Below are 116,572 nucleotides of genomic sequence, written 5' to 3'. Positions count from 1 at the left end.
CGAGAGGTAGCAGGCTAGAGCGCAACGCTAGCATGCCACCTACTTAGTAAGGTTAGCCCATGCCATGTCTTGGCATAGCCATGGTCAGATGGACTGTATGCACTCGACTCACGCGTGTCTGCTATCAACGTCCAGGGTCCACGCACGACAGCTTGGCAAAAGGTAGCTCTCACAATTATCATCATATCACATGTTCAGAGTTTGAATGTATCTATCTATCGATATTGGCCAAAGGGCAAGAGGGGTATTGGGTCAATTCTATGTACACCGAGAAAGCGGGCAAGATTACTTCATCATGGCCTATCCTAAACACCTGCAAACGCCTCCATGCTGATCCTTTTCTTCGTACGCGTAAGCCGTGACTCTTTCAAATAGCATAAGGGCATAACAACATCTACTGCATCGGGCTGCTAATCGCTGGTGGCGCGGCCTCCAGGTCAACACGCTGGACCGTCTGGCGCAGGTCGTTGCTGCTGCGGACGAGGTTGCCGAAGTACTTGCGAGCGATTTCGGTTTCCGCCTTGAGCTTCGTTGTCTCCTCCTTCTGCAACTGGAGCTTCTCGACGTTCCTCTGCAGACCGATGCGGACATCGTTAGCAGGGCCCTTGAGTGCGCGGCGAACCTCGGAGCTGATGCGAAGGGCATTAGAGTGTGTGTAGTCGATCGCTGAGAGCTGCTGAGATAGCTTTGCGCTGAGGCGGTGAGGTAGCGACTTGGGCACGGAAGCCAGGACGTATGATACTCCGAGAGCAACTAGAGACGTTAGTACAGATCAAATGACAGCGAGAGGATGTGCTTACCACCAGCGATGAGACCGGGAATGATCAGTCTCCTCATGTTGCTCGTACCCATGACCTTTGCAGCACCAAGGGCACCGTCTAGCCAGCCGACGCCGCCGACTAACCTGCCACCTACTACACCGGCAACAGTCATGGCCATACCGGCACCGGCGGCCTTTTCTTGTCGTTCCCATAGACTGGCAACGTCGAAGAAGTCCCATAAGTCAATGTCTATGTCCACTTGGCGCGCGAGAGCGTGCACTGACTTCCTAAACATCCTCTCTGGGCGGAACATGACATCGGCATACAGGTTGTTACCCAGATGTAAAACACCCAAGTTCTTAATGCCATTGTAGCCTTGTACCGCTTGGGTTCGTGCATGTTCTTCGCACAAACGAACCGCTTCGGTGATCTCGTGGAGCATGGAGTCCCTGATATCCTCGGCGTACTGGTAGGCTGAGAAGAGGCCTGGGTATTCGATGCCAAGATCCTGCTCTGCCACCCTAGCGATAGAGTTGTTGAGCGTGTCTCGGGTGTGACCATAGACGTCTGATGTTGTGTCTTCGACCATACGATCAACTGCCTCTCCGGCTTCTGTCCGTGACTTCTTTGACTCTTCGAACTCGGGCTCGAGCGCCTGGATCTCCTTAGTGACACGGTCCAGTTCGCTCTGGGAGACATCTCGGTTGACAGTGGCAAGGTTGTTCATGTCTCCTAGCACGTTGAGGAGATAGGTCTTGGCGGGTGCCAGCTTGGATCGCGCCCTCTTCTCCAAGACGAAACGTCGCAACGAGGCCTCGAGATCGGCAAAGTCGCGCTGCTTCTCTGCTTCCTTGCCCTTTCCTTTGTCAGAGGGGTCATCGTCGCCGTCGTCATCGGGAGGGCTCCCTCCTCCGCCCATTGGAATGGCGTTACTGGAGACGAAATGCACCAGTTCGCTGGACTCCTTGAATGTGGCGGGACTGAGATTGGCGACTTGCTTCAGGATCATTTCCTGGCAACGGTTCTGATCGCGGATAGTGTCGAAGCCGTTGACCACCATAAACATGTATGCCTTCTCTCGCGCAGCGGTGAAGATGAAGTTCTTGGCGGACTCGGTGAAGTGGTTGGCGGCAGAAACGACGAAGACGACAACGTCAATCTCTTCTTGGCGAGCGAAAACGGCGGTTGTCTTCAAAGAGTCGGCGTTCAGACCCGGGGCGTCAATGAGAGCGATGTCGACGACTCCGTTGTTGAGGAGAGATTCATCCACGTCCCGGATGTCCTTGACGTAAATCTTGCATTGTGAGAAGTGGTCGTTGTCGATGACGATCTTCTCAAGGTCCTTCAAGTCGAATACAACATAGGTGCTCTCGTCGTTGCGGTTGTATGTCGAGCCGATGGGAATCGCATGGACCTCTTCGACTCCGCCGTTCTCTCTGAAGTCAAGCACCTCGCAGAATATGCTTGTGCAGGGCTGCTGGTCTTCGGGGAGGACCTTGCGTCGGAGGAGGGCGTTGCAGAAGGTTGACTTTCCGGCGTTGAGATCTCCGGTGACCAGGACCTTGCTCGATGTGTCCTCGATACGCTCTTTGAGAGAGAACAGATGGCGTATGCTCTGCTGGATCTGTCCGTCGAGGAGAGAGGCAACCGAGTTCTTCTCGAGCGAGTGTACCAGGTCTGTCTGGTTCCGGCCTCCCATGCGCAGTTCCAACTTCAGGACGGAGAAGTCGTGGGCCAGCTGTGGCGTGACCAGTCTGGGCTCCTCCTTGCGTTTCTGCTCGGCGGCTGAGCTCGATTCGCCGAAGTCGTCTCCAATCGTCGTGCCCGCTCGGCGGGGTCCTCGCGGTCGTTCGGGGGAGCGCATGTCGGGGTCGAAGTTGCCCATGGCCGACTGTGTGTGCTGCAGGCCAGGCCGTGATTCGTTGCGGAGATGTGCTTTTTGCTTTTCTGCCACCTGGACCGAGGGGTAGTGGGCCGGCCATTTCAGGTTCATCTCTTGGAAACTCTTCAGCGTCTCGATGGTGCCAGCAATTGCGCGGCCGAGGGCGTTCTTGTTCTGGTTGTAGCGCAGTTGCAGGACATGGCTGCGCTGGCGTTCGTGTTCGGCGTTCCCTGAGCCGGCAGACAGCATCGGTGATGGCCTGTCTTCGCCAATGTTAGACCGCCAATTCATGCCGCTGCCTTCGCCGTCTTGCATACTTCCGCCGTAGCCAGAGTCCTCGTCGAGCATAGAGACGAGGCGGGCGGCGGCGTCGCTCGTGGTGCTGCCGCCGCCGACCGTCATGTATCCGGGTCCAGCATTCCGGCGCGGGACGAAGTCGTCGGATTGGCCACGGCGGCCGCTGCTGGAGGACTCGCCGGGCGAGGAGGGGCGGCCGTTGCGTCGATCGGGATTCATCGAGGTGGTTCGGGTGGTTGCGCTATGCGGAGGGGCGCATGTCGTGATAGATGCGGAGGGGCGGGTGTGAAGTTGTGGAGAGAAGCGGTGTCGAGAAAGAATATGCTGAGACAACGTCAGAGTTGGTGTGCACACGCCACCTCGCACCCAAGCAGGGATTGGCTGTCGTGACAGCTACACGCCCACCAGGGCACTACCGCGGCATACACGTGTGCAGCTATTTCACGTCCACCTTTGCACGTCTGGTTGGGCGCTGTTTAATGCGTGAATTGTTTGGGTGAATTGGTGTATTAGAATTGCGCTTGCTTAAAGGTGGGCAAGTGGCAGATAATTCCCTCGAGGCTCGGCATCGCCATACCTGCGTCTGCGTATCTTGCCCTCCGCGCCTCAACCCGGCCGAACACCAAATGACATAATCGGGCAAGGCAGCCACTTTTGCAACTTGACGTCTCTGACCTCCTCCCATACAAACACTCGCCTGTCCAGAGCTGGTCTCTTCCTCTAGGCTTGTAATCTGAACGAAGTGGTCGGTCGTATCGCGCTGCCCGCCGCACCCACATCTCCAAGTCTACCCCAGGATCCTCCACAAACCTCGCCCAATCTAGTCGCAACCATGAACGTATGTATACCTGCTCGTATACATAGCCCATGCTGACAAACCTGGAAGATCGTAGAATGGGCCTTCGGAAAGCGCATGACGCCGGCGGAACGGTTGCGGAAACACCAGCGCGCACTCGAGAAGACGCAGCGAGAGCTGGACCGCGAGCGCGTGAAGCTTGAGAACCAGGAGAAGAAGCTAGTCGCAGACATCAAGAAGAGCGCAAAGAATGGGCAGATGGGGCCTCTGCGCATCCAGGCAAAGGACCTGGTGCGCACACGGCGGTATGCTGAGCCGCTGTCGCATCGCTGATAGGACATGGCTAACGTACGCAAGATACATCCAGAAGTTCTACCAGATGCGCACACAACTGCAGGCGATTTCGCTGAGGATACAGGTATGGTGGAGCTTAACTGGGTTCAGGATATGGCTAATGCTAGGCAGACTGTACGCAGTAACGAGCAGATGATGCAGTCCATGAAGGGCGCGACAAGTAAGTCTCTATCCACAACCCTTCCCTAAACTACTCTAACCTGTGCAGCACTACTCGGAAGCATGAACAGGCAGATGAACCTCCCCGCGCTCCAACGCATTGCCATGGAGTTTGAGAAGGAGAACGACATCATGGACCAGCGGCAGGAGATGATGGACGACGCTATCGATGATGCCACTGGCATGGAAGACGAAGAGGAGAGCGAAGACGTCGTCAACCAGGTCTTGGATGAGATAGGCATCGATCTTGGTCAGGCTGTAAGTACTCTATCACTACCAAGACCGCAATCGCTAACGTCGTATAGCTTGGCGAGACGCCCAGCGGACTGCAGAAGAACGCAGTACCTGAAGCTAGGGTGGCGCAGGCTGTTGGCGGCGGCGGAGCTGACCCTGATGACGACGACCTCCAGGCACGCTTGGACAGCCTGAGAAGGTGAGGTGAAGGGCTAGTACCAGAAGCAACTTCGCCATGCCCGCGCAGCATTCTTGGCTCGGTGTCAGCATGCATGATATCAGGCCGACGGCTTGAATAGAGGTTCTTTCTTGATCACGTCAAGAGACAGTGCAATATGCGTATGAAGATCTGAAGATCTCAAATTTCCGCTGTTCATGTTGCGGGATAGTCATGGCCGGCGGTTGTACATAGACATGTTAGTCAATTCAAGCCGGCTCCACAGTACGCGCCGGTCTGCATGCGCGCGAGCCTAGATCGTGCTGATCCGCAGCCCAAAACCCTGGATTTGCTTTGGGTATGCTAGCCTTGGTGATAGCAGAGTCACAGGACCGTGTATTTGGCCTGCGCCGTCGCCTCCATTCACACCCGCGCAGTACCTAGCGGGGTCGCTTTGGTGAGTCGAGTACCTGCGCAATTGATCCCCGCACTTCCACAACAAGCAGTCGGGTTCCCATTGCGCACGCTGCCTGCAACTCACTACCTATCCGCCCACGCTATCTCGACGATCGTCCAATCTCAACCCTGGAACGTGCCCGCGCCTTGTCATCTTTTCGCAGTGTCAAGCCTCCTCTTGCGCCAATTGATATTTCCGGCTGCTCGCCCCGCCATACACCCTCGACGTCATTACACCTAGCACCGACAACTCCCACGACTCCTCCCCTTGCATCCGTCTACATCTTTCCTACATTCTTGTCCCTCGAGCCCCGCTTATCTCATCCGCGAATCCGCCGCCGCCTCGGCCGCCCCATCTACATCGCCGCCACTACCCAGTCACCAAACGCCAGCGCCATCCTCCAAGCTGGCAGGTAACAGGCGCCGGAGCGCCCAGGGAGGCTTGCTCTCGAAAATGTTTGGGAATGCAAAGGACGACGAGAGTCCCGCCGTCGACACCCCTGCCAACCATGACGCGCCCAAACCCGCAGCCCCAGCGGCGGACAACGCAGCTGCTGCACCGACAAACACAACCAGCAACGGCTCCGCTTCCATAGATCGCAAGCCCAGTGACGCTTCCGCCCCCACCGAGAGAAAACGACGGAGTAGTGGCGTATCGCGTGCCCGCGACATGTTCTCGAGCGCGAAACAGTCGCTGCACCTAGGCGGCTCTTCTCCCACCAACACGACCAACAACACCATGACCGAAAAGGCCGCCCCTCAGACGCCCATGCAGAAGCTGGGCAAGTCGGATGCTGCCCTCAGTGTTCCCCAGGGCTCCCTCAACAACTCGGCTGGCGAGTCGGCGCCCGGCCCACGATCTACCTTCCGCGTCGGTGTCACAGAGGATAAGAACAAGAAGTGCAGACGAACGATGGAGGATACCCACGCATACCTGTACAACTTCCTGAGCACCCCAGCGCCCTCGTATGCCGCCGACAAGGCCCGCGCCATCTCCGACGCCAGCTCCACTCAGTCTGACCCTCTGTCGCAAGCCGTAGTTGAGACGGACAACGGATACTTCGCCATCTTCGACGGACACGCCGGAACCTTCGCTGCCGACTGGTGTGGAAAGAAGCTTCACCTGATCCTGGAAGAGACAATCCGGAAGAACCCCAACACCCCGATACCCGAGCTGCTCGATCAGACCTTCACCGTCGTCGACCAGCAGTTGGAGAAGCTTCCCTTGAAGAACAGTGGTTGTACCGCCGTCATTGCAGTTCTGAGGTGGGAGGACCGAGTACCTAACGCGCAATCGTCCACCGGCTCAGTGCTCTTCGCACCCGCGGCTGTATCGGCTATCAAGCATGCAGGCGAAGGCGGCGATGCTACTGATTCCGCTGTGGAGCCCGCAGCTGAACAGCAAGTCGAGGCGAGATTACGCAACGAGGCCAGCCGACAGCGCGTGCTGTACACCGCCAACGTAGGTGATGCGCGTATTGTCCTCTGCCGCAATGGCCGAGCGCTGCGCCTCTCCTACGACCACAAGGGCAGCGACGAGAACGAGGGACGCCGTGTTGCTAGTGCCGGCGGCTTGATCCTCAACAACCGCGTTAACGGCGTCCTTGCTGTCACACGAGCACTGGGCGATGCCTATATGAAGGACTTGGTCACCGGACACCCGTACACCACCGAGACTGTGATCCAGGCCGAGCAGGACGAGTTTCTCATTCTCGCTTGCGATGGTGTAAGTAATGCAGTCGCAAATTCATGACATTTGCTAACAGCTATAGCTCTGGGATGTCTGTTCCGACCAGGAAGCCGTCGACCTAGTCCGCCAAGTTCACGATCCGCAAGAAGCATCCAAGAAGCTCGTCGACTACGCCCTCGCACGCTTTTCGACCGACAACCTCTCCTGTATGGTCGTTCGCTTCGACAACAAGGCTCTTCGGCAGCGCAAGAACGACGCCGCGATGGGTGTGGACGGTGACCAGTCGACCATGAAGGGCGGAATCACCGAGGCAGACGCCATCGTAGCACAAGCGAAGAAGTCAATCGGCGAGCCTGAGATACCGGTCGAAGCAGCGGCGCAGGAGATTATCATGGAGGAGGCCGAGGCTGAGCCTGGTCCTGAGCTCAACTTGGACGCCGCAAAGGCAGCCAGGAAACACGACGCATAGTGTGGATGGGTTACGACTTGGCATATGGATACTGTGAATGGGGGAATATCTTGGAAGGGCAGGCGGCGTGCAATGTTCATGGGCAGATGGCGGCAGTGTATGATTTCTAGCGTACCTGAGGATCCTTTGGGACCAGGTTTCTTTCGGGTGCATTCCCTAAGGTTAGCCGTATCTCAGAACTGAGCGCTTCAATGTAATCAAAGCAAAGCAAGTAAAGATGAGCTTGTCACACATATATGTTTGCTGTCTGTTGTATGCTACATCTGTTTGCCCCGCGTGTTTGCGCATTGACATTCCAGGTCCACGATGCGCTAATGACGATCGTGGGGCCTCTACCTGCACCGACTTTCACCGCATTCAAGAAATCCTGCGTCAACTAGCCCCCATTCCCGCTGCATCTACCCCCGAAGCTGGGATCACTGGAGTCACGCTCATGCGGCTCCGAGGAGCAACGCGATAATCATGTCGGGCGTCGACACGGCAGACTCTACGACCAACGCCCTCCCGAGCGATGCGCGACCCGCCTTTGTGACGCCGCGGGACCTGCTCCAACAGTCCCGAGCGCCTCTACCCCCGAAAGAGCAGCCGCGCCAACTTTCAGCTGTTGACCGCGAGCAACTGGACGGCCTGGTATGAAGTCTGGATCGCGGACAGTCGCTGCGGTAGCTGACAAGAGCTAGAGAACCATCAGAGCTTTCCTCAAGGCCAGAACGAGCTACGATGTTCTTCCTATAAGCTATCGCCTGATCGTCTTCGACACGGCGCTGCTCGTTAAGAAGAGTCTGAACATACTGAACCAGAATGGTGAGCTTGGACATGGTGTATGGAAGCACGAGCTGACGCTGTATGTAGGAATCGTCTCAGCGCCGCTATGGGATTCCAAGTCATCTACCTTTGCCGGACTCCTCACGACATCGGACTATATAAACGTCATCCAGTACTACTGGCAGAACCCAGACGCTTTGGCGCGGGTCGACCAGTTCCGCCTGAACAGTCTGCGAGGTAAGCGCTCGGCTTCGCATACCGGACACAAGCTCACACAGACAGACATCGAGAGATCTTTGGGCGTCAAACCCATAGAGACCATATCCATCCACCCCGACCGACCCGTATACGAAGCATGCCGCAAGATGCTCGAGTCGCGCGCCCGGCGTATACCCATTGTCGACAGCGATGACGAGACACGTAGAACCATGGTCGTTAGCGTCATCACCCAATACCGCATATTGAAGTTCATCGCCGTGAACGTCAAGGAGACACAGAAGCTGCGGAAGCCGCTGAAGGAGCTCAATGTCGGTACATACGAGGATCTCGCGACTGCATCGATGGATACACCGGTCATGGACGTGATCCACATGCTTGTTAAGAAGAGCATATCAAGTGTGCCCATCTTGGACCGAGCCGGTAGGTGGTAGTGTTGGATTATGATGCACTTGGCTAATATCCACAGGTACCGTGCTGAACGTCTTCGAAGCCGTCGACGTCATTGCACTTATCAAGGGCGGTGTATACGACGACCTGAACCTTACAGTCGGCGACGCGCTACTAAAGCGCTCAGACGTACGTCTGCACATCCTCATTATTTACACTCTTCTAACAACGTCCAGGACTTCCCCGGCATCTTCACCTGTTCGCTCAACGACAACATGTCAACCCTATACGACACGATCCGCAGATCGCGCGTCCACCGCTTCGTCGTCATCGACGAAAACAGCAAGCTCAAGGGCATGGTGACGCTAAGCGACGTTCTCGAGCACACGCTACTGGAAGGCATGGAGGACGAGTAGAACGACGCTATCCTAGACCACTTGTCAGCGAGCCACGTTAAGAGTCTTAGACTGCATGAGCAGAGAATGAGGAGGTGCGATGATTGAGACGACTGAATGTCTTGGTGGGAGGACTGAGAGCATGTTTTGGGAATAAATCAAGATATCATATAAGGCGTCTTGGGTGGAATCAGTGCGCGACTATGGATCGTGAAGGAGGTCTAGCGAGTCAATATTAACATGATTATAAATTCTTGCTAAATGTCTAAAGTGTTATTGCGTCCTGCGCCCACTTTCTAATGGTATCTCGAATAGCACAACGCCGGGTATACCCATAACAACAAAGACTAATTCTCCCTAGCCAGACGCCTCGAATCACTCACAACACCTCGAATCTACACCTACTCTTCCCCATCCTCTTCCCCATCCTCATCCCCATCCCCCACCCAGCTAGTACTCGCCCCAACCAACTCCAAAATCTGCGCTCCCCTCACCGTACTAACCTCTCCCCTCTCCACACTTCCCTTTACAAACGCCTCGAACTCCCCCTTCCCCATGACTTCCTGCCCCTCCTCCGGAAACAGCTGCGCAGACACCTTTTCCGCAATGTCGGCTGGGATGCGCCCAGCGGCGCTTTGCACCGCGAGGCCGAGGACGAGGCGCGCGGTCCGGATTAGGTGCGTGTCTGTTTGGCTGGTGGTGGTTGAGGTGGAGAGGGCGCGGTGGAGGAGCAGGATTGTTGTGCGGGAGTCGGGGGAGGAGGGTGGACTAGTGGTGGTGCTGGGGAGGGAGGAGTGGGTGGACAGGGGGAAGTCGTCGATACATGAAAGGGGGTTCTCGATTTCGGTTGTTGGTGTTGGTGTGGGTGTGGATAAGGGTGAAGGTGAATGACGGATAACAGTCGTCGTAGGCGACGGTTGGGGTGTGATATCTGAAAGCGGGTTTTCGATCTCAGTCACCGGTGTGGATAGAGGCGATGGTGATGGGGAAGGCCGTGAGTGCGAACTTCGGATGAAGAGAGTGGGCGTCGGTGTATCCGCGAGCGGGTCTCCAATCTCAGTCACTGGCGTGGATAAGGGTGATGGTGATGGAGTAGTCTGAATAGCGGTGCCAGGCCTTGAAAGAGGTTGCCGGATGTGGATGGTAGTCGGCGAGGCTTGCAGCATTGCTACGGCGGTCGCGGGGATGTTTTCGCCTATGACGGAGGTACTGGGTTTGATTTCAGAGCTTCTTGGAGATATGTATCTGGTGAAGCCCGTGAAGCCGGATGGGACGCGGGCACGGGATGGTGTTGCTGGGCTAGTTGGGCGGGACGATCGGTAGTAGGGGATGGGGAGGGAGTAGTTTATTGGACTTGTTGATGGTGAGGGGCTCGTTGGGGTGTCTTGGGGGAGTGGCGTGGATTCGAAGAGGGATGGGGAGAAGGAGAAGCTGGAATGAGAGCTCGGTGTCGATGTAGATGCGGAGTCGCTGCCGGTGTCAAGAGGATGGGGTCGGGTGGTGGAGATGGGGATGAAAGCGATTGGCTATAGGAGAGTCATGTTAGTGATACGCCGGGGAAAAGAGAGGAGGGTATAGTGAGACTTACATCAATCTGCGGTGCTTCATCCGAGATATCCAACGGTGAGGGTGTTCGCTCAGTCCAGTCTTCTTCCTGAAATGACACATGCTTATCACTACATTCTTCACATCCAAAATCCCTGCAATGAAACCCCGATGTTAGCAATCCGCCATCAATGTACGGGAGTATAGCTTCGGGTAAATCGCACCTCTTGCACCGTCCATGGTGGAACTTGTGACTGCAGCTCGTCCTCATCGAGGTCCTCGGGGTAGAGGCGGAAGACGAGGACTTGAGATCTAGGTGGAGAAGGTCGAGCAGGAATGTCTTGATGCGGCAATAACGACCGTGTGCTATGCAGTCTTGTAGTTCCAGGGGGGTTAGGGTGCAGTGTGATGCTGTCGCGTATGCCGGATTTGAAGTCTTGATTGGTGAAGGAGGGAGAGACGGTGAGTAAAGGTCCAAGAAAGATTGCGAAGGCGATGTAGGGGTTGGCGGCTCCGAAGGTATCGAGCATAGTGTGTGTGCGCTTGCGACTGTGAAGACGCTGCTTCGATCCCGTCTATGTCGAGCATGTTTGCGGCGTGCGTCTTCTTTTGGCTCGAAGCCGTTGCCGAATCTGAAGTCGTATCGTAACTCGCCCTTCCTATGGTGTGGCCGGTATTTGGATTCTGGTGTAGTTGAACCAGAGATTGTGCGACGAGGCCTCGTGGGTGTTGTGTTGATATGGTAGTTGTGATTCATAAAACTGTCTGAGCGTCGGAGTCGTTGTATGTCAACGTCAGACATACTCCGGATCTTAGGCTGCCGGCGATGGTAGTTAGTCTCTGAGGTAGTCAGGGGAATGAGGTGAGGATATATTGACAGCTGGTGGGTTGTGGCCTCCATGACTGCGGGGATAGAGGGTTCTGAGGTGGAAAGTAGCGTTGAGCTAGGAGTGTAGAGCAGAGTGTAAGTACCTTTGTTCGCCCGAGGTCGCAATGCTGGACTGAACTGATGGATGAATGAAGGCTCAGATGCCTTGTTTTGGTCCGATTGCACATCTGCTGACCCAAAACCACGGTAGAAAGGGCCCGAAAAAGGTCGAGACATTCACTGCCTTCATCCTGCTCCAAAGAGCACGCATTGTTACCCTCACTAGCGTGTGAAGAATGTCCGCGTCCTAAGAAAATCATCTCAAAGTCGCTACCGTCGATTGTCGTTGTGAGCATGATGTCAAAGCAATAGCGTCTTTGTTGAGATATGTCGCCTAGCCCATGGCGGCGGGACAATGACTTTATGAAGCGTACGTCGTCATTAAATTTGGCTCTGTCTTACTACGAGAATGGAATGTAAGGTTCGCGTCATTTTGCTGAAACCTGTCATCCTGATATGATTGATTGCAATCGTAACTTAGTTTGGGAGTAAGCTGAAGAGGCCGTGTTACAACACATTGCGCAGAGCCCTGAGTAAAGTTTACCGTTTGTTTCACCTCGTTCTGGAAGGCGGATGGAATCGGCAGGAAAGTTTCAACGCCGTCGAAGCGATCGATTGCACCATTATGTGACGATAACCGTTGCTGTCAGTGTCAAAATCGAGCGCTCGCCATTTCCTCGTTGGATGGTTGGGTGGTTGGGTAGTTGAAACCCGACTGCCGCCTGCCGCCGGCAAACTGCCCGCCTCACTTCCCGAACACCCAACCACCGCTCCTCGAACTTTACACGCTCAACCATCATGTATATCTTCTATGCGCGTACAGTTTCCGTCTCCTGCCATGGGCGAGATGACAATGGAGATGAAAAACGCGTTCTTTGGTAATGCCGCCCTTCGATGTGCGCGCGCCTTTCGCCTACCATACTAATTTCAACTCTTCGCAGCCAACATCACCGACGGTGAATTTGCGCGAGCGGGATTGCTACGGTTAGTATCTAAAGTTTTCGGGAAATTCTTGCTACGAAACACATCACAATTCGTCCGCTTGTACTGCTCATCGATTAAACTTTACCGGTCGACACTTCGACAGCGCACGACAGCCACTAGACGTACGCTTGGACGTCTTTTCACCACCTGTCCGCCCTCATCATCGCGACGCTTCGAAACACCAACACCGCCTCATCAAAATGAACGAACAAAACGAATCCCTTCTCTTCCGTCTCCCGCGGGAGTTGCGCGATGAGATCTACCACTACTATGTCTTTGAGGAAGGCGGCTACCACCACGATGCCACGTCCGACAAGCTTCGACAGGCTAGCGGACGTCCGATCAATTTAAGTTTGCAGTACACTTGCAAGAAGGCTGCGACCGAGATGAAGGGTCTAGCTCTACAGGTGAACAGGGTTACATTCCGTACGAAACTCGATGTACCCGAACCTGGTAGCGAATTATCGAACGCGCTCTTATGGAATCATCTTCTCCGCAAACGAGAACGACCTCTCCGACGTATGTTTGAACGGTCTTATACTCTGGTCACGCTCGAAGCTATACAACGCCTACGAGAGCTGCATCCGGATAGTACCGCGGCGGAGCAGATCGAGAAAGCGTTCATCAGGATGGGCGACAGGAGTCACTGGCTCAGCTCCGGGACACTGTTTAATGAAGGCGTGGTTTGGAGTATAGACTATTCAGCGCACACAACTCTACTACAAGACTTGTTGCAAATCCTATCCACCCACCCAGAGTTCTGGCGACTGACTTCCAAAGAGTATACCAGAGAGTCTGAAGAAAATGACAGTAGGCATGTTTCGGCTAGTCAAATTGAGCTGTTCTCTGACTTTGCACAGACGGTAGGATTGTACACGAAGATCTGGAGTACCCAAATCAGGCGATTCAGGCGTTGATGCTTGGATGGTGCCCGGACCCATGGCGAATGCCGGATCGCGCTGAACTTGACACGATCTTCGAATTTCTTCCACGGCCGCGTGCAATAGGAAAGGAGTCTGACCGAGGGTGGCGTTTGGACGACACGTACTATTCGGCTACCGCGGTGACTATTGGATTTTTAGAGCGCTTGCCATCAGCCACACGAGCGCATCTACGCAGTATCATTATCCAGGAAGATAGAATAAGCCTGGCACACAGGCAAACTCACGCTAGAGGCCTTATCCCTTTCTGCTGCGAGAACCTCAAGCTTCGAATCGAGAGGAGAGTAGACGTATTTCACCAGCACTACTTGTCCGAGCGCATGGGTTTAGAAGACGGAATCGAGGAAATTGCGCCCTGGTTCGTTGAAACCAAGTTCCTCAAGAGGCTTGGGATGCCACCCGAGTCCTTTTGCTTGGTTCTTCACGGGCCCACACCTCGAGCGAGCCAACGGCTGAGCGACCTTCTCATCAAGCTTGCCATTTGGGACGAGGGCTGCACTATACTCGAGCATAGATTAGGTCCCAGCTCCGATTATGTCGGTTACCCAATGCGTAGAGGATTTGCGGATGGTGTTAAAAAGATGGTTACAGGCGAGCTTCCTGCAAGAGTTGAAGCCGATATGGGACATGTGTGGGATATCAACCAGCTCCTGGACGACCATGTTGGCGAATGGCCTGCACTCAGCGAAGACGTATATGTGAAGACTGCCACTAGGCATGCTGGGCACGAATTGTCACTTCAAGAGGAGGACTAGACAGAACGAATGAAAGGCTGTAGTCTTTTCATCACAAATACCTCTACGACTCAAAGAACTCGGCTTTCGTCATACCGCTTCTGGGGTTCGTGGTACCACGGTACACCTCCGCCGTTGCGCCCTCGGCTGCGCCCTTGACAGCGCCCTTGACGAGTCTGACTAGTGCCGAATTTTGTGTTTCCCATATAAAAGGTCTTGGTTTCCCGGACCATCGCATTCTAACACCCATCCAAAGCCTTTGCGACGCCGCTTCTGTGTCTTGTCTTTAAAGTCTCATCACAAGCACTTAATCCAGAGAAAACCCTCTCAACCATGGCAAAGGACCCGACACTACAGAACGCGTTGGATCAGCACCAGTCTCTCCTCTTCCGCCTTCCACGAGAGCTGCGAGATGAGATCTACCACTACTATTCCCAAGCAAACGGTTACTACTACGACTCCACCTCTGGGACACTTCGAATGGACGGCGGCGAGTCCATTGATCTCAGCCTTCAATATACCTGCAAAAGAACAGCGGCGGAGATGCAGGGTATTGCCTTGGGAATCAACAAAATAACCTTCCGCACGATGGTCGATCTCCCCAGGCCTTCCGACCAACTCATGAAATCTCAAGTCTTCGATCATTACATCCGTAAAAGAAGGCGTACCATACTTAGTCGTATGGTCGAATGGACATATCCTCTAGTTACAGACGAGACCATGCGCCAGTTGTGCGAACGCCATCCAGCGAACCTGGCAGTCAAGAAGATGAGGGAATTGCATCGAGAGGGAGACAGTGATGGACCCCTAGCGGGCGGACACCTATGGGGTGACAATGGAGGTTTCGATACAGTCGATTATGACGAGTACTCAGCGGAAGCCATCGTAATTCTCCGAGATTTACTAGACATCATATCCACCGATCCTGGATTCTGGCACATGACTGCGAGCGACTTCGATGTCAACGCGAGGAGGGCCTTCTTCGTGGCAACTGAGCATTGGGCCACGCGTTGGGACAAATTCGAGGATTATCTCACGGAGCATATTCCCGTATACACTTCCAAGGCAGAACAGCAGCAAGTGCTACAGTGGCAACCTGACAGCTGGTTCATCCCAACAGATGACGATCTTGAGGCACTGGAAGAGTTTCTGCCTCACGACGAGAATTCTTATCCTTTCCATGCAGTACATATACGGGGAGGAAGGCGATCCTACTTCTCTGCAGCCGCCGTCGCGATTCGGTTCCTTTCACGCCTCAGCGAGTCTACACGTAGCCACCTCCGCTGGGTCACTATACTAGAAGATGAGTGCAGCGACCCTGAATCCTTCAGTCACGCAAGAGGCCTAGTTCCCTTTTGTATCTTCAACACTCAGTTGGAAATTGAGAGAAGAGTAGACATATGGCGTACCTCACTCATCGGTATTACGAGAGCAAACCATTGGTATACTGAAGGGAGGGGACGTGTGATGAGAGAGATTGGAATGTGGATTAGTGAGGCAAAGGCACTGACTGTCTTGGGGATGCCTCCTGGCTCTTACAATCTGGTCTTGCACGGCCCATCACCTCTTGCAAGCCAACAAATCTGCGATGCCACTGCCAGGGTAGCAATCTGGGACGAAGGCTGTAGGTTGATCACAAAAGCCGACCCTATCCATGGGCCCTACTTTGACCACATGCTTGGTGAAGGCTTCGCGGATGCCATCAAGGGGGTAATTGAAGGGAACATTCCAGCTCGGTTCGACGCAGACATGGGGAAGATTTGGGATATCGATCAGCTGTTGAGAGATCAGGATGGCGATTGGCCTGAAGACTTGGATGATGTTTTCGAACTTCGCAACCTGGAAGAGCCACCGGAAGGCTGGTGCGCTGCACATGAGGAGCGGTTTGGGGTGTGGAAACACAGAGACTCTGTTCGACTGGACTGGACAGAATACATGGAGGGGGTTGAGATGCTTTTTGAAGCAGAATGAGGTCAATGAATCCGACTAGATAGAGACGACGAATAGGTGGAATATACCAACATTGTCGGCGATGGCTTAACAACCTCATGGAAGGGGAAGTTGAGTGATCAGGAAGCTGTTTGGGCTGATGAATTCAAGACATCTCATCTTCGTTGTCCAGTCATCACACTCTATAATACCGTGTATCATCCATCTGAACTATATTATCTTCTTCTTTCAGATCTTCCTTGTGCAATTTATTTGGTCACCGAGGTACTGTTGAGTCTTAGACTTACATGCATTGATATTCGCTGCACCGCTTCTGTGTTCCAGATAATTCTGGTACGCCATCGCCCTTGCGCCCTTGGCAGCGCCCTTTCGCTACCATGGGAGACACACTCTCAGCTTAACGTCAAAAGCTTCGCGCGACACATTTCTCCAACACACACAAACTTTCTTGCGCCAAGATGCAGTCGAAAAAGCCCACGATCATGGACCAGCATCAGTCGGTATTCTTTCGTCTTCCTCGAGAACTACGCGACGAGGTGTATTACTACGACGTCTGGGAAGATCAGGGATACAGCCATCGCACGACTTCGGAGACTCTTCGGGCGACAAACGGGGACGCGGTTAGGATCAGTCTGCGATACACTTGTAAGAGGATCGCGAAAGAGATGGATGGAGTGGCATTCAAAACGAACGACATCACTTTCCGCACTATGCTCAGTCCGCCAGATATTACTGGCCATCCCACGAACGCATTCATGTACGAGCTTCTTCTCGGCGACCGTGGGTGTCGATTGAGATACATGGTACACTGGGCTCACAGCCTCATCTCGGTGGAGGTCATGCAAGAGCTGAGGAAACGATATCCATGGAGTCTTGCAGTACAAAGGATAACGGAAGAGGTTTCAAGAACCAAGAGGACCAATTTGCGATATGGATTCCTACCCACGGTGGAGACCCTAGACTTCTACAATGATGAATCTGTGCTGCAAGACTTGGTAGAGATCTTGGCGACATATCCGGAGTTTTCCTATTTGACTTCGAGAGAGTACGATATAGATTTACGAAAGGCGACGGGTCCCCAGGAAGATGACGAGGACTTGCCTTCTGAGGATGAGGATTACTTTTCTGACTCCTCCGACGAATCCGACAATGAGGATACGCCCTGCTACTCAAAGGAAACTCAGATGACTGTCTTGCAGTGGAAACCAAAAGCGTGGTGGATTCCAGACCGCACTGAGCTCAAAAGAGTATTGCAGTTCCTGCCTCCGTGGCCCAAAGTGCCTCCAGAGCCGCCTTTTCACGACTGTTGGGTACCATTCATGTACTTCTCAGCAGCTGCAGTAGCTACTCGCTTTATCGAGAGGCTTTCCCCGAACATATGCAGGCAATTGCGCAAGATCATTATCCAGGAGGACCGACTGAGCGTGTCTCGTTCAAAAACCCACGCACAGGCTTTCATACCGTTGTGCGTTGCGAATCCTGATCTCCGTATAGAACGCAGGGTCAATGTCTGGTATACCGAGTTCGTGCATGAGAGCGAATATTTCAACGAGTTCGCAACCAGAATAATAGAGGCAATTGCTGTATGGATCAACGAGGTCAAGACAGTGTACCAATTAGGTATGCCCGTCGGGTGCTTCAATCTAGTCCTACACGGACCTTCCAAAGGAGCAAGCCAGCAGCTTTGCGACGCCGTTGTAAGAGCAGCGATATGGCAAGACGGCGGTGTCGAGTTAGCTCGGCGGGAGCAGCGAGTGTTTGATTATGATTCAGACGGCGCTATAGCCGAAGACTTTGTCGACGTTATCAAAGAGATGCTGCGAGGGGAAATACCGGCGAGGTTCGACGATGCGGAAACGGGCGAGATATGGGATATTGAGAAGATCCTACGCGAACACGATGGTGACTGGCCTCGTCACGTCGGGTGTGTGGTTCGTCTCCAGGATTTCGACGAGCCGGATGGTGGTTGGGAAGCGGCGCGCGAGGTGTATGAAGAGAACGTCGAATGGATGGATAGAATAAACGGATGGAGACGATTGGCCGAAGAGGAGTAGTAGTTGCGAGGGAATTATTTCGGCACGCAGACCATGCCGTCGTAACTGCTACATGTCATTATGTAGAGTGAGTAATGCAGTAATGTTGTAACTTTTGCTACGCCTTTTACTGATAACCTGGCAATAACCCGCCGGTTACAAGTTCGGCTATTAGATCGAACGAGCCAATGACCTGTTACATGAGTCGTACCGTGCATGCTCAACGGAATCATGCTACGCCGCCACCCTTACATCCTCCGCGGCGCCCTTGATCAGTCTGACACGTACCAACTTGCGAGTTTCCTCACACAAAAACCCCCATCCTGCCCGAATGATAGCGCTTTAACATGATTCGGAGGCCTTTGCGATACCAGTCGCTTGCCTTTATGCTCTCAATGCAGATTTCCAACATCGCAGACCCTCTTCGTCATGGTGACGGACCCAGCATGGACAATCAACATCAGTCTCTTCTCTTCCGGCTGCCACGAGAGCTGCGGGATAAAATCTATGAGTACTACACGCATCAAGAGGAAGGTTATATCTACGATCCATCGGCCCAGAAGTTTCGGCTCGCCAACGGAGAAAAGATCGATGTCGCGTTGGTCTACACCTGCAAAAGAGCGGCACAAGAGATAGACGGTTTGGCATTTGAATCGAACACGCTCCGATTCAGCGTCCTTCCAAAGATTCCTGGCACTGAGACTTCAAGCTCTGTAGCCTTTTTCTACCGCAGTCTCCTGGAAGGGCGCAACATGTGTCTCCGGATTATGTTGTCATATGCATATCCCCTTGTCACACGAGAAGCCTTGAAAGAGCTGCGATCGAGATATCCAGGTAACACGGCAGTGGAAGAGCTAGAGAAAACGATTACCAGGGAGGGTAGAGCGGCCTTGAAGGAAGGCCGCCTTTACCCTGTGTCTAGATTGGATTATCTCATCAAAGACGCTATACTTCAGGATCTCATGCAGATTATTGCGAGGCATCCAGCGTTCGAGCGCCTCGTTTTGGGAGAGTACGATCCATCCGCCAAGACGAGTGCTCCATTGGATTATGACCCGGTTACGGATGACGAGGACGAATCCGAGGACGAGGATAATGACAACAGCCAGAGCAGAAGTCGCTCTCGGCCATCGGTATACACGAGAGACACCCTATACCAGATTATCGAGTGGAGGCCCACGTATTGGTGGATTCCGGAGAAAAAGGACCTTGATAAGGTCGCGAAATATGTTCCACAAGCACCAGAACTCGGGACTCGCCATAATGGTCGCGTCAAGAGATTCAAAAGATACTTCTCGGCAGCGGCAGCTGCCATTCAATTCCTTGAGCGCCTTACGCCCAAAAAGCGCGCCCAAGTGCACAAAATTGTTATCCAGGAAGATTACGCGAGCTTAGGAATCTCCCAGAACCACAAGAACCACACGAGCTTAGGACTCTCCCAGACCCACGCACGCGGGCTTGTTCCATATTTGCTCGAGAATCCTAGACTTCGAATAGAGCGACGCGTCGACATCTGGGGAACTGTGCTTAGCGAACGTTCCTACAGTGTCGAGCGCTGTCTCTGGGATGTTGCAACGTGGATACACGAAGCGAGTATGCCATGGATTATGGACCTGCCAACGGGTTCTTTCTCCTTGGTCTTACATGGCCCTGACGAGAGAGCCAGTGAGCTTCTCTGCAATGCCATGCGACAGGCTGCAATGTGGCAGGACGGCGCTGAAGAACTGACACGCCGGGGGACCATGCAGAGGATGACTCCTATAGCCGATGACTTCGTCGACGTTATAAAGGCGGTGGTGCGCGGCGATGTTCCGGTGCGTTTCGAGGCAGGCGTGCCCGAGCTATGGGATACAGACAAGATCTTGCGCGAGCAGTCCGACCAGTGGCCATACGCAGTTGATAGATTGAGATGCGTTACTGTTTTTCATTTCGGTATGCATGATGGAGGCTGGGACTCGGTTCGCTCAGAGCAGATGGAGGAGATTGAGTGGACGGATGGAATGGTCGTTCGGGGTCTATTTGAAACGGAAGATTAGCAGGACAGAACTACAATGGGGGCAAGATTGCGATGTGGGCTGGCAGTTCGTCTATTCGTGCTGAAATGTGTGGGCCTCAATGTGAAAACGTCGAAACTCTTGCGTAGAGAGTTGCATGCGAAGGGCGCCGGCCATGGTCGCGGCACACACGAAAACGCGCCAAGACCTACGTTTGACATGTTTGCAGTCAGCTATGACGTCAACCCAGCCGCGTCGCTTTCAACCAGCGCGGCCGAGACTCGAGCTTCCAGCATGGGCAGCAAGCTGATCACAATTACGAAGCCCAAGATCTAGGGTGGTACGCCTTGATCTAAATCCAGATACCCGCACATGCCAGCCATTGAAAGCGCCTGGACGCTGCCCCGGGCCGCTGCGGTGCATGAGATTGATTGGTATGCTGGCGGCATTGTCGAGCTTAATTGAGGTTAAATCAAGGTATACGCTTGAAATGAGCCCCACATCGTCACTCGTTGTAGATTATCCCGTTGGTGTTGATGTTGGCTGTGGCTTAATCCTGGGTAGAACAGGGACAAACGCAGGCACGGCAGGAACCTACGTCACTGCCCGCGTGCCTGCCTTCATAACGCGCCAACACGGACTCTTTGACTCCGCGCATACTCACGATACCCAGTTTCCCCCACTTCACCCCCCTACTCTTACAATTGACCTTTGTAAAACACAGTCAGAATGGAGACCATCACCAACCTCGCAAGCAATGCTGCCGGTGCAGCCTCCAAGCTCATCTACGGCGACCAGACCAAGGCGGACGAGGCAGTCGAGCAGACCAAGAACAACGAAACTGCCGGCAAGGAGCCTATCTCCGGTGAGCAGGGTCAGGGCACCGTCACTCAGCCTTACGACCAGGGCAATCTTGGTGAGTCCCCTCCAACGCGCGCATTGGACGACATATGCTGACCCCGCTTCACAGCGACCCCTCTAGCGACGGCTGATAAGGGAACTTTCCTCGACTACTCGAATAACGAGACTGCGGGCAAAGAGCCAGTTTCCGGAGAGCTCGGTAAGGGGACTGTAACAGAGCCCTTTGACCAGGGCAACGATGGTAAGTATACGACAATGACGGCTAGTAGAACAGAATACTGATGTATCGCACAGCCAAGGCGACCGAGAAGGCAGCCGAGAAGACCTCTGGCACAGATGAGTTCTTGAAGCTCGACCCTACCACCAAGGGACCGACCGAGACCATGACCGAAACATCGACCGACCCCAAGATCTACTCGGATAGCAAGGACCCGTCCTACGTTGGCATGCCCATCGTCCCCCTCAACCCCGACGCTGCTACGTCAAACACTGGCGCTACCTCCTCTACAACACAGGCCACTGGCATCACGGACAAAGCTGGAGTAACGGATAAGCTTTGGAAGGACACCCCACTTGACGACATCAGCCGTTCAGGTGCGCCAGGTGCTGGTCCTACTGGTCCCAGCGATGTCACTCCTGCGGCTCCTGGTTCCACGGCAACCACAACTACCAGCCCTGATCCCGCGATCAAGACCACTGCTCCCGACTCTGTAACCGGTGCTTCAAGCACATACGCGGGTGGCGCTGGTACCGACACTAAGACTGATGCCGAGAAGGCCTCTGCGAACCGCGACACTCCAGAGTGGACATCAACAGGCGTTCCTTCTGACAGCAGCAACTTCGAAGCGGCTGCTGCCAAACAGAACGCTGCCTCTGGTTTGTGGACACGGGAACCCGGACAAAGTCGGGGTAGTACTGACGGTGCCGCAGGTATGACTGGAGAGCACTCAGGTCGCAAGTCCGAGTCTGCCGATTTGACTACATCCCCAAGCGGCGAGGAGAAGGGTGGAAAGATGTCGCACTTGAAGGAGAAGATGAAGAACAAGCTTCACATCGGCTCCAAGGACAAATAGGTGCGACGCAGAGGAATGGACGACCTTAATGGATGATGGATGGGATATGATACCACGGCAATAATATGCCACCACGGACGAGGACAAAACTCGTTGTGTACTCTTCAGATAGAAATCTACAGCGTTGAGCTCAAGTTTATCTTCCATTTCGTCCAATCATGTGCCTGGTTCAGCCTCGTGGCACTAACTAAAGTTAGCGTCGCGCCTGCCGTTCGCGATCTGACGTGCATACGCCTGACAGCGTACAACATCCATCTTATCACGCCTCACTTCCAACATAATAGCATCACGTTGGCAGCACTAAGACAATATATTGGTTCGCACTTGTCACAAGACCAAAACTTGACGAGCCGCTTCCTCTTCCAGGCTAGACAAATTCCAAGGTACGTGAACGGCTGTATGCGTTTGAGGTACCGTGCCACCTAGACCACCGCTTGGATAGCAGCCTTCTCGCCAACTAAGATCGCCCTTCCAACATTAGTTCCTGTCGTCTCCTCGATCCCCTCCGTTTGCAGCCAAGATGATGCACTCTACAGCACGGTCTACGCATCGCCACTAGTAACCGCGGTGTACCTACACTCTCGGAACCACGTTTCGCGACGACTGATCTGGCAGCCTTACTTGTCAACATAATCTTGGTTACTTCGAATCGCGTCATTTTGGCCCATTTTATCCTTCCTCAATACAGTCGTCTTATCATTTTTTATCGCACACCATCAACATGGGAAACATTGGCAACGAGAATGCAGTTCGTAGGGCTGACATCGCGATTGATAGAACAACGCCTGAGAGGCAGACTCGAATTTCGAAAGACTTGTCTACTTCGCCACACAATCACGGCTACATGGATGAGGCGAACATGATACGGAGGGTGGCGGGCAAGATACCGCATGTGTGCGTTGTGGGCGCTGGTGTCGCTGGACTAAGATGTGCGGATTTGTTGCTGAAGCAGGGCGTTAAGGTAACAATACTGGAAGGGAGGAACAGGGTTGGCGGAAGAGTATGCCCGATCAGCTGTGTAAGTTTTGACGCACACTAACTAGCTGTCAGCTATGCCAAAGCGATGGGCTCGGCCACAGGGTTGACCTGTAAGTTCGCAATTCTCGATGTAGCTTGTATGAACTGACCGTGCTGGCAGTGGGCCAAACTGGATACACGGGACTGACGACAACCCTATCCTGGACTTGGCCAAAGAAACCAAGACTACTACCATGAACTGGGATGGTCGTCAATCTGTCTTCGACAGCCAGGGAAACCACATGTCGGATAAAGACGCGGCAAAGAACACCGAGCGTGTGTGGGCCATCGTCGAGCAAGCCATGAAGCTGTCGAACGAGACTTCAACGACGATACCAGCGGAGAAAAGTCTGTATGACTACTTCCAAGAACAGGTCTTAGAAATGTTTCCCAACAAGAATGATGAAGCAAAAAAGCAGCAGCAAACCATACTCCAAATGGCAGAGATGTGGGGCGCTTTCGTCGGCTCGCCCGTTCAGAGACAAAGCCTGAAGTTCTTCTGGCTTGAGGAGTGCATCGACGGCGAGAATCTCTTCGTCGCATCTACGTACGACAAGGTACTGAAAAAGATCGCTGAGCCGGCACTGAAAGACGCGACGATGCTGTTTGAGCATAAAGTGCGGCGGATCATATCAGGAGAGAAGACCGAAGATACACGCGTCACCGTCGAAGTTGAAGGTCGGCAAAGCATGACCTTTGACGAGGTCATCATGACAGCTCCACTGGGCTGGTTAAAGCGTAATCTCGGAGCTTTCGTCCCAGAATTACCGAAACGACTGACGGACGCTGTGGGAAGTCTAGGGTATGGTCATCTAGACAAGGTCTACATCAGCTTCCCAAAAGCCTTCTGGAATGAGCCTATCACCAATGACTCAACCTCGCCATCCGCGTCCCGCGATCTCAGCAAACCAAACGTAACAGCAACGACGGCGCCCATCCACCAAGCGACAGACTCACCAGTCAACCCAGCTCACTACCCAGGCTTCACACACTGGACACATCCAACCTACGCATCTGAAACAAACCCCGAATCCTGGGACCAAGAAGCCGTCAACCTGGCCGCCTTACCAGAAGGCTCAGCACACCCAACCCTCCTCTTCTACACCTTTGGCCCAACCAGCCTGCACATCGCGCAACTCCTCGCCTCTAATCCCCAAACAAAGCATAACACCCTCCTAGACTCCTTCTTTGCACCCTACTACACCAAACTGCCCAACTACAACCCCAAAGACCCCTCCTGCACCCCTACAGCCATCCTAGCAACAGCCTGGGCAAATGACGAACTCGCCGGGTACGGCTCCTACTGCAATTTCCAGGTAGGGCTTGAGAAGGGTGACGAAGATGTGGAGACGTTACGAAGAGGCGTGCCTGAACGCGGTGTTTGGTTGGCGGGAGAACATTGCGCACCGTTTGTTGCATTGGGGACGGTGACGGGGGCGTATTGGAGTGGGGAGGGCGTCGCGAAACGCGTATTGCAAGCTTATGGGCTTGATGGGAATTGAGATGGCATTCGATGGGGTTGCGTCAGGGCACCGTAGCCTCATTTTCTTGACCTGCCTGCGATGGACGTGATGGACCGTTTTTGTCTTTACTCAAGGCTATCACAACTTTCGTGCATACCACATCTCAGTATATCTTTAACGACCAGCGCACAACAAGATCAGACCCAAGTCTGAGTTCAAGGCGCGCTCTTTTCTTCAATAATACGACATGCTCACTCAAACTGCGAAGTTTTCCCCGACCAAGAATTATGCCGGTGGGTCATCTGCACGAGTCGTCGCAACCCAACGCATCACCAAAGATCCTGATGATTAACTTCCGCCCTCCGCGGACATTTTCATCCCCACTATTCCTCACCAGCTATTTCTCCATCCAGACATACCTGCATATCCCCACTCTCGCATGCTACAAATGTACGCAAGCTAAACCGCGTTGTGGTCCTCGCACCGAATCCGAACTACAGACGGGGTAGGCCGTTGGCGCGCATGCCTCCGCGTTTCAGACTTCAGCTGCCCTGGCCCCATCTGCATGTCCCTCTTTGCTTTTTCGTTCGCGTGGAGGCGGAAAGGAGCGAAATACGGTTTCTAGCGGGTGATGCCGTTGGCGCGTTGGATGGGTGTCGCGGTCGCTATTGGGTGGGTTATTGATCCGGGTGTTGGAATAGAGTTTAAGGTTTGGAGAAATTTTGGTGCTGGTGGGTTGTAGATTGGTATCGCGACACGATAGGTGAGGATCGGCGTGGTCTGGGAGAGGCGATCAACCAAACTTGATGGCGAGTTGGGCTGAAGGTTTGGGTAGGTACTTGAGTATATATTCTGGGTTTGCGCTGTCAAGTTGAGCGAGTATCATCAAGTCATTCCTTCTTGTACCACTTTCCTTACTGCTGGACATACAGAGTCGTCTTTCCTTTTTTTTTGACCGTTTCAAACACATACGAACGCATACACACGCGCACATACTTAGTCGCCACACAAGATGGAACGCACATCATCTCACGGTTCATCAACCTTCGGCTCATCGGCCTTCTCATCAACATCGTCAAACAAGTCACGAATCTCGATAAGAGAACGCATGGGCAAGCCAAGCAAGGTATGTGAACTCGAAAATACGATGGTGATAGGGTACTGACATTGAGCAGTATCTGTGGCAGACATTGCTGCAGTGCAAGATCCTATGATGGTTTGGCTGGGCTGACCTGTGGGAATATTGCACGTATAAAGCTGAAGTGCGAGAGGAATGCAATGGAGGAGAAAGAATGTACATAACAGCTGCTGGGCGGTCGGGCTATCAGCAGGCTGCTAGCCAAAACAGAACAAGTTCTGTCGTTACAGGAAGAATCAAATACTGTAAAATCCTTTGCCACTCTACCCACGTTATCGTCTTGATCTCTTCACTCTACTTCCATGACTACCTCACCCGTCGCAAACCTCCATCCACTGAACGGGCTACCGGCATAAGCATACAACTCTTCCTTCGTGACTTCATCCCCATACTTCCCCCAAACGCCCTTCCATATCCCCTTTGCTTGGACGCTGTACTTCGCCGGCTTACGCTCAGGCATCCACGGCTTGTCAAATACAACCTCGACCTCTTCCTGAGTTCCAGGCGTAATCGTGACAAGTGAACTCTGCGGCGGCGGCATCTTGCGATTGACCTGTAAAACAGTCTGCTCCACATCCTCCCCACTCCTCGCATCGGTCACAGTGAAAACGCCAGTGTTGAGTGCGGAGGTGTCAAGCGGTGTATTCCATTTTAAGATCGTATAAGGAGTATCTGGGCTTGTGTTTTTGAGCGTAACGAGCAGGGTAGGCGGAGACCGAGATATTTGGCTTAGTGTAAACTCCAACCCGGGTATGCTGTTCGCACTTGAACTTTGATGCGGCATGCTGAAGTTGAGTGGGGTGGGAGACTGGTAGATGTAGAAGGCACCGAGGAGGGAGATGACGAGGCCTGTCAGGAGCGCTGTACGGGTTGTCCAGATGTTTGCCATGTTAGCTTCTCATGTGGCTGGTTTGAGCAACGCGACAATAGTAGGGGGGTTGGATGTATAAGGTTGCTGCCGAAGTGACAGATAACCGCAAGTCTGCATCCGCGACATCGCATTATGTTTACAGGCTGTCGCGTGACGAATGTGTTACGAGCGAATCATCTTGCCAGAGACAATATAAAGTGCTATCAGCCTTTGTACCTCCTTGCTCGGTACCTGCCCTGCTGGGGAGCGGGGTGCGCGGCGCTATACCGAACTTAGCTATGTGCCGGCGAGAACTCAATATATACTTCATTGCGCATCCGGGGTGAGACCGCCTATCGCTCAGAGGGATATATTCTCATGTTATATCGTAGAACGATGGAGGTTACTTGCAGCTTGATGACTTTCACGTCTCTCTGGTGGGTACTGTGCTGTTAGTGCCTTGGCGTGAGGGTCTGCCTTCCCTGGGCCAGGTTGGCGGGCGTGCCGGGAGGCTTGACAAGTACTCTACCACGGCACTCGCATATGAGCCCACATGCCTATGCTCAACTTTTGAGACAGAAACGACAGGAAACGGTCTCCGTACATGCATGGGAACCCATTTGGACCATCCAGCCGCCCAGCATGCTCGCTCTCCAAGGTGATCGCATCGTTGCAGCTGCCTTTGTCGCCGGCGCTGCGATTTCATCAACAAGCTCTATGACGCACCCATCGCACACACTTACTGCAACTAATTGAGACATGCCGCCAGTTACTCAGCCCTTGCTGAGAAAGAAGTTAATTTTGTTGGTAGCTATTTGGCCCCCAATTGCGGGCGCTGCGCCTTGCGCAAATCCCCAAACTGGCAGGGCGCCTGAAACTACGCCCGATCTACAAGTCGTCTCAGATAAGGCTGACCTCGCCACGTCTGCTCGTGATTTATTTCCTTGGTATGCATCGCGTACTGCTTCGCTTCAGAAATGAGATCTACGACGCAATTTTCCGCCGTTCGCCAGGACGTTGTTGATGACGATGCGCGAAGGAGCGCCGAATTGCTTCCCATGGCCGATAACCACAGCGACGCCAAGTCCGATTCGCCTCACCAATGGCCTGAAAAAGATCGCAGAACGACATTCTGGGAGAAGTGGTCACCCTTCCCTTGGCGAGTAACCGTTATCTTGTTGGCGCTCCCTCTTGCGCTCGCCTGCATTGTCGGCCTCGCTGCGGCGGCAGAAACGGTATCGCAGGGCTACATCATGGGACGAGACTGTTACCCAAACGGCCTTTGGAAAGAAGCCACCGGAGCAACATGGCGCATCATGGATTCCTCCTACTTCTTTACACCGAACTTGAGCTTCGGTGCTCTCACCTTTACGCAGGTGAAAGTCATAGATGTCGCATGGGACCTGATTATTGGAAGAGGCGGACAGCTCTTGTTGGCATGGGTAAATTACCGCGTCTTCAACGAGTGGTTGGTATATCACATGGAGATGCATCACACGTCCTACAAACTTTACGCCGCTGTAGCCTTCGAGACAACAACAATGGCCACGCTTGGTGTTCTAGGGAAGGAGTTCCTGGCTTATGGAGCGTGCACATGGAAGCGCTTATTCCGTTGGCTCGCACTTTTTTCGATGCTGCTTTCAACCCTCTATGTAATCGCATTCCCAACGCTGATGGCAGCCATGACTGGTTATATCACGACCTACCAGCCCTATATCGAGGACTTCGATGGTAATCTAATGGAATGGAGCAAAGCTAAGGACGTGGCTTACATCATCGAAGACGCAGATAGGGTGGGTATGGAAGCACCTCTCATCATCACAGCGGATGATCAGCCGCTTATTGATGCCGTTCACCATCGTAAGTATGCTAGGAGTATTTCTAGATCTCAACTGACGCGTCCTAGACATGAGTCAGTTCAGCAATTGGACCTACACATTCTTCACAGTAGGAGATTTAGACACTAAAGTACCATCTGTTGAAATTGTCTTCGCCGCCGGTTTCAATATGACCAATGGAATTCGGAACCCCAATATCACGGCTGACTGGGTGTTCGACGGCAACACGACATCGACGTTTCGCAGCCTCCGCATCGCAAGCTTCCCCACTGATGATTATGGATTAGACACCAGCAAAAGTCTCAACAAAGATCCCAGACTTCAATACGCTTTTGAGACACGGCCAGATGCGAACCACTCCTACACCGGGTATTACCTGCTGGACCACGGATCTTGCAAGCCTAGCGAAACGTACCAATGGGGCTTCTCCTACATCTTCCTCTTCATGGTATCGATATTCAACTTCGTCTGGGTCTGCATCATGGTCGGTATGTGGCTCGATACACGACGCGGATCTATGATGTATAGGAGTGGAAGGAGGCCGGGGCTTTTGCGCAGCATCATGGATTACTCGGCTGCGATACGGGAGGAGTTGGGTGCGGAGGCGAATTACCTAGAGGAGGATGAGCTGAGGAAACGATTGACGCAGAGTAGAGGGGCGCTGGTCGTGGAGAAGAGGGAGCTTAGGGTGACGAGGACGAGTACGGGGGAGATGGCAAAGAGCAGTTGGAAGCGGGGTCTTACGAGTGGCAGCACCTTTTGAAAAGCGATTAAGATAAGATTGCTGCAAAGTCGTTCGTGGTATCATCAGAAACGTAACTAAGCCATTCTCCGCGCGGGTGTACGCGTGCGGCTCAACCCCACTGGTATCTCTCCTCGTCAACCATGGTGCTTTCTGCCCAGCACTTTTCAACCCAGGCGACGCCAACGATTCTGGCAAGTCCAGTGATCTTATTCCTTGCACCTGTCGTCGAAGATTGATTGTTCAGCACAACAAGATGCGTGACGCCTTCCGCATTTATGTCGTCAGTCACGACGCCACCGCCGAACTCAATGTAGTTCCTCGCCAGCCGTACTCTCAGCATACCATCTGGTCGTTCCTGATCGTTTCGGACGGCCGCTTTCACCGTACCAAACATATGTGTCTTAAGATGCGCAAACGACTCCCCATGATCTTCCAGTTGATCTAGAAACCCCTCTCGTTCGAACGCCTCATTATCCTCTGGCACCGACACACCCTGCAATAACTTCTTCATCTCATCCACATCCGCTACATCGCGCGCATACGAATCTCCATGCTCATCAACATTATTCTCATAATCCAGTTGATCGTCGTCATGAAGATAAAACATGTGCCTGTTCGGTTCAAACGGAAGCAGGTATGGCATGGGAGTAGCGTCTAACTCGTTCTGCCTGATGCAATCCTGGATCCAGACGGGCTTGACGATGTTGTTTGTTGCGCGTTTCTCCAGCGAGGCCACTTTGATTAGTCGCTTGTCTGCGACGATGATGAGGTTTTTGTCCATGGAGTCGCGTTGGACGATTTTGCCGCCGTTGGCTTTCACTAGGGCTTCGAGATCTGCTTTTGACTTTTTTGTTGGGGAGATTTGCTCTGTCATTATGAAGAAGGTTAGGCCTTCGAAGACCTTGGATGCTGGGCCTGCGTATGGTGTTGTGACGGTGTCGTTGCCGACGACTGTCAGTGGCTTCTTCGTTGTCCTGACCTTTTTCCTTCGGGATTGTTCAATCTTGAACTCTGTTTCTTTTTCAGTCTTTTCCGTTTCCGCTCTGTTCTGTACTTCCAGCCACTCCGATACTGAGAGCGCCTGGTCCCATCGCTTGTCTTTCTTAAGTTTTTGGAAGCGGGGAAAGCGAAGCGTGTATCCCATACGGAATTTGTCACTATTTTCCACACTTGTTGCTTTGCACTCCAGTACAACGGAATCGCAAGGTGCAATCCATTGGTCTGGCTTCTCGTATTGCCGGTTCTCCTTATGGCCGCCCAGCTGGATGAATGGAGGCCGATATTTGACATTCCAATCAGTCCACTTACCTTCCGTTCGACTCCTTATACTAGCGTACTCTTCGGAGGTGAATCCACCACCGACCTTGAAAAAGGAATAACACATTGGGTTGTCGGCCACTATCTTTTTCTTGTCCATCAAAGCCATGAGAAAGGATGAGTGGGCGCCACCGCGATGCCCAGTGCCAAAGTATCCGCCGATAACGATGCAGTCGAGCGACTCGCCGTACTCTGACATGTATTCTGGCTTCACCTTCATCCAGTCGTTATTCCGTTGATTGAGACAGTACATGGAGCGCGGATTCTTTAGCACCAGGCCCTCGGATGACTCTGCAACGACCTTCCGTAACTCCGGTTCAATCTCGGTATGCGAGCGCGCCTCGATGTAAGGATGAATCTCCAGGCGACGTTCTATGCCCCTGACGGCACTCTCGAGGGCGCGACGTCGATCGCGTAGCGTGTACCGCGTGAGTGATTTGTCGTTCAGATAGACGCAATCAAACACTCTGAACAGTGGCCGCTGACCAGTTTTCTTGTCGGTTTTGTTCTCTTTCTCAGATATAGCTGCCGTCTTGAGTGTACCGAAGCCCACGATGTGGTCCCTCTCCATATCCCAGGTAATCATCTCCCCATCAAGGATAATGTTCCGTACGTTCTTTCCGAAGGCGTCTTCGATGAAACGTGTAAGTGCACCGGCCTCGTCGCCTTCGAAATGTCTGCCGTAGAGGTATGCGTAGTCTTTGGCTTTACGTGACCAGAATCCAAAGGTCCTTCCGCCGGGTGCGTCGGGATCTTCAATCATATGGAGCTGCATGCGCTCCCCGTCGAGCTTCTCTTCAATCCAAAACGTATCATCGTCCGCATTTGCTTGGAAACGGTTCACCAGTTTCTCAAAGTTGCCTACTTTGTCCTGAAACTGAGCTAGCTGTGGCTGGAAGCATTGCATCAAGCTCAGCTCAGCGCTCTCGCCCGCCAAACGGATCTCCGGGTCGAAGAGCTCCCAGCACACTCGCCGTAGATTTGACGAGATATTAAACAGTGTCTCCGCGTCCGGATGCCAGATGTCGAGGAGCGTCTTCTCAGTAGCGCCGATCTTCATCTGACGGAGGATCATACGGATGAGCCAGGTCATCTCCTCCGCATTCATCCTTCGGTAAAATCGCTTGAATATCTTGACTTGCTCCTCTTCTGCACCAACCTGCGACAGCCTATCCAGAGCATTGTTGACTTCGGCGATGCTCATGTCGCTGTATTCGGTCTTCATCTGCCGCATTGACAAGACATCGTAACATCGCCCAGGAAAGTCGCCCGCAGATGCATTCGAAGCTGAGCTGAGCTGACTGGGTAGCTTCCATTGCGTCATGTGTAGGGCATCAATAGATTTGGGTTCCATGCTGATGCACTTGATCAAGATCTTGGCAATTGCCGTCTCTTTCAGACCGTACATGGCCCGATCTCTGTCCTTTTCGGGGATCATGAGACGCATTGCGGGGTAGAAGTCGTTACCAACTTCCTTTCGCCAATTTGCAATCTATCTTTCGATGATGTTGCGTTTCGCTTCGTGGGGTGACAGGTTGGAGTGTCCGTGAGGCCCGACTCTTCGACGAGCTCCCACAGGCTGCTTCCTCTTCTGTGTTTCCATGAGTGGGTTGAAAAGGTCCGTGAACAGGGTATGGAAGCGGGGCGTCTTGTGGAGGTTCAGCGGCCGGGTAGGGTACTTGTCGTCGAGCTCATCGTCATGACCATACATGAGCGTGTTCTCCCTAACCGCCTCCTCATCCGGCATTGGTATATCTTCGGCCATTTTGGGTGCATTGGAGGAGTGAGTCGACGGGTGTAAGGTTTGTTTGTATATGAAGGCAGGGTCGTGGTTGCCTGGAACCCACATTACGCGTGATCACGTGGCTGTCAGGCTGCAACGAGCTAGCGCATCTCCCAAGGCGTCACCCATGCCGGTGGGTACCTACGCCGTGATTCACAAGGCTGACGATACTAATCTTGGAAACTGGGGGAATTGCGACTCCACAACACTCGTTTTCCCTTTAGTCCTTCGTTTCTTTGCTTTCATGTCGCGCCAAAACACCTTTTCAAACCGCACTACTGTCCCCTAATAGTCCGTATACGTCATTATTACTCACCATCCAATGGACCGTAAATGAGCGCTGCACGTAAGCAGGGCTGGGTCCCGCAGTCGACCGGCGACACCCAACACAATGTACGGGATGCTGCGCTACGAGGTGCTGCTCGAGCCTTCTCCAAACCTCCCGCGAAACCGAAGCCCTTGGTGAACACGTATACTGGGGGAGACAATGGGGCTTTGCTCGCTGCAACCAAAGTCGGCACAGGCAATCCGGCATCCTTGCGGAGGGACCATACCGGTGGTTCCGTAGGCGTCAGTAAGCCGAACCTATCCCATTCGAACAGCACGACGTCGCTGAGCGTGCCTGACGATCACCCCGACCGCGTCTCGTCGCCTTCGAATATCGCGGCACGGCTTGCGGCGGCTCGACACAGCCCTCTGAGGCCTATACCCCAGACCAAGGCCGTTGTTCCGCCCGCCATGAGCGAACAGCAGCCAAACGAGCGGGATGCACTGCCTCCCTCGGGCAGCGTAGGGAATGTGCTTGCGAGACTGGAGTCTCAGAAGCCCACACAGCAGTCGCGGAAGAGGAGAGACAGCCTAGAGTCACCTGCAGCGGCGCGCAATGCCCGACGACCAGAGCCACAACACAAGGCTACGGACGAGACACCCATACCGCCAACGAATTCGCTGGTGAAGATGTTTGAGCAGGCGCGACCCAGCACACCCACGAAGCAGCCTTCCGCACCGATACGCGTTGCGCAGAATTCACCACCCCCTGTGAAATCGCCCAAGCCACAACGTGCGTTCAAACTGCCTCCCGAGCCGAAAGATGATGCACCGCTGCAGAGAGTCAGAACGCAGACACCGCCGCCCGTCAAGCCGAAACCGAAGCACAAGATCCAGCTGCCCCCACAATATGCTGATGGCAGTAGCGATCAGGCATACTTCAATACACCCAAGAAAGACCCTCTCAAGTCTCCCCCAATCAGACAGAAGCCGGTGCAGTTGGCAGCAATCAACACATCCACGTCTCCGCCCTCGAAGCCGCCTCAGAGGGGTTCGCGGCAAACACGGCCAAAGTCTGAGGACACTACGCAGTCATCGTCCAAACAGCGCCGCAGAGTGTCTGCGTCTGTAGAAAGCTATCAGTCACCGTCGACACCCACATCTTTCAAATCAGCAAAAGAAGACCAGGAGGAGGAAGAGAAGCCTCGACCTGCTTTACCTCCGCCGCGACGATCGACCGCACGGAAAACCGACCCTGCGCCGGCTGCGAACAAACTCCAACCTTCAGCCCCGATACAGATCAAGCCTCGCACCCAGAGCCAGAACCCAGCCTCGATGGCTCCATTACAGAAGCTTTCGCCTCCGCGTCGACCAATGTCAGCCAACAGAACAGGGTCGCCTTCAGTGTACCATAACAACTACCAGCGAGAATCTGTCAAGCAGATCACGCAGCACATGACTGGCGAGTCTCTGTCGAGCGCCATAATGGGCGCCGCCCTAGCCTCCCATTCTCGCAACGTCTCGCCGGCACCTCGGCCGATGTCAGTCGAGCCTCTTTTCCCGCCGCGCAAACAGCATCATCACCACTCGCCCTTCCACCGATCGCCCTCGCCGCCCAAACAATCCCCACCGAAAAGCGCCGGCAAGCTGCGAACTACAATGCGCAAAGAACCGTCATCCTCCGATGAGGAAGACAACAAGGTCGACAAATACAAGAAGAAGGGCACACGCATTATGGGCATCAAGGGGCGGAAACACCCGAATAAGCACCATGAGGGGACACGAAAGCGATGGCGCGACCAGATAACCGAACGGGAGCGGAAACGTTATGAAGGTGTATGGGCTGCCAACAAGGGTCGTCACATACCCTCCCCGGATAACGCACCACCTGACGACGACCCATCAGCCGATGTGCTGAATCTTCTTGTCAAAGAGATCTGGACGAGAAGTCGACTACCCACACACGTGTTAGAAGAAGTCTGGGACCTAGTAGACAGTAGAGGTGTCGGAAGGCTGAGCAGATACGAGTTCGTCGTGGGCCTATGGTTGATAGACCAGAGACTCAAAGGACGGAAGTTGCCCGTCAAAGTTAGCGACAGTGTATGGCAGAGCGCCAGGGGCGTAGGGATTAAAGTCAAGATCAAGCATTGACAATAGAGTAAACGGAGACGAGATTTAGAGAAGCATTGGCATGGCGTTGGACTTGATTGTCACTGTAGATCCTAGAGATACCCCTAATCGTAGTACAGTTTGTTTCCTTTGTTGATATGCACACTATAATCATCTCTCTTCTTGTGTCTGTACTGCAGTCTTTTCTGCCATGCTCAGCAAGCCAGCGCTTCGTACGAAATTCGCGGTACTCCAAAACCCGCCGCTGAAGTCGAGATCGTACCAGTAGTTTACTGCGCAACAGATCCCTTCTTCGTTGCAGCTCTGGCTCACTTTGTGGTACCATAGTGCGGGTAGGTACAGCATGTCGCCTTCTTCCAGCGTGACTCGGAGTGGTTGCGAGTATTGCGAGTAAGGCGTAGTGTTCGTAGCAGGCTGATCAGGATCCCATGTCGCGAAGGGTACATATTCTTCCGGCTCATCGACCTTGATAACCAGATCATCTTGCTCAAGCGCACTGTGAGCTGAACCATCCTCCCGTTTCGGAGTGTAAGTCGCAGCTAACACGCTCTTCTCATTAACACAACCCGCTTCTACAGGCGGCAAAAGAACGAAATGCTTCTGCCCCAGTATCTGCACGTAGATGTTCTCGTAGTTGTCCTTGTGCAGAGCAGTCGTGGAATACGAGTTTCCAAGCCAGAAATTGATGGCGTCGGGTTCTTGCTCAAGGGCTATACGCGCAAAGGGTATGCTCTTGGGTACGTCTGCGAAGAGCGTGGAGTATTCGTTACGTAGATTGTCGTTTTGAGTTTGCGCGTAGCGTGTTGGACCGCTGTAGTCGGCTTCTTGCTCTTGGCGTTGGATCTTGTTGAGGACGTCTTCAAAGGGCTCTTCGGTCTCATACGGTTTGACGAATATCGCGCCATCTGACGGGAGGGAGACGACTGAGTCGGCGTTCCCGTGTGGGGTGATTGCTACGTTGACGTTTTGGCCTTGCATCGCGGTTTTTAGGTACGAGGCATTCCATGCTTTTCTGGCTTTGAAGTCTTTGGCTCCGTTTCGTATTACGAAGGGTCGGTTGCGGGCGACGTGGCGCATGAATTGTAGGGGTGAGGGTTCAGTGGTGAGGATGTCGATTGTTGAGGGGTTGAGATCGTGGTAGGATGTTATTAGGTCTGATTGAGATTAGTATTAGTGGCGATGCAAGATCGTAAGATACATCGAAATGCTCCATGTTCAGTACGACGTCTGGGGCATATGATGTGAGAATGAGAAATCGCCAGAGGAACTAGCCGCACGATTTGCATCGTGCTATTAAGCACTCAGACAATAGAATGATATGGGGTTGATAGTATGAAGAGGAAAAGGAAGCACCTCTTACAGCATCTTGCAACGTCCCTTCCGCATCGAGACCAGTTGGTGCAGGCCTTCACACACAATCAGTAAGAGAGAGCACAATGATCTCATCCATGACACGCTCACCGCAAAGCAGCCTGCTCTGGACTTTTCAGTCCCATCACTTCATCTCCAGTCTGACCCATGTTTGCGCGTTCACATGAGGTAGCGCAAAGTTCGTGAAGTGGGATGCGTTATCGGGGTTAAGGTCTTCCTAGCAACGGGCCTTGCTCTTTTGGGACTAGCTTTTGTGTTGTACTCAGCCCTGGAGATTTTGGTGTTTTGCACAAAGTGCGCGCTTTTAGAGTATAATCTACGTACTGTAAAACAATAAAGAAAATGATAATATGTTCGGACTATGGTTGACATTGTGGCCGAGTTGAGGCATTCAAAAACTTAGAGAAGAAGTACTTAGTTCCCAATCGCCTGTGGATTCCAAAATACCTTGTTTGGATCTACCACTTTCTTAATCGCACTTAGCTTTCCATAAGTCGCATCACCATAGTACAATCGATGCGCCTCCGCTGGTGTCAGCTCTGGATCCAGATAATTCGGGTATGCCAAAAAGTCGCCATCGGGCTGTGCGTCTGTCAAAGCGGTATTGAGTCCTTGCACGAACGCTTTGATACCAGACTCAAAAGGCGGAAGCATATTGGCCGAGGAACCAATATTCTATCAACAACGAGGTTAGCCAGCTGTTTAGAGAATACTGCCCGATAAGTGTTGTCTGGAGGGGAGAGGAGAGGAGTTTACCTGAAAAACCCAAAGCGAATCCCGATGCGAGTACGCCGCACTATCAGGCGATGGAACATTGATCTGGCTATCCCTCCCGCCATACAGCGAGATATACGTCTCCCATGGGGACTCCGCGCTCAAACCCTTACTAATGACATACCCAGCAAAGCTTTCCAGTGCGCGACGTGTAAGTGGCTTTGCCTCTCTCGTAACAATAGACTTGGTGTAGAAGGTCTGGTGATTGTTGTAGCCAGTCAAAGGCTCAACAAGAGGTTCGCCTTCTGCGATATCCTGCAGCGCATCGAGCCAGCTTCTGGTCGCGATCGTTGTGTTGTCGGCCTTGGGCAAACCCTCAAGCATGGCGGGAAGTACGGCGCTGGAGAAGTGTGTGCGGTCGCCAAAGTACCAGCCTCGGACTTCGAAGGCGCCGAATATGTTCATGTAGATCTCAAGTGTGATGTTACGGTCCATGAGGGGAGAAGATTGGGCAAACTTCTGCAACTGGAGAAGGACGTCGGCAACGGAAGTTGAAGACTTCAGCGCGGAAGTGAAGTTCATGGAGTAGCTGACGATCTGTGCCGGAGCGGGCTGGGTCTGCAGGTAGAAGGTAGTCACAATACCGATGCTGTCTGCAGCTCCACGCAGCGCGTAGTAGAGTTCGGGATGGGTAGTGCGTGTGACGTGAAGTTGAGTTCCATCGGCCAGTACGACATCCATTGCCACGATCGTGTCGAGTGCAAGCCCTGAACAGCATTACGATTAGTTAGGGTCGTCACATATATTTGCAAGATAGCGGTTCTTACCCCAGCGACGAGAAGAGTATCCGAAGCCTCCATGCGTATAGTGCCCTCCGATGCCAACGCCCGGGTATGTACCGTGAGGCAATGCGGCCTGACCTTGCTTGTATACACCTAACCCGAGGTTTCCGAGACGCACGCCGCCTCCTGCTCGAACGATACCAGTACCTTGTGACCTGTTAGCAAAGATCATGAAGGAATGAGTAAGCTGCCTGCCTTTATCTAGAGATACCTCGTTAAACTTCTGTAAATCGATCGTCAAGCTACCATTCTTGCCGCCGAGAGAGTAGCTCCCGTACGAATGTCCTCCAGACCGGGGCTGAACTTTGATGCCAGCTGCAGCTGCGCATGTTATTGAATCGGAAACTTGCTGCGGAGTTTCTGGTATTGTCACGGCCACTGGGGTGTACTGGAGACGGAGGTTGAATGCGGTGGTGAGAGAAGTCCAATCTGAGGAGGAATTGAGAGTAGTAGGGACGGCTTTTGCGTGAAGGCAGTCCTGTAAGGCTTGATGTTGTCGATTGACCAGATGGTCTCGCGGATCAACGAAATCAGCGATGGCGTTCGATACGAACAGAAATAGTAGAGATGTTGAAAGCATGTTTTCAGTCAGTTGCTCTTTTGCGACTATACCTCCGGGTTCCTGGTACTACATCTTATACAAGCACTCCACCAGCACTACATGCCAAGTCCACCGAGCTCCGGAAACATAAGGTCATACCAATACTATCTGGTCCTCGCACTTGCGAAGCAACCGAGCAAGCAATTGCCCGTTCCAATCTCGTAACAATTTCCGGATGAAGCTGTTTGCTAGGTTTGGCCAAGTGTCGAACTTCTAACGAGAGTTAGCTAGAGCAACACGTAAGACGATTGGTGAAATGCAGTGGCTTTGCCTGGGGCATTGCGACGCAAAATCCCTGTTATGACGCGGAATCGGTACTGACGATGAAGGCATGTCGGCTAACACGATGCCAAGTCCTCCGACGGTAACTTCCGAAAACCTGATAGCGCTTTCCCATGCAAGAAGTCCACCACAAGTCAGCATCTTTGACCTCGATGATGGTCTAACAACAACACCGCGCCAGCATTGTGGACCGCCGCGGGCACGCCATCACAGACAAAAAATGCTAGAGCGATAGTAAAGCTCAGGATCCGATTGTAATGCCGCCACCATGGAGCACCCTCAACCGCTCCGGCTTTGTCCAAACCCTAGGCCGCAAGTACTTGCAACGCTATGCTCCGAATCGATTTGCTGATACACCAATAGGTAGCGCGCTCACCGTCGCAAAAGGCTTTGTCTTCCTCCACGTATGCTCGTCCTACATTGGCGGCATATCCTCCACCAGCGGGATCTCCATGGTGCCTACGATCCCCCACCATTATAAGGGCCACCCATGGATACTATACTCGTCGCTTCATCGTCGCGGTCGCAACCTCCGCGTTGGTGACATCATAACCTATAATCATCCCATATTCCCCAAGCAAAGTGGGTGCAAGCGCATCATTGGGATGCCGGGCGACTTTGTCAGTATTGTCACGCCTGGGCGCGGGGAAGATGATGTACACGCGGTGGACCATGAGGGGAAATGGGCGAGCGTAAGGGAGGAGGTCATAAGAGTTCCAGAAGGACATTGTTGGGTACAAGGCGATAATCTGGAATGGAGTAGGGATAGTAGACTGTTTGGACCGCTGCCGTTAGCGTTGGTCAAGGCGAAGGTCTTGGCTGTTGTGCGGCCGTACGGGGAGGCAAAGTGGATTAAAAACGAACGTGATGTTGTGGATGTGAGGGAGGGGGAAAGAGAGTGGGTGTTGAAGTAGAAAGGAGTATCACGGGAGGAACAAAACAATACTGGGGGGTAGTATACTAGGGAAAGAGTTGTTCAGTCGAGGCAAGCTATATACCCAAGGATCCATCTGAAGAGCAAAAGAAAACCGACAACGCATCAATACGTCGAACAAGCCACATTATCAATTATTGTCATTGGCTTGCCTTCCAGGCCAAAACAAGTTTCGAATCTCATCATCCTGTTCATTCATCATTTCCACAGTGGCCAGCTCAGCAGCAGCTTGAGCGCGAACGCGCATGCGCGCCAAGTTCGACATGCGTGCAAAAGCGGCTTCATCGTGCAGCTGAGTCAGACCAGGAAAGCCATAATACTCGGTGATCTCTTCTTCTGGGACATCGTCGCCACGACCGGCCAGCAATGCGACACGACGGGCTCGTGCTAATCTACTCGGCGCGATATCGCGTGCTGGGGCGATAGGTTCGGTAGTATGTTGTGGTGGAGCCGGGTATGTGGTTCTCCCAATGATAGGGCCTCGAGCCGCAGACTGCGTAGGTCGTGGGGAAATGTTGTTGTTCGCTGAGGATTCTGGCGTCTGGCTGGTCTGCCCCCTTGAGACTGCCTCCATCAACGCCCTGTTTTCTTCCTCCAGTCGCGCTGCCCTCACTCTGGCTAAATACAACCTCGCATCGACACCAACAACTCGGCTGCTGGGGTTCGAATTATGTGAGGATCTGGCTTCTTCAGCGGCTTCTTCAGTGGCTCGTAAGCTCGCCATAGCTTCAATGCGTGTCATCCTGATGCTGGGGACATCTGACGAGGCATCCGACGAGCTGTCTTCTCTAGCAGCCTGTCTAGCTAACATGCGTTGGCGTATGCGTGTCCTGATATTGGGATTCGATTCATCTGACGAGCTGTCTTCTCCAGCAGCCCGTCTAGCTGCCATGCGTTGGCGCCTGCGTGTCCTGATACTGGGAATCGAATAATCTGACGAACGGTCTTCCTCTGCGGCTCGTCTATCCAACTGTTGAAGCTCCTGTCTGCTGTCGCGCCTGATTCTGTTCAACTCTGCCAAGTTTCGCTCGAGGTGTACTGCTTCGGCACTGTCGTGTAGAAGCCCATCTTGAAGACGCGCCGCTTCCAGTTGTCTCATTTCTGCCACCGCTAAGTCATGCCTAGATTGCAGTCTAGCCCGTTCTTCTGCTCTTCCCGATGCCGTTGTCTGGTCGGCGGAGCTGGCTGCTGCTTCCAATTGTCTCATTTGAGCCACCGCTAAGTCTTGCCTAGATTGCAGACTAGCCCTTTCTTCTGCTCGTCCCGATGCTGACATCTGATCGGCGGAGCTGGCTGTTGGCCTACCACCTAAGGCGTGGTAAGCCGGTTGCCTACGAATTAGCTCTTCGATTTCTGGGGCTTCTCCATCCGCAACCATCTGTGACATTCTTTGCATAGTGTTCCTCCTATTTTCTGTGGAACGCACAAGGGCACCATCTTCAAGAGCCTCCTCCATACTACTTCTCCAGGGAGCATTTGGTGTGCTCACAGACTGGAATAAGACACGTTCTGAACCGGGCGGTAGCCTATCAAGCGCTGTGCGGGCCTCTTCATCCTCTCGTTCCTGCTCTCGTTCCTGAGCAGTCTGTCTCAGCCTTCGCATGAGTTCCCTACTTTCCGGAGTCATCTGTCTAGACATCTCAGCTTGGGTTCGCCTTGCCCATCCCCTGATGGACTCTGGTGTATTTGCAGAACGGATGTTGCGACGATCAAAGTTCACCGGTTCCGCATGAACCGATGTGCGGGTCGCTGCAGTCTGTCGTCCCAAAGCGGGCTGAGTCCGTCTAAGGTCGTTTTCCTCAACTCTTTCCGCACGCCTGAAGGCCTGGCGTTCTGCCTGCATTCTCCGCTCCATGATACCCTCTCGGGTGCGAGCATAGCTCGTTGATGGTGCTGGAGGCGCCGCTGCATACAGTTCACAGCGGCAGTTGGGACAAGTGCGGTTTCGTCGTCCATCGCCTTGGAGCCAGGTGAGCAGGCAGACAGCGTGGAACATGTGGCCGCATGGGCGAGCTATCTGTACCACATCTTCGGCCAGATGTTCGGCACAAATTGAGCAGTCTGATTCTTCGGGCTGGGGCCCTGCTGGTACGATGCCAGTCATGAAGAACTCTCCCTGGCTGCGGAGAGCGGGCATGTTGGACGGCGGTGTGGTGTTGGTCTGTGGGACAGCACGCTCGTTAGAAGACGATGATGTATCACTAGGCTCCGGAATTTCACGTCCGACGTAGGAGTCCATGTTCACGGCTGGGCTAGTTGAAACTATGAGTAGAGCTGGAGAGTCCAGTGTGGGTTGAGGAGATTATCTGTTGAAACCTGGCGGGCATCACACAATATAGGCTCCTCTTTATTAGACTGTGAACAGCATTGGACTGTGGCTGTACAGCACTGTGGCGAGATGGACATTCACAATGTAGGATCCTATGGGCAAGATCTATGACCTACCTCTTTCACTGCTTCTTCTGCGGTCTTGGGTGAAAGACCTGTCACAATGATCTGGGCTTTCGCGTCCTCAGGCCTTCACTCGCAAGTCTAATCAGGAACTGGGGCTGACAAACTAGACATTTGATCAATGATTTCTATTGTATTCGTTCGATGTCTACATCAAACCGTTGATGGCCCCGTTGAGGTAAGCCCAACATTGATAGCCAACGACTGATCACTGACACTAGCTGCACCATGAACATACCTTTTTCACCCCACTTCAAAGCTCAAGGGATCTTATGCATTGTCTCTTCGAACGCGCTCAAGCTTCAATCGTACCCAAATCGCCAAACCGCGCTCATCATTCTCCTCTTTCTACCATGCCTGATATCTCAACGTAACAAGTCTAGCTTGATGCCTCAGGGACATCGGCGCTATTTTCATCTTCTTGGGGCGATTCAGACCGTGCTTCACGAGAACGAAAGCGCTGTGTATCTGATGCAGCGGCCTCTTGTTCTCGCTGAAGAATAGAAGATGGCCTAGGACGCCCCGGGGGATGTTGCCTGAACGCAGTAGGATCTGTTGATGTGTTCCTGAGGGGTAGTGAGTCATCATGCATATGCCTTACGACAGTGCTAGATGCACGTCCAGCAAATGGTACTGACTGTGTATCTTCCGCGGCTGCATTCTGGTTGCCTTCAGAAGCAGACTGAGCAGCGGCTACGGTCTCAGAGCGCGCTCTCAAACGGGGCAACCCAGGCATCGACATGAATCGGCCATCGTCGAAGGTTCGTCTGTACAGCATGTTGCTGTCCGTGGCAGTGCGGGGGCCATCTGGGGAGAAAGGAAAGAGTGGGCTGTTCATTCTTGAGACGTCGGGGTGGAAACCTGGAGGGAAAGGATATACATAATGTGGTGACTCTAACGATCCATTCGAAGCCGCAGACAGGGGGGGTACACCCCAAGTATCGCGCGATGGCGCAACATGATCGGTCGCCCATATAGTATTTCCTGTGCCCATGGTTCTTGGATCAGGAGGCTCGCGAGATGATCGTAGGTCAGTGACCGATGGGTCGGCAAGTCGAGGAATCGCGATTGGCGGAGGCCGATGCGTTGACGTGCTAGCTTGTGCTGCAGGCGCCGGTCCACTATATAGATGTGAAGTGCGTGGGTAATTCCGCTCCCTCTCCCGTATCTGTTCCCTTCGCTCGATAACGTTCATTGGAAGCTCTCCAGATGCTTCGAGATTTCGGCCTATCTGTGTTTGTACCGCGCGGAGGCGTTCCAACAACATGACCTGCTCGTCTCGGAGTGAATCAGTAGTGCGGGTAGCTAGGTCAAGCCCTGACCCTGGTAACTCGCGGATTCTGACAAGTCGTGCAGCCTCTTGTGGCGAAAGAGGTGGAATAGGTGCAAATCCGGTGTTGAGGCCTGGTACTTCTGACAGGGGGCGACGCTCCGCGATAGCACGTGCTGCTAAATCGGCTCGAGACTCGCGTGGTTGATTCGAGAGTCCGTTAGATTGAAATGTTGATGTTGGAGGTCGTTCCGGGATGAATGTTGGAAAGGAAATATCATCGGCATCAGAATGTTCGTCCGGCTCCGCTACATCTGACGGACCATGTCCAGTTTCTGGTTCTCTAGCGGATGTAGTAGGCCGGCGCAATGCATCAGTCATTGCTATACTGGCCGCTGAACGACCAAGTGTTTGGAATCGCGAGTTGTTGGATGCATTCTGTCGCTGTTGATTTAACATCTGCTGATATTCAAGCATTCGGTTCTGACTAGTTGGCTGCTGACGACCATCTGCCGCGCTAGGAAAGCCTAGTTGAAACGGAGGAAGCCGGGCAGTAGGCAAATCTCGTTCCATTGCACCACCTCGTGGGCTCTCCGATGACTCAATGCGATGAGGCGCGTAACCAGGTAGGTGAGATCCGGGAGCGACATAAGGTACACGAGTCAAGCTTACAACCTCTGGATCTAGAGCTGGGGCTGGAGCATTGCCAGTCTGCTGCTCTTGCTGGTCATGCGCCCTGACAAATTCTCGGAAATCAGCCATAGACTGCGCGAGACGGGATTCACGGTTGGAACTACCAGTGACTCCGGGAGCATCCGTCGGTGGAGTCTCTAGGGTACGAGGTCGTTCCGGAGGCACCTCTGAAGCACGTAGCAACGCATTCAACTGTTGAGGCGTCCGCTCTACAGCAACAGGTTGCCGCGCACGTCCAAATCGCGGATCTGGCTCGTACAGCTCATGTCGACAGTTTGGGCAAGTACCTCGCTTCACACCCGTACGCGGTGCGCTCTGATCGAACCAGCTCTGTACACAGACAGTATGGAACATGTGGCCGCAAGCGTGGAACTTGACCACGTCGTCTGAGAGAGGTTCAAGGCAAATCGTACATTCCGCGTTCTCGGGAAGAGGCTCTGCGGTAGTGTCGACGGCTATGACTCCGGTCATGTAGAACTCTGGTTGAGACCGCAGAGTGGGCATATGGCTTTTAGGCCGGGGAGTCTCAGCTGGCTCAGGGTTCAATATGTTCTGAATACGACCGACTGACGCTAGACGCGACTCCAAGGTTGGGTCTGACCATCTAGTTCGCTCTGTGACAGGTCGAATCTGAGGAACGTGTAGCTCATTGGCGTTCTCTGTTGGACCTATCCGCCTGTACCGTGGCGCAGGTAGAGGTGAATCTGGGCGCGGTGTAGTGGCGGCTCCTTGACCCTCTGCTTCAGTGACGGTCGGATTACTGGGAGCGACGCGCGCAGTCTGACTGCCGAGAGCGCGGCGAGCCTCGTAAGCGTCCCTTGCACGAATCAGGCGCGAGCTGTTCCGAAGCCTGGTATCTTGTTGTGAACGTTGCTGTATTTCGCGGGCATCTTCTTGCGAGACCGACAATTCCCCACGACGGTCAAGACCAGCCATAGCAGGCCTGCAGAGGTAGAGGTACGAAGTCAGTATATGTCTCACGTGCACTTCGTACAGTCAGAACTTACATTCTAGCCCGAAGGTCCTCCCTTATCCGATCATTTCGCTCCTCCTCGGTTTCATCTCGCGAATCGCTGTGATCTTGCGGTGGAGTTGGCGACGCCATAGTTGCAGTGTAGCCAAGTCGAGTTGAACTGCGATAAAGATAGTTTTTTGGTGCGTTCGTTCGCTCGTCAGTATTTTGTGGTGGAACACTCTGCCAACGAGGGTAGAGATTAGATAGTGATGTGGTCGTTTGTCAATATTTTGTGGGGAGGTAAACAATCAAAGACCGACGAAGGTGGTGCAAGAGCAAGTGAGATACAGCCTAGCGCCTTGTAGCACAAACCGCCAAGCAACGAATGAAAGAGGGAGAAGGTGGGAGAGACGTCGGCTGGAGCGTTTGTCGCAGTGCGCGCGACTTCCTGAACTAGCGATACTGCTCATTTGATGGAGCTGATCGTACGGGTTGGAGTACGCGCTGCTTCCAGGGTTCTATGCAGAACTGTCAGCTACGCAAGGGGGGGCGGATTGTAAGGCACGAAAAGCAACACATACCATAGCGCAATCGCGCAGTCCCGCAATCTCAAGATCCAATATTCGCCACGAGCCATTCTGCCAATACAGATACTCCACGGTATGCAGCACTTATAAATTCGTAGAAAGGAGGTTACTTTACTCACAAAATTCCCAAGATGAAACCCATTCCCCATAACCTAAACGCCATTGGATGCATCCTCCCCTCTATCAACCCCCCAAAACATCATCTAATCCCAACTCTTCTTCTCCACAGACGGCGTCCCCAACACACCCACACCATCACCCCTCCTCCTCCTCTTCCCCATGACCTCACTCGCCCAGTCAAACATCTGCCACGCCCAACTCCCCGCAACCATAACACCACTCACAACATTCACCAGCCTAACAATCAGTCTCCAGAAGCCACCCCACTCCTCCACCACCGCCAGCAGAATAGGCTCGATATCGAACTTGACGAAGATACCCGGTACGTAGGTTTCAGCGACCTTGTGGGACTGCGATGTGACGGCGTATTGGTTGGTCTTGATGGCGTGGGTGGTGTGGAACATGTTTGAGAAGGGCGTGTCTTCTTCGGATGTGCTGGATGTGAGGTAGGGGATCATGGATGCGTCGTCGGTGTAGATGGTGGGGACGATGGAGACGTAGTATTGGAATTTGTAGAATTTGTCTTGGGGTGTGGGTGTTACGGCGATGGTGTTGTCGAGCGGGTTGACGAGCGAGGGGTAGTATGGGCCGAAGGACATTTCGCGAATGATGTGCGAGAAGTTGAAGGCTGGTGGATGTTAGTAACCGTGTCTTCGCAGTTTTGTTTATCTTGTACTTACTGGAATGGTCGAGATGTTCTCCAAACTCCATGTATCCGTGGCCCCTAGCCGTGATATGGAAGTCGCCCTGCACCTTGTTTCCAATGATACTGCCGTAGATACGGCAGCTGTCAGTCTGTCCGCGCACGCGCGGTGTCTTGCTGAACTTGCTCTTCCGCGCCTTGCCAAGCTGTTCATGTACATCCTCGATATCGTCCCAGCCAGCCTTTTTATCTTTGCCCAGTTCGTGTGTCCCACTCTCGGCGTTCTTGCCGGTCCATTGCGCCCATGATGTTGGGTCTTTGCGCAGGAGTTCGCCAGCTAGGGTGCGGTCACCGGCAGCATCTTGCATGTTGACGTGAAGGTCGGCGCAGCGCATAGCTACTATCAAGTCGAGGTTTATCCGCATGCCGTGGGCCACGCCCTTCTCGACGGCGAATGACTGTGTGGTTGTGCCGGCGAACCAGCGCGCGATCTCGGACCAGGCGAGGTAGATGCATGTTATAATGAGCGTCACTGTCCATGCGGAGGAGTTACGGCCTTGTACGAGGTACGTCTTCTTGGTTTTAGCTGTAGACGTCCGTTAGCCTTGGGTTCATTTTGGATCGATCGCGGTGTCGCATATGGCTGGGAAGTCGCATCACGACATGTATTGGCCATTCGAGACTTTCAAACTGCCTGTTACTCCTCCCTTCATCTCTACACCTGCGCAAAGACAACACTTACGAAAAGCATCGAAACTGGACACAATGCCGCCCTTGGCTGGACCAAATGGATCCTCGTCGTGCCCGTTATCCCCGTAGCCGTTCATGGTGGGCAGTCAAACGAACAATCGGGGTGCTGCAGACCCAATTTCGATTCGGTCAACGGTTAGGTAAAAGAAAGAAGCGTGGGTGGGATAATGAACGACATTGATAGTTGGGATTCATGCCGCGTCGCGAAAGGCCACCTTGAACTGCTGCAACGGCCCGCGTCCGTGCCCGCGGAAGAGGCCCGATTGGGAGGGCCCCGCCACGTGCTGCTTTCACCCCTCGAGTTTGTCGCTCTCATCACCAGAACATCGATGACAGCTTGCACGTCATTATTTTTCTTTCATTAGGCTCGTTACTCTATGTTGGATGTATATCGCAATGCATCATCGAAACTCTAAGCGTTGGTGTCACCCAAGTTGCTGAACTTGGAGTCGCCGCCTTGAGCCAGGTCCCTGTTCTCCACCGCAGCACTCGCCGCAGCCGCCTTCGCCAACTTAAGCTCCGCTTGCCTAGAAGGGTCATCCTTTGTACCGATCTCGCCAAACTTGGTGTTACCGCTCATGTTGGGGTCTTCCTTCAAGTTAGCACCCTTGGGCTGAAGAACACTGGGGTCAATGTTCTTTCCAGCAGCAACACCTGTAGGTGCTGTGCCAGCGCTGGCAGCGCCTCCTGATGAAGCACCTCCACCAGCAACTGCGTATGTAGGTCCAACACCGGCCTCCTTACCCAGACCCTTGCCTGAGTTCATGATCTTCTCCTCGTTCCATCCTTGTTGCGCGTCGCGTGCCTCGGCGTTGACGGCGGCGTCTAGCTTGGTGGCGTTTGATGTGTCGTGAGTGTTTGTGGTGGTGGAAGCTGATGGCTGCTTGCTTGCTGCGGCCTTGGGGTTGCCCTCGCCGAATGAACCGTCGCCCTTTAGGGACTCGCCTGCTAGAGAGTCTGATGTGACGGTGCCGACACCCTCGTGGACGGGGATCTTAGACGCGGGGTCGGTGGTTACCTGTGAGTAGTAAGTTAGTGAGTGTTTCTGCGATTCCGTCATGACAAATGAGGTCATGATTCAGCGATAAAGAATGAATTATGAGAGCTCCAGACGGAAAACATACCTTCTGTCCGTGTGAAGCCGACATGTTGTTGTTAGGTATAGTTCTTTTGTGTTGTAATTGTTGAGATTTGGAGTAAATCAATTGATTGGATTCAGAAAGTTGTTGTAGTTCAAGTGGTATGAGTACCTAAAGTCAAGTGCACACCTTCCCTATGTATACCGTCAGACTTCAAGCCCCGATATACTTGCGTCATGACGTCGTCACATTGAGACATCCCACCTTACTTCAGCCTTACCTAGGTGCTCGAAACAACCCCGCCTTTAGTCGAACGGCCGTAGCAGTGGTAGCTCGGAAAGCGGCAATGGTCCCACCCATACATATGCTAGAGTCGGGCATACGTGCATACTGCGGCTGACATGGCGTCAGGAACGGGCCATCCGGGCAGGTGCTGTTGGTGCGGCTGTCGCATGCGCACTCTAATCCGGATCGCGTGAGGCGTTGGCACGAAGTTTAGCATGTAGCCATTACATTCATTCATGCATCGTCATCTTCATCACGACATCACTATTAGACAGGGAGATGACATATTTGTTTGTTCATTCATTTCATTCATTGATCATCGTAAGACTGCTCTTGCAGTCTGCTACTAAGCGCAGTGATAGTAGCCATAATCATACAATCCCATGATGCTTCGGGTATCTCATTATTCTTCCTCCTGCAGTACTCTACTGCTTGGCGCCCGAGCTGGGGTCGTTCTTCTGTGGGTACCCGTAGTCCTTGTTGGTGGTGTCGGCAAGACCAGCCTTGTCCTTAGCCTCGCGCGAGACAGCGTCGTTGGGGATGCCACCAAGGCCATCCTTGGCCTCACGTCCGGAAACACCGCCAGCACCGACAGCGGGTTCGCGGATGGTACCACCGCCGGAGGCGAAAGAGGCTTCTTGACGACCGGAGCCAACGTTTACGGTGCTGGCATCGGCAGAGTTGAAGTCGGAGGCGACAGGGGGCTGCTCGGGGAGAGGGAGGTTGGACTGAGCCTCGTTGACAGCTTGGGTGTTACCCTTCATGTCGACGGTGGTGGGAGCGTAGCCTTGCTGAGAAGAAACCATTTTGAATGTGTTTGTGCTGAAGATATGTTAGCAACAGGAACAGACGCGTGCTTGTGGATGGCATGGGGGCGTCGCGCCAGGAACGGCAAACTTAACCCGTCCACCACACCACCTCTTGGAATGAAACTTACGTCGTGGGTATAGGAAGAAAGATAAAGTTTTCGAGAATGTGAATTTGGTCGTGAAGATGTGATTGAAGTTGTGGTTGTGATACTGAAAAGAAAAGAGTGTTCAGGCGCGTCGTGGTTTTATTATGGCAGTGGGGAGCGGTTGCCCCACCGGTGACGTCGACTTGATGTAATTCCCCATCGAAGATTGCCATCAAACTCTGACAAGACCCTTCCTCACATCATCGCAGATCGGGTATGCTTCTGCAGAAATAGTTAGCGTTGCTTGTGCTCCGGAACGAGCGAGCCGCTACGTGTCGCGTGCGGTGTTGGCAGTGGAGGCGTTCCAGGTAGTGTCTCAGGCGTAAGCGACACAACCTTGATCAAGACTTCACAACTGCCAAACCCTTGTAAAATTGCAACGACTTGGGGATTGCAGACTTGATAACATTACGAGTATAATTGCATTGTAAGTTGCAAAGAGCATCCCATCGTCAACGCCTCGGAGCTTTATTGCGACCCACAGACCTTGGTCCAATCGCCAACTCGATATTAGTACATGAAAGCAGTCTGAGAACGAAATCGAATCAGTACGTAAGTGGAGAAGACGGAGCATGGAGCCCCATGGAATGTTGCCAAATCCTAGGAACCGAACCCTTGTGTACGATCCAAGTATGACCAGTCCCGTGCGGATATTCTTCGGCCCCGGAAGTATCGTCATAGTACCGGATGATACTCCACAATGGTATTGGTTCACGGTATTGAGGCCCAGTTGCGCAGGAACCAGTCTTGGAAACGAGTGACCTGCACGTCTGGGTAGACTGAGTTAAGGTAGGCGGGTACCGCGAAATCATAGCGCCCCTCTGCTGTCGCGAGGAGCGGTGCGAGCCGCCTCTGTCCGGCCGTGTCTCCTCCTAGTTGAGCCATCGTCATTTGGTACTCGAGATCTGCGTAGTCGGTCAGCAACTGCATGAAAGCTTGTAAAGAATACCTGCGTACGGGCGGGGGCTTGGTAGTCAATGCTAGCCCATGGTCGGTCTAAGGACATGTTAGCAAAGTTCATTCATCAGAAAAACGATGATGATACTTACTTCGACACGCCCTGATAGCCTCGACCAAGGCATGGACAGTCATACGCTCACCACACATGCTCATCTCGGAAGGCCAAGTTGTCATGTCGAGGGCACGAACCACGAACTGTGCCACGTCGTATGCGGATGTCAGGCAGATACAGGAGAGGTTCTGATTTGCGTCGTAAATCGGTGCCATCGAAGTCATCTGCCGTGGGTCGGCGATGAAGTCTCCCTCGTTGCCATAGCCGCTATGAGTTCCAAGGCGATGAGACATCATCCCGTTCACCGAGAAGCGCTCATAAAGTATGCCACAAACAAAGACCGTATACTGTATATTGGCGCGGTAGTGGTGCAGTAAGGCCAACGCAGAGTTGCGGCCACGATCGAGCAGCGCGTTCTGACCTCGCTGAATTGGCTGACCTTCAAATTCCGCAGGTGCAAAGCGACGAACCCGGCACTGTACAGCCGCTTCTATTAGACGGAGTTGGGGATTGCCCAGTACAGTCGAGATGACAGTATCGACACCCATCAATGCATGCTGCAGAGATGTGGGGCTGTTGTAGTCAACGACTTGACAGTTGTAACCAGAAGCGATCAGGCTCGTTTGATGCTGGTGATCGTTAGTTCATCAATTGGTACTCGGGAGATGGACTGTGTTCTTCCAAGGGGTATTTACGGTTCGCGAGAGAATGATCAGCTGGTGACTCGTCGAGTTGTTGATCTCTTGGGCTATCAGAAGCGCTAGACCAGAAGTGCCTAACAGTGTAAGAAGGTTGCCCGAGCGTAGTTTGCTTGGCCCTTGATGGCTGGCTTACCTGCTATTGCGACGCGCATGTTGGCAGACATTGCTTTGCTTGAGCTTGTTAAGTTCAAAGAGGATGCTGGGGCGTATGAGCTTATAAGTTCGATCCTGTATCTTGTGTAGCACAAAGCCGTACGTGAGTTGGGCTTCAAGACTGCCTCCGTCAACACCATCACATCGCTAGAAGGCCCGTGACTCACAAGGGTGACACTGTATCGGTGAAAAGGGTGAATGTAACGCACAATTTATCGTGGTCGGCCTGGAATATTGCAGCAACAGGGGAAAGCTGCACATGTGGGAACATCGCTTACAATACAGAGTTATGTGGAAGTGACGCTGCCAATGAGATTGAATTGTAGCGTAAAGAAACACAAACAAAGCCTGCTACATCAAGGGTTTCCTGAAGCCCGGTCTAGTGCTAGCACGTAGGTAGAACGACTGCCACCGTCTTCTGCAACGTGCATGGGTGTTCGGAGGTTGGCGTGACAAGATATGATGAAGGGCTAACGGCGGACCTCTTCGCCTCTTGGGTACAGTTGCCTGCTTTCGACGCCTTTCCCGCTGGGTCAAATGTTCGCTAGTCAACAATCAGGGGCCGATTCGCTGGAGTGTTGTCCACGACAGCTCCCGTGACTCTTGGCTCAACATGTGATACAGTGGAAGAGATAGCACACTTGTTGCGGACGGCGGACAGAGACCGGGAAGAGAGGAATAGAGGCCTAAGCCCTGCATCCGATCAGAGGACTAGAGATGAAATCAACGGAAGAAACACCTGGTCCCGGCGAATCAAAGCCAAACGAGCATCGAGACCGTGCATAGTCATGTCCTGCGACAATAGCACTAGGCAGTGAGCTCCAACCAATTGAAGTGCTAGCTGAACGTTCAGTCATGGTCCGCGTTCCAGTGGTAGAGTGGCGGTTATATCGTGCGAAAGGATCTCAGACTCCAAAATCTTCGCGGCGGAAGCGGAGTCTACGTACGAAAGTGGACCCGTAGGGCTAGCCCTATACCACGATGCGACCGTATCTCTGACCGAAGTGTAGATTCTCGGGTGTGAAACCCTCATCCGAGGCTCGATGCAGTAGCTCGCCTACGCGAACAGGAACCTAGCGGTCGGGTTTTCTTGTTTCGTAGGGCTGTCAGAACAGCACACCGTTGGTAGCTGTGATTTGGGCAAGGGTGCCATCCGCCAATCATCCATCGTAATGGCAGGTTAGGAGGTAACTGGTGATGACGAGATAGAAAAATGGGGCCAAAACCGGTGAGGCTCAAGGATCGCACGAACGCCAAAAAGCCACAGGCACTCGGTTAGATCTCGATGGCCAATACGCAAATGTTGAAACTCCAGAAGTGCCGCATGCAGCACGTGGTTGCGGGATAGTAAGCTGTCTTACGAATATCTTCTGTCGGCTTCGGTCCGAGCAGTGCAACTCTCCTTGGCTCCTGAACACAGACATCGTCAGAGTGTACTGTACAAGGCAGAAAGACACCGATCAGTCTTGACGCGAAAGATCTGTATAATCAAGCCACGGAACCCTCCGACTCTTGCTCCAAAACCTTCTGCCTTGTATGGTTGTCTTCACCGGTGGATGTGGGGTAGGAAGGGATGGAACAATGAGACCGCGACTAGACCAAAGTGCATGCAAAAGGTCAGATGCTAAGGAGGACAAGTGAGTATGCGCATCTGCGGGAACAGAGATGGAATGGTGGTTGAGCATCGTGCAAGCCCATCTGACGGTGAGAGTTACCGCCAAGAGAGTTAGACTGCAGGCCGGACTGGATAGTCGTTGAGTAGCGTGTCGCTGCCTAGATTGCAGTCGCAATGATGCGTACGGGCAGGGTAGGTTATCGGAGGATACCGATGGTAGAGAGTTTGTGTCAGAACGTGGTGATGAGCAGAACCGTGCATTGTTTGACTCGTGTTTCGCGGATGTGGCGGGGTGATTGGAAGGGTTAGCGCGTCACGTGCGGACGTGTTTCACCACTATCCTTTTTGAGTACTAGCTTTGTCAGTGCTACGCGTGTGGAAACAGAAGCATGGTTTTCGTCGCGACTCCTACGCGTCTTCATCCCGCGTGGAAGCAGATGATGTCGAGAAAGGGGCGGCAATGTAGAGAGGGCCAATACTGTTGCACGAATCTGCTGTGCAATGGGCTCTGCTCACGCGCGTTCTTGGACGTGTTCCGAAATAGGGCTGAGAACCTTGGAAAAGCAAAACAGATAATTGTCGTCCCGCGTTCGCGTAGTTCCTTGCACGACGCCGAGATGAACCACGAAAGGCTATTGAAGTGATGAGATGCACGCGTTTTCGGCAGCGATGCTTAGATTGGGCGTGATAGAATGTGGAAATTTCTCAGCCTCATCACGCTCGTGCATGCGTGACCATCTGCCGCATGGATAATACAGGACATGAGGCTGGAGTGGTCGTGTGCACGGGCGGCAAGTTCAGTCAAGTGGTATGCACGACATAGGCAAGCGCTCGGCTCGGACCAATCTGATACGTACGCGACTGAAGACGCGCCTCGCACACTACTTTCCTGCCACCATATTGAACGCGTTATTCTTTTTACTATAACACTCTTCCATGGTAGCTCTTCTCTGATCACACCAAGTCCAATTACCAACATTCGTTGTTGTCATCCCATCATGTCCGCCTCATCGCCCTTGCCGTCGTTTTCCTCGCCTGCGTCATCGCGTCTGCCCACCGTCCGACGCGCCAGTTTTAGTGGACAATTGGCCTTCCTCGTGCACTCGCAGGAAACTGTCGCAAACCACATGCCACCGGATGTCGACAACAAAGCTCTTGCTCGCCAGAAGAGAAGACGCACCAGGTATGCTCTCATTCCATCCAAGTTCTGCCTTTCCATCTCGACCGTGTCGACCCATGTTCAACGCGTTGGTTCGTGCGCAACCTACCATCGGGAGCTACTTCGGCCTACCCCGCGGGCACGACTCTCCATCACCCCATCAGCGCTGACCACGACATCTTGCAGCAAGGAAGACGAAGACGTGTTGAAATCGGAATATCTCAAGAACCCGAAGCCAGACAAGGCAGCACGACTAGAGATCGTCCGCAAAGTCGCGCTTGGCGAGAAAGAAGTTCAGGTAAGCGCCAATTTCTCCACGTCACGAGTGTGCGCGCCTTGCTAACATCGCGTCCTAGATTTGGTTTCAAAGTAAGTCAATCCATCTGTTGTGCGCGTCGCTGGAGCTTGCTTTTCAATTCACCCGATTGAATCGCTCCGAAGTGTTGCGCGTGGCTTGGTTGTGCGCATGATTTTCGAAACACGTCCTGATCACGCTCTGCTTTAGATAAACGCCAAAACGACCGCCGTCGCTCACGGCCTCTCGAACCATCTTCCACGGCATCGCTGATGTCTTCTTCTTCCACCATGTCGGACCCGCCCACCGAGGACGAGACGGTAGCCATTGCGCGCAATATCGATAACGCGCCGGGGCCGAAGGCGGACGAGTGCCCGAGGTCTGACCCACCCGAGCAGCCCGCAACGCCAGAACTCACTTCCGACGAAACGATCCCAGAGCCACGCACCATCGACACTGCCTTTTCTGCCAACGAACCAGAGAACGCGAATGAAGTTGTCGCAGAGCCATCTACCGAAACTCAAAATACCGAAAATGCCTCCGCTGAAATAAGCAACTCGCAGCAGGCTGCACCATCTTCACAGGGCACCGCGCAACAACGCACATCATGGATTTCCAACCGTCGCAGCGCGTCGTTCGTCCGCTATCTCGACGATTACACGCCCGAAGTCATCACCTTTCCGAACGCCCCTCCGAAGCCTTCAGTATCACCTGACCATGCAACCAAGACCCCTTCCCGGCCACTGAAGCGCAAGCACTCTTTCGTGCGGATAGCGACCAATGAGGACGGCACTGCGCGTATCGTCACCGACCTCGACAAGACGCCATCGCCACCGAAGTCGAAGAAGACTCCATCTTCCTTTTCTCGTGCCGCTGCTGGCCTGCGACGAAGCTACAGTGCAGCTGGCTTGAACGACCGCCTAGCCGCCGCCGCGCGAGGCGAGCCGAGCCCCAAGGTACCAAGGACAACATCGAATATCGGAAGGAGCAGGGATTCGCGCGCATGGGAGTTCTGGTGTGATCCCGAGAGCCGGTCAACAACCAGCCTGACAACGCGTGCCGAACAAGAGGAGAGTGGCAGTGCAGCTGACGCGATTGGCATACTACGCGCGAACCGAAGGATATTAGCACAGAACCAGGCCCGCCAAAACAGCAGCCCGCTGATGGCACGCCACAGCTCACACAAAGTACAAAGCAGTCCACTCAAGAAGGCTCGCGGTTCCATGCAACGCGCGTCCACCATCAACGGCCGCTTCTCCAGCAAGGACTATGCCGACTACAAGAAGGGCGGCGAAACCACGGAGTCGGACGAGTTCCCGCAAACGGAGAGCGACAAGGAGAACTGGGAGCCTAACGCGCCCAAGTCTGTACGAAGAGACCGCCAAGTCGCCGCTACGCCTCCTGCTTCACGAGCAGCTCGCAAGATACTGGGAGAGAACACAGATCTGATGTCGCAGACGTCAAGTCTCGGTGCTATGTTGGCCAAGGACAAGCGGAAAGGTGGCAAGGGTGTCGTTGACCCCGAGCAAGACGATGAGCTGCGACAGTTCATGCACGGTGACGACGCGAGTGGTCGCTCGAGTATAAACTCAGCAGAAGAAGCTGGGTGCGTAGAGGGCCTGCTCAAGCTGAGCCAGGGTCAGTGGAAATGATCTTCCAAGCGCTCCATACATTCTTAACGTATTTTGACGACGGGTTGGCGCAATTTTGGTTCCTGGCTCTTCATCTTCATCGTTGCATTCTAGCGCTACGGCGTTTGTATTTGGTGTGGTTTAGACTAGGGAAAGCCTGCAACATGGCTAGAGGTGTTAGTGTAAGGGTCATCTAGTGTTACATGTCAACGCTTCAGTACTATTCAGTCAAGCTTCCGAAAGGTTAAGCGACTTGTTTCAATAGAAGTCATATCATTCTCCAGTTCTTCCCTCTTAGTGCCATGCTTGCGAAATGTGAGTCTTGTGGGGAGTTGCAATGGGTTTGCGGATATGACAGTCTATTGAGTAAGGAAATCTATGAGCGGAAAGCAAAGTCTATGGCAATGATGTAGGAAAACGCAACAAGTGACGAAGGAAAGAAGGGAAATCCACAAAAGAGGAGAGAACGAATGAAACCGGCCACCCCTATGGTACATGTCCATCTTCTTCCAGCAAACTCACACCTCACATCCAGTACATTGTATCAAGGAACTCCCGGGCCCTGTCCTCACCACCGATGCACTCTTTGTTGAAACGGTCCTCGTACTTCTCTTTCAACTTCTTGTTCAAGCGCTTCCTCACTTCCTCCTGGTCGGCATCTTGTTCCTTGACCTCTTCGGCGGTCTTCTTGTGACCTCGCGTGCGCTGCGGACGATTCGCTTTCTTGTTCGTCTTGTCTCGCTCAGCTTTGACGTCGTCTTCGATCTGACGCTTGAGTTTGCCCCATTGCTTCTTTGTGTCGGTGGTGGGATTGTACCAGGGGCGCATGTAGCAGCGACCTCGCTCGCACAGCCTGTCTGCATAGTAGGCTGGCGGCGCGTAGGATACACCCATAGTCGCGCGGACGTAGGTGTGACAGAGGCGATGAGTCTGTGAAGGGGAGTCGTAAGCACGGGTCAGGGCTAAAAAGGATGGGTTATGGGGTACTTACGAAGTCCTGAAGTTCTTTCATAGAAAGATTCATGCCGTTGTTCAACACATAGTAGTGACAAGGACGTGCGGTGCCCTTGATCGCGTTGTGTGTCTGGAGGAAGAAGTCGCTGAAGTAGGGATCCGTGATCGCGCTGTCGACCAGTGTGCCGGGATAACAATTTTCATTCTTGTACATGGCATCAGCTGCGCGTACTGGGAAGAGACGGGTGTTGTGACGCTTGGTGACGATGACCGTAGTCAGATTGAAGGACGGCGCTGGTACATCATATTCGGCAGCGTAATTCGTGAAGGCTCTCTGAATGGCAGGTATCTCTGTAGTTTCGAGCTCAGCGTATTGAGATTTAGAGACGCCGTCGCGGTAGTAAAGGACGTTCTTTGGGAACTCCTGGTGTTCGTCCCACCAAGTATTGAGTAGGTCTTTAACGGCAGCCTCGAAGTGTTCAATCATCTACAACGGTTAGCATGTCTTGTTGAGGCATGAAATCTCGAGACTTACGTCGACATTGTCCTGCAGATGCAGCACTCCACGAAACCTTCCAGCGTTGCTTTCGACGGAACCAACAACTGCTGCAATCGAAGGACAGGTCTCGATCGCACCACTTCCTGGATGCGTGATGTCCGCTCCAAGCACTAACGTGTTTTCGAACCATTGGTTCACTCCCACAACATTGTGGTTGATGCCTTGCACCTTGAGATTAGCTTTCATCGCGACATTTGCCATGTACTGCTCCATGGATTTATTGTTGTTCCAGCCACCGTCCTTGGGCTTGGGCTCGAAATTCTGCTCTGTCGCACATATCGCCTGAAAGCAAAAGATCTTGTCGGCAAGGTACTTGAAGTGGGAGTAGACTTGTTGATCCTTGCTGGGAAGCATCAAGACCACAATGTCTGGGACGCCAGCCTTCTGCTTATCCTCGTAGAGTCCTTGGAGCTTGTTGCGCAATTCAACCTCGGTCACGGCGTTCAACCTCAGAGCGTTGGGATCGATATGGGTAGCCGTGTTTGCGGGGCAGACACCCGTTGCTATCAACTGCTGCTTGAAATGCTCCATGAACTTGTTTGAAGCCTCATCGGTGACTTTTGGTGCTAGCAACAGCTTCCATTTGATGCCGTTACGAGAGCCGCGGACGAACTTCTGCTGTTCGAGATTCCATCTGCCGTTTTTCCACTTTGCCGAGTTGTTGTTCCCGTATTTGATGCTTGCGTATGGCAGCCGAGCCGCCGGAATTTGCAGCATAGTTGGGTTGATCTTAATCAATGGACATTTGATCTGGCAAAAAGTTAGTGGGGGTCATGCCTAGAAGAAAGAAGTCTCACCAGGGGTGCAAGCTGCACATGATGGTCGCTATCCGGAGGAAGAGCACTGACGTCACGCGCGAGCTGTGCGAGACCTTCATACTCTATCCGAGCTCGGTTTTGACGAGGCGACAGACAAGCCAGCTTGTGGAACTGATTGGCGACGGCATCTGGAATAATCCTGGCCCATATCTGATCGACGGGAATGACGAGGTGTTCCGGAGCGAACCACGACGGCTCACCGGTTGAGCTCAGATCAACTGCAAGTAGGTCCTTGTGTTTCAACTTCATGTGATAAGCTAAGTTTGTTAGTTTTCGTAATTAGATAGGTTCAAAAGAGGTACTTACTTTGTTCCAGATAATCGGCGACCGTAACACTTTTCGAGTTACCGGTCAGATTACCTTGCGCGTCCTTTTCGTGGAGAACGAAACGCTGCTTATCAATGCGTTTCCCGAATGCCCGAATCTTCTTGGTACGATTGTAGCCAGCATTGATGTCTGATGCTTGGGCCTTATCACCTCGACCTCGATTGTAGGTGATATAGACCTGTAAGCCTTTGAGCGCATAGGCATCACTTCCAAAGGTCGCAAGACCACGTAAGAGGATTTCGCTAACCACGTATGGGTTCCAGAATGCGCTATTCGCCGGGTTGACGTTTAACAGTATCTTGCCCATACCGGCCTTTATGGTGTAGTAGTAGCCTCTAAGAGCTCGGAGTGGATATTCGATATCTTTGTTTGCCTTCAAATCGTTCAGTGCATGCGATACGAAGAACTTATGCCCATTGAGTTGCAACGTTTCGCCGACATTGTCGAAACACTTCGCGAAAATGATGTTGAGGGCATTCTTCACTGGTTCTGGGTCGTATGCTGGCGGGTCTGGATGACTGCTAGCTATGTAGCTTTGGAAGGCTGCGATGTCCACTAATCCCATGAAACGGATGTTCAAGCTCAGTGTGACATTACGATCAACGACTTCCAATATGCGCCACTCATCCTTCGTATGGGGCGCATTGGGGTCGTGGGAGGCGATCTTTGGCGTTGTGACGAGACTGTGTATGTCTTTCCATGCGATGATAGTATCAACGTAGTTCGTCGCAAAGGAGTCTTGGTTGTTCTTCAGAAACGGGACATTCTCCATGACAGTCTTCATAATTCGTCTCCTGGTGGCACGTTTTTCGTTGTCGGGAATACCAGTGATGCGATACTCATAGAATTTGGCATTTGTATCGATGTCAACTTCGAAATGATTTGTGAGCACGCTGTTCTTCTTGTCGTCTCGGAAGGCATCTCGGACAGGGTGCTTCATCTTGCCCTTCAGGCCGCTGAGGCGTGCGAGACTATTGCTGCCCGGATCATATTTGTTTCCTGCAGAATACGCGGTCTCTTTTGGCGCTTTCTCCGCTAGCTCATAATTGACAGGAGTCCATGAAACGCCTGGAGAGTCTTGAATCGGCACGGTAAGAACAGCTGACGGACTGCCGGCCTGGGTCGAGGTACTGGAGGTGGGATCCACTATGTCCTCACCAACCCCCGAGCTTTGGGCTGCGCCTGTTGTCTGAGTGGATGGAGGAGGGGTAAATACCACAGACGTGGGTGGAGAGGCGTTTGCCACAGGCGGTTGAGTAGACGTGCTTGTTACTGGAACAGGGGCAAGGACAGGAGCAGAGGCAACCGGTACAGGAGCAAGGGGAGCTGCAAGTGTAGCGGGCACTGGCACGACATACGACCCCATCTGCGCGGGCGGCAGTCCCGCCATGAAAGTCGTAGCTCCATTAGCTCGAGGATGCTGCCTAAGCTGAGCATAATGAATGTACGCAATTGCGGCGTCTTGTTGACCGGCGTTGAATACATCATTTGAGAGTGGAGTACGATTGTCGAGCGGGGGACGGGCGTTATGGCAGTCGATGAGAGCGTGGTTTTTCTTCTTGACTTGGCCCGATTTGCACCAGATGCATTTGTTGTACTTAATATCGGTGTTGATGTCGCGTTGGAATTGGTCATCGAGTGCGGTTTTGGCTGCGTCCAAGGTCATACCTGGGATCTGAGCCATGGTTGCGGTTTTGACGTGGAGGAGACCAGGAGTCGCGGGTGATGAAGAGTGATAGGAAAGAGGCGTTGCGATGCCTCTAGACTGAATTCTTGTCTTGAGTAACCAGACAAGGTATCAGCTGCGTTCGCTGGTGTCCGTTTCAACAACGTTCTCCATCATCTTCATATACACATGTCTGAGTGTCTCATTGCTTGCCAATACTCAAGACAAGCCAACGCAATCGTGTTTGGGACGCAGTTTTCGAGAGACAAAGGGTGCCCCTAACCACACTGAATTGTCTGATTGTGATGCAAACCAAACACGCCAGTCTTGGATGTCAACAAAGCAACTTGGATATCGGCGAAATCAGTAGACGTGAGTAGAGTGGTTTCTGAAGTGGATTACAGTCGAATGCGCGTCCGCACAGGCGAACCTCAAAGCGCTGCAGGGCCATCGGGACCGCTATGCTGATCCCAAGCTCATGACGCTTTGTTTCAATTCACAGTCAGTTCTCTATCAGTCAAGAACACTCGGCTTGTTGAGAGCGCAACTTACCTGCATACAAGCAATCCGTCAAAGCTTGCTCGTGTAGTGCACTCCAATGCGTGCGAACTCGTAAGAGTGCAGCAAGCACCGACGATCGCGACTATACCATGATCACGATGGAGAAATGTCAAACACGTATACCAGAGAGGGAATGAATCATGAGGTCGGGAGGTCCGTGGTTGATGAGTGGGGGAAAGGAAGTCGCAAGGACGCGTTCGGAAGGAGCGTCAGAGAAGGTAGTCGCGGCCAACCTAGAAATTAGACGTCAAAAACTCCACATCACCATCCACACCACCATCACACCTCAGAACACAGACAGAGGTAATATCAGTATCGCTTACTTATAGACAGCCCAACCAGTCAGCCAACCAACCAGTCAGCCCAGCCAGGCACCCATCTTCGGACCACAACAGGAAAAAGATCTACACACAAGACAAAAAAAAGATTTGTACATATCTAATGTACAAGTCCCAATTAAGAAGATTACAAGACGATAAGAGTAAGTGCGACATTAAGTAAAGAGGACAAAACCGGGTATATGCAGGGAAGAGCATGCAAGTCGTTCAGGTATCGCGGACAGTGTGTGAGAGAGGGACGGGGATGCGCGGATCGCGGTAGGTGGGAAGACGTTTATTTGGCGCCGGGTGGTAGCTTGACGTTGTTGGAGAGCCAGGCCTGTGAAGGTGTTAGTTGATGAAGGCGCAAACGGTTTATGCTGGGGAGGTCGGAACGTACCAATCCCTCAAAGATACCCTCTCCTGTTGTCGCGCAGCTGGGCTCCACCTTCCATACGTGGTCTTTGGCGATCTTGTCTAATTGCAGACGGTCCGAGACTTCCTTTGGTCGCATAGCTATGTCATGTCAGCCAACATCCCTCACATACTACTTCTGGCATGTACGCACCTCCGCTGAGATCCTGCTTGTTCGCAAACACCAGCAACAGTGCATCCTTCATTTCTCGGTCCTGGATAATCCTTGTGAGTTCCTGCTTGGCCTCGTCGATGCGGGTGCGGTCGTTAGAGTCGATGACGAAGATGAGACCTTGGGTGCCTGCGATTGCGATTAGTCATGTTGTTCAATGGGAGATATCATAGGAGGCCGGGTAAGGTAGGAGCCATGCGCATGCAGTCGCGTGCATGTCGACTCGCCTACCCGGAACCGTGCCTCCGCGGCCCAACATACCAGAGAAGTAGTGTCTCCAGAGGGGACGGATCTTGTCCTGGCCGCCGACGTCCCAGACGTTGAATTTGGTGTTCTTGTATGTGACGGTCTCGACGTTGAAGCCGACGGTGGGGATCGTGGTGACGTCCTGGTCGAGCTTGAGCTTGTAGAGGATGGCTGGGGGAGTTAGCGACAGTGTATGTGGTGTGATGGTGGTGCGTACTGGTCTTTCCGGCGGCGTCGAGGCCCAGCATCAGCAGGCGCATCTCCTTGGAGCCAAAGACCTTGGCCATCATCTTGGATATTGAGCCACCCATGGTGCTGATTTACGCGTTATGGACTTGGTGGTGGTGTCGAGTGGGCGTTATATCGGCGAAAGCGAGCTATAGCTAGTGCGCGCGACGGAGGACGGTAGACGGCAGGCGGTCGGGCGTGATAAGGCGTCGAGGTGAGATTCAATGGCGGTCGTGTGTGGGAGAAGACGTCAAGATGTAGACGGCACAGGAGATGCAAATGTGTAGCGACTCGGGACAGGGTCTCGCGTGGGCGCTGGCGCTGTTCATGAAATGAGGTTTCACGCTGCTCAGGAGTGAAACCGCAGCAGGCGCGTTGCAGATCGCAGCTGCCAAACGTCTGTGCTCCGCCCAACGGCTTGATCGTGACGGGTTCATCCTACACGCCAACCACACACCTCCATCACCGCCTCTCCTGCTTTTGCCTCAGTCGGCGAAAAGGGGCTCACAGCTCGACGACGCCCTTTGATTGCGAATCTTGGCTAAGATGAAGCAAAGGGTCTCCGCATGCGTTACTCGCTGCATCTGCATGCGCGTTGGCTGCACGATAGCTGCAGCTAGCCATATAGTTTCCAGCAGCCTTTCCTGCCGTGTGACTTTGCCGCCGCCGTTCGATTCACCGAATGCCGGCAAACGCAGGTACGCGGCGCTACTCCTGAGATTGATGAAGCCGTGGGGTCTGCGCCGTTCGCGTGGGAACTGGCAGCAGTTCACTCACTGCATCTTGCCTGTACACACGGCGTTACCGTGACGTATTCCGATCTTCCCGTTTGGCTAGCCCTCCTTCGGGATTTAGTCTCTGCTATAGTCGGCTCAAATATCGTCGAGGCCTGATATCTCGGGCGAAATAAGCCGATGCAAGAAGTTTTCTGCGACTGGTTGCTCGAATCGTCCCTCCAACTGCCCGAGCATGACTGCTATAGTCAAATGTTGGTCCGCGTTACGAATAGTTCTTCACAAGGCCTGTACACTGGCCATGCCGGGTTAGTACCGTCCACCATGACGTGGTACACCGTGCGGACCATGTGTTGAAAGAAGCATAACTACCGAGCTTGAGGGATTACTGAATCGGGGAGGAACCCTGGCGCCAAGCCTAAAGGAAACTTGAAAAACATCGTGTAGAAAGCCGTGCTACCGAAAAGGAAGGTGTTCGCAAGCAATACGTGAGCTGTTCAATAATCGGAACGCAGTCTTCATTGGATGGAATGTATTCTTCCTTCGTGGCTGCCAAATACTTTTTATGCAGGGCATTATTCTCCCTACCCCACCACTATGCAACGCCTCCAGGGCTTCTCGTAAGATGCTCGCCCAAGTTTCTCGTACTACTCTACACCTCTACGCCGACCACTATGCAACGACCCCACTACATCGTGAGAGCTTAGAATCCATCGTCAACACCCCTACTCTTCTCCTCTTTCCTCCTCTCATTATTAACATCCCACCACCACTGATGCGTCTCCCACGTTGACTTCCCATCGTCCTCTTCCCACGGCTTCGGACTGAGAATGTAGTGTATATTCTTAACATTCTCGTCCCTCCAGATCACATCATGCACACCCTTATTCCTCAGCGTCTTGAGCGCATTGTAGGTATACGGCAGCGTAACCCAGCGGCCGTTGAACAGATCGCCCAGCAGCGATTGGTCAGCGAAGTCGTAGTCGCCGGATGCCTCGTTGGAGAGCTGCTCGAGGATCAGGTTGTAGGTTGCGAGCGAGGGGTTTACGACTTGGAGGCCGCCGTTGGGCATACGGAGGCCAGCGGTTGAGGGGGCGCCCGTGTGTTGGGCGGTGGTAGGGTCGGCGTGTTGGGTTGTGAAGGCGCAGTTCTCTGGTATCCTGGGGTTGTGTTAGTCTACATATCATATGCATGGATAAGGGAAGAGACATACCAGTCCTTGGGGTAGTGCGGCTTCTTGAGCGGATTGCACACGCATGCGTGGCTCGCTGCAAACACTCTATCGCCCTTGCCGCCTGTACTCGGTGCGTCCAGCTGCAAGTCCATGAGCTCGTCCATGTTCTGCAAAACCAACATGTCGCTGTCTAGCTGTACCACCCTGTCATACTCCTCGAGCGAGAACGGCGTAAGCTTGCTCCAGCAGTCGTAGAAGCGCGGGTCTGCGGTGAAGTCCTTGGACTTGATTGGCAGCAGGTACTTGACATGCTGTTTCGGTATTCCGCGCTCATCGAGCGCCTTGTGGCCTTCTTCGGGGAATGTATCCGTGTACAGAGCGATGAGCGGGTACTTTGTGCCGTGCTTCTTGAGCGAGTAGTCGAGGGTAAGGAGACCGGTAAGGTATGCCGTGTTGGTGATGAGAGTCGTCCATACTGCGCCGATGTCAGAATAGCTCTTCCAAACGCGCCCCGCCAAACATCCAACATACCTTTCTTCGACTCTACACCCGCAGCGGGCGCCGTCGTCGCACTCGTAGTCGCCGACATAGTTACCTAGAACACGTGTATCGAATGCGCGCGCGCCAGCAAAGTTATCAGAAGGTATACAGAGTAGTTAGTGAAAGCAACGTTAGTAGTTGATTAGCAACAGAAAGATCAAACCGCGCCATCCTCGGTCGCACACGATCGCAAGTGCATATGGAGGGGCAGCCGCTAAGGTCTATGAAGGAACCATCGTACCAATCTGGCAAGCCAATCTCAAGGGTCCAGCCCTGGAGAGAAGCACTAAAACGCGACTTTCGGGGGTCCGAACACCGATCTCTCGGCCCTGTCGACATCGTCACCACATCGCGGGCGCTTGTACGTTTCCGATATGCGGAACCTGCAAGTTGCCTACTGTACTGACCGCTGCTGACAATTCCACCGAGAATAATGGTTTGAGTTGTTCGACGGCCCTGCTTCTCCTTACCTACCTTCGCTTCTTCGTGATCTTTTGACGTGTTGCATGCCTTTTGTGCTTTTTCTTGGACGGGAGGCATGATTCCGATATTGTACCGGAGAACAGCGACGCGACAATGGCTACCTCAGCCCTGAACCTGAAAACTAGCGACTCACAGCCGGCGGCCACCGCGCTGATAGCTACGTCTGATGAGCCGAAGAAGTCTCCCAAGCACTACCGCGGCTTTGTCGCTGGTGTGTTCAGCGGCATTGCGAAGTTGTCTGGTAAATAATCAGTCCCCCCAGCACATGCATTGAACATGGCTAACAGAGATAGTTGGTCACCCCTTCGACACGGTGAAAGTCCGTCTCCAAACGACCGAGAAAAGCCATTTCCGTGGCCCGGTAGATTGTCTGATGCAGACACTCCGCAAAGAAGGCTTCGCGGGGTTGTACAAGGGCGCTACACCACCGCTTGTAGGATGGATGTTCATGGACTCCATGTATGCAGACACATAGTCCCAAGCACCCCATCATGTTCCGTATACTAATACCACGAAGTATGCTAGGCTCTCTAAGCGTCTACCGCCGCGTCCTCAACGACCGCGTCTTCAACCCCCCCTCACACCTCCAATTCGGCGAACAACAGCGTAAACTACCCGTATACGGCCACGCATTAGCAGGCACAATGGCAGGATGGACAGTATCCTTCATCGCCGCGCCCGTCGAACACATCAAGGCACGTCTGCAGGTCCAGTACGCCGCGGATAAGAAGTCGCGTCTGTACTCCGGACCAATCGACTGCCTCAAGAAGATATACACTGGTCATGGAATGAGGGGCGTGTATCACGGTCTCAGTGCTACACTGCTCTTCCGCACGTTCTTCTGCTTCTGGTGGGGAACTTATGACCTTTTTACACGGCAGCTGCAACAACGTACTTCGCTGTCTGCTCCCGCTGTCAATTTCTGGGCGGGGGGTTTGTCGGCGCAGGTCTTTTGGTTGACGAGCTACCCGAGTGATGTGATTAAGCAGCGTATCATGACGGATCCGCTGGCACAAAGAAAGTTTCCGAGGTGGAGAGATGCCGCGAAAGCGGTGTACAGGGAGCAAGGCTGGAAAGGGTACTGGAGGGGTTTCGTGCCATGCTTCCTCAGGGCGTTCCCGGCGAATGCCATGGCATTGGTAGCGTTTGAGGGTGTCATGAGGAGTTTGCCGGAGTAAGGCGGCACTTCACTCCCCTTGTTGTTCTAGACTTAGCGACTCATAGCATTGTGATACCACTCATAGATGATAGATGTATTATGTAGCCAAATACAATATAGCAAGAAGACGTTTCTCTTGTCGTCATATCATCAAGTCGTTGTCGTACCCTTTTGTTCATATCTCATGTCTCATAGCTTGCCTTTGCCGTCCTCAAGCTCGCAGAACGCCTTGAATGTTACCAGACCCTCTGCGCCCTCCTCGTCCTCGGCATCGATGTCGCTCTTGATGACGACCTCAGCAGTGGCGCCAACAAAGTAGACGTAGCCCTCCTTGATCTCCTCCTCCTTTGGCCCCACGCTAATCGTTCCCTTGCCCTTGGTGCAGAGGATGATGCTTGGTCCATCGATTGGATCAAATGTCGCCTTTCCACCTACCCGGTTAAGAGCAGTCCTTACTACGGCGAATTCGGGGATCGGTGGGTTGTACAGCTTGTTGCTGCTGTTGGAGCTATACGCCGGTGCGTTCAACCTGACCTGTGAGTAGTCTCTGGGCTCCATCTTTTGCTCGCTGATCGGCGCATAGCTGTACGTCAACATCTTTGTCAGGTTGTCCACGTCCTTGAACTTGGGTGTGAAGCCTGCGCGGACAACGTTGTCAGAGCTCGCCATGCACTCGATGATGTCGCCGGAGAGGTAGGCGTGAATGTCATCAGCCTTGAGGAACATGGCTTCGCCGATGTCGAGCTTAACGTAGTTGAGGAAGAACTGAACGAAGAGGCCAATGTCACCGGGGAATTGGGAGTTTAGGCGTACGACAAGATCTGCGAGCTCTTTGCCGTCGTTGGAGGGTGGGCCGCCGTCCGCAAACTTGTCGCCCTCAGACTCCGCTGCCTTGACGAGCTCTTCACTGGCAGATGATAGCGCGTCCTTGTCCGTGTTCATGAGCTTTGTAAAGGCAGATTGCAGAGCCTTTTTGTTCTCCTGCATATCCTCTTCCTTGTCCGATGTCTCTTTGCCACTGATGGTGTCTTCAAACTTCTTTGCCTCTTCTTCGCCTACTAACTTTCGCAATGAAGGAACGGTCTTGAGGAAATGGGCGATTTCGGCGAGGGGTCGGAAGCCGCAGAGGCCATCGAAGGGAGTGACCGCAATGGTCATTTCGGGCTTGTGGTTGTCATCTAGTGAGGTCAGTATTTCTGTTGGAAATTCCCGTAATTATGCTGACCTGGGTAGTTCTTGGGGTCGCTCGCATGTAGCTGTTCGGCAAGCTTCTTGTTCGGGTGTGCCTGGATGCTCAGGGCCTTGTTGATGGAGAGGACCTTGAACAGGAAGGGAAGCTTGTTCGCATAGCGCTCGGCAATATCTGTTGATAACAGGGCTTGATTTTCTTCGAAGAGGTCGAGAAGCGTTCGCTGGGTTTCCTTGTCTTTGGAGGGGAGCGACGGGTGTGTGCCCATCCATAGCTAACCGTGTCAACGACGCGTCGATCGCAAGCTGGAATTTCATACCTCGGCATATGGCTTCTCCTCTTCAATGGAGAAGTCTGAAGCATTTGCAGCATGGAATTTGGCGGCTGCAGACTCTTTGCCGACTTTGCCTGGGTTGGTTCAGCATACTCCTGGGGCGAAGGTGAGTGATGACGCGGGGCACGCACCCCAGTCGTAGCTGTTAACACCTGGATTTAGTTAGCCAATGCTGGCTCAAATCAATTTCACTATCTTGACCTACCGCATTCTAGTCTGATAAGAGGGTTCCGCATCTTGAATATGGTTTCGGTCGAGTGTGGAGGTTGCGTATGTATTGCGATGCCGCGAATTGGCGGAGGAGCTGTGGGCGGGGTCCACTTGTTTGGTCCCGCACAATCGTCACCCTGCCGTTGGTTTAAGCTCATCCCCTCTCCCATGACTAGCGTACCCTACCCTGCCTCCCGCCGACTACATGCCCCAACGTTGATCATCTGCAGCTACTTCCCTTCCTCCACCTCAGTCTGTCGCTTCCACACCACCACATGAACTACCTGCAGCGCCTTAGGTAACACGAAAAGAGCTGGGGAGTTGACGGGCCACAACTTCCTCAACATGGCAGCCCGCAGCAGGCCCCGTGGTCAGTTGAAGGAGGAGTTCGACGAGGAAAGAGCCCTCTGGAACTCGATCAAAGCTGACGGACGTCGCGTTGATCAACTCATGGTACGAATATACTTTCTTCATTAACACCAGCATTACAATCTGCATCTCCATATCTATCGCCAGCATTCCTCACCATGAGCGAAGTACCGCGTGATCTTCGCGATTCTGAAGGCTACTTGGGCCAGAACCGAAATAAATATGGAAGAGATCCAGAGGAGGAGCGGGATCTCTAGAAACAGATCAAGACAGATGCCAGACGCGCCGACAAATGCATGGTATTACACAAACCGTGCCTTGTCGCATGCACTACTTAAATCATCTACACATAGATCCGCTTCCTTGCTGACATGCCGCAGAAAGAGTCGGATGCCTTGCAAGAGAAAATCACCGCCCTCGTCGCAGAACAGTCTGCTCGTCAGCGTTCGTTGCCCAACTGACTACTACATATTCGTCCCACTGTGCTAACCCGGCTAGACCGCGGCGAGGAAACCTCAGCCCGTATTGATGACGAGCTTGAAGACCTTCTGCGCGAAAACATACGTAATCTAAACGAGGCACAGACCCTTCTCCAGCAGGTCGAAGGCGGCAACGATGTCTCCACTCAGATAGAACTCCTGGCTGCCCTCCGTCAGTCGGAAGAGGCCCCGCCCTCAGCATCACGAGCCACCAGCGTTGGGCACGGAAAGTCTGGACGCGACCGCCAAGGCAAGCGAAAGCATAACGACAACATCGACGACCGCGACAGCATGGCTGCGGACAGTCCTGGAGGTCCCAGTCCGAAGGTCGTTATCAGCAGTCAGAAAGATCGACTGGTAGCCAAGTCGGGCAGTAGCAGAGCAGGATCGGTACCTGTTGCGAGAGAGGGCAGTGTGAAGATGGACGAAGACGACTCGGGTAAGGGTAAGATGGTTCTTCCTCCTTCCAAAACCAAGCCCACAATCAAGTACAAGACCAAGCGTTGAGCTGTACTTTGCTATCGGCGTTCACCTTAGACGGCAGACGATACCCACTGGCATTTTTCCTTTCGGCTTGTTCGAGGTTTGTAGTCGGATAGGCAAGCTCATAATCTCACCTCATCTGATCTCATACTTCTTTTCATGTGCTCATGCCACCATGTACCATCTCTTCTATCACAGCGCCCTTTTTACACATCGTCCCATGTCTCTTCAGACACCACGTCAGCTGACGACATTACTACAGAAATCCGACCACGTCTTTCGCCACAGACCGAGGTCCTCTACCGAAACAACGCGAAGAATCGCTCTTCGGCGTCCTCCATGTCGTTCGAGGGCGAGGGCATCTTATGCCGCGTGACATCCGTAATCGGCGAAGGAAAGCAACGTCGGTACGAAATCATTGATGCTGATCCGGACCCACCGACACCATCAGTTCCATACCGTGCTTCCGTCAATCACCTCATACCCATCCCACCACCCTCATCAAACACCACATTACCAGACCTAAGCAAAGGAAAGAACGTACTTGCTCTCTACCCAGGCACCACTACTTTCTACAAAGCGGAAGTGGTGGCTGTCTGGAAGCAAAGTGATGGCAAGGTCAAGAAAGAAGACGGTGGCAAAGAAGGAGATGGTGTGGACAATCTCGTCAGGTTGAGGTTTGAAGGTGAAGATGAGGCAGATCGTGAGATGAGTGTAGAAAGGAGGTATGTGCTGCCTGATAGATGAGCGGGCAATGCTCCAGCTCCCCAGGGAGGGATGGACTTTCGGTCATAGCAGGCTCGAATTGAGTCTCACTGTGGAGTGTTGGATACCATTGGGGGAGGTTGTTCTTTGGCATGGGTTGGCTGCGGATACCTCTTGTGGTGTATTTTTGCTTTTTACTCTCGCATACTTTAGTCACGCTTTCTTTACCTAGTACTATCGATACCTTATCACTAAAAAGTCATACCCATCTGCAATGGTTCGCTGTCTATTCAAGCCATAGAGTGTGGCCAAGCCGCTAGCACCAAAGCAAGCAAGCGCCATCTGGACACGTCCCAGAGCGCATCGCCAACAAGCCTCAAGACCCAGCAACGCGAACCAACCTGACCCCGCACAAGACGCAAAAAAGCATTGTATACCCCGATCTAGTGTCGCGTCACTGAGAAGATCTTGGTAGGCGCCTACGATCCCACCATCAGACTTCCAATCCAATCACAAGCCCGACTACCGAAGCCATCAAGCCCGCGCCGCACGCCAACTCCACCAATATCCGCAGCTACCTAATCTCCACCACCCACCCACACTATTGTCGCCATGAACAACTTCTCTTTCCTCGAGTCCTCCCAACAACAAGCCGCCCAGCAACAGCACAATCAAAATCGCCCTCCGCCCTCTCCCTCACATTCACAAGCCGGCAGTATTGCAGGATCGCAAGTTAACGGCGGCGGCCAAAACGGCGTTCCAATGGTTAATGGCCTACCCAGCGGCGGCCAGCAGACGGACATGAACCATCTGTGGGCGGTGGTGCAGCAGCTGAGTCAATTGCTAGAAGAGAACAAGGCGCAAACGAGGGGTATCGTGGAGGGTGTCGCTGCGATACAAGGAAGGGCTGCACAAGAAGAGGGAGGTGAAGTCGGTGGGCTCAATCCGAGAAGTGCAAGTGGAATGGGCATGAGAGAGGTTAATGGAGAGATCAATGGTATGTTGAGTCTGCATTGAGAGGGTTTGGACGGCGATATCCGTCTGGACTCGGATGAACACATACTAACACACATTACAGCAGCGACAGTAGCACATCTACAATCACAGCTCTCGAACGCACAAACGACCATCGCCTCCCTAACCTCAACCAACACATCGCTCTCCGCCCTCCTCACCGACTACGAATCCGCTTTGACCCTTCTCCTCGATAAACTTCGTCCGTACGCCTATTCGCAAACCTCCGCAATGCTCGCTCTGCACAAACACTACCAAGGGCTTCTTGACCAAGAACGCTCAACATCTATGGCGCTGCGGCTAGAGCATGCAGACTGGCAGGCCGGGCTGAGTCGCGTCGCGGAGAACGCCAGGAGCGCATTACGATGCCAGAGCGAAGTCGAACAAGGATTGAGGGGCAGATGTAAAGAGTTAGGAGAAGAGAATCGCGTGTTGAGACGGATGGTGGGATGGGAAGAGAGGGAAAGTAGTGATGATGAGGGCGAGGACAAGGCATAGTTGAGCTCCTGTGAGATATCATAGGAGGTCCATCTTTCACGCATTTTTGTTATGCATAGCGTTGGCGTTTGGGATATCACAAGTCGATCACGCTTTAGGAGGGGCATATCCACGGCCGGCGTATTCTTTTACCAATTGGACGACAGTGGAAGACAGAAACGTCAAAACATACTCAATTCCAAGCTTCCACGTCACTTTGAAGCAAACAAAACCCTGGATACATTTCCACACGAAAGTTGTAACATTCGCCGGATCTTTCATTCGAAGCCGCTCCCCATATCGTGCACAGGAAGTTTAACTATACAGGACGCAGCACCCGTCCCCTGGAGCCACCAACATCTCCACCATTCTCTCCATAACGATAGAAAATCGCAATCCACCCCACGACATGATACGCATCCGCATCCCTCACAACTCCCAAAAAATCTCCTTCAAAACCATGCACGTCATAAGTACCATCGTCTTGATACACAACCGAGGCTACGTTGTGCATCTCACAAAGGGTGGTGTGGCCCTCTGATCGAAGCCAGGAGCGCGTGTCGGCCACGTCTTGTTGCGACACTGTGGGGTGTGGGGGAGGGAGGTCGGCCAGTTCCGGGGCCGGAGGGAGGGGAAAGAGAGAGTCTGTTGATAGAGATGGAGAGGGTGGGGATGGAGAGGATGGAGATGGAGATTGGGAGCGGGAATGACGGCGCTGTACTTCTCCATCGGATGATGGCGGTGGTGTTGGTGTTGCAGCGCGCCTAAAATCGTGTAGTTCGTGCAAGGCTCCTACGACAATTTCTGCGTTTAATTCCTCCCGGAAACGTTGATGGATAGCATCGTTGCGTGCTATGATAGCTTGCTCGATTGTACCGATGTTCACAAGACTTGTTCCAGGATCGGAAGGTTCGAAGCTTCCAGGATGGGGAAGTTCGGCGTGCTCTTGCCTGGTTGCGTGCTCGAGAATTTCGCCTTCCTCTAAACCTTCCTCGTCCTCTTGGGAATGACCAGATGCCCATCGCTCGTGAGTCTCTGAATCTTCGTCAGGCTGACGGTCGTCGTCGTGTTGCTCTTGCTGGTGATCCTGATTGTCCTCTGCATTCTCCGCGGCCCTCGCTTCGAATTCTTGCATATTCTGCGGGACCCAGACCTCGCCAATGAAGTTGGAACCCTTAATCATCCAGTTCACACAGTTCACTAGCCCACTGCGTCTCGTCTCAAGCTCTTGGCTTGCCCAAGAGTCAGCAAGACCGTCCTCGCTGAGCCTGTTCCGGATATGATTCGCTACGATAAGCTCAAGCCAGTTGTCCCCGATCTCTTCATGCCAGTCGCATATGAACTCGTGCGCTTGGTGATGATGGTCACGATGCCAATGCCTCCTCACTTCGCATACAATGTACACAAAATCCAGGTCATCATTCCGGATTTCTGCATCGTACCATGAGTCAGCGTAAGCCATAAGCCAGTAGAAAGCCTCGCGGTTGTATACAGCCTCGTTGTGCTCTTCTTCGTTATCGCGTATTTGTTCGGGTGTCAGAGCATTAAGGAGACAGAAGACCGTCCGGCACATGGGACAGGCGTTGCGGTTCTCACTGGCTGAATTCATCCAGTCGAGACAACATTCATTGTGGAAGATGTGGCCGCATGGAAGGCGCACTGCAACGCCATTGTCCCAGTTGAAGTCTTCCCAGCATATACTGCAGGAGTTGGGAAGCTGCTCGGAGTACTGAACGGACCCATCCATGGTAGCTATGAATTGCCCCATTGCGGGCAAGTCTGGCATGACACCATCTTGCTGGTTAGGAACTGAAGCGGAAGTTTGCATCGACATGGTTGAGTTGAGTTAGGGGTGTTGCTTGCTTGACAGTTGGGGGCAAACGAGTGGAAGCTTATATACAGACTCCGTGGGGTTCATCGGGTCTTTCCCACAGGGAAAGCGATGCTCAGTACATGTTGCGGGTAGGGTATTTCACTTCGCGTATCGCCACAACTATATAGCCCACATATACTGCTACCTACAGCTATTCACTATGAAGGCAATCACATGGCCATATATAGAGCGCCAGAAGCTGAATCACCCACCGCTATCATACGCACCAAGATCACACTCGCACTCCGCACTCAACCAGCTCGCACACCCTCCGCTGATATGGCGCCCAACAACCTCCCCAGCCTCGAGCACTTCCTCGACGAGCTAATGCGTCAACAAAGCCAAAACTTCGGGACCGCCGGCGACTCTGACTGCGCCATCTGTCTGGAGCGAATGCAAGTAGACTCCCAAGATTCGAGTACCCGCCTCGCTCAACTCCCTTGCCAACACGTACTGCATCTACAATGTCTACGAGACATGACAGAAGGCTACACCGACAACCGCAACAAGTGCCCGAGCTGTCGACAAGAGCTCTTCGAGCTAAACCTGCTACCACCAGCAAGGGAAGCGCTAGCGCGGAAAGAAAAAGAGACGTATTACGACCGTGATGCCTCTTTTGACACCAAGCGCTATACCGAGCTATTGACGATCACCGACAACCTTTTCGACGAGCAACTCAGACTCCATGGAACTGGTGCGGAATGCTATGTCGGGATTCCAAAACGTGTATGCGCATCGCGGATCAAGGCAGGGCTTCAATGGGTTATGATATGTGAGATGCACGCTGCGGCTGAATCCGCGTGGTTGGAGCTTGAAGTTGCTCGGCGTGTGGAGGACCAACTTAGACATGCTGATATGTTGGAAACTTGGTCCGGTCGCATCTTCATGGGTGCGCTGGAGGTTATGCAGGATATGTTCGACGAACAGTTCCAGTGTTCGGATGATGAACGCGAGCTCGAGGACCGTGTTTCGGTAATGGATGAGGATGATGAAGATGATGAGGACGATGAGAACGATGAAGGAAGTGAAGAGGAACATGAACGACCTAACCCGCAGCCGTTAAGAGGATCTATGAACGAGATTTTCGGCCCATATGTTGGAAGGCCGTGGACGCCTACATCTCGAGATTATCGTCCGATCGAACACTCCCCAAGTCCTCCGAGGGCTACACCACCAGAACGATCAACTCGGAGTCTACCACCACCAAGCCCGAATACGACATTGATGGTTGAAGACTGGCGCAGAGAAACCCAATCAGCACCGTCAGCTGCAAGCTCACCTACGTTTTCACATACATCATCAGACGACATATTTGCAGCCGGGATAATAAATAATGTCCGCCAACAAAACCAAAGCGCTCAGCAGCGTTTCCTCCAAACCCGCGAGAGACTTCGGCGAGATCGAGTCACCGTCCTTGAGGTCCTTAATGTGGCCTCGGCGGAAATATATGAGAACCGGGCGCGACGTATCAAACTGCTTTCTGGAGTTGTAATTGGGATTGTGAGGGATGTTGATGGATACGACATGGTCGGTAGTATGGCCATATTTTGGCGTTGGAAAGCACAGGGTTGATGTGATTCGAGTGCGTTTGGACGTCAGAGTGCCGGGTGATAGGTTGGTTTGCAGGCTACAAACGCTGTTTGTGCGTTCGAGTAGAGGGGTATCAATTGATTTGTTGGCTACGATCGTTTGAGGTTCGTGGCGCCTGACCTTCGCACCGCCTCGTCGGGACGACATGGTGTTTTAAGAAAGGTGATGGCGTCATTGACAAACGACGTTCACGCCGACAGCGTACGTTGGACGTCACGCTGATTAAGAGTTCGTCCCATGTACTCGCCCTCTAGCGCCATCTCAGATGTATAAGTACCTCTCCAATCCCCCCAACTTCTTCTTTCCTCATCACTCAGACATGGTCTGACCAAATACCCTCACATGGGATGTCTGTCCAAAAACACGATTCCTACCCTGTCATGGGTTTTGCTGGAGTTGAGAAGAAGATTGCGATGTCGATCGATATGACTTGAGATGGTTTATTGACATGGCGCAATAATTGTTCATTTGAGACATGACTCTGAACATGACTTTCACGATGGACTTTTGTACCCAAGTATAAAAGACGACATGAATTAAAAATAGGAGATTTTTGAATAAGCAATGATTAGAATAACGGACGAATAATCCAACCTCGCACCTGCATGCCCAGACGTCCGCTCGCTAACCCCCGTCCTTACCCCAGACTTCTACCTCGGCACAACTAGCAATCCCCCGCTTGTCGCACCTCACCACTTTCACTTCCGTCCCCCGTCCGAGTCCACTTCTAACGCAATCGAGCTACCCGACGTGCTGTCTTAGACTAGTTGCCCCGTTTATGCAGCGGCGTCAGCAGAGATGCCTCGGGGTAGAGTAGAACCGGTGGATGGGTGCGCTGGGTTACACCATGCATGTATCGCGACTTCCCATCTCGAAAAGTGTCGTTGTTATATTTCAGACATTTGGATCACTAAGCAGAGGAAGGAATCGGTAGAACGTAAGTTACTATTCCTGTGTGTACGTGTACTTGATTGAGTGGTCGCTGATGGATGCCGAGTAGGATTTCGCTGACGCCTATATCGCCGGGCGTCTGACTTTGCAAGCCATCAACAAGGGCTACGGCACGGAGCGCATCGTGGATACCAATAGTGGGCCAAGAACCAAGAGTGATAAGAGTGGACCCCGTCATTACAAGTTGATTCTCCTCCTCGACATCTTTGCGACGTTTGCTCAGCCAGCACATTGAACCGCCACCATGGTGATCAAATCCCGCTATTCGTTCCCCATACCCCAGGTCTCACTACCAACGTACATATTCGATTCGCCTACCGTAGAACTACCAAAGGAACCGTTTTATCTCTCGGCAAGCGAACCTGAAAAGTACAACATCTCGTTACACGATCTTCGTCTCTATGCGAAACGCTTCGCTTCAGGTCTGCAGCGCGCAGGCCTCCAACCAGGAGATCGCGTGTTGCTCTACTCGGGAAATACGCTTTTCTTCCCAGCAGTAGTGATGGGTATCGTCATGGCAGAGGGTGTCTTTACCGGCGCAAATCCCACTTACATTGCCCGAGAGCTAGCGTACCAATTGAAAGACAGCGGAGCGCGCTTCATGGTATGCGCAGAGGGCAGTTTGGACACAGGAATCGCAGCTGCGAAAGAGATTGGCATGGGTCCTGAGCGCATCTTTGTCTTCGACGATGGTGTTGCCACGTTCGAGGGCCGTAAAGTGGAGAAGAAGACGGAACTCGGAAATGTGCGCCACTGGACTGAACTCCTCGATACGCCAGACCGCGGCGATGCATACTCATGGCCCGACTTGAAGACCCCAGAAGAGCTCGATCGCATAGTTGCTCTCAACTATTCCTCGGGAACGACTGGTGTTGCAAAGGGTGTCATGATAACGCACAGGAACTATGTCGCAAACTGCAGCCAACAGATCCACATCCAGACCACCAGCCCCGACTACCATGAGAAGCTGAAGACGAAGAAGTACCTTTGCTTCCTGCCCATGTATCACGCTATGGCGCAAGCCATCTTCTGTTTCGGCGCAGTAAAACAACGCGTACCGGTTTACATGATGCCCAAGTTCGACTTTGTCGAGATGCTGCAGAATGTACAAAAGTACCGCATTACGGACATGGTTCTGGTACCCCCGGTCATCGTGGCCATGGCAAAGCACCCCGCGACGAAGAAATTCGACTTGAGCTCCGTGACGGGCGTGTCTTCGGGCGCTGCCCCACTCGGCCGGGAAGTGATTGAGGAGTTCGAGCGGCTATGGCCGAACGGCCAAGTCAACGTCAAGCAAGGTTACGGCATGACGGAAGTAACCTGCGCCGCAACGACATTCCCTCCTTCGGCCTACTCATCCAGCTTCTCTGTCGGCGAAGTCCTAGCAAACTGCGAAGCAAAGATCGTCGTAGATGACGACGGCAAGGTCGAAGCGCCGCAAGGCGAGAGAGGCGAGATCTGGGTTCGCGGACCCAACATCATGAAGGGGTACTGGAACAAGCCCGACGCGACCAAGGAGACCCTCACAGAAGATGGGTGGTTGAAAACGGGAGATGTGGCCTACGTGGATGAACAGAACCACTTCTTCATAGTTGATAGGAAGAAGGAATTGATTAAGGTCAAAGGTCTGCAGGTTGCACCGGCGGAGTTGGAAGCGCTGCTGCTGGACCACCCAGATGTGCAGGACGCTGCTGTTATTGGCGTTAAAGCGTAAGTTTGCCCGCATCCTCTGCTGTCTGTATCACCTGCTAATCTTTGTCAGTAATGGCGATGAATTGCCTCGCGCGTACATTATGCCTCAGTCGCCCGACAAGGCGACTCCAGAGACTGCGGACAATATTAAGAAGTGGCTGGCTGAGCGTGTTTCTAGACATAAGCGCTTGGAAGGTGGTGTGCATTTCATTGATGCGATTCCGAAGAATCCTTCTGGCAAGATTTTGAGGAAGGAGTTGAGGGAGAAGGCTGCGCTGGAAGATACCAAGGCGAGGTTGTAGATTTAATAGAGGCGTTCATAGAGGTAGAGTCTCTGCAAGATAGCGATTCAGCGTTCCGAGTCAGCTATCGTCTGATCGGGTACGGGATCCAAGTCAGAGCTGTAATTTCCTGCTTCAATCTTCAACGCCTTTCTTCCAGAATGTCAATTGTCCCCAAAATATGGGTTTGATGTCTTCGTGATTCTTGCTGCTTTGATATATACATGCAGCATGCTCCGCCCGTGACTGATACGTTCATCGACCATTCCCGCATAACACCTTAGTTGCTTCGCTGTCCGTTCTTGGCTGCCCTCAGCTCGTCCATCTTCTTGACCCGCTCCTTGAACTCTTCGTACTGGCACTTTTCGTATGAATGCCTCTCGTTCTAGAATTCCTGTCAGCCGCCCGCTCTGGCCCTTGTTCATCCATTCTCGCGTACCTCGCACTTCCATGGTAGGTAGTACTCCTCGTACCGACACCGGTTCAAGGGGATAAGAAGATGTGCGCATGAGTCTCGGTAGGGAAGCGGTAGTTTGGCGGCGCTCATTTCCTCGCGGGTAGCCTCTGCGATCCCGTCAGTTTCTATTACTTGAATGCGTAGGATGCGTGGGCCGGCGTACTCCTCGGCTCGCCGTCGAGGCCGACGGCATGCTTGATGGTATCTGTGACAGTCATACTGGCGGCCCGGGGTGTTGTTTATCGTCAATGGCGCGCGGGGGGCTGGTGGGCGGAGGGTCGTCGGCGGGCGAGCTTGGTGAGGTTCACTTGGTGTCGGCAAAGGCAGCTGATGACCCCGACGCTTGGCAGGGCAGTCGCGAACGCGGACTCCAACGCGCCTTCCCCCAGGTCTGACGCGAACCGCAGACACGCCTTCACGAAATCACTTGACACGCCCCGAGACACCTTCTACAGCTAACCGAATGGTGAAGATGCCCCCCGCGCCCGATGGCAAGATTTACTCGGCAACATACAGTAATGTGCGCACTCCCCACTGCTTGCGACACCTCACCTTTGCGACGATGCACTGACAAAGCCCGCCTGCAGGTCCCCGTCTACGAGTGCAATGTCAACGGCAACCATGTCATGCGCCGCCGCGCCGACGACTGGATCAACGCGACCCACATCCTCAAGGTAGCCGACTACGACAAGCCTGCGCGAACCCGCATCCTCGAGCGCGAAGTCCAGAAGGGCGTGCATGAAAAGGTCCAGGGCGGCTATGGCAAATACCAGGGCACATGGATACCGCTGGAGGAGGGACGCCATCTGGCAGAGCGCAACGGCGTCCTGGACAAGATGCGCGCCATCTTCGACTATGTCCCTGGCGACCGCAGCCCTCCTCCTGCGCCCAAGCATGCGACTGCTGCGTCGAATCGCATGAAGCCGCCCAAGCAAACTGCGGCTGCGGCTGCTCGGAATGGTAAAAACGTCTATTCGCTTGAGTCTATGCAGTGTAGGAGGTCACTCTCATTGGTCGTCGTCAAGCTTGGATATGGGAGACAATGCTGACTGATATCGCAGCATTCGTAACCACCAGCGCGCAGTCGCAAGTTAGCGAAGAGCCGTACGAGGCCTCTCAGATCAGGTCGCAGATCTTCCGCGAAGAGACACCGGACAACGAGACTGTCATTTCCGAGTCGATGCTGGGCGACGCAGACATGCTGGATTCATACTCGACGGGCGGTAATAGGAAGCGCAAGAGGGGGATGGACCAAATGTCTTTGCTCGATCAGCAACACCAAATATGGGCAGATCAGCTGCTGGACTACTTCATGCTGTTAGACCACGAGTCCGCCGTCTCATGGCCCGAACCACCGCAGAGCATAAATTTGGACCGCCCGATCGACGAGAAGGGACATGCAGCCATGCATTGGGCGGCGGCTATGGGTGATGTGGGGGTCGTGAAGGAGTTGATACACCGGGGAGCGCGCATTGACTGTCTATCAAACAACCTAGAGACTCCCCTCATGCGCGCCGTCATGTTCACCAACAACTTTGACAAGGAGACTATGCCCAGCATGGTCAAGATTTTTCAGCAGACAGTTCACCGGACAGATTGGTTTGGAAGTACCGTATTCCACCACATCGCAGCGACAACGAGCAGCTCAAACAAGTACGTTTGCGCGAGGTGGTATCTTGACTGCATCATCAACAAGCTGTCGGAAACGTGGATACCAGACGAGGTCACGAGGTTACTGAACGCAGTAGACCAGAATGGCGACACGGCGATCATGATTGCTGCGCGGAACGGGGCGAGGAAATGCGTGCGAAGTTTGCTGGGACGTAATGTCTCCGTAGACATAATGAACAAAAAGGGCGAGACGGCAGACGATCTGATCAGGGAGCTCAACAGTCGACGACGAACGCATGGACGCCCACGGCAGGCTTCATCGTCACCTTTCGCGCCACCACCAGAACACCGGCTAAACGGACACGTCCCACATCTAGATGGAGGACCGCTAATTCCAGTGCCATTTCCCAGCATGGCTGTCCGAGAACCTATCCAGTATCGCTCACAAACCGCTTCAAATCTCATGAACAAGGTCGCGCCAACACTGCTAGAAAAGTGCAAAGAGTTAGCCGAGGCATACGAAAACGAACTGCAAGAGAAGGAGGCAGAATCCTTCGATGCAGAACGCGTAGTCAAGCGCCGCCAAGCCGAACTCGAAGCCGTACGAAAACAAGTCGCCGAGCTCCAGCTCATGTCGAATGGCATACACATCGACCTCAACGACGACGAAGCAGATCGGCAGCAAGAAGAAGAACTACGGTTACTAGTAGAAGAAGCCGAGTCCCTACTTGAAATTGAACAAAAAGCCGAGCTCCGACGCCTATGCAGTAGCATGCCGCAGCAAAACGCCGATACTTCGCCTGTGGATGTAACAGAGAAGATGCGACTAGCCCTCCTACTCCACCGCGCGCAACTCGAGCGGCGAGAACTCGTCCGAGAAGTCGTGAGTAATCTCAGCGTGGCAGGCATGAGTGAGAAGCAAGGCACGTACAAGAAGCTTATTGCGAAAGCGCTGGGCGAGCGCGAGGAAGACGTCGAGTCCATGTTACCGGAGATTCTGCAGGAGTTGGAGGAGGCGGAGACACAGGAACGGGCTGAGGGGCTGGATGGGAGTCCGTTGTAAGGCTTTTTGGGGTGCTGGGTTGGATTGGTTTGGTGGATTAACGAGTATTTATGATCAAGATAGCGAGACATCTATCTCTTAATGTATACATGTATTCAAGTCTGGTCTACCGTTTGGCGATATATCTTTCTCGCAAGCTACTCGCCTTCATCAACATTGCCAAGAGGATGTCGTGCGCCAAGTTGGATCAACTTTCACGTGTCGCAAGCATGCCGTGTGGGTACGCACCTGTCGGGGTGCATACGGCTGGAGTATCAAGACGTTTCCAAGTTTTATAACGCATCTTATACAAGGAAGGAACTAAACAGATGCGCTGAAGTCTACAATGGTACAACAAACAGGTCTGTAGTTATCCGAAGACGATATAGCCTCCTTAGCTTTTTTCTTCTATGGTTATAATTCGTGGAAGACACATGCCCAGTCTTTTCCCTGAACGCAGTAATAGGTGCTTGCAAGAACGATATCACTTGCGAAGAGATAAAGAGCCGAAAAGGACGAAGGCGGGCTATGAGAGCATCACTCGTGTCTTATCTCTACAAGTCTTGTGCGCCTTACTACTACTACTACGTCTATTCTAGCCTGTTCTAACCTTAATATTTAAGTATATAAGCTATTCTTTTTCTATAAAGTAAAACTATAGTTTAGTTAATAGTACTTTAAGTATATCTTTATAAACTATAGTACTTTTTTAGCTATATTATAGTTATATAAGTAGTAGTAGTAGTAAGTATAAAAGTAATACGCTAAACTAATTTTCTTTTTATTTATTATATACTTAGCTATAACTACTTTTAATAACTTTAGTATTTTACTTTTTAACTATAAAGTAGCTAAAAGTACTATAATTAATTACTTATTAACTATAAATAAAAAAACTACTACTACTTTTACTAGAAATATTAGTAGTAATAATTTTTTTAGGCTTAACTAAAAGTTAAAAGCTAAGCTTATATACTTTATTACTAAAGTATACTATAGTACTTTAAATAGTACTTATATACTACTTAAAGCGCTATACTTAATTAACTAATATAGCCTTTAATAACTAAGACTAAATTAACTTTTTTTAAATCTAACTAGTAACGCTAGCTAAGCTAAAAGATACTTCTTAAGTTAATTATTATAAAGAAAAGTATCTTAACTTAGTTTATATACTAAAAGAAATTTAGAAACTTTTTAACTTAGTATAGAAGAAGAAGAAAAAAAAAAGTAGTAGTAAGAGTATATAACTATAGATGCTTTCGCAGGACTAGGTTCTAGCTCTTAGCTAAAACAGGGTCTTGTGCGCCTTCTCTTCTGTTAGTTTTCAAGGCGCAACCACCACGTCTCTCCCCTCGACCAACGACGGCCCCTAGTTTCCAACCCAAAGTACCTAGGTTACCGCGTGTATCTCGAAAACATCCGGCCGCGCTCATGGTTCGTGAGTGTGGCGCTAATGCGAGACACTTGCTGGCACATGGGTGCCCAGGTGGTGTGCGTGGGGTTATTATCTCTCACATGACCCTAGATGCAAGGCGGCTCGCTCTCACGCATGAGGCTAAGCTATGACGTGCTCAGGCGGAACTGCGGTCGACACCCAACCTTCGTGACGGACGTGATGGAGCCGCAGAGCGTGTCTTTGGAGGATGGAGATGAAAGGGGGAGCGTCTAAGTTTGTGGGCATGCTGGGACGCGTGGGCACGGAGGTAGCTGGCGCGCGATTGGACACTGGGCTCTTGGAGCGGAGTTCTCGCGGAGGTTACGGCACCTGGGGATGCAGGGGCCGCATCGCATTGTGAACACCTGGATATCGCCAGCTGCTTACCACTGTCCAAGACAGCATAGTGTCCTGCCGCCCAAGACTATCACACGCGTGCAGCGGTCCCACTCACCTACCATCCGGTACTGTCATTCGCTTGCGCCTCCACTCACCTTATGCCTGCTGAGTCCATACCGCTGAGGAAGAAGCCTCCGCCGCATCCTCGCAAGACTCTCGTCCACACCCTCTCCGAGGACTTCACCCTCGAGCCCCCAAATAGAAGTACCTCGCCCGTCGTCGCTTCCGGGTCGAGTTCTCGCCAACTCTCTCGCACACGCTCTTCGTCGCGCCAACATCGCAAAGCCAACGGCAAGTCAGCGCTCAGAGAACCAGATAGCCCTGGCAATTCAGAACTCGAGTTCGACGACTGGGATGAACACGACGCGGCCATGCCGTCAGATCTGAGACCCTCATTAGACCACGCCGAGTATGGGCGCGCGAATGCGCCCCTGCTCGGGCGCAAGACGGAGGACGACAACATGGACGACGGGTTGTTGGGAAGGAGCACACATCACTTCCACGAGCGGGATCCCGAGATGCAAGCCAAGCACGAGACGCGGAAGAAGTACACCTACGCCGCCTTCCTGCTTGCGCTGAGTCTGGTGAGCTTCACAGTCCAGACCGAGACGGCGGTATACATCCAGCACCAGTTGAAATGGGAGAAGCCGTACTGCATGCTGTACATGACGCACGGTTCGTGGATAGTGCTCTGGCCCGCGACCCTCTTCCTGCTGCGGCTCCAGCACTGGAACGAGCCGTGGCCGACCTTCTGGCGGCGCCACGTCCAGCTGCTGCGCCAAACCGCCCTCATGGTCCAGCACCAGAACCTACACCCGACGCCGCGCCAATCCCAAGTTTCGCCCGTACGCTACATGCTCAAGATGACATCCTTCATCACATGCGCCCTCACGCTCGCAGGAGGAAGTTGGTACGTAGCCGTCAACCAGACGACAGCCAGCGACTTGACCGCCATCTACAACTGCTCCGCCTTCTTCGCCTACGCCTTCAGCATCCCCATCCTCCACGAGAAAGTACGCGCGAGCAAGGTCGTTGCCGTCGCCATCGCCATTGTGGGCGTCTTCGTCGTCGCATACGGCGACCAGTCCCCCGCAAAGCACGGTTCTAAATCCGGAGGCGGAGCCGGCGGCGACAAGGCGCCCCCGTCGCACGAAGCTGAGAACCGCGCTTTTGGCAACCTCGTCATTGGCATTGGCAGTGTGTTGTATGGCCTGTACGAAGTGCTGTACAAGAGGCTGGCGTGCCCACCAGAAGGCGCCGCACCGAACAAAGGTGTTATCTTTGCGAATCTGTTTGGTAGTTTAATCGGCGCCTTCACCTTGAGCGTGCTATGGATCCCGCTGCCGTTTTTGCATTACATGGGGTGGGAATTATTCGAGCTGCCGCATGGAGAGCAGGCGTGGATGATGGCAATCAGTGTTTTGGCTAATGCTAGTATGTTCATCCCTCCGCTCCTTCCCCAAAACACCGTCATACTAACGTTCTACACAGCCTTCTCAGGAGCCTTCCTCGCGCTCATCTCCCTCACCTCGCCCGTCCTCTCCTCCGTTGCCGCCCTGCTCACTATCTTCATCGTCGCGCTCGTCGACCAGCTTCTACCCCCGCCGCTCAATTCGCCTCTTACACCTGCCGCTATTGTTGGAGGACTTCTCATCATCGGCGCGTTTAGTCTGCTGTCTTGGGCGAGTTACAAGGAGATGGATGAGGAGAGGAGACATAAGCTTGAAGAGGCGCCTAGTGAATTGGATGATTAGACGGGCGCGTCCAACCAACGACGATCCCGATTTCAAGCCTGTTTTCCAAGCCAAACGTACTACTGGAATTCCTCATTCTTTCTTGAAGAAAATTGAAAAGCCAGTCGACGAAGAAGCTGCAAAGGGCATCATGTTGAATGCCGACGGAGAGTATGTTCAGGTCATGGCATGCTGGTGTTTTGTCGGCTTCGGCTGCGTAAAACTTTTTTTGTTCTTCTTTTTGGGAGAGTGCTCTGCACTTGCATATTTTGGGTGGTTCATCTGGGATGATACATTTCGGACTTCGTTACGCGCCGCAGATGAGGCATCATTGGGTTAGAATCTTTGGCATTGCCTGTCGTACTTTGGTTTGGCCAGGCCATAATAGTATAGCTTGCATAGATGGGCGTTTATTTAGGCGTTGCAGAGGGTAGACTATATCGTCACCCCGGATGTTAGAATGAAATTTTGGTTCGGTTTACTACGTTTGTTCTGTGGTGTCCACTTGTTTGTCCGAAGGAAAAAGCATGACGGGTGCACTGTTTGGGTCGGAAGGGAATGATATCAGTATTATTACGAGTAGAAATATGGACAAGTAAAGGTGATGCAATGATAAGGGTGTCGTTGTAATATCACTATCGGGATGTTGGGTGCGGCATTGGTTGACCCTGGACGTGAACCTGGGTAGGGAGGACTGGATGAGGAGAAAGGGTCTCTTTGGATAAGGACTTACGAGGGCAGAAGATGGTATATCAATAGGTGTTCAGCCACTTTCTTGTCTTTTGAAAGCATTTTTTGATATTTCAGCCAGTCCGTTGTGGTGGCTTGCGCTTACATCGTCGATCGCTGTCTCCTGTAAAGACGAGGCATGCGTCGTCCCTGAATTCCAAGGTTACATGAAGTTTTGTGATCACGGACCGCCGCTGTTGGACGCATCAAGATGTCTCAAAAGAACTGTTTTCACATGCAAATGCACAGCATGGTCGACCCTGAGTCTCAACAGTACCAAATGCATCAACACTGGAAACGGAGAGCTGCTAACCCTCCGGAGCTCAAAGACGATGCGATAGAGCATACACCTGCATCATGACTTGCTCGCCATTACAGCACGAGAACACCCTGGAGTATGTAAGCAACTCAGTACAAGAGGGCCGGTGGACCTAGTACCTCAATTCCCCAAGATTCTCCTCTTTTGCCAGTTACCCAGACGATTTTTTTTTGTCAACGACTCTCTCAACATCTTCTCTCCTTCATTGGCGTGCGTTCAGCGACTTGATACCCATCTCCTCGTTCTAGCCATGCCTCTTCTACAGTCCGTACCAGATGCGAAGGATGTCGACGTACCCAGGCCGTTGCGTATCGACAGGTCAAGGTCAAGACGTTCGCCTCCTTCTTCGCCGTTGCCGGCGGCTCAGCAACAGTCTCGTCGGTTTGGGACGTATATTCCGCTGGGTGTTCCCCTTACTCCTTCACCACAGCCTCGTCCAGTATCAGAAGTTTCTGGCTCGCTGAGAGTAGCTCACAGCCCATCGCCACGAGTTCAGCCAGTGCCAGATCGTTCGCCGCCGCCTTCTTCGATTCCGTTGCCGGTGGCTCAGCAGCAGCACCGCCGGGTGGAAGGTTCTGGCTCGGTGAGAATTGCTCACGCTCCATCATCACGGGGTTCGTCTTCTTCGAGTCAGCAGCAGCATCGTCTTGTCGAAGACCCAACTTCGCTGAGAGCTCGTCAGTATCCGTCACCACAAGCTCAGCGGGTGCCAGTTCGTCAAGATGGTGAAGCACAGAACCGGTTGCTTGTCACCAACCCAGCAATTACTACGCCTTTGTCATCACCATCTCCGCAACAACCTCGCCGATTAGAGCTCTCTACTCCGATACCTTCTCGCACGAACTCAACACCGTCACCACTTCTACAGCCAATAGACACCCCTCATCGTGACTCCGACACGAAGACTCCACTGTAAGTCCCCCTATACATCCTCCTCTTTCCCCACTACTGCTTTTCTCTTCCAACTCGACTCTAACAACATGACTCCCCAGCGCCACCCTAAACATCAGACGCAGACTCACCAGTCTCGTATCCAACGAACCAGACAACCCTTCTAAAACCCTAGGAAACTCCATCCCGGTATCCACAGTCGACACACCCAAGCCTTCCACCTCAGCCTCCACCTCATCCACCTCAACAGCCCAATCCGCCTTTCCACCCCCCGACGGCAAACAACCACCATCACCACCAACACCAACACCAAAAATAACGCTCACCCTTCCCGCCCCCCTAACAACCACACTCGCCAGCCCCCAAACCAGCACGCCCATCCCTCCAGACACCACTCCACCAGCACCACCACCGGGACCCAAACCGCGGCACCGCACCCCCCTCCAACTAACCCGCTCCCTAACGACCAAGCTCAAGAAACCGCTCGCCGCCCTCTCCCTCCTCACCGCCCGCCGCTCCCCACCCGGCGCCACAACCGTAAGCCGCGTAGCAGCCGCAACACAAAACTGGCTGTGCACGGCAACCGCCATGTCGCGGACGGGCGGCGGGTTTGGCATTGCGTTTGAGAGCAGTACGAGGAGTGCGTTGGGTGAGGTGTTGGAGGAGAATGGGTATGTGGGACGGAGGGTGGAGAGTCCGGTTGGGGATAGAGTTGGGGAGGATGGCGAGGAGGAGGGGGAAGATGAGGAGACGGTGGTGCAGAGGGCGGTTTTGTTGGAGAGGTTTGCGCTGTTGAATTTGGAGGCGGGGACAAGGAGGAGGAGGGGTGCGACGGTTAGTCGGGTGGAATGATAGGCGTGGGGTGATGGGGTAGAGATGGTGGATGGTGGGGGTGGGATTGTTGGGGGTTATTTGGGATGGTAGCTTTGGTTTGGGTTGGAGATGTGGATTTGTTGATTGTTAGTCTACCTAGGTATATCCGACACCATCGATGGAGTCTTATACCCATTTCTTCTTCTGGGATTTGTAGTTTCTTAATGGAGTCTTTTTTTTTCTTTTTCTTTTAAAAACACCCATCTACACCCTTCATGGTCTTTTTAAGTCTCAATCAAAAGGCACCCTCCTCAACCCCCTCGCACCACCTTTCCTCGCCTCTCCCTCCGCGCCAACCGCAGCCGGTACACGAATACCACAGCAATCACCCCAACCCGCACTCGCATGTACATGTCTCTTCCCCGTCTCATCGTCAAACACCTTGACCTCCCCACCCTCTTCTTCCTCTTCCTCCTTCTCCACACCCGCCTCCTCTTCCGTGCTCATGCCCTCAACAGGCGGCACCAAGCTACCAAACAGAAAATGCTGCATAACAGGTAGCTTCTCCAGAATCTCCTTGCGGAACATTTTCCGCATCCCAGATTCGATCTTCGCCCATGACTTTGCAGAGGATATGTCGTCGAGCATGGGTGAATGCCAGCGCAGACCCTCGACGTTTTTGACGGAGTTGACGAAAGATATTTGATCCAGGTAGAGAAATTCCTTGCTCTCCTCTTCAAGTACCAACGCGTTGTGTATGCTCTTCGGTGTGATGTAGGGGTGATGAAGCAGTTGCGCTGCACCGAACAAGAACGGAAGGAACTGGTAGTCGTCCAGACCCCAGACACCATGCGAACCCGCTGGCTCGAGGTAGTATGATTCCTGGACGCGACGCATCAGGCGGAGGTATGCGGGGAGGACGACGAGGGCGAGCGCGGGGAAGGTAGTGTCGGGGAGTATGCCGATGCGATTGAGACAGAGTAGCCAGAGGAAGAAGTTGAGTTCGTGGCCGGATCCGTAGTCTATTCTTCGCTTGTTTCCGAAGGAGTTGTGGAGATACGTCGCTATCTCATCGACCTGCGCCTTGTCGCTCAACCCGAGCTTCTCGTGCCATAGCGGTAACACGGTCTCGACTTCATCGAGGAAGGTGCGGAAGACTGGGTTGCCGAAGCGCGAGCCTGTGTCTTCTGGTGGACACCTGTCCAGCACTTTTTCTGCCTCCGCTAGTATCTGCACGACTGTCTTGACTGTGGCTGTGACTTCTTCATCTTTGATGCTCGAGATGCTGCGGTCGCGTACCGAGTCGGCGATGCCGAACACGAACGCTTCGACTAGCGTGCATGTCTTGCTCTTGAGAAACAGCTGGTGGTCTTCTGGGCTCAATATGCGCCTCGAGGGTCGCGTGTATGTGTGTCTCTCTAGATTCGGGGGCGCGGGTAACGAGGGCGTCGGTGGGGGAGGGGCAGACGGCGGTTCTCGCGATGTGGGGGCGCGTTTGCGGGGGATAAGCTTGGGGAGTTTGGCGCTGAGGTCTGGCGGAGGCGACGGGATGGCTGGCGGTTGCGTCTGTGTCATCATGTTGTGTACTTTATGTGTTGGTTGTTTAGGTGTGGATTGTTAGGGTGCTCAGCGTAGGAGGCGCATGGAAAGTGGAGGAACGGGCCGCGGCTCCGTGAACGTCATTCGCGACTTTCATCGAAGGTTCGTTACACGAGACTAATCTATCGAAGCTTCTGTTGCATTCAGGAAACCGGACATCAGACAGGACAAGATGACATCGCTGTATCACTACACATCCCCGCCATTTTCTCTATTCAGATGAGATGCATATGCAGCCTTGTGTGAACACCATGGATCTCACATCCTGAATCCGTCTCTACAGCACACAAGACGTCACTCATTACACAAAGTCTCGCACAAACGTCGTTACATGCGTCTTCGGAAGCAAGGGAACGCCTCCGTCGTACCAGCCTTATCGGCAGGGTGCAGTATGATGTCAGGTCGTTGCAACCGACTCCATTGTGCAAAATATACGATGCACGTCTCGGCTTGATTGAGCATTATACAGGTTGCAGTGAGCATGTTTTCATCATCTTCGGGAATATCTCCAGTTTTCAAGCGGCGGGCGATGACATGTGGGGCTTACATATCTGAGTTCATATGAGCTTGAACTCCTTGCTAGGATTTCTCGGTGCGTTCAATCGCGCCGTCTCTTTCTTTACTCGAAGTGAATCTTCATCACTTCATGTTAGCCGTTTGATGCCATCATCCGTTCCTGATGATGCTACTGTGTCTTTCTGTTTCCTTTGAGAAGTCCGCACGGCTTTTGTGTCTACATGGTGGATCTCTTTCCCATACGAATGAGGTTCAACTGATCAGACCCTTGGTAAGAAATGATGCACAAGGGAACGCGGCATTGAAGCAGGAGGGCCTGTACTCTTATCATTTCGCGATATCTAAATATATACCTTCTATATACATTGAAGTCATCCCTAACCAGAATCTTCCCATCATCCAATCCGCGGGTATCAAACGTGCTCTGAACGTCTCTTCAGCCCTCCATATCACCCCTGCAACCTACACACGAGTAGATCAATGACAGCCTTACATGACCGTACAGCACCCAAGCTTCTTGAGCAACCTGGACAAGCCCTTCTTGGCCATCTGCTCAATCTCATCGTTCTGACCCTGCTGTTGTCCATGATGCTGCTGGCCACCGTGTTGCTGACCACCATGCTGCTGGTGACCTCCATGTTGCTGGCCGCCATGTTGACCACCGTGCTGACCCCCATGCTGTCCACCATGTTGTCCAGGGTACCCTCCATAGCTCGGAGCCTGAGGAGGCGGCGGCATCTCATGCACATCACCACCCTGTAGATTCACAAAGATCCTACCCTCGTTCTCCTCAGTGCGATACTGCAATCCCAATTCGCGGCACACCTGCTCGACTCTTGGCTTGATCTTCTGGACATGGTTCCTGCTGTGGTTGCCCTTGCCCACAATAACGTGTAGATGGCCTTCACCTCTCTGTCTCGCAACCCTAATCCTCTCTTCCAGAACATCCTCGGCCTCTTCTACGAACAAGCCGTGGAGATCGATGGTATCGCCCGCAACTCTGCCCTCGGCGTTGTTTTCCCGGAAAATGTAGTCGCGCGCTTGGCGGTTATATTGGTCCATCTTTGCGGCGTGGGCTTTGCCTTCTTCAGAAAGCTCGTGGGCGCGCGCTCCATCGCCGGATTCGTAGGCTTGGTGGGCTTTGTCGAAGCAGGAGGAGCGTTTTGCGGCTTCTTGGCGCGCGAGGTCGCGGAGACGGTCGTACTCGGCTTCGGTATCGGCGGACGCGTGGTTTAGTGCTGGAGATGTTTGTCAGGCAATGCGCATTGTAGGTTGTGAGCGGTAGTGATTGTCCGTCACGGCGTGTCAGGCTTCGAGTACGTACAGCGCGCGCCCAATGAGTGCATTTCCATGGCGGCCATGTTGTCGCGACACCAATTATAACAATAAAAATCGCGTGAGAAGTGTGGGTGGTGCTGTGTTATGTTGTTGTCGAGCGACAGCACACATTAAGATGAAGCTCGGAAGCGCTAAGCGGGTACATGCAGATGCGCAGGGTCCAGATTTGACGTGGCTCAGCCGTGAAGATCGGGCAGCCCCATCGTGGAGTCTCCAAGAACCACTGACACGGTAACAATGCGCTGTACTGTGTGTAGACCGACATGAATATGAAGTGAATTGGGTGGGTATAATAATCGTACGATGCTGTTCGTGATGCTCGCAGTCGAGCAGAGCTTGCGCTGTGATTCCGCCAACAATTTTAACCCCTGCAATGCGTATACGACTGTTCAAGGCTGATGGCTGCGACATGGATGGGCAGGATCGAGAGTCGCCCTAGAAACGAATCTTCGGCCCAACGAAGACGATCAGGAAGGCGATCACCCATAGCCCAGCGATCATGCCGTACAGCTTGATCCTGTCCCACCAACCCTTGCCTTCAGTCATCCTCCGCAGGGCACCCATCCTCCTGCTGGCAGCATCCATGTTCAACGTGTTCTTGTCTAGCCCTGCAAGTGCGCGATCCACTACCCCTTTGTCCCCTTCGAGCGTGTTCCCAAAGTGTATTGACTGCTCTTTCAGTTGTCTTGCCATATCTAGCAAGTCCGTCGTGAGCTCTTCTTGTTCGTTGCGTTCGTGGGAGAGGAGCGCTTCTGTTTTCGCAAGCGAAGGGTCGGCTGTGCTTGGGGTAGATTTGGACGGAAACAAAGAGTTCCCGGATGCTGACTGAGTCCCTGCTGCGTTCGCCTCCGGCTTGCCTCTTCGGCGCAGTTCTGACGCGATGCCTTGTGCTGCATTCTGAAATGCTTCGTTGCCTTCTGTAGATGTCGACACATCGCGCCCGGCTTCCGTCTTCACTCTCGGTGCATACGAGGGAAACTGATCCGCGTCTTCTTCATCGGAGTCTACCGAACCCTCTGACTCCGTGTCATCTAGCTGATTAAGCTCGTATATCCGTTGGTTGAGTTGCTTTATGAGTTCGCGTTTCTGTTGCAGGTCGTTCTGTAGTTCGGCTTTCTTCGACTTGGAGGGTATCGTAGAGGCAGAGTGTTCGAGGCTGAGGAGTAGAGTGCGGGCATGTTCAATGTTCTATGATACCATCAGTATATGCAATAGAATGTATGACTGTGTGAAGCTTACCGCGCTCACACGTGCGCGCTCGTAGGTGGACTTTCGCAACTGCGGTGACGGGTCGACCAGTACTAAACGGTCTAATCTTGACAACAAGCGATTTAGGTTGATGCTCGTGGTATCGCCGAAACCCGGAGAGCGAGTTCTTGTAGTCATCGTAAGGGTTGTGGTGGTGCGCTCCTGGGTGGACGCGATTGAAAGCAGGCAAGAGTAATGAAGAGATGACGTTGGCGGGGTAGGAACTGGTACACGTTGTTTCTTAGGTCAAGGCGTGTGTATACAGCTTGTGTTTCTTCGAGGTTCTTGTTTCGTCACGATAGTGTAGACTGGCAGCGCGTAGTTGGTGAAAGGTGTTGTTCATGTGAATTTACGTGTTCTCTCCGACGTCACTGTCGCGAACACCAATCGTAGCATGGTGGGTCACCCCCACACAAGCCTAAGCTTTTGCTAAGACAACATCACAACATCTAGTACGAGTCTCATGAGAACAAATTGTTCATAATATAATACATCCTCTTGGTATAGTACAAGTCACGTGGCCGTCTAAAAACTGACCAATTCCATCGCTATGCTGTTTTTGCGCAAATGCGGCAACGTATGCTTCATCAAACACCAATCATCGCTGTAACATGCTGAATGGAAAGACTCAAAGAAAAATCAGAGTGCTAATCAAGCTACTTCTGAGAAGGAGTAATCGGGCCACGAGTGAAGCTACAAGCTATTAGCACGGTGTCATGGTTCAAGGGAAAAGAAGCATGACGTACTTGTTCCAGAGAGTTCCAAGGAAACCTGGCTTTCCGTATGCGTCGTGGAATGACTGCCTGCGAGCCATGCTCTCTTCGTCTTGTCGACGCTTGAGGGCCTCTAGGTTGCCAAATCGCTGGGCTGCGGAAGACTGAGAGATGTTAGCAACTGCTGATATAAGGAAATCACGAGTATGAACCCAGGGAGGATGAGCATACCCTACGACGGCCATCGTAATATGAAGAGCCAACTGAAGATTCTGAAGAACGACGGTCGGCCTCCTGCTTGGGTGCTTCAGGCATGGCTGGGGTGGTGTTGTCGCCAAAGACCTTGTGGTTCTGGGAAGAGTACTTCTGCTGGAATGGGGAAGGCATTGTGTGGTGTAGTTGGACTGATTGAAATTTTTGAGAAGGTTGGAGTTGGTTGAATTTGTTGATTGAGGCTGGGGGTATGTTTGAATTGTGATACCATCTTCTCAACGGACAGCAGCAGCTTCATATAGCCGTTGTTCAGCTGAATGTCTTCGAAGGTACGATCGCTCGTGGCCTGACCATTACGCAGACGATATGTGATCGTACCAATCAGACGATGGTGGACTTCCCCCGCATTCCAAACGTGCAGCTTGGACCCTGATTTCTGTAACAATGACATGGAAAGAGCAGTTGCTGAACGCCAACCTGCTTACGAGCTCACTGATGAGAGCAAAGGGTCCTTATCCAGCGAATCAGGTCTTGATGATTCATACGCGTCATGTACGGCTCGGGGCTTCATGGGATGAACCCCCGCTATCATGTCCTCCACAACGTGACTTCGATCCAGGCTGACAGTCGTGGTCTCGAAGATAGTCTGGGAGATTCCAGAACCGGTTGGATTGTCGGCGGACCCTTGGGGGGCTGAGTCACGTGCTAGTACCATTCATAGTATATCGATCGCGCTAGCCTTTGGAAGTAGATCGGTCTTGTCCCGATCACTGCTTGATCCCGGGGTAAACTGGAACCATGACGGCGTGGTGGACGGTGTGTTTGAGAACAAGACCTAAAGCAGCCACGCGCGTTGCCCTGCTTCACATCGAGCTCGACCAGCTCGACCAGACGGCTAACTCCGTTCAGCTGCAGAGCGCTGAAGCTGCCAAACCCTTATCGCCAGGTGGTACCTTGACATCTTGTGCATACTCCGGAGTACCGTATCGACCAGGTCATCGTTGTTTCTTTTTCTGCGAACGCTGTTGATGTCATCAGAGGACGTTGCTCGAACTACTCACCTTGCTTTGTGTTGCGTTCCACGGACCCTGTAAATCGTCCAGTTCACGGTCAACGGGCAGACGCGATCAAATCTCGCCCGGGCAGAGTCACGTGTATGACGTCAATGGCTTACTTGATGGCTGACTAAACACGACGCGTTACCCGATTAGATAAGCGAAGCTGGAAGAAAATGTCTTCCGCTCTTGCACTGCAGAACTTCTCCTCACCTACCAAGGTCACTCGCCTCTCCGATGCAGGCATCCACCAATCTTTTCGCGACACCGATGGCGACCGGCGCATCTTGAGTCAAAGAAACCGAGGTAGAAGCGACACGCGTCCTGAGCCGTGTCTTTAGAGTTTGAGGCTCCCCGCCGTTGGGTATCAGACTGGTTCTTACAGGTGAAGATTGGCAGGTACTGATGCAGATCTCTCGGCCACAGAAGAGCCGGGCCGATGAGAGAAAATCTCCCTCGTATCCAAGCTGTCCGAGTTTTGTCGCACAACACTCTCCTTTTCAATGCAGCCGCACACACATACACTCACACATGGCGCAAACTCAGTGCGTGTCATCGACTGCACTGCCTTGCCTCGACGTCCGCCTTGCCGTCGCCGGCCGAGGACCCTGACAACTGACAGGTCCACGAGGACGCCACCATGTACCTAGGTACCAAAGGTATGTTACATTCGTCCTTTGCCTCCCCCTTTCCTGATGATACCACAATTTTCAAAGCATAGTTCATCTTAGTCTTCGGACAGTGAGGAACGAAATCAGCAATGTCTTTCGCTCCTATCTGACACAAAAAACCCACAATTATTCACGTCTACCTTCTGGTCGAACACTTTCTGACAATGAATAGACTTTGCAGTATTCCCGCATCGCAGTGAGCATGCGCCACCAAGTAGGCCACAACCTGAGGCGCCTGCCAGACACCCGTCACCGGGTAAGCGATGTGTCGCCTGGTAACGTCTCAAGGCTAAATGCTGTGCTTGGTTTCTCCAAGCAGCCGCCGACGATGCCTGTGCCACAGCGCACGCTTGATAAGGCAATCTCAGTGGGATTGTATCACTGTGATGTATGCAGGTGCCGCCATGTCTGTCGTGAAGCCATGTCAGATCCGATTCAGAAGTCCGATTCAGAAGCAGCTCCCATCGCCGCATGTGTGCGCGCGCGCATCTCCTTCTCCTATGAATAAATAAGATTTCAAGGGGACAGTCAGTGCGGAACGTTGCGGGTGAGCCGGCTGAAGGGAGGGAGGGACACCGTTGTCCCATACACCACATTTTATCAATCAAACGCTATTGCTATTGCGCGTTCGCCGGGAGGTGCGCAACGCTCAGCCTCTCCATTTGCATTGTTGCCATGATTTGAGAGGATTATCCCCGGGGTAAAGTTTATTCATGTTGATCGCGGGACTACACGAGAATCACAACGATCTTGTGTACCTCCGGTGCAACAGGCCCTGATTTTGCAGGTTTGGCGGCGTTATCGAGCCGCCATCCGGCCTCGCGGTTGGTGGTTGGCAGCGGCGATCGCTTCCCACTATGCAAGCCCGGCAATCCCCCGGCAACAATTCAGTTTAGATTCCCACAATTCGTACCCATGAGCGACATCGATATTTCGCCGACTCGGAACGCTGTCCTTCCAATGTAAGTCGCGAGACGTGCAGGATAACTGGAGAACCGAGCGCCGTCTCTGTGACGTTAGCGTTTGACACAAATTGATAAGAAAGCCGCCTTCCCAGCCCGACCGCCGAAGGATTTTGGCCCATTGGTTTTTGTACCGCCGAAGCACCGCAACAAGATTTTACTCGTGGGATATGCTTGTGGGGCTGTCTCCTATGCGTTGGCACTCGAACTAAGCCACCAACCGGTCAGCACGCACGCCCTCCCACACATTATTGTCCCGCTCGTTTCCTCCCTCTCTTCTCAACTCAACACCACACACCTACCTACACACGACATCAGCAATCGCCTCTGCAAACCAGCACATTCGAGCGATTTTTCTGGCATAATTTGCTAGCAACGACCATCAAAGACGACACTCTCAAACAAGAGCCCTTGCTCAGGATGACAATTCGGAGCCCAGACGGAGCCCTATCCAGGTACTTACTGCCCAACGGTTTCCCCCCAACTCATGTTCTGCTTTACGCGTTTCTTACCTTTGACTACGACATCCTGTGTTGCTAGACTCATGTATTTCTTTCCTACTGTTTGTTTTTATTTGCCGCCATTACAGCCCGCATGGATGCCCAAAGGATGCCACAGGATACCTTCCACTGGATGTGCCGCCCTGGTACAGGATCTCCACTTGGCCACTTTTCTTCAGTAACCCAATGCCGGATGCTTCCCAGGACAGCCTTGGATTCGAGAGACGTAGCGCACTGCCCTTGCAGTGTTTGTAGACACGACAACCACGAGGCCTCGCTGCCCCGATTTCAAAGCTATCATGCAGAGCTCTTGAATCGGCGGTCAACAGTCACGAGTGGATCCTCGCGCTAGTTACATGCGCTACGACGCACTATCTGGAAGATGACCAACAACAACGGTATGCAACCCTGCACCGCCCCCAGGACAACGTAGGCAACTCTCAGCAATGTCGTTCATTTATGTTATGTTCGACTGCGCTCAGCGACACGCGACTGGTAGTATCAATGTACGCAATCCACACCTATGGAGCCCACAAGGATGAAGCCATCATGGACCTGCCTTCAGCACCTCCAGCCACATGGACTTCTTATGGACCCTGCCACGGTTTCCCACTGGACGCTAACGAGGACCACCATGGTCATGGATTGATTTGGAAACATTTGGAGATACGAAGTACGTACTGTAGGCTGAAGCTTCAGCCTATCCACATCGACCTATTGATCCGAAACTAACTTGACTGCTGTTGAAGGAGCATAAGATGTTCTGGATGATTTGCTCCGCTTTCATCTTTCCTGGCTTCATTGGACGTTACTGGATCTGACTGGATTATACACTGGATCAACAACTTCTCGCCAAAGGACTCGTGGATGTTTCAGCTCACCCGCAATGCCGTCCCTACCGCCCCAGGAACCAGGTCGCTACCTCGCAGACAATCCCAATCTTACTGGCTTCCTAAGGTGCGTGCTAACCCCTGATGCCTCTGCGCTGCTTTGACTGACTCTTCTATAGGCATCCTCGGACATACTAACATGGCGTTTTCCTTTGTACATCTTCACGAACATGTTAGGTTTGCGCGTTTGGATACTAACTTTGGTGTCCAGCGACTCTTTCTTCGACTCACCACCGGAGAGTGCTTTCTACATCTCAAACATCACTGAGTGGAGGAAGGAAATCCCAGCCCCGGTCGTTTCCGCACCGGACTTTCCTTTCTCTTCAGACTTCCAGGACATGCACACAGCAGAATTCTTTGAAATCAAGGATACTGCTTCGGAGTGCAGCATGGACAGCGCATACCAGAGCCAGAGCGGCGCCAGCCGGCGCGGAGCCCAGAAGCCGGAGCTACACCACCAGGATAGCCGGATCAGCAGCCAGTTTGTTGGCAGCGACATCTACTCGCCGACAATGAGCTCGGAGAACTACAGCACATTCCCGGAGACCCTGGACATGAGCCACATGCAACCAGCCACATCCGGATCATGGAATGCCACAGAGGGACCCCTCACATATGCTAATTACTCTACAGCTCAGGACTACACACACTACTCGCCAGCGAACATGCCTCGCTTCGCACCTTCCACCATCGCCGACTCACCACAGTGGGCTACATCCGAGACCACCTTCCAGAACAACCCCTTCACCTTCACATCATGGCCGACAAACGACACCATGTTCAACTCGCCTCAGCGGTGGCACAGCGCCTCCTACGATGCCTCAGAGCGTCCCGCCACCCTACGCAACTCATCGTCATACTCTCTCCAAGAGGAGTCACGGCGAGCTTCAGCACAAGACGCTGGCTTCGGCGCTTTCGTCGGCACCCCGACCAGCACCGCCAGTGTTCACTTCCCTCAGACAGTCAACGTTCTCGAGGACACCAAGCCCGCATCTGTCGCCCACTCAGTGGAAGACAACGAGGACAGCCTCTCCCAGTCTGAGGCAGCTGAGACCAAGCTCGAAGAAGAGCGCACCAAGGTCGCCCGCAGCCACCCTCTCTACCAGCAGACACCAGACAAGGATGGAAAGTACCACTGCCCTGAAGAGGGCAAGGCCGGATGCACCCACAAGCCCACCGCTTTGAAGTGCAACTACGAGTATGTATCATTCTTACACAACCCAACATGCACTGACACCTACAACAGCAAGTACGTTGACTCTCACCTCAAGCCTTTCCGCTGCAACAAGAAGACCTGCGTCGGTGTGCAGTTCTCCTCTACTGCATGCCTCCTCCGTCACGAACGTGAGGCGCACGGTATGCACGGTCACGGCGCGAGGCCGCACCTTTGCCACTTCCGCGACTGTGAGCGCGCTGTGCCAGGTCACGGCTTCCCTCGTCGCTACAACCTCTTCGACCATATGAAGAGAGTGCACCAATACGATGGGCCCACTACTGAGCCATCCCCGCCTGTCCAAGGACAGGCTCCTCGCAAGTCGGCGTCTCGCAAGCGCAAGGCGTCGGCTGAGGAGACTGGTGAGAAGCGCGTCAAGGTTGTCAAGCTCACTGCCGAGCAACAACGCCAGCAGCGACGAGAGGCTCTCACCAAGGAGTTCTTGAGCAAGAAGCAGCACATCATTGATGTTCTGACCAATCTCAGTGCCCCCAACGAGCTCGGCGACGACATCCAGTTGACGAAGGAGGTCGTTGGCCTCCACGACATCTGCACTCAGTACCGAGATGTCTTCGGCGGCTGAATGAAGCACACGTCTGGTAGACTCCGTCTGCAGAGACAACCGCCAGCAGGTTTGTCATCACGAAGCCGGACCCCTACCCTTGTTTTTTCAATGCATACACATCGCGTTTGATTTTCTGCGTTCTCCGAAAGCCGGATGGATTCCCGCATGCCTCGCGGATGAAGGACCATGACTTCCCACAAGTCTCGGATGGATGCCACTTGCCCTGGATGGCCACAAATCTCCGGAGAAAACCCAGGATACAGAGCCAAGGACATGTCCCAGCCGTGGACTCGGATGCCAAAGGATAGCTAGTCAGCTCTTAGAGCGACAGCAACCCCGCTGAGGGGGAGAAGGACTGAGGTCTACTCATTGCACTATGCATGGCATGAGTTGGTTGATGTATCAGATTGATCTAATGTTAACGGAGGAGTGTAATTAGTACAGTTGTATTTCTTTGGCTAGTTGTCAGTACTTGGAAGGATGACCATGGAGAAGAGGTCGGTCTTGTATAGCCATCATTACCCGCCGCGCGGACGTTGGTGGCTGGAGGAGAGATTGTTCTTGCTTTTGTACGTAGTTTTGCTATTTATGTTGTTGTTTTATCAAAATCACTCTTCATGTGCATGTGTGTGTGACCTTTGGTGTCGTTGATGTCAATAGAGGATGCCTGAGCTGCTAACTCGTGGGCGCCCTCCCCGACTCCGGCATACTTCGGCAGCCCCTCATGCTTCCAAATACCTTCTATTCATCTAAAGAAGCCCATCGCGTGAAGTCCCAAATGTAGCAAGCAATCACCGAAGTCGTCAACGGCGCCCCACCGCCAGGTGCATTTTCGTCCGTAGTACGCAGTGGGTGGGACAAGCCGAGGTTGTGTCTGACCTGTCAGGCCCGATGGCCAGAGCCAAAGATCGGGTCTCCATCAGGGTCATATTGCGTAAGCCCAAACCGCCAGTCAAACAGTCGTGCCTGGCTAGACCGAATCTTCGAGTAAGCAAAACACGGTCAACGGAGTTCCGCGTTTGCGTAGGATTATTAGGATTACGATTACGATCACATGCCATGATTCGATTGGGAGGGGCGACAAGCCGCACAGCCCCGCGTATCGCGACGAACTTCAGACCTGTTTTGCGACACGACTTAAAGCTCCGAAGCCTTACCACCACTTTTGCACCTTGCGCTTATACGACTTCTACACGCTCCTATATACCTGTTCTCGAGAAGAAGACTGTCTTCGTAAAGAAAGAAGTACCGGGACGAACAGCACACTACACAACCATGGCCTCCGCAACGAGCTTCTTCGACTTCAAGCCCAAGGACAGTACGTCACACCTCTCTTTCCTCTCCCTCCCGCCCATCTCTCTTCGCAACAGCAACTAACACCCCCACGCAGAAAAGGGCACCCCCTACGACCTCTCCAAGCTCAACGGCAAAGTCGTCCTTGTCGTAAACACAGCCTCGAAATGCGGCTTCACCCCCCAATTCGAGGGCCTCGAGAAGCTGTACAAGGACGTCAAGGCCAAACACCCCAACGACTTTGAAATCATCGGCTTCCCGTGCAATCAGTTCGGAGGCCAGGACCCAGGCTCCAACGACGAGATTCAGGAGTTTTGCCAGTTGAACTATGGTGTTAGCTTCCCCGTGCTGGGAAAGATTGATGTAAGTACTGAACAGCGCTGCACACGACCTCTTGCGCATTCCAGTAACGATGACTGGACGCGATGCTGATTTCTTGTGTCATGATAGGTCAACGGCGCCTCCGCAGACCCCGCCTTCGAATGGCTCAAGAACGAGAAGCCGGGCCTCATGGGCCTTAAGCGTGTCAAGTGGAACTTTGAGAAGTTCTTGGTTGGCAAGGACGGAAAGGTCAAGGGCAGGTGGGCCAGCACGAAGAAGCCTGAGGATCTTAAGGCGGATATCGAGAAGGAGTTGGCTGGTAAATAAATGGGTGTGGGCGTGATGATCGCGCGGCACATACAAGGACGGGGAGGCCTGATGCCGGGGAGGAGGGATATATGATGGAGTATTGATACCACTTGCATTGAATGGAATTGATGGCACTATGAATGGAGTGGCTGCGCGTAATTGTGGCCGGGCAAATAGCACGGTGCTCGGTGATGGCATTCTGCTGACCATAGGAAGGGCTGGAGTATACACCGAGTGTACTTCTTACGTCCTCATCGCAACACGGAAGCAGACGTATCGAGCGCCGCACTATACAAAAAAGACATTGTAAAAGCCATGGAACCCCGCAGTAGTCGCTACGCTGACCGGACTCAACTCTTCCAAAACACACACTTGCAAGCGCATGGGCGACACTTTCTGTTCTCCAGACTTCGCTAGCGGATTTCGCATGCAGGTATAAAACATCGCCAATTGACCTCCTCACTCACTTCCTTCATACCTTTCCACCAATTAATCTTTTACCAAAACAAACATGCAAGGAAACATGTCGGCTCCTTCCTTTGGCGTTCCTTGATCACTGCACCAAAATTCGCGGCTCAAGACGATATGTCTGCGTCTCTGGCGAAGAAACCGTTACCAAAAAAACTGAAGACATGATGCTTATGTGTTACCTCCATTTCGGCTACATATCTACATAGCAGGATCATCAAAATCGCGATTCTGCAATCTTATGAGTCGTGATCCAGCGGACGAGATCTTCCAGAACAAGACATGCTTATTCATGCGAGATCCAAAAGCACACGCGTTGATTTGATGTTCTCGCTGTCGCTCCTCCTTTCGGGTATATCCATCTGCCTAAGAACGTCCGTCGGTCATGTTGGATCGTCAACTGAGGAGCTAATGGTGTATAAATACTGTCTTCCACGCCTTTACTCCTTCCTCTAAAGCACGAATACGTTTTCAAAGATCTATCATCAAAAAAGGCAATCCAAGTACTTCATGGGTGTGAGCACCCTCCGCTCGCGCGAGAGAACACCAAAACATGATACCTATTATCTGCATGATCAGACTGGCGACTCTCCTTCCTACCAAAATAGAGCACATGCCTCTACATGACTTCGGTTGTCTCAAAAATTTGCGGCCACACTCTTTCATGAGTGTTTCCTCGGTTCTGCACTTAGCAAGATCACGCTTTCTACTGAGTTTAAAGATCCGCGTTCTGGATAGCAACGCTATTGCGAAACGACGCAAGCTACTATTCATGGGAGCAAGATCTTCGGCACTTCGCTACTCTCCTATACCAGAAAGAAATCGCAGACGTGTTCATGTGTCTTTGTCTGCATCTCGCTCACTATGAAAGATGTGCGACTTCCCGCACAATTTCCTCTCTTCTCTTCCACAACACTCTTGTGCTTGTATTATCAAAAACAAGATCAAGCATCAGCGATGGAGTTGTCGTTGCGTGTATCTCTCCAAAATTCACCTGTACTTTCGCATGCAACGAGAAAGAAGTCCCGCCCGTACCTTCCAGGATGCCAGTACATTATTGCCGAAACTTCCAAAACAGTACCATGGAAGATGATGTCGTGGGCGTTCTCTGAGTAGAAAGCAAGATGCGGAGTCCTTATGGAGCGGGTACACTGGCAAGCAAAAGCGCATACCTTCAGTATCATGTGTCCACCAAAGACCACCATGACTGCGCGAAAATCAGTCGCCCAAATCAACGCCAGCCTCTGTATTTACCTTCACGTCTTACCCGGTTTCTGTGATGTACCATCATTCCTCTTGGGAGGAAGACTGAAGATGGTAGGCTCGGAACGTATGTGTGGCGGACTTGCCTATCAACAGTCACACTCACCGGGCTGGGGGCGCGGTGGTAACTATGCAGACGCCCGCGATCGACACCTTTCGAAAAGTTACCCGATTAGGAAAGTGTCACCCACCAAAATCAAGAGAGTCACGGTAAATGAAAGCTGTTCTGAAGTACATGAGATGTGATATACGGGAGCCGACCGAGTTGAAAACTAGGAAAGATAGTCCTGTTGTGTTTTTCTCTGCAGTCTGGCACTATAAAAGCATCTATACCAGTTATCTATTCCCTTCCAACCTACAACTATCGCCGATATTTCCAAAAACGAAAACGACGGCAATGATGTGGCGACTGCGCCCTTCCGAGCGCTTTATTTCTCCAAGAAAAAAAGCATCCCACTCACATTCCATGTCTGCCCTGGCGTCCGAGATGGACCGAAACATCAGCAAGAAACCCAGCGATGTGTCTCTGTGACTATAACAAATACGGATCCACCGCCGTGATGTCTTCCTCGCCTACATGAGCGTATAAATACCTGCTTCCCTCCTCCTGTCCTCTTGCTTATCAACTAAACATACCTTGGCTTCCTCGATTCTAAAAAGATGAATCTGACGCCGCATGGTGCGAGTGCCTTTCTGGGACGCCTTGCGAAATGAAAATGTGGACGATGATCTGCGTATGAAGATTGCTGGGAGAACGGGTCCTCAGTTCTCATTGAGACGCCGGAATCGAGCCAGACACCTGCTAAAGGGATACTCCGGTCTGACTCATGTCTCCTTCTTGGCTTACAGGCTACATCAAAAGCCGCATTATTCCGTTGCATGCTTCGTGTGTAGTGACTTCCTGAAACAGGACATAACAGCTTCAAAAGTGCTCCTTCTTTTCCCATGTCTCCTGCGCTCATTCTTTTGGTCAGAGCACCAGAACTGCTACTAAAAGATAGCCTGGACGAAGTCATGGCTTGCCCGGGTCATCTTCTCTATGTGACCTTTTCCCACCTTTTCAAGATACCTCAAAAAGCTCAATCAAACAAATCCTATGCGATCAGTTTTGAGGTGGGCCGCAACATAAATATCTACGCCGGTACGTGACCTTTTCTTCCACATACATTGTTCCTCCCCGCATTTCACCAAAAGAGCACAAAAACCCCAGACATGTGCTCTTCGCTCCTCTCCTTCTTTTCACCAAAACGAACTAGAATCCGCGCCATGACGTGAGATTTCCTCACTCTCAACTTATCACCATACCATCTCTTTTCCAAAATCGCTAAAGCAGTCGGCCATGAGTAGTATTGACTGCGCTCGCGCAATAGGCTAGCGCCAATCCAAGTCTACACAAATTTCGGAAATCTTCCTCTCTTTATCGCTATTATCCACTTGTGAGCATTCCAAACAAAAACGAAATACGAGAAGTTCAAATGTGTGCTGGAGTTTGGATATAACTTTATCTCCAAACAAAAGAACGAAAAGTCGCAAACGACGAATACCATGGGTGCTGTCGAGCGGGCTGTGATTCAATGGGACGAGAAGTAGTGATGATGATCACCGTTATCACCATTGATGACAGCATTAAACTGGACGGATATCAGGGTGAAGCAGAGCCAAAGATGTGACGGGTTCGAATGGATACAAAGTAAACAGGAAGTATGACGATAATTGACAGAGGGCAATGCAGGATCAACAAGAATGTGACTGATCTAACAAACAGCATGCCACATCATATGATCGTAGCCAAGTCGCACTTCGACCACACGTATAGCTTCTCTTCACCAAGATCTTGCCAGCACAGCCTCGAGTCACCAACATCTGGCGTCGTCATAGAAAGGTCGACAGCTAGTATATATTCTGCTCTTTGGTACTTTTTCTTCTCCTCAACACACATTCTAACTTCGCAAAGTAGCATCACTCACATCACCTTACAAACTACGATCCAAGTCAATTAACAATGGCGAAGAAATCGAAGAAGGCACCAAGCCGGCAACACATATTAGACGGCGCCTTCGCAGCCAGTCCTCATGCTACTTCAGAAGGCCCATGGACACACCATTATGAGGACACAAATGGGCGCACATCCACGGCACAGTACTGGCTGCCAGGCCAAGATCCCCCAACGGGCGATATGCCACGCCACCCCAAAAAGGGATACAAGGCAGGCCGTGAGCGGGCTGAGAAGGCCGGCTGGGATCAACGTGGTATGAGAGAAGGATTCCCTATGGGGCATTTCCAGGGTTTTCATGATGCGTATGATGACGTGGAAATGGGAGGGCAAGCTTATGCGAGGGGGTTTCAACGGGGAATGCCCGTTGGAGGAATGTTTGGGTATGATAATGGGTTTGAGGACTATGCTCCTGGTGGATATTTTGATGACTATGATGGCGGATTTGATGGGTATGGCGGATATGGCGGGTATGATGAAGGTTACGGTGGATACGGAGGATACGATGGCGGATATGATGGATACGATGGGTATGGCGGGTACGATGATGGATGCGGTGGGTACGGTGATGGGTACGATGACGGATACGGAGGAGGATATGATGGAGGAGGATATGGCGGAGGATACGGTGGTTATGGCGGAGGATTTGGAGGCTATGGGTTTTACTAGGCATCTCGAAAAGCTCTAGCGCCCGAAGGCGATGAGTGCTTTATTCCGAAATTCGAATGACTGCTTCAGTTTAATACGACGTTGTTGTCTAACAGTAGTCTTTCCAGCTTGCTGTTTCTCCCCCACGTAGGGTTGCTTTGCTGAGATAGTTTCCAATCAAGAATGCTACCACCCAACGGTGATATCTGTACAAAAGAACTTTCAGTAAGTGAGCTGCTAATCTGACTGAATTAGTCAAGATGCGAAAATATTTCGACTGCTGATGTTTGCAGCGCATCCGGCCTAATGATAGGCTTTGCAAAGTCGCAGCTTCGTGTACTTTCTCACGCTATGCAACCGGATCTCTTAATGCATCAACGCATGACTTGGTTCCATCGTCAAAACAACAATAAGCCATGAGATACCGGTGCACATATTCCAACCGGGCAATATCGATATCTGGAGGGCGTGCATTGCCCGTTTCGATTATCGATTGCCGCTTCGTGGCCCTACCGCGTCAACGGTGGCAATCTCCCGAACCAGATGTATAGAGCGTGCCGTGCCGTGCCACCGCATAAAATGCGGTATTCGAAGCCGTGATGCCGATCATGGCAACAAGCACGGTGGTAGTGTGGCAGGTGCGACATGCCAATAACTCGGGGCCTCGTGTTCAGCCTCGTTATCGTGCTAGTGCTCCGCTATACAGCAAGAATAGACATCGAGGTGCTTTTTGTCAAGATTAAGAGATGCGGAGACCGTGAGGCGCTGCTTGGCCGAGCTAAAGCATCTGGCGAAGTGTTGATCAAAGATAGGAGGGGCACGAGGGAGGGACTGACACGCAAGCATAAGCTTCGTAACTAGCGATCAGAGATAAGAGAACGCATCTAAAGGTAGTGTCAGGGTATTGCGCAAGCGTTGGTGTTGCGTGCGGTTGCAATGCGAGAAGACCGCAGTGTCAGGAGGAAGCGCAGCCAAAGAAAGCATTAGCGTTACCGCTTTGAGCCTAGACATCATCTGCACGCGGGAAGGGTCCACAGATCATCGCAGCTCCTTGCTCACGACATCAACTCGTGCGCCACGCTGTAATCGCACAGCCGGCTCAAGTATTGAGTGATGGAGAACAGTATAGCGCTCTTCTCGTGTCTAGATCTAATGATGCCGACAACACTGACTACACTCTCGTGGCGTACCGCCGCAGAACCCCCTTGACTTTCTTTTTCTTCGCTTTTCTCAACTCAACTCAACATGCAATCTTCGATGGCCCAACTCTCCTTAACTTCCTTTCCCAAGATAGTGGATCCTGGCTCGATTAGAGGAGTCACTACATACTGATCCGCATGCTTGGGAGTCAGCCACAACAGTCCCTGCGCCTGTCCTTCGTTTTGCGAGATACGCAGGATCTATCACATGGCCCATGCCTCATCAAACGATCGGTTCTGTTCTCATACGTCAACAACAATGTTTGATGGCTCTCTCCTTAAAGCTTTCGAGATGCCTCGTCATCCGCGGAAGCAGGCCGGTCGAGTTTCCTTCCCAAGATGCATTCTCCCTTTGTCACTCGTTCATTTCTTTTCGTCGGCTGTTTGATACACAGCATACGTGCCACTCCTTTAGCCAACGTAACTCTGCCTTCACACATTCCAGTTCCTAGCCCGACCGGCGTACCACCATATGACACGATACCCTCAAACAACAAGACCGAAAGATGGGACAGCCCAGAATACACATGGATCTTCCAGTATCCACTACCAATACCTGCTGTGAAGGAGGCCAAATTGTAAGTACTCATCATGTTGAAAGTGGCCGAATACTGACAGTGGGTAGCACCTACACCAATGAGACTACTGGTGCCGTTATCGACTACTACGAAATGGAAGTCAAGGCTGTCACACAACAAATATACCCCAATCTACCAGCCACTACTCTATACACATATGATGGGTCGTCACCGGGACCGACATTTATGATGCGAAAAGGGCGAGGTAGGTCTCGGCATCATTCTGTCTATGAAGTCAAAGCTGATTCAGTTATCAGAGGCAGTAGTGCGATATACAAACACCAGTCCAACAAACTCATCAGTCCATGTTCACGGCCAGTACAACCGTGCTCCGTTCGATGGCTGGGCCGCAGACTATGCATTCCCTGGTCAATACAAAGACTACTACTATCCGAACGCACAGAACGCTCGAACTATCTGGTACCATGTCAGTCTCCATTGATTTCTTTCTATCTCGTAACCCACATGTTGACTTTTAACAGGACCATACTGAGCGCCAGACCGGCGAAAATGTGTACAGGGGCCTCTCTGGCTTTTACATCATAACGGACGAAGACGAAAAAGCCCTCGGATTGCCAACTGGTGACCACGATATCCCATTATCCTTGAGCGCGAAGACATACAATCCTGATGGCTCGCTACTTTTCGATACGAACAACAACACTGGACTGTGGGGTGATGTGATTCATGTGTATGTGCACATTACTCTGGATAGTTGATTCTTGAACTGACTCAGAAACAGAAATGGTCAACCATGGCCGTATATGAATGTTGAGCCACGCAAATATCGCTTCCGCATCCTTGACGGTACTATCAGCCGTTGTAAGTTACCCCACAAATCCTCCAGTTGGAACTTTACTAACGGCATCTAGCCTTTGTCCTATACTTGCAAGACGATACGACTGAAGAGACCGTGGACTTCACCATGATCGGTTCGGATGGAGGACTCTTCTCCCACCCCGTGAATACATCGAGCTTTGCTATCTCCGAAGGTGAACGCTACGAGATCGTCGTCGACTTCGCCGACTTCCAAGGCAAGAACATCACAATGCTCAACGAGCGCGGAATGGTAGGAAACCTCGACTTCGCCGCAACTGATCGCGTCATGCGCTTCGTAGTCGGCGACACCGTAACAGACTGCACCAACAACGACTCCATACCATCCGACCTTCGCTACATCCCTCCTCCCCCGGAAACCAACGTCACTAAGAGTTTTAAATTCTCGCGGATCGACGGCGAGTGGCTCGTCAACGGTGTAGGCTGGGAAGATATCGAGAACCGCATTTTGACAAGACCTGTCCTGGGCGAGGACGAGATCTGGGAGTTGAGACACGGGGGTGGAAATGCCTCGCACCCTGTTCACATCCACCTGGTCGACTTCCAGGTGCTGTCTCGTACGGGGAATCGTAACGAGGTGATGCCATATGAAGCAGCGGGTACGAAGGACGTTGTGTGGATCGCTCCTGGTGAAGTCGTCAGGGTTGTGGCTCGCTACGCACCGTGGGCAGGTGTTTACATGTTTCATTGTCACAATCTCGTCCACGAAGACCACGAGTAAGTTTTCTCGGATACGGTAGTCACGAGGTTTCATACTAACATCACGCAGCATGATGGTGGCATTCAATGTCACGAACCTTGAGAAATGGGGCTACGACAACTCCACCATGTTCATTGATCCCATGGAGCCCAAGTTCCGACCAAGGAACGTCGACGACGCAGACTACACTGAAGAGGCTATACGAGACAAGCTGGACTGGTTTTACAGTCTCAATGCCTACGAAGAGCGCTCTGAGTGAGGGGGCGTGATTACATGTCGCCAAGCCTTCCTCGTTGTCCATTCTTCTTCTTCCGTATATACCAATACCATCTATTTCTCTCATCTTCCATGGCACTGAGACCTCCACAGTGGAGTGGTGTTTGAAACTAAACATCTGACGCGTGACAAAACAATCCACCGATGCACATGCGTATGGAACGTGATCTTTGTTTTCGTTGAGTCCTCTACACGCATGCTCGCCAATCGGATTCGAGAAGGGCAAGAACCTACCATTCAGCCAAACCTTCACCAACATCTTGGCCTTGACTAGTGGTTCACACAGTACCACCCTCACGTACGACAATCATTTCCCAGCCCCAGCTTACCATCACATGGAACTCTGTACAAGAGCGTACACGTTGACTGCCGAGCGGACCATCGGCCATTTGCATTAGCGACCGCTTATCTGCAACCCTCAGCTGCAGGGTCCAGCATACCTATCAGCGCAGGTCGAGCAGCCTGCCGCAAGGCTTCATTACGGACCGACGAGAACCAAAACGCCTCGGCCAGCGGGGAGACGGTAAAATCTGCTCACTTGCCAGAAGGGGAAAATGAGACAGACGGGATCTTCAGTGTCAGATTGGCTGTCAATCAGGATCACTGGTCTCATGTTTGACCGGCTACCCCCCAACCTCTACATGCTTCAGCCTTGAAAGAACGCACAAGGTAATTCCTCGTTATCTGACGTCCAGCATTGCCCGCAAGGCCACCCCAGATCGTCAGCGGCCGGCTGTTGTCAAACGAGTCGCGGGGTCCAGGGCCATGAGTCAAGCGCGAACTCAGACTGTCAGTGTCGTGTCGGGCTCATCTCGAGAGTTTAGAATATAGCCGTATGTTTGTCTCAGATTTGTTTGTGACACGATTCCGCCGGTCGTCCCTCATCCACCCGTTGGAGAAACGATAAAATTGCGCGAAAGTGGGATGAGGATGGTTCCTTCGTCGTGTGCCCCTCGCAATGAGGGGGTCCACATGTGGCCCATGTTGCAACGTCGCCTCGTCGATCGATTCGAAACATGTCCGAGCTGCTGTGCTGTGCTCTACACACGGTACACCACGGCCGTTGGAAGATGTGTTATCCGTGCCGAGGACATGGTCCACCTATGCATGTCACATGCCGTCGTATCAGTATCTCGTAGTGGAGCCAGACACGAAATCGCGATGAGGGACGTAACCGTGTCTTTGCAACTTCCTCTTACAGTTGCGGAACACGTTCCGCCATTGACAGTCACGCAATCGACTCTCTCACAATCCTTCCAGCCCACAACACCCACAATTAACTTCCCACCGTCTCACTCCACATCTCTCTCTCATCGCGATCCCATCGGCAAGGCTGTTCTCGGCCGTTTTTCGTTGGTGACGTGGGCTGATATCATGGAGGCCGTCGTAATGCAAGTGGTGGCTGGTTGCACTAACCGGCGACTACGAGCCACCTCGGCCCGACTCAGGCGGTTCGCAATACAAGCTTCGCGGTGTTGAGCGCCGTGTGGAAAGTGCCGGGTAACGCGGCGTTGCGCTCCTCGTCATTCCGGGTGGGAATGATCGAATCGGAAGTTGCCGCCGATACTCGCTCGCTGCCTTTTGGTAGGATCTATCGTTGAGGCATTTGTAGGCGAGGTGATGGGATGAATAAGGCCGGATCGACTTGCTTGCGAATGCAGACGTCGGTAGTTGGTTCATGTAGATGGTCATTTGGTTTGAAACACGCGATGCTCTTTGTTAGTGATCAAAGTGAGGATGTGCAATAGAGAGATTGGCTGATTGAAGTGACGAGGCAATTTGTACCTGCCGTGTATGAATTGTGTTTGTGTCTACTATTGCGCGATCTAGCTATGTCTATCATCTATAGCGACTGCTGCAGTGACTCTTGCCGAAATCAGATGAGGTACTACCCAAACGCCGTGCTATGCAGAAAGGAAAGCAAAGAAGAAAAAGAGAGAAGAGAGTCAAAAAACTTCTACTCCTCAAGCACACCAGTCTCCATCATGCTCTCCCGGAGAGCCTTCTTGTACTCGCGCTCCATACCGTGCCTGACGGCGTCGAGGACGTTCTTCACAATAGCCTTGGGCTCAAAGCGAGGTGTGGTGCCGCGCTGGTAGACACCAGTCTCGACTAGAATAGAGTACCAGTTTGCGGAGTCGGTGTGCTCGTTGTACTCGTTGGTACCCCTCACATCGGACTCGGGTGTGTCACCTACAAAGTAGACGGTTGAAGGAGCCGAGTTGATGCCGTGAGTGTCGCGACGCCACTCGGCAAGAAGGCGGGTGGCAAATTCGAAAGTGCCAATCTGAGGCTTGCCAAATGCGGTTGTCTTGAGTTCGCGGCCAGTGACAGCCTTGAACATGGCCTCGAGTGAAACACGGAGAGCGCCCATACCAATACGGGTAAGGTCGTGCGAAGCACTCCAGACGACATCGTTGTGGGAGAAGAAGACCGGTGGGCCTTCGTCAAAGTTGGCAGATCGGGTTCCGAGACGACCGTTCTTCGACATCAGCAGGTCGAGGATGATCTGCTGATCCGATGCCCAATCGCGAGAATCGGCGAACACGAAAATGGCGTCAATGTCGACCTCAGCGAAGTTGCGGACTCGCGAGTTCTTGTATTCTTCCTCTGTGAGCTTGCGGAAGGGTGTAGTATCTTGGTTGTCTTTGATAATGTCTCCTGGAGTGACACTGGAGCGGTGTTAGTCGATGTCATGGACAGATGTTACGGGCGAACTTACACATCCTTGAAGCCGTAGCCCTCAGCGACAATGCGGCACTTCTCGCCCTCGCCTCCAACGACGAGGACGGTGTTGTACTTCTCTGCCATCTCCCTCATGGGTGTGTGTCCGCAAATGAACTGTCCAGGTGATACTTCCATCTCCATTTGTTTGCTGAGTTGCACGCATCGCTCGGCTTCAGTCTTGCCACCACCGTTGGTAACGAAGATGTATGGTACAACAATGCCGTACTCGTTCTCACCGTTGAGCATCTTCATGGCTTCAACGGCTTCAGGGATGGGTCGTCCACCTCGGATGAGGACACCATCGATATCTAGGATGCGTTAGAAAAGACATGCTTTACCATGGTGACTAACATACCAAAGGCGAATGCGTATTTGTCCGTAACTGATGTCTCCGGGGGAGTGTATCCAGGAGATCCAGGAGTGTTGGCAGCGTCAAGGTGATGCCTGGCGGTCTCGAAGGCACTGGCGATCTCTGATGCTTTTGATGAGGGGGCCATGAGATGTTGTGGGGGGACGACGACTGTTGGGCCCATCTTGATGTTGTCGCTGGTAGCCTCACTGGCAGAGAGGCGACGCATGCCCGTTGAAGGGGCTGCTAGAGAGGGTGCCGACATGGTGATGGAGTGTGTGGAGTTTGGGTTCGTGGAAGTTTGCAACGTGTTTGTTGCAAGAAGTTGTACAGTTGTGGTCTGAGCAAGTCTGGAAACGCTGGAAGTCCAACAGCCTTTATAGTTTGCGAGCCCGATAGATAGGTAATGTCTCCAGAAAACCCCTCAAAGGAAGCGGAGAGAACTGTGGGTATGTGGATAAGTGGATATGTGGAGGTGGGTTGATGGTTGGTTTGCGCGCAGATACCCAGAGTTTTATACCGAAGAGACAAGGTAGTCTGTACTTCGCCCCCTACACTACTCAAACGTCCACTGCAACTCTAGCGGCACGGTACACTGCGCTTCTGCGTAAAAATGCCGGACCCTGAACGATAAGGGTATGGCTTGGGATTCTGTTGGATGGCATTGCGTAGATCTATGGCGTCACTCGGGCAGATTGAGGGCAAGGGACGGTTTTGCAACACCGGAATTCGATAGCGGTAGGGAGAGCCCAGGCGTGCGCTTCTGACATGTGGTGAGAGATTGTGGCATGTTTCTCGATGCCCATTCGACAAGTAGTCTGGTAATGTTGCAATAATAGTGGGTATGACAGTCACGGTACAGGGCCTCCTGCATCTCAGGCGGTCTCAAAGTATTGCCGTCCCATGCGCGCCATGTGGTAGACGGCCGCGGTTGGTGTTGCTGTGGAACTGTGTTGCAGAGTTTTGAGGGTCTTTTGCGCTAGTGATGTCATATCTGATTAGCTCGCATATCGCTTCGGCGCCTTGGAACAGCCATTCGAATCGGCTGGGTCGTCCGCAAATGAAGAGCCTCAGGGACTCAGGGCAGGCGATGCTGATGAGTCCCTTTGGAGTCTACCAGCTCCGATCGATAGCTCCTCGTTTCCGGCGAGAACCATCCGGCCGACAATTATCGCCAAGTATCGGAAGCTAGATGAGGCAACTTGAGGCTCAAACGTAGGCTATCTCGGCAGACATGCCAATCCGTCTTAGGCTCTTAGGCTCTTAGCCTTCGTCCGTCGTCACCATATTGAAAACTGACCTCGACTGAATAATACAGCATCGATAGAGACGCGATACACCTGCGATGCCATGCGCGGGCCTTATCGCTACCTTTCACATGTCGAATGAGACGACTGACGCACCTCTCTTCCGAGTGTAGGCGCGTGCATTGAGCCATATCTCCCCAGCTTACATGTGGTGGGCCGCGAGTAGAACCAGTACCCACAGGCATAGTCTCAGGCCATAGCGCTTGACGTAACTGTACATGAATGTACACCGCAACTGGCGGCGCATGTGCAGTACGGACTGCGGCGCCAGGAAGCATGTATGCCATCATTCCGCATTATAGGATCGGGCTGCCATTGTGGATATGGGTGGTATTTACTCAAAACCAAGCTCAACACCTGGTGTAGAAAAATCAAAAAGAAACCCTCGAGAACGAAAGCTGAACGACTGTTGACGATTAGTGGTGGGCGTAGTGGACGTAGATTGAGGCATTTGGGTGGGAACGCAACACGAGTGCCTGGTCAGTTTGGGAGAACACATTTAGCGGCCAGTCAAGTCACGCATCCTGTGCACATTGGCGCTTTCAGAATGCCGCAAGACCCGTTTAGGACCGGAATCCCCTCTGCAAGGAGCAATGATCTGAAGTAGCTCCAGCATTATGCAGGTAGCGCACTTATCGCGACCGGTGTTTTGGCTGCGAATTCTAAAGAGACGGATGAACGGGGTTTCGTTGGAGGTGGTGGACCTTTGTATGGGGCATTGGTCGTCGAGCACGTTCTTCTCCACCTCTCCACGATTTCCCCAGGAGTTGCCCCGAAGTTTTTGAGCTGTGGATAGCTCTAAAATCGGCTTTGCAGAACTGGAGGCCCTCGCATATGTTGCTGTATGTGTTGAAGATGGTGTAGCAGCGCGATGATCTTTTAGGTCCCTTCTCCACCACCCTCTGGCCATGAAAGTAGAAGATTTTCTACACCCACGGGGTTCCCGTCGCAGGGTCTCGGCACATCTGCGGCGGTCCACTAGTTTTGCGGAGGGAAGATGGAGGAGGCGCTGATCGATCAGGAGATTGGACCCTCGCATCTGTAGTCGTTTTGCCGCCGGCACGACAGATCCGAGCATGAGTCGCGCAAGACACTCGAGCTGTACAGCTGAGTCTAACCGAGGAAGATGAATAGGCCAGCGCTACGAGAGGCGGAGTGACGTGCTGCAGTTGTGTTGCAGCTTCGGGGTTCATGAGGGTGACGTGAGAGAGGAACCGCTGAGGGGAAGGAGCAGCCCATCGCCAGTCGGCAAGCGCGCGCGCGCAGCACCTGGGCAGCTGCAACGAGCAAAGTGCTCATCCCCCAAGCACAACTCAGGATATGCTCTCCATCGGCCCGCGCATATCCAAGACAGCTACAGGAAAACTTCGACGCGTTCGAATATGAACTGGACAGGTGGCTCGCTACAGCGCACCAAGAAAGCCAACACGGGCGTGGTCCAACAGCAGAAAGCATACTTTGCACGAGCGCGGACACAGCTCCAAAATGATACCAACTCTCCCGTCGCTCCATTTCGCCCTAGCTATTTGCAAGACAATGAGGACTCCTACCTTTTAGGCATAGCACCATTTGGCTCAGGCTCTCTGCGACACACAGGGCACGCAGCGAAACGTCACAACGAGAGCACGCAGCCTGAGCACACGCCAGGCAACTATCAGCCAACCGCAAAACGTCGTGAGACAACACCCCATGGAGAATCACACCCAAACGATCGGCTTACTCACAAAGGTAGTAGTGACAGCTCGTCACTCTTGCCCAAGTGACCGCAGATACTAATCAATAGATAGACTTGCGTGACGGAAAACGTCAGGCCTCCGAAGTGGATACGGAACTGCACTTACTCGAAGCGAATAAGAAGAGGCTCTTAACACAGAGAGATTGGGTCGGCATCGACCCATCGAAGCCGGTCACTCTGCGGTTCCGCTCGAGCAGAGAGAAGAGCAAGATCGGCAAGCGCAGAAGAACGACAAGAGGACGCGGTGCAGCCCCAAGACGAAATGACAAGGATGAATTCGGGAATGAAGTCCACAACTTTGCAGACGATGCCTTTGCCCAAGTCCCTGGAGATAGTGGTCCACGCCAGCGTCTAGATGATGTTCGAATCCGGATTGGCACAGATGCAATGACAAACACTTACTCTACACAATTGGACCAATGTGCGCAGTCGCATGCTTCCTCTGAATCCATGCTTTTCGACCTGGAAGAACCGCTTGCACAGCTACGCTCAGCAAAGCCACCTGCCGACCTTGAGCTTCTTGCAGCAACTAGTGCTTTCGAGCAAGCTGATGTTGCTTCCCGTGCGCCATCGACCGGTGAACAACCTCAGCACTATGACCTTGCTCGGCGCAATGTAGCCAGTCCTTCTCCTGACGCTTCTGAGCAAAAGAGCTTTACGGATGACCAGTTTGAGCTGCAGTGTCAACCTGCGACGATGACTTCTCGTGAAATCGAGAGCTCTACGCATGACTTCCGACTTACACACCATGCTTACGGGGAAGAGCGCGCATTTCGTTTCGCCTTCAGCGGCTCCAACTCTACTGCAGGTGCCCGTGGTCGCACTGCGTCGGATGGCAACCAGATCGGTGAGACAAAGCCTTTTGACGATCCAGACTCGGTAGGTGAGTCCAAGATGGGATATGTGCATCAGCACAATATTGATAGGGAACGATCAGTCGGCGTTGACGTTTCTGCTGCCAATACAATCGTCGATGAGAGTCCCTGGAAGACGTATCTCGCAATCTCCGATGGTTCAAGCCACTCCGACAAATCCATTCTATCCAGAAGCAGCGTCCCGCATGATTACCCCACCAAGAGACATAATAACGAAGCTGCAATAGACTGGTCACAGCATGCCACTCAAGGTCAGGGCAACGAGAGTCGCATTAGCTCGTCCTCCCTTTCCGCCTCTTTGCCGTCTTTGAATAGAGGTGTAAGAAAACCAATATCGGCGCATGCCTCCGACATGGCCCTCATTCGTCGGGACAGACCGGTCAACGCTGCTGTGCAAAGGCTGGACGAAGACGAGAAGAATTGGCAAGCGTTTGTTTTCCAGACCGACGATAACGATCAAGGAATGCATGATGATGCATGCAAGACATCCCCGCTGGTTCCAAAATACTCGGAGAATTCATCCTCAAGGTGTCTGCCACTATCTCGTGCCGTCAGCTCTGTCAGCCCTGCAACGTTCGAGTCTAGACCTCGAATTGCTTCTGGCACGGGCTATGACGCCTTGGAATCCAGAGCTTTAACGCCATCAACATTCCTCAACGACGGTTCATTGGGACATGGTGGATTTGTTGAGTGAGTGAGCGGGAATAAGCAGGGCGAGAAGATGTCGGGTCGCAAAGTGTTCGACGGGCAGTCCCATGCATCTCTGCAGAACCACGCTTCCTCAGACATCATCTCCTCAAGGGTCTTCAGTAGCACAAAAACGTCCCGCAACCTAGATGGACATGCCAGCGCCGTTGCACAGCATCCAACATGGTCGAACAGACGCATATTGTGCGGAAATTCGCAAGGGTCTTCCTCTGGCTGCGATATCCTGACGAGCGATGATGGGGCACTCCACCTCGTCGATCCTAACAAACGTTGACAAGGTACATGCTGGTTGGCTGTCTCAGTGCGGACGCGGGATGCCTGAGGCTGAAATTTGGTGGAAAGTTTCGGCTCTTCCTGTAACA

General features: G+C 52.7%; 40 protein-coding genes across 40 annotated transcripts; 22 read left to right on the top strand and 18 right to left on the bottom strand.

The window, feature by feature from the left end:
- Positions 1 to 394: 394 nt before the first annotated feature.
- On the bottom strand, positions 395 to 3,159 carry J4E84_005066 (uncharacterized protein; the record flags this gene model as incomplete). Its single annotated transcript, XM_049387666.1, has 2 exons — positions 395 to 753; positions 801 to 3,159. 2 exons carry the CDS (start codon positions 3,157 to 3,159, stop codon positions 395 to 397), a joined length of 2,718 nt encoding a protein of 905 aa, XP_049244644.1.
- A 613-nt stretch (positions 3,160 to 3,772) lies between these two features.
- Positions 3,773 to 4,686, top strand: J4E84_005065 (uncharacterized protein; the record flags this gene model as incomplete). Its single annotated transcript, XM_049387665.1, has 5 exons — positions 3,773 to 3,778; positions 3,827 to 4,027; positions 4,094 to 4,250; positions 4,299 to 4,507; positions 4,555 to 4,686. The coding sequence occupies 5 exons, from the start codon at positions 3,773 to 3,775 to the stop codon at positions 4,684 to 4,686; spliced, it is 705 nt and encodes a 234-aa protein (XP_049244643.1).
- An 864-nt stretch (positions 4,687 to 5,550) lies between these two features.
- Positions 5,551 to 7,255, top strand: J4E84_005064 (uncharacterized protein; the record flags this gene model as incomplete). The annotated part of the gene is made up of 2 exons (XM_049387664.1): positions 5,551 to 6,822; positions 6,869 to 7,255. 2 exons carry the CDS (start codon positions 5,551 to 5,553, stop codon positions 7,253 to 7,255), a joined length of 1,659 nt encoding a protein of 552 aa, XP_049244642.1.
- A 462-nt stretch (positions 7,256 to 7,717) lies between these two features.
- On the top strand, positions 7,718 to 9,042 carry J4E84_005063 (uncharacterized protein; the record flags this gene model as incomplete). Its single annotated transcript, XM_049387663.1, has 6 exons — positions 7,718 to 7,885; positions 7,936 to 8,059; positions 8,108 to 8,257; positions 8,303 to 8,659; positions 8,706 to 8,815; positions 8,863 to 9,042. 6 exons carry the CDS (start codon positions 7,718 to 7,720, stop codon positions 9,040 to 9,042), a joined length of 1,089 nt encoding a protein of 362 aa, XP_049244641.1.
- A 3,636-nt stretch (positions 9,043 to 12,678) lies between these two features.
- On the top strand, positions 12,679 to 14,174 carry J4E84_005062 (uncharacterized protein; the record flags this gene model as incomplete). The annotated part of the gene is made up of 2 exons (XM_049387662.1): positions 12,679 to 13,288; positions 13,339 to 14,174. The coding sequence occupies 2 exons, from the start codon at positions 12,679 to 12,681 to the stop codon at positions 14,172 to 14,174; spliced, it is 1,446 nt and encodes a 481-aa protein (XP_049244640.1).
- A 312-nt stretch (positions 14,175 to 14,486) lies between these two features.
- On the top strand, positions 14,487 to 16,124 carry J4E84_005061 (uncharacterized protein; the record flags this gene model as incomplete). The annotated part of the gene is made up of 1 exon (XM_049387661.1): positions 14,487 to 16,124. One exon carries the CDS (start codon positions 14,487 to 14,489, stop codon positions 16,122 to 16,124), a length of 1,638 nt encoding a protein of 545 aa, XP_049244639.1.
- A 689-nt stretch (positions 16,125 to 16,813) lies between these two features.
- On the top strand, positions 16,814 to 18,157 carry J4E84_005060 (uncharacterized protein; the record flags this gene model as incomplete). The annotated part of the gene is made up of 1 exon (XM_049387660.1): positions 16,814 to 18,157. The coding sequence occupies one exon, from the start codon at positions 16,814 to 16,816 to the stop codon at positions 18,155 to 18,157; it is 1,344 nt and encodes a 447-aa protein (XP_049244638.1).
- A 374-nt stretch (positions 18,158 to 18,531) lies between these two features.
- Positions 18,532 to 20,172, top strand: J4E84_005059 (uncharacterized protein; the record flags this gene model as incomplete). Its single annotated transcript, XM_049387659.1, has 1 exon — positions 18,532 to 20,172. One exon carries the CDS (start codon positions 18,532 to 18,534, stop codon positions 20,170 to 20,172), a length of 1,641 nt encoding a protein of 546 aa, XP_049244637.1.
- Positions 20,173 to 20,859: 687 nt separating this feature from the next.
- On the top strand, positions 20,860 to 22,064 carry J4E84_005058 (uncharacterized protein; the record flags this gene model as incomplete). The annotated part of the gene is made up of 3 exons (XM_049387658.1): positions 20,860 to 21,046; positions 21,101 to 21,232; positions 21,286 to 22,064. 3 exons carry the CDS (start codon positions 20,860 to 20,862, stop codon positions 22,062 to 22,064), a joined length of 1,098 nt encoding a protein of 365 aa, XP_049244636.1.
- Positions 22,065 to 22,785: 721 nt separating this feature from the next.
- On the top strand, positions 22,786 to 24,583 carry J4E84_005057 (uncharacterized protein; the record flags this gene model as incomplete). The annotated part of the gene is made up of 3 exons (XM_049387657.1): positions 22,786 to 23,064; positions 23,115 to 23,152; positions 23,203 to 24,583. 3 exons carry the CDS (start codon positions 22,786 to 22,788, stop codon positions 24,581 to 24,583), a joined length of 1,698 nt encoding a protein of 565 aa, XP_049244635.1.
- A 1,388-nt stretch (positions 24,584 to 25,971) lies between these two features.
- On the bottom strand, positions 25,972 to 26,571 carry J4E84_005056 (uncharacterized protein; the record flags this gene model as incomplete). The annotated part of the gene is made up of 1 exon (XM_049387656.1): positions 25,972 to 26,571. The coding sequence occupies one exon, from the start codon at positions 26,569 to 26,571 to the stop codon at positions 25,972 to 25,974; it is 600 nt and encodes a 199-aa protein (XP_049244634.1).
- A 1,019-nt stretch (positions 26,572 to 27,590) lies between these two features.
- J4E84_005055 (uncharacterized protein) lies at positions 27,591 to 29,133 on the top strand (the record flags this gene model as incomplete). Its single annotated transcript, XM_049387655.1, has 2 exons — positions 27,591 to 28,392; positions 28,439 to 29,133. The coding sequence occupies 2 exons, from the start codon at positions 27,591 to 27,593 to the stop codon at positions 29,131 to 29,133; spliced, it is 1,497 nt and encodes a 498-aa protein (XP_049244633.1).
- A 91-nt stretch (positions 29,134 to 29,224) lies between these two features.
- On the bottom strand, positions 29,225 to 32,197 carry LIG4 (DNA ligase (ATP); the record flags this gene model as incomplete). The annotated part of the gene is made up of 2 exons (XM_049387654.1): positions 29,225 to 31,924; positions 31,991 to 32,197. 2 exons carry the CDS (start codon positions 32,195 to 32,197, stop codon positions 29,225 to 29,227), a joined length of 2,907 nt encoding a protein of 968 aa, XP_049244632.1.
- Positions 32,198 to 32,548: 351 nt separating this feature from the next.
- On the top strand, positions 32,549 to 34,633 carry J4E84_005053 (uncharacterized protein; the record flags this gene model as incomplete). The annotated part of the gene is made up of 1 exon (XM_049387653.1): positions 32,549 to 34,633. One exon carries the CDS (start codon positions 32,549 to 32,551, stop codon positions 34,631 to 34,633), a length of 2,085 nt encoding a protein of 694 aa, XP_049244631.1.
- A 129-nt stretch (positions 34,634 to 34,762) lies between these two features.
- On the bottom strand, positions 34,763 to 37,438 carry J4E84_005052 (uncharacterized protein; the record flags this gene model as incomplete). Its single annotated transcript, XM_049387652.1, has 5 exons — positions 34,763 to 35,766; positions 35,966 to 36,018; positions 36,074 to 36,089; positions 36,463 to 36,658; positions 36,740 to 37,438. The coding sequence occupies 5 exons, from the start codon at positions 37,436 to 37,438 to the stop codon at positions 34,763 to 34,765; spliced, it is 1,968 nt and encodes a 655-aa protein (XP_049244630.1).
- Positions 37,439 to 45,515: 8,077 nt separating this feature from the next.
- J4E84_005051 (uncharacterized protein) lies at positions 45,516 to 46,902 on the bottom strand (the record flags this gene model as incomplete). Its single annotated transcript, XM_049387651.1, has 3 exons — positions 45,516 to 46,060; positions 46,113 to 46,661; positions 46,818 to 46,902. The coding sequence occupies 3 exons, from the start codon at positions 46,900 to 46,902 to the stop codon at positions 45,516 to 45,518; spliced, it is 1,179 nt and encodes a 392-aa protein (XP_049244629.1).
- A 335-nt stretch (positions 46,903 to 47,237) lies between these two features.
- Positions 47,238 to 47,973, bottom strand: J4E84_005050 (uncharacterized protein; the record flags this gene model as incomplete). Its single annotated transcript, XM_049387650.1, has 2 exons — positions 47,238 to 47,843; positions 47,950 to 47,973. The coding sequence occupies 2 exons, from the start codon at positions 47,971 to 47,973 to the stop codon at positions 47,238 to 47,240; spliced, it is 630 nt and encodes a 209-aa protein (XP_049244628.1).
- Positions 47,974 to 48,614: 641 nt separating this feature from the next.
- Positions 48,615 to 51,021, bottom strand: J4E84_005049 (uncharacterized protein; the record flags this gene model as incomplete). Its single annotated transcript, XM_049387649.1, has 6 exons — positions 48,615 to 49,011; positions 49,860 to 50,049; positions 50,102 to 50,140; positions 50,194 to 50,785; positions 50,852 to 50,931; positions 50,991 to 51,021. 6 exons carry the CDS (start codon positions 51,019 to 51,021, stop codon positions 48,615 to 48,617), a joined length of 1,329 nt encoding a protein of 442 aa, XP_049244627.1.
- A 2,602-nt stretch (positions 51,022 to 53,623) lies between these two features.
- On the top strand, positions 53,624 to 55,731 carry J4E84_005048 (uncharacterized protein; the record flags this gene model as incomplete). Its single annotated transcript, XM_049387648.1, has 4 exons — positions 53,624 to 53,808; positions 53,971 to 54,082; positions 54,141 to 54,153; positions 54,290 to 55,731. The coding sequence occupies 4 exons, from the start codon at positions 53,624 to 53,626 to the stop codon at positions 55,729 to 55,731; spliced, it is 1,752 nt and encodes a 583-aa protein (XP_049244626.1).
- A 504-nt stretch (positions 55,732 to 56,235) lies between these two features.
- On the bottom strand, positions 56,236 to 60,052 carry J4E84_005047 (uncharacterized protein; the record flags this gene model as incomplete). Its single annotated transcript, XM_049387647.1, has 5 exons — positions 56,236 to 56,640; positions 56,702 to 57,151; positions 57,200 to 57,973; positions 58,021 to 58,298; positions 58,348 to 60,052. The coding sequence occupies 5 exons, from the start codon at positions 60,050 to 60,052 to the stop codon at positions 56,236 to 56,238; spliced, it is 3,612 nt and encodes a 1,203-aa protein (XP_049244625.1).
- Positions 60,053 to 61,207: 1,155 nt separating this feature from the next.
- ARF6 (ADP-ribosylation factor, Arf Arf6) lies at positions 61,208 to 62,055 on the bottom strand (the record flags this gene model as incomplete). Its single annotated transcript, XM_049387646.1, has 5 exons — positions 61,208 to 61,252; positions 61,313 to 61,428; positions 61,481 to 61,627; positions 61,730 to 61,915; positions 61,962 to 62,055. 5 exons carry the CDS (start codon positions 62,053 to 62,055, stop codon positions 61,208 to 61,210), a joined length of 588 nt encoding a protein of 195 aa, XP_049244624.1.
- A 1,354-nt stretch (positions 62,056 to 63,409) lies between these two features.
- J4E84_005045 (uncharacterized protein) lies at positions 63,410 to 64,469 on the bottom strand (the record flags this gene model as incomplete). Its single annotated transcript, XM_049387645.1, has 3 exons — positions 63,410 to 63,866; positions 63,920 to 64,355; positions 64,412 to 64,469. The coding sequence occupies 3 exons, from the start codon at positions 64,467 to 64,469 to the stop codon at positions 63,410 to 63,412; spliced, it is 951 nt and encodes a 316-aa protein (XP_049244623.1).
- A 527-nt stretch (positions 64,470 to 64,996) lies between these two features.
- J4E84_005044 (uncharacterized protein) lies at positions 64,997 to 66,081 on the top strand (the record flags this gene model as incomplete). Its single annotated transcript, XM_049387644.1, has 3 exons — positions 64,997 to 65,144; positions 65,197 to 65,362; positions 65,421 to 66,081. The coding sequence occupies 3 exons, from the start codon at positions 64,997 to 64,999 to the stop codon at positions 66,079 to 66,081; spliced, it is 975 nt and encodes a 324-aa protein (XP_049244622.1).
- A 170-nt stretch (positions 66,082 to 66,251) lies between these two features.
- On the bottom strand, positions 66,252 to 67,821 carry J4E84_005043 (uncharacterized protein; the record flags this gene model as incomplete). Its single annotated transcript, XM_049387643.1, has 5 exons — positions 66,252 to 67,240; positions 67,288 to 67,525; positions 67,571 to 67,659; positions 67,717 to 67,737; positions 67,791 to 67,821. 5 exons carry the CDS (start codon positions 67,819 to 67,821, stop codon positions 66,252 to 66,254), a joined length of 1,368 nt encoding a protein of 455 aa, XP_049244621.1.
- Positions 67,822 to 68,140: 319 nt separating this feature from the next.
- On the top strand, positions 68,141 to 69,873 carry J4E84_005042 (uncharacterized protein; the record flags this gene model as incomplete). The annotated part of the gene is made up of 4 exons (XM_049387642.1): positions 68,141 to 68,248; positions 68,545 to 68,608; positions 68,663 to 69,088; positions 69,389 to 69,873. The coding sequence occupies 4 exons, from the start codon at positions 68,141 to 68,143 to the stop codon at positions 69,871 to 69,873; spliced, it is 1,083 nt and encodes a 360-aa protein (XP_049244620.1).
- Positions 69,874 to 70,443: 570 nt separating this feature from the next.
- Positions 70,444 to 71,343, top strand: J4E84_005041 (uncharacterized protein; the record flags this gene model as incomplete). Its single annotated transcript, XM_049387641.1, has 2 exons — positions 70,444 to 70,828; positions 70,910 to 71,343. 2 exons carry the CDS (start codon positions 70,444 to 70,446, stop codon positions 71,341 to 71,343), a joined length of 819 nt encoding a protein of 272 aa, XP_049244619.1.
- A 408-nt stretch (positions 71,344 to 71,751) lies between these two features.
- On the bottom strand, positions 71,752 to 73,156 carry J4E84_005040 (uncharacterized protein; the record flags this gene model as incomplete). Its single annotated transcript, XM_049387640.1, has 2 exons — positions 71,752 to 71,772; positions 72,044 to 73,156. 2 exons carry the CDS (start codon positions 73,154 to 73,156, stop codon positions 71,752 to 71,754), a joined length of 1,134 nt encoding a protein of 377 aa, XP_049244618.1.
- Positions 73,157 to 75,980: 2,824 nt separating this feature from the next.
- Positions 75,981 to 77,730, top strand: J4E84_005039 (uncharacterized protein; the record flags this gene model as incomplete). The annotated part of the gene is made up of 2 exons (XM_049387639.1): positions 75,981 to 77,446; positions 77,499 to 77,730. The coding sequence occupies 2 exons, from the start codon at positions 75,981 to 75,983 to the stop codon at positions 77,728 to 77,730; spliced, it is 1,698 nt and encodes a 565-aa protein (XP_049244617.1).
- Positions 77,731 to 77,989: 259 nt separating this feature from the next.
- On the bottom strand, positions 77,990 to 78,384 carry J4E84_005038 (uncharacterized protein; the record flags this gene model as incomplete). Its single annotated transcript, XM_049387638.1, has 3 exons — positions 77,990 to 78,094; positions 78,149 to 78,273; positions 78,330 to 78,384. 3 exons carry the CDS (start codon positions 78,382 to 78,384, stop codon positions 77,990 to 77,992), a joined length of 285 nt encoding a protein of 94 aa, XP_049244616.1.
- A 245-nt stretch (positions 78,385 to 78,629) lies between these two features.
- On the top strand, positions 78,630 to 80,840 carry J4E84_005037 (uncharacterized protein; the record flags this gene model as incomplete). Its single annotated transcript, XM_049387637.1, has 3 exons — positions 78,630 to 78,686; positions 78,754 to 79,159; positions 79,228 to 80,840. 3 exons carry the CDS (start codon positions 78,630 to 78,632, stop codon positions 80,838 to 80,840), a joined length of 2,076 nt encoding a protein of 691 aa, XP_049244615.1.
- A 1,914-nt stretch (positions 80,841 to 82,754) lies between these two features.
- On the top strand, positions 82,755 to 84,410 carry J4E84_005036 (uncharacterized protein; the record flags this gene model as incomplete). The annotated part of the gene is made up of 2 exons (XM_049387636.1): positions 82,755 to 84,090; positions 84,148 to 84,410. 2 exons carry the CDS (start codon positions 82,755 to 82,757, stop codon positions 84,408 to 84,410), a joined length of 1,599 nt encoding a protein of 532 aa, XP_049244614.1.
- A 3,022-nt stretch (positions 84,411 to 87,432) lies between these two features.
- Positions 87,433 to 88,719, bottom strand: J4E84_005035 (uncharacterized protein; the record flags this gene model as incomplete). The annotated part of the gene is made up of 1 exon (XM_049387635.1): positions 87,433 to 88,719. One exon carries the CDS (start codon positions 88,717 to 88,719, stop codon positions 87,433 to 87,435), a length of 1,287 nt encoding a protein of 428 aa, XP_049244613.1.
- Positions 88,720 to 89,745: 1,026 nt separating this feature from the next.
- J4E84_005034 (uncharacterized protein) lies at positions 89,746 to 90,617 on the bottom strand (the record flags this gene model as incomplete). The annotated part of the gene is made up of 2 exons (XM_049387634.1): positions 89,746 to 90,494; positions 90,581 to 90,617. 2 exons carry the CDS (start codon positions 90,615 to 90,617, stop codon positions 89,746 to 89,748), a joined length of 786 nt encoding a protein of 261 aa, XP_049244612.1.
- A 412-nt stretch (positions 90,618 to 91,029) lies between these two features.
- Positions 91,030 to 91,980, bottom strand: J4E84_005033 (uncharacterized protein; the record flags this gene model as incomplete). Its single annotated transcript, XM_049387633.1, has 2 exons — positions 91,030 to 91,782; positions 91,834 to 91,980. 2 exons carry the CDS (start codon positions 91,978 to 91,980, stop codon positions 91,030 to 91,032), a joined length of 900 nt encoding a protein of 299 aa, XP_049244611.1.
- Positions 91,981 to 92,498: 518 nt separating this feature from the next.
- On the bottom strand, positions 92,499 to 92,942 carry J4E84_005032 (uncharacterized protein; the record flags this gene model as incomplete). Its single annotated transcript, XM_049387632.1, has 3 exons — positions 92,499 to 92,535; positions 92,589 to 92,719; positions 92,787 to 92,942. The coding sequence occupies 3 exons, from the start codon at positions 92,940 to 92,942 to the stop codon at positions 92,499 to 92,501; spliced, it is 324 nt and encodes a 107-aa protein (XP_049244610.1).
- Positions 92,943 to 96,842: 3,900 nt separating this feature from the next.
- Positions 96,843 to 98,642, top strand: J4E84_005031 (uncharacterized protein; the record flags this gene model as incomplete). The annotated part of the gene is made up of 2 exons (XM_049387631.1): positions 96,843 to 96,913; positions 97,058 to 98,642. 2 exons carry the CDS (start codon positions 96,843 to 96,845, stop codon positions 98,640 to 98,642), a joined length of 1,656 nt encoding a protein of 551 aa, XP_049244609.1.
- A 1,257-nt stretch (positions 98,643 to 99,899) lies between these two features.
- Positions 99,900 to 100,565, top strand: GPX1 (glutathione peroxidase gpx1; the record flags this gene model as incomplete). Its single annotated transcript, XM_049387630.1, has 3 exons — positions 99,900 to 99,942; positions 100,015 to 100,280; positions 100,368 to 100,565. 3 exons carry the CDS (start codon positions 99,900 to 99,902, stop codon positions 100,563 to 100,565), a joined length of 507 nt encoding a protein of 168 aa, XP_049244608.1.
- Positions 100,566 to 106,457: 5,892 nt separating this feature from the next.
- Positions 106,458 to 108,492, top strand: J4E84_005029 (uncharacterized protein; the record flags this gene model as incomplete). The annotated part of the gene is made up of 7 exons (XM_049387629.1): positions 106,458 to 106,696; positions 106,744 to 106,901; positions 106,954 to 107,123; positions 107,179 to 107,387; positions 107,439 to 107,518; positions 107,569 to 108,250; positions 108,303 to 108,492. 7 exons carry the CDS (start codon positions 106,458 to 106,460, stop codon positions 108,490 to 108,492), a joined length of 1,728 nt encoding a protein of 575 aa, XP_049244607.1.
- A 1,974-nt stretch (positions 108,493 to 110,466) lies between these two features.
- J4E84_005028 (uncharacterized protein) lies at positions 110,467 to 111,850 on the bottom strand (the record flags this gene model as incomplete). The annotated part of the gene is made up of 3 exons (XM_049387628.1): positions 110,467 to 111,181; positions 111,232 to 111,544; positions 111,592 to 111,850. 3 exons carry the CDS (start codon positions 111,848 to 111,850, stop codon positions 110,467 to 110,469), a joined length of 1,287 nt encoding a protein of 428 aa, XP_049244606.1.
- A 2,424-nt stretch (positions 111,851 to 114,274) lies between these two features.
- On the top strand, positions 114,275 to 115,825 carry J4E84_005027 (uncharacterized protein; the record flags this gene model as incomplete). Its single annotated transcript, XM_049387627.1, has 3 exons — positions 114,275 to 114,566; positions 114,680 to 115,768; positions 115,818 to 115,825. 3 exons carry the CDS (start codon positions 114,275 to 114,277, stop codon positions 115,823 to 115,825), a joined length of 1,389 nt encoding a protein of 462 aa, XP_049244605.1.
- Positions 115,826 to 116,572: the final 747 nt, after the last annotated feature.

The sequence above is a fragment of the Alternaria hordeiaustralica genome (genome assembly GCF_023758085.1).
Source record: "Alternaria hordeiaustralica strain BMP 2776 chromosome Unknown scaffold_8, whole genome shotgun sequence".
Lineage (NCBI taxonomy): Eukaryota > Fungi > Ascomycota > Dothideomycetes > Pleosporales > Pleosporaceae > Alternaria > Alternaria hordeiaustralica.
Note: the sequence above shows the minus strand (reverse complement) of the source record. Positions and strands in the feature narration are given on the sequence as shown.